The 123,534-nt window shown below is 38.6% G+C and overlaps 3 protein-coding genes across 3 annotated transcripts; 2 read left to right on the top strand and 1 right to left on the bottom strand.

Annotated features, from left to right (window-relative positions):
• Positions 1-46,876: 46,876 nt before the first annotated feature.
• On the top strand, positions 46,877-59,531 carry LOC310924690 (POU class 2 homeobox associating-factor 2-like; the record flags this gene model as incomplete). The annotated part of the gene is given in 8 exon segments (XM_083886490.1): positions 46,877-46,945; positions 46,948-46,986; positions 46,989-47,035; positions 47,101-47,126; positions 48,209-48,309; positions 56,705-56,744; positions 57,440-57,744; positions 59,106-59,531. Coding segments are annotated over 8 exon segments (1,053 nt in total).
• Positions 59,532-67,902: 8,371 nt separating this feature from the next.
• Positions 67,903-70,379, top strand: linc.pou2af1 (lnc RNA pou2af1; the record flags this gene model as incomplete). Its single annotated transcript, XM_083886871.1, has 4 exons — positions 67,903-68,151; positions 68,335-68,386; positions 68,919-69,304; positions 69,868-70,379. The coding sequence occupies 4 exons, from the start codon at positions 67,903-67,905 to the stop codon at positions 70,210-70,212; spliced, it is 1,032 nt and encodes a 343-aa protein (XP_083742997.1). The 3' UTR covers positions 70,213-70,379.
• Positions 70,380-94,690: 24,311 nt separating this feature from the next.
• On the bottom strand, positions 94,691-120,832 carry pou2af1 (POU class 2 homeobox associating factor 1; the record flags this gene model as incomplete). The annotated part of the gene is made up of 7 exons (XM_083886872.1): positions 94,691-95,095; positions 98,418-98,701; positions 98,809-98,848; positions 111,051-111,178; positions 119,867-120,041; positions 120,260-120,440; positions 120,756-120,832. The coding sequence occupies 7 exons, from the start codon at positions 120,830-120,832 to the stop codon at positions 94,691-94,693; spliced, it is 1,290 nt and encodes a 429-aa protein (XP_083742998.1).
• Positions 120,833-123,534: the final 2,702 nt, after the last annotated feature.

Below are 123,534 nucleotides of genomic sequence, written 5' to 3' on the forward strand. Positions count from 1 at the left end.
TGGTGATCTCTTCTGTCAAGGCCTTATTTGTCGATGGCTCCTCACCAAGCAGAGCTTTGATCAGTTGTTCAGCATGCTCTCTTCTCCTCCTCTTCTGTACGCTTTCCCCTTTATGTGCAATGTTTCAAAATATCTTGATTCTATACAGGACATGCCTTTTCAATGTACACTTGATGTTGTATATGTTTTCCAGTCCTTATGGTTTATTTAAAAGTTTGAAAATATAAGGAAAAAAAATCATGGTAGCTCTTAATAATGGCATATATATTTTTGGTGACTTTTGTATGGGTGCTGTTTTATGGCATCTTTGGATATTCTTGTTAAATGTGAATAGAACAGCTTTGTCTTGGAGTATGGGGGGCCTTGGTAGTCTTCACTATGTGAGCGTCTGCAGTGTGTATATATATATGTATATATATATTGTGTATGTATGTATGTATTTATATATACATACATATATTATGTATGTATGTATATATATGTATACACTTGTACTATGTTAAGTATTCTTTATACTGGCTACTTGATAACAACCTGCTTTGAGACAGATGTTGTATTTGGTGTCTTTGATACTGTATTTAAACTGTAGTTTGGAGAAAACTATACAAAAACATCCCAGATAGCAATGCAGCCTGCACATTGATTAGGGAGAACTGATGTTTGTGGTGTTGAGTGTTTTAACTGGATCATATTCCACGGTTGGGTTTTAAAAACTGACAAGATCACTCACTGAATCTTTAATAGTGTTCTGGCTTTGCAGTCCTGTTGTTATTAAAAAAAAAAAAAAAAAAGGGAGTCATTTTTGTAAAAGTAGAAAATGTAAATAAAACCAAAAGGTCCAAATATATCTAAAGCTTGTCTGAAGTTGTTCTTTTTTTGACACTGTAATACATTTGAATTTATCACTGAAACACATTCATCTTTTTAAAAAAGCTTAAAAAACAGTATTCACAAAACTTAAGACAATAAGGAATACAGAAATATAGACGACAAATTCAGTTGATGTTTGTAACTGAAATACAAGTTTTATAATGAATATATAAGGAAACTGGTCAAAACAACCTACATAAAAAATACAATTATTTATTTAGGTTTTACCACTGCACAAGTTGTGTTAATTGTTAAATAGGTGCATTTGTGTGTAGTTTAAAAAAGAGGCTGGTTGTAGATTTTCTTGTCAGACAGTTCATGAAGCTCTTAATATACATTATGATATCTACGAATGTGCTTTGGATTTACATGATTGCTATACTGGTACACTACCATCATTCCTTATTTGGCATAATACTTGAAACTGTTGTGACTGCGTAAGTTTATTTAAATATAAACAAATGCCGGTTACATACTGCCAAGTTGTTCATTAGATATAGACATATTAGATGAAACCTGTCAATTCTTCTTTCTGTGCACTGCACACAGGAAGTGAACCTTTTTTTCTTTCAAGACAGATGGAGGCAACAGCAACTTTGTGCTACTAAAGTAACAGTTTGCATTATATTTGTCCCGTCTGCCCCTGCATACACACAAGTAATATTTACTTGTGAGGCGAGCTGGGACCATAGTGGAAAAGGGCCAATAACTGAGTGTGTTCACCTCCAGTCTGCTAGGCTTTCAGGCGCCTCCTTCCAGCTTGTTAGTAATAGGCGATTTCTGATTTTGCCAGCAGCTAGATGTCCTACACCATTTTAAGTCTTTCTACATCCATTAACATAAAACCAAAAGCACAGATGTCTCCTAGATCTAACTATTTTTGTCACTGTTCTTATTCCTCTGTGTGCTGTTTTCTTCTGTTATTTCTGGGTTTAAATACGTTGTGACACGTGCAGAACTCCAAGGCCCGAATGAATCCCACTCTGGACGTACACGTAATAATTCGACACCTAATAGTATCTGTATCTGTATATGTATGTATATGTATGTATGTAAGTCAGGTCTTAGTCCTAAAATGATGCACTGCAGCTTTAATTTTTTTTTTCATATGAACTCTATTTCCACAGACAGTGAAGGGATGTGTCCTGTAGCCTGGAGGTTTCTGTGGGAACTGAACCCTAGCAATAAACCAATGGCCCTGTTCAGACCTGGTTTAACATATGTTTTGTGAGATCTAATCACAAGTAAACAATGTTAAGTACAACCGACAACTGACAAGTATTGTGGTAAAACAGATTGCAACGTGTCCTTTTTTATGACCATTCATAGGTGTGTGTGTGTTTTTTGTTTTGTTTTTGGCAGCTCTTGCCTTTATGAGATAGCAGAGAGTGAGGTGAGGGAAGAAAGAGACGATGAGTTGAGACAAAGCTGCCAGATTCAAAGTAGGAACATTTGTGATTTATTGCATGGCTAGAGTCTTACATCCCCAAGCCACGAGGACACCTCAAAATCCTTCATTGTAACCATTTTCTGCCAGAATTTGGAGCAGTAAACCCCATCACAGATGTTCTGAGGCTTCTGTGAGGAATTAAAGTGGTCAAAACATCATTATTATGCTCATGAACATTCAGTGTTTTAATATCCTGTGCTCCATGCAGGCCCAGTGTAAAGCACACAGTGGAGAAATTAGTCACATCTGTATTGCACCCATCATCATTTATGCTCTAATAGGTTCTGTCATCTTGAAAGGCCAACACTAAGACTTCTTCCATTTATCTGAAATCAATAATGATAAAAACAATTTATCATTATTGTTTTCAGATAATCATTTATCTGAAAACAACAATGATCAGCATCCCAGCGAAAAATCTGCATCCATACCAACACACCTAAAAATGTACTCCTCAGACGCACTAGGCAGAGGTTTACCATCGAATAGTGAAAAATAAAAGCACGGGTTTCTTGAATGAGATCAAACAATGAGCTGAAATTGAAATTGAAAGTAGTGCCTCTGGAGCAGATTTGATGCATTTTGAAACAAAAACATAGTAGTATCGTTCAAAATAGTTGTCGCTCAGATAAGGTTATCGTGCTATTTATGGACAGTGGCTGCTTTACACTACAGCCATTCACTCATTCATACTCATTCACTCACTCCTTTATACAGCATATTTAGTGTTTTTCTATCACCTGCCGGCACGGCCATCAGAAGCAATGTGGGGTTAAGTGTGTTGCCAGGGAATCAAACCCTCGACGTTCCAGTTGAAAGACGACTCTAACACTGAGCTGCTGTCTCCGGACATAATGTATGTGCCCAATGCATGATGTGACCACCTTCCTGGTGGAGTGAAGGGCAAGAAGCAAACATATACAGTAAATATCACACTGATATCTGGACATGCCCCCAAATTGTCTGTAGTGGAACTGTGGATTTTGGCAATTTATTTCTGACATTTTTTCATGATTCAATACCTTCTTACGTCTGGATAATGTCTATGGGTTGTATGTCTCTGTGACTTTGGACTTCTCTTCTCTGTTTTGTTCCTGCCAGTGTGATTACCTGCCCTGCCTGGTTTAGATTAATCTTTGACTAATTATCCTTCCTGCATCATTGTGTTTAGTCTGTGTGCTCCACTGTCCTTGCAACTTCAATTTGTCGGTCTGTAAGCACCCGCATTAGTCCTTGCCTGTTTTTCTTTCTTTCTTTTTTTTAGTAAGAAAAGACAGTTTGACTGGAAAATTACCTTTGTTTAGACCTGGTTATAATAGTGTGGCCTGATTAAAAATGGAAGCTTTTAGCCTGGTGTCCATGAGTGATGTTCTCAGGACAAGTTGATCATTCAGATTTAAATGGGATTGTGGGAGGAAACCAGATAACCTGAAGAACCTGCAAACACCACAAGACTCTTCTTCCCTGACCCTCTTTTTGGGTTCCCTGCTCGAAAATGAAACCCAAACTAAATAGTCGAGTATGTCTCTGCAACTACAAGCTCTTTATCAAAATAAAGATAACACTTGTGAGATTCTACCAGAAGCGTGTGAATCACTTCGTTAGCAGGACTCAAATGCGTATGACGTCATTTGACAGACATTCGACGAGGACGATCTAATGTCGCTCTGGAATGACCAATCAGAATCTGTGGATTATCTGCTGTCCAGCCAACATGTTTTTTTGTTTGTTTACATAATCATGCTGGTTCTTTGGTGCCGCTTTTCAATGTTTACGATGTGACAGTGTTTTCTGCTCCTGCTGGTTTGATCGATTGGTGTTTAACTGTGTTTGGTGAACATGAGAATGTTTTTTTTATGAGTCGAGTTTCTCACCTTTCTGTAGGTATGCAGCATGTCCCCAAGAAAGTCACCTGTTTCTTCCCCGATGCCCCTGGTACATGAATGAAACCAACATTTGTACCATAATTACTGTTATAAGGCATGTACATGGAAGAAGAATTAACTTAAATGCTTTCCATTCACATTGAATAAAGTGCTGTGAAGTATTGCCAAACTACAGTGTGGGTCCATTGCTTTGCTTTCCTGCAGAAGAAGTGGCGAAATGCACAATTTTTCCAAAAAGAAAATATGCTGCTCTCCTAACTTCCGATAGCTGACCCCAGCAACATGCATCAGTCCACTGTCAAATATTAGAAACTTGTTTCCCCACTACTTCTAACTTTTTCTCAACTATTTCCTCAAATCTGAGCAGATAGATAGGGTCAGCAGTTTATTTGTAGAGCTGACTTTTATTTGGAACATCTAGATTTTGACAGCACACACATTGAAGGTGAATCCTCTCCACAAGACCATTTGTCTTGGGGACAGTGAACTGGACTGAGGCTTTGTTTGAGACCCAGATGTTCCATAATCCAAGATCGATCTATAAAGCACATTCAACACACACATTGTGGTTCAAGACATACTGTTCCAATTAATTTGTTAGACTTAATGGGCCAGGTTAATGTTGTACAAACCTTATTTATGAACTCCTTTCAGTCATTGTCAGTCTTTTGTTGTTCACAGGCTCCTAACCCATGGAAAACGTCTAGAAAGCATCGCATTTTGGCAGATATATGCCTGTGGAAATTTTGAAAAGTAGATCACCATGATGCAAGTATATTGATATTGGCAGGTTTCAGTGAGGCTTTGTCACCTGAACAGGGCATCAATTTGTTTTGATCCAGAACCTACAAACCTGGCTTTGATTGCATTTAATTGATTCATACTCCAATACAGACATGTGCTGGATTGTAGCCATCTTGGCCTCAGGTGGATGACGCTGTGCTGTGAGTAAGAAAATACGTACTCAATCACACATTTGTAGTGTTGCCTGATGTGAAAATAAAATCTAGTAGAATAAAAACTGTACAAACAGCAGAAACTACAGTCGTGAAGAATCACACGATCTTCCTACTCTGTGATGTCCTGTAGGCTGTTCCCTGCCAGGAGAACTAATTATGATATTATGAGGTTTTTCCACTCCACAGTCCCCACCAGGATGGTTACTTTGGAACTTCACTTATAAGCCACGCACCTCTTGTTGGGGACATGACCACATTTACAGACATCCCGTATTAGGTCAAAATACAGTTAAACGTATCAGGAATAAAAAGCAGTTTCTTAAGCTGTGTTGACTTTTCTTTTACATAAACCAACACTGGTTTTGTGTGGAAGTCAGACTCTTCTGGGAGACAATATCAGTTCAAGAGCTCTCTCCTGCTCCATATATTCTATACATGGTTGTGTAGCTGGTAGCCTGCTTTATAGGTTGCTTAATGATGGGTTTAATTATTGAAAAACATTCTTAGGTCAGCAGAAATACTGCATAAGCAGGGGTTTAAAGGTCCAGTGTGGACCATTTAGATGTGTTTAATGGTGGACTATTGCCCATAAGTGTGGGCAGTGTTCAATTGGTCCGTATAAGTGAATAATCACTTGAAAATCAAAATTGTTTCTTTTTTGTTGCTGTAGAATTAGCCTCTTTTATGTGCTTTAAGCAAGGGTTGTGCTTTAACGATGTTTGTTATCCTGTGCCATAATTTTTCTAAATATATTTAGATTTGAAGACATGGCATAGGTTTTATGAGGTGAGCCTCTTGTGAAATGGCTAAAATATTTTTTTCCTTGTGTCCCTTGTGTTATAGCACTTATATAGCACTTATTGGTTCTACTCGGTTTGGTATCGGATACTTTGTTTTCCATTACTTCGCAAAACAGCAGGGACGTTGATTTATACACGGCACAAACACATAAAGTCTTGACGGGCAAAGTTGTTGTTTTTCGGTGTACTGAATCATTAGAATCAGTTTATTCACAGAATCATTTAGTACTACCTCTATGACTGAAGCACAGAGTCCATCTGACACAGTCACTGAACTAAAATATGGCTGAATGGATTGTGAGTTGGCTCAAGATCGCCGGCTTTCAGCATTGCTGTCGATAATACACCAGACTCTGCATTGTTTGGTTTGATTATTATGTTGGAAGTCGCACTCATGACACTCTGACCAATCAGTGGCCGACAGTCTGTTGACGTCACATTTCAGTACCGGCTCGGCTCACTTGGAACCTTGTCAGTTGAGTCAAACCAAGTAGTGCTAGAACTGTATGATGGAAAAGCACCATTTATGTCTCAAGCTGGTTCCTGGAACAGAGGTCGTGCTCAGCACAGTCAGAGCTGAATATGTGTCAGTACCTCACATAACCACACTCACTGTATGTCTGTTGGCTTGTGATTCGGTCACTGCGCCAATACTACTACTATTTTCATAAACAACCATAAGTCTCCGTTGGTAATGGCTGTTACTGTGTTCAGTCCAATGTAACAGTAGTGAATCCCTCTGCACATCTAAAATAAAGAGATAAAGGACATTTAATTAATGAAATGATTTTATGTTGGTTAAACACTGTATATTTTTATTCTGCTGTCACACAGCACACTGGTTAAATAATGCATGCAGTATTTATGCATTCTATTTGACATCACTCCAATGTGGCTTTACTGACAGACGTAAAAACAGAAAAGGCTCAGCAGTCCACAGCACCCAAGGATGATGCTCTGCAGTTTAGTGGCACCACTGTCTCCCTAAGAAAACAAAGGCTGAGCCAGGACAAAATATTTTTCTGCTAATCACATGCTGCCACAGTGAGCAGCCTCTGAGGAATACATCTGTTTCTTCTTCTATTTTGTCCTTTTTTTTTAAATTTCATTCCTTAATTTAATGTCTGCTGCCGCCAAAGTTAACTACTTTCTTAATTTACCCACAGTTAAAATAGTCTCTGTAAATGCTGAAGGTCCCATTTCCCCATTTCTTGTGTTGTATTTCGCAACACAATATAATACAGAGTACGCAGATATTTTCGGATCGGAAAAAGGTTTTTTGGTGCTTTTGGTTTAATATTTAATTCCAGCTCTGTCTTTTGTACTAAATGCAGTAACATTTGGCTGAAAAGGATGGAGTCACATTTGATGTGGCTTCATGGGATGAGACACGTCCTGACATCTTGGGATGATGCCGTGTCGACCACAGTGGAAAAAGTGAGAGCTATGTCTTTTTAAAAATAGCCACTATAGTGACGAAGTCCAACATTTAAGCTGGTTGTTGATTGAACTGTGTTTAGACTTGTTCTTGCATGATGAAGTGAAATCCAAACTTTGTTCATAGTTTATAACATAATGCATATTTTCCTTTGTGTCCATACTTTGTTGCGTCTGTCACTTCCAGTAAGTTTCCGTACAAGGTTACAAACAATAACCAGTCCAATAAACATAAATGCTGTGCGAGCGCAGTCAAAACTGTTTGTTTTTCTTTTAGTCGGCAACAATTTGAAATGCCAGGCATGTACTCACAGACTCCGTGACCAGCGATAACCTTCACCTGCTGTTCAGGAAGAAAATAAAATACTAATTCAATATATCAATCAATCAGACTGTATCTCTATAGCACTTCTTGTAAGAATTATTAAAATATCTAAGAGCTCAATAGACAGTGATGAGGACACACTGGAGACTAAAATACATAATACCAGTGACTGGATAGAAATGTGGAGGTCTTAAAGAAGGGAAAAATAATAAATAATGATGATAAATTGAAAATAAAGTGAAATATAACAATAGATGTACAAAGGAAATGTAAAATATAAAAGTAGAAAAGATAGTGATAGAATATTATGAATAAATAATGAAGCAGTCTGAAAATGAGAAGAATGATGACGTGAGGTCATATTACACTAAAGGCTTAAAAATAGAGAGAAATAAATATATAGGGCAAGATGGAGGCAGATGATCCACAGTGATGACCCCTAAATCGAGAAGTTGAATGAAGAAGAAGAGGAAGAAGAAGAAGAAGAAGAGAGAAATAAATAAATATAAAACTATGGCTCCTACAGCTGCCCCTTAAAGAGCGGCAGTCAAGTAAGTATGTCCATGGTGAATAAAATGAGCACACGTAGTTTGCAAAACTATAATAAAATGTAAATAAAACTCAATAAACCTTGCACCGCTGCTGTATACACACAAACGATGAGCCCACACAAGTGTTACATGGTTTCTGTTCACAAAGACCAAACACAGTTATAATAATTTCATCAACAAAAGTTGTGCACTGCAGCTTTAATCTGATCCAGTCCAATGATTATAAATCAAGTGGGAAGTTGGCTCATTCTCTCAAACTCCATACACACAGACTAGTGTGTGTAGTGGTCGCACCCTGATGGCCATTCAACACAATACAGGTTTCTGACACCTCATGAAAAGTGCTATATGTATGGGTGAATGTTGGCAAGTGCCTTCGAATATAGTTGCTATGACAACAAAAATTATGAAAAGCAGAAGCAGTCTGTTTTTTCTATGTGGCCAGGTATAGGTGTCAAGGTGTGAAGGTGTGCAAATACGCGCTCGTGTCACTTTTTTAGCAATCCGTAAAGACCGTGACCTCGTTAAATCAAAGTATTCAATATGGACATTCTTACATAGCACAACACAGCATGGGGATTTACAGAATATTCTGCACATATAGCATGCATGCAGCATTTCTTTACAGTTCCATCCAGATTTCAGTCCTTTCTCTGCTGTATTGTTTCCGCTCATCACTGCACAAGGCAGTGGAGAAATCCAAAATGGGAGGAATGTGGAAATATGATCTATTTTTAAACTTGGGGACATGTGGCCAGTTGTAGAAAACAGGCAGAGCTGTTGTGGGTCGTAGAAGTCAAGACTTTTTTTTTTTTTTTTTTTGTGTCATTGGAAAAAAGCGAACATTTTGTGATGATGCTTTAACTAGTCCTCTGGATACAGACTTTAGTAAAATATCCAGAAAATGTGAAATCATATCTCTTCTAAAGCAGTGACCATGTGTGTTGCATAAATCATTTTCGTAGCTCACGTTTCTTTGCTCATATTATTGGAAAGGTCTTGATGAAGACACAGATTGGTGGAGGACACTTGGTTGAGGGGTTTGAAGACAGACAAGCTGAAATCAATCTATTCCATCACTCAGAGCCAGAATGTTGTTGCTTTTGTGAAAACTCCATTGCTGTGTATTTGGGCAGTTACAAACATGTTGTTAACTTAGTACTCAGCAATGGCACATTTTGACTGACAGCAGTTTTACATTCCAATCCGGTGAAAATGTACCCCAGAGGTTTTAACTGCTGTTAAAAACTTCTTCTGTCTTATGATCTTATGTCGTTTGTTACAGTTATTGCAGCACCACTGGGGCAGTTACAGGGTCTTTTTTATTTAGTTGATTGATTGTGTTGCTCTTTGTTTTCGCAGCACTTTCGCTGTCTTTTCTGGTCCAAAATTGTTAAGGTTTTCATCAGCTGAAACCCAGTCATTGTTATCAAAGACAAAGGTGCAGCTTGTCTGGAGAAGATAAAAGACAGTTGGATGAGCACATACAGTTTCACCCCCTCTTCACCCTGTATGCTTTGCCTCTATTACAACCCTGTTGCATAACACTGGGTTCTTTCTTTGTTCCTCATAAACTTTTACAGCAGAGCCAAAAGTCTGCAGAGAGCATTACTGCACATGCCTTTATGTCTTATTTACATTTCTGACTTATCTGTTGGACGTGCGTGGTCGGAGGGGAATTTTAGTCAGACCGGATACAGGGGTTTGAGAGGAGAGTGATAATGCTGTTCTGAGCCTTCCTGCCAGGAAAAATAAAACACTCTGCATGACTAATACACGTCATACATTCCTAATCAATGGAGAGGTCGGAATATTCCACAAATCAAATCCTTGCCAGATTCATTAGGCTTTTGTATCCACAGAAAATAATAGACATATAAATCTCTATTTCAAAAGTGACCCCAGGACCTGGGTAATGTTACTGCACCCACTCATGCCGCTGACATCTTGCAGTTATGCAGTTTGTTCCGTTATTTTTCCAAGACCCGAGCGCAGTGATGACAGCCATCTGAAAATGTTGATTTCTCCCTTTTCCACAGCTCAGCTGTCCTTCAGTAGCTCTCCGCGCTACCAAATACCTGCTAATGGCACCCGCAAGAAAACTTCTTCATCCACCTACAACATTACTCTGTCAGTTTCCATTCATCTTTTAATGAGCTTCTCAGCACTTTGCTTGATGTTTGATTCTTTCCACTACGGCTCTGACTTTATTCTGTTCTATGGTTTTGGAAAAGACTCATTTTGGCCAGACTCAGAACATCCAGCCTTCATTCCAGTGTAAATTCCTCTGAGTCACATGATGTCCCTCAGTGTTGCAGGAAAAAGAGGAGGTAAACATGTGAGAGGGCCATCCAGAGGAGCTTGTAATAAACCAGTAGTTAATATCTGGCCCAGCTGAAGTGCACACGTTGCTCTTTTCAATACACAAAGCACACTGCGGTTTTTAACTGCTTTTGATTGACTGGGGCAAAATCCCTGCACACACATGCTGATGATGCATGTTACCATGGTAACCAAATGATTCATATGGTATTTTGCTGATACAGATCTATTAGACTGTGACATCTCATGCTTAAAACCTCATAGTTGCTATGGTCGCTGTGATGAATCCATCAGATTTTTGTTTTCACTAACCCAAATCAAACCACTAATGCACAATGCCACCTTTCATCACAATTTTAAACATGACGGCATTCTTCTTCTTTCAGTAAGTCGCCAGCAGGCTGTACACTCAGAGGTGCAATGCTGCCCCCCACAGTCCAATCCTTCCAATTACACCCCGAAGTCCGTAATCACAGAATTTGTTCTTCATTTGTTTATTCGACATGGTTGGCCAGGACTAAAGGATTTGGGCTTTTAATGGGAGGGTTGCTGGTTCAAATCCCTGGAAGGGCCAGTGGCTGGGGTGCCCCTGAGCATGGCACCCAATCCCCATTGCTCCCTGGGCGCAGACAAGTGCTGCCCCCTGCCTGGCTTGTGTGTGTTCAAAGTAGAGGTCATATTCCATAAAATAACACATTCTCATTCTTCACCGCATTTCAAAGTCCATCAACACAAACATATTTCCACTTTTTCTCAGCAGCTGTCTCTTACGACTGCTTACACAAACTACTTCAACTGCGATACAGCATTACAGAGCAATTTCTGTAAAGGAAAAACAAGATTTGCAAAAGAGTGGAACAGCTTTCAGTTGCATATTGGTAAGTCGTGAAATGCATTTTCATGAGATTTCTGATGTTAAAAGGCTTGAGAAATCTGTTTCAGCACAGATTTATCTGCTGACCTCACTATCCTGAGGCCAGGAACAGATTTTCTATCAGTGAGCCATCCAGTCACTTAAACTTTAATAACCTTTAATGCATGTCTACAACATGACTGCAACCTTGTCTTCTTATTTAAGCCCTGGTAAATGAACTTCCTGCCTTCAAAAAAACAATCACGAAAGCATTCGGTTTATACAACAACTCGCATTTCGACTTCAACTTATGTAACACAGAAACTATTTGAAAACAATGAGTTTTGAGTTTTTGTGTGCGCTGTGTTGTAACTGTCTCTGAGCATCAGGCAAAAAGATTTCCATGTGTTTTTGCAGGAGTCTTTACAGAAAGGAGCAGTTTATCTGCAGCAGTGTTTAGTCACAGTTGAGATGATCTGACTGCAGTGATCTTCTCTGACTAAAAACAGTCCACTAACTACACTCTCGCGTTCATTGATCATGTCCATTTCTGTTTTTCTTTCTCAATTTATTCAATTTCCAGCCGACACTTTTTGGCTTAAACTTGTCATTATGTTGTTAAAACTGATTACACAGTGTAATGCCAATAGAAAAACGACACCATGCCCATCTATATTGATCGCAATAAGTCCTTCTTTCACTATGTTTTTCTACTAGAGAGGGGTTTCCATGGAAACCTGTCTACTTGATTTATGGCACAAAGGGAGTGTGTTATTTTGTGTACAAATCAATGAAGGGAAAAGTGTTTCACACTGTGTGTGTAAATATTGTTTTTCTCTCAGGGGTGATGATGACACAGCTCAGCACCAATTCTGAGGAAAAGTACCGATGTACCAGAACTGCTCTGGACATGAAAGTTGTCTGTCTTTCTCCTTCAAAAACCTTTAAAAACTACTATTGTGTCCCTGGAGGTTGTAGGTGTCATTTATCTTTGGTCACTGTTTCAAAGGCTGCAGTAAGGACTTTTCTTATCCTCCACATGAGGATTGCCGGACCACTGGTGCCAATCCTAGCAGACATAGGGCGGAAGACGTGGTACACTCCCAGATTATTAGAGTGTCCAATTAACCTCTGCGTGTTTTTGGACATGTGGGAGAAAACGCGAAAATGCATGAACACACAGCGAGAACATGCAAAAACTGGGACGTGAACCAGCAACCTTCTTGCTTTGAGGCAATCAGCCCTCTAGCATTGACATCCGGCCCAGTAGCTGAATGATGAGAATTTAAACATTTTATTCTAAAAAAAATTATCTTTTAAATATGCCATTTTTGTACAATATTGTGTAGTTTAGATCAGAAGAAAAACACTTGAAAAAAATAAATATTGCTGACCTCCTCTGTAGAGGTAAACTGAAGTTTTCACTATGCAGTACTGAAACACTGTTGTACACAGTCACATTAATGCGTTGCACAAATTACTTCTCATTAATTCCTTTGTTTTAATTCCATTTTCTGCAGTTTTTTCATAACCATGGTAACACAAATTGCTAAAAAAGCACAAGCACACCATTTCCTGAATTACCCACAGGTTTTGACATAAAATGCTTGGGTTTTCTCAAAGGTTTTAAATGTATGAGCCTAGTTTGTGCCTGCACATTTCAGACACAGTGTGTAGTAAATGAGAATTATTATTTAAAGGATATATTCTTTTTAATAATTCATCTTTGGCAATAGTTAAAGTCATAAGAGATATTTTCTTAATCACTTTACACTCACTTCAATTAAAACTGCTTGGATCCCAGTGTTGAGAAATCATTTAAATAAGTATCTGTGATATATTTCCTCTCATACTGTCTTTTTGTCAGTTTTTATTTATTTTCTTCTTTTTTTATTTGGACATTCATTGCTGTCTAATTTTTCGTTAAGGATAAACCGCATGATTGTCGGTACCTGCCATGCTTGATGTAGACAAATGAATGCTTGATTCTGTTTTTCATTCCGATCCTGTTGTGTCTGTTATAGGCACGTATGTCGGGAAGAAAAAAAAAACTTCCCAGTACAAGCTAAAAACAGACATGAATGGCGTCGTAATTGGCGACAGGCGCAGTGACATCATGGCTGTGCTGTGGCGGATTTCAGCTTCGGATGACACGCTGTATGCCACTACTGCTACATCTCATCTCATCTCCGCTCTGCACAAAGTTTCGCAATTTAAGTGTCTTCAATATCAGATTTCTTTGGAACATTGTAGTGATGTTCTCACACTGTGAAGTAAGACGTGCGTTTTCTGGATTTCTAATAGCTTTCCTTAGTACTTGCTTAGTCCCACTCTGTATTTATGTGAGCTTATAACTCTCCATTCTTGTGGGATCTGTCAGTTTGCATTAGTTTCTGCTGTCACTCTGTAAAGTTTGGTTACAGCAGGACATAATCCTGCTCATCAGCTTTCTAGGAAAAGCATGTGTGTTTTAAGTGACCTGTAGAGCTTTCCCTTTGTTTACTGGCAGGGTTTTCCCTGCAGTGTCTTCCCTCAGACTGCTGCCTTATATGGTCTCTTATCTCCTGGTTGTGGGCTCGTCATTGTCTGCTTGACTGCTTTTCACTTCACGCTCTACATACACAGTCAAAGATTTAACATTAGAACACTGCAGAGCTTCGTCTGGCTGCACACGCTGAAGAATAACACCGCGGTGCCTAATGGTTCCAGAAGCCTGGACACAGTCAGAGGAGTAACACGGAAACTGCTGCTTTGAAGTGAGTCTGTGTTGTGACGATGTCTCTGGGTGTTCGTTTGCGAGATAGTCACCAGGCATTTGCCACACACTTTCCTCAGAAAATGGTTCTGCAGGCATGAGTCAACCTTGGCAACAGCTTTACGAGGCTCCATGTGTATATTTGAGCAGTTTAAGACATTATAAGTCGTTATAAGCTGCAAAGACTGTATAGTCAGCATTATTTGTTATAACAGTGTGTCCTGGGGTGGACATGACTGTCTGAACCAAATTTGTTGTCAGGCCTAAATAACTTGCTGAATTTTGTTACTTTCAATCCAAAATATCAAAACTCATTTCAGGAAAGTGAACAGAGAGCAACTGGGCAAGGATGTAATTGAAGATGGGTCCCTTCCCATCCATGAGGCTCCTTCGTGATTGTCATAATTGGTCCATGTTGGAGTTGGTTTCTGTTCATTTGGACTCTGGTTCATGCTGATTTTGGATCAACATGTTGAATATAAATTTCTGTTCCCTTCACCAAATGTTCTAGATTTGACTCTTTTTTATTTTTATTCGGACCAGCTCTATATTTTGGTCATTTGTTTATTGAAAACTTGACATCTTCAGTTCTTACTGTGGCCCTGATCACACCTGGTACTAAAGTCTGTCTCTAATCACATCAGGACAGCTAAAAGTTGTGCAAGCGACCCTGAATATTGCATCCGAAGACCGAAGGTGACTTAGCTTTGGGGTCTAGAACTCCCTGTACGAGGTTCCAGAATCACTTAACCTCATAACTTTATATTAAACACATTGTTTCCAAAAGCATTGTAATCTTGTAGGGGGGTATCTTCATTATTTTTCATTTTTATTGCCTGATTTTACTAAATCCACTTGTTTTAGCCAGTTTTACAAATAAAGTTTGCTACTATATGATATATTGACCAATCTTCTGATATGCATAGAAATATACATTATAAACTCATAATTTCAATTTAACAATCTGTCACAAATTTGATCAAACATGTGGATTAAAGCTGCCGTTAATAATTTGAATCTGTGTTAAATATCTCTTCATTCTGATCTATATTGTCTGTATGAGTCTCTCGGTCTCAGGTTCTGACAGTAAATCCAGGAGAAACTTTTTCCATTATTCCACAACCTTTTGTCCAGTCAGAGGCCAGAATTGCTGCTCATCATGTTCATTAGGGGATGTTGGGAGAGCAATGGTGATTATGGAAATTAAGTAAGCCAAAAGATGACATCACTGATAGGAACTTTAATATTGTTGTGGAGAAAAACAAAAAAAAAAGACACAAACTATTTCCTAAGCAAGTCATGGAACTATGGTAGCTTTCACATACCAGAGAGGATGTTGACACCAACAATGGTGTAGAGTTAAATATTATTTTCTAAACAGTATAAATACGTTGTCACAACTACTCCAATCTTTCACTCACTCCCACTCTCTTTGCCACTTTCTCCTGCCTTTTTGTCGGGTTTACGTATTGGGCATAAAATGGACAGAGCTGCTTTTCCTCATTCAATATGACAAACATGGTGGCAAAAACTGTCCATAAAACATACCCAGAACCAAAACAATTATTATTATTAAGTGATATACACTAATACGAACATACTTATAGGTTGTATATTCTATTTCTTCCCATAAACTCATCTAAATGTTAAGACCAGGGCAGGATATGAGACACACTGAAACCAGTCAATGTGACCCATCACAGCATTTGTGAGACGTAAGAGACTCATGAACTGAGTCGGCGGAAACAGATGTTGTGATGATTTTACCAGTCGTTGATACTTCATTCAAACCACCTGCCATTTCTTACTCCCTTTACAACTGGGTGGCAAAAGAGTGTTGTTTTTGAAGCACTAGAAATGACTAATATGGTACTAATTGACAGTGAACCTACATAAAACATTTAACCTTTTTCGACCTGTGAGCTCCTGTTTTATGTGTAGTCATGTGCAGTGATACAGACACGCTAACCCCACTTACCAGTATGGTACCATTTATCCACTGTGTAGAGGAAGCCCATTCCAGTTAAAGTCCCCTCGCCCCAACCTGAGTATCACTTACACTAAAGAACAGAGCTGACATTCATAAAGAGTCATTTTATGGCCCAGCACTCTGCATATCCCATTAATGCTAATGCTTCTAAACAGAATGGTACATTTTAGTGCTGATCACTGCAGGTGGCAGTGAGGAGAGCCAGCCTGGGCCCTATCACATGCCCATAGAGTAAAAAAAGCACATGTTAGATGCAGAATGTCTTTACTGATGCAGAGACGGATCAACGTTGACCTAAACGGACATGATTGTTTATTCAAAGTCCTTTAGCCAGCAGAGTCCCCAGGAAACTAAACGGTAGGCCTGTATTATATCGTTTCTGTGATTTCTATAATGCTCTGTACAGCTGTATATCTTTTACTCAGTGGGGAGAAACATTTAGTATTCTGTTTAATTGAAACTGATCCTGGTCTTTGTCCCTCATTTATCCCGGGTTCCCTAAGAGGTTTTTAAATAGTGTCAATTTTTGCCAGAACCTATTTAAACTGAGCACACAGTCCTACTTAGAACAGGAATATTCAATTTAACAGGAACCAGGGAATGTGAGCAGAGTGGAGAGGGAGTGAAAGCTGAAAACGTTACCATTATTAGTCTGTCCAATATTTACATTCATGTTTGTTGGTGCGTCATTTTAGTTCTTTACCCAAAAAATCTTGTGATAAAAGTGTATGAATGCGACACCGTTGTTATTTGAATTTAAATATGTGAACAAAACCAGTATTTTGGATAAAATGAATAACATTACTATTAAGGGGGGGGGGGGGGGGGCTGGAAAATGTCTACTATTGTGAGCAGAATTGTCATGTATTCAGTCACATCTTGGCAAGTAAAAGAAATTATTTCAAAAATAATATTGTGGATGCTCAGCATTTAACTAGAGGGCAACATGATGTATTTAATTTGCTAGCCAGAAGCTGTGGCATCAGGGCCAAAATGAAATGGAAGAACCAAAATAAAAGTCACATATGAAAGGAAATGAAAACTTCCATCCACTCCTGATTCCTGTTATAACCGGCCCTGAGTTTCCATTTGTCTGAGTGAATAAAATAAAGTTACGTAAGCAGAGGAAGAAAGGCTTTAGGCGATAAAGAAATATACAAGATTCACTCGTCTGTTTCTCCCTGCAACACAAACAAGGCACCCAAACACACCTGGATATGAACTGTTATTTCCCCTGCAGGGACACTCTTTAGGTGGCAATGAGTCATGTGTTCCTGCTATGTAACATGATGAGTCTGCTACGTCTGTGCAGGGTCACTGATCAATACCAGTAAGTCAGTGATTGCTTGGCCAGGTGTTGAGATTTCCATCTCTTAAAAAAAAAAAAAAACTTTTCCCCATCTGCATCAGTTTTAGGGGACAGTATAATGTACCTATTATACTGTAGTCTACTAAGACATGCAGTGTGAGTTATGGGTCTTGTCTCTTAAGAGTGTGAGTCAAGTTTGCATGATATTATAAAGTCACAAAATCCTTGTCATGAGCAGGTCCAAGTGAATGAACGTTCCAAAATGCATATAATTTAGATTAGCTTTTCCTAACCTTAACTAACAACAATAGGCTATGTGTCTACAGGTGACAGATCACAATTTGTGCCTTAATCCTAAGCACATGGTGGTATATACAAACATATATATATATATATATATATATATATATATATAATCTGGATAATAGCTGTTTGCTGACTGATACATTGAGACGATGAGAATCTCAATAAACTCTCTCAACTCAGAACAACCATGGATCAGAAGAGACTTTCATAGTCAGTAGGTCATTTTGTGCATAACAAAACCTTTAATTTCTAAACACAGACAATCTGAAAAAGTCTTAAAAAATGTTCTACCTTTTTTGTGCTTGAGGGAGGTGGCTTGTTGATAAAAGCTAAGTGTGAGTGAGTCAAATAGAGACAGATTCAGGATGGTGTGATCTGATTTGTCATACAAATGAGAATCAAATCAAATACAAGCACTGAAATGATAAGTCATTAAGCAAATGGTTGTGTGTGCATGCGTGCGTGGTTGTGCCTATGTGGCTGTGAGGGGTGTTTGTGGGTGTGTAAGGGATAACAGTGGCCGTTCACTTCAACATCGGGTGGATGCCCCGGCTGCGGGCTGTCTGAGCCCGAGCGCACAGTTGCACAGCTGCCCCACAGAGTGGGTGAGACATGTGGCCACACATTCTGAAGACACCACACACCACACCCACAGGAAGGGGGGTATAAGGCACGCGTCCCACTGCCCTGGGCTAGCCCTCAGGGAACAAGAGAAGAGAAGCCAGACCCACAGACAGAGGCCGACCAGCCCCAGGCACAGACAAGTCCCACAGGCACCTGAACCCCACCCTGGTCCTGGTGCAGAGTCCAGCAGACAGTGGATGCCCCAGAGCTTCCCCTTGAGGGACAGGCTGAGTTCACCTGGGCTTCCCCACCATACAGTATATCAACAGCTACTGTTGAGGCTTCTTTCTGTGCTGACACAGACAAACACATACTGTAAATGCACATTTTATTTAACCCTCCTGTCGTGTTCGGGTCAAATCTGACCGATTTACAACGTGAAACACTCATAAATATTGTGTTTTACATCCGATTGCCTCAAGGCTTTATGATATCCTCCACATTATGCACTTGAACATGTAAAAGTGATGATCACCTCTTTCATTGAATTTTGAGTGTTTTAATCAACCTTGTTACACCTGTGGTGTTCCCGGTCAAAAGTGACCGCCATAGGAAATGGGTATCCAAACTATATTCATCCATCAGAAAGAAAACATCCCCATACACACCCCCCCAACTCACTCACTCACTCACTCACTCACTCACTCACTCAATCACTCACTCACTCACTCACTCACTCACTCAATCACTCACTCACTCACTCACTCACTCACTCACTCACTCACTCACATACTCACTCACTCACTCACTCACATTTCAGTCTGGACAATGTCTTTTGTGGGTTCACATCTCTTTCCCGCGCTTATATGCTGATCCTCCCATGCGAACCAACTTCCTGATGAAACAATGTATCATATCTTCACACAGACTAGACAGTGTCTGTTCTGTGAACCCATCTCTTTCCCGTGCTTTTGTGCCTATCCCCCACGTGAACCACACCTTCCAGACTAATCAATGTATCATCTTCACACAGACCCCATATATATCGCTTGATGTTTGCCTTGCACTCCCTTTACTCCGAGCTCAATGAGGCGACTGACCAAGCGGTTCTCTGTCAAAGAGGTTCTGGTTCCAGCTCTTTGGACATGACGAAGAAGGCACTGAAATTGAACCAGAGATAGAAGAGGATGTCTCTGAAGTGGAAGACAACACAGATTTTGATCCAGACCTTTAGGAGACTGACCAGTCAACAGATGGAGAGGGAGAGGCACCTGAAGAACAGGCACCTTAGGAGACATTCCAGTCCAAGAGTGGACACTTGCTATGGTCTTCATCCCCCCAGGACAGAGGAAGTAGAGCGAGAGTGGAAAACATCATATGCCAGGGCCAACATGGTATGCGAAATCAAGTCCAGCTTCCAACTCTTTTTTTACCAGAGTCCATTGAGGGAATTATACTGGAGATGACAAACCTGGAGGGGAAGCGTGTGTTTGGGGACACCTGGAGAGAAATCGACGTGCCGCCCCGCAAACCAGCCTCTGCCAGTTCTGGTTAGGACTGTGCAAGCCCCACCCACTATACCCTGGCTGCTCCCCCCCCAACAAGGACATGGGCAGAAAAGGAGTCTGTGCCCCTAGAGACAACAAAACAAGCCTGAGATGCTGCAAATGTGATGCCTATATTTGCAAGGCCCACTCTGACCCGAGTGTCACATGCCACTCATGTGCATGAATTCACACACACACACACACACACACACACACACACACACACACACACACACACACACACACACACACACACACACACACACACATTCTTGTACTTGCTGCATACTGAGGACTGGGTTGCTGACAAAGTGAGGACCAGCATTTCCACTTTATAAATCAACACAATCACAAATATCTACTTCATGAATGGCATCTATAAAGAACTACTGGTTGCAGTACCATAACATGTCTGCAGGTAGAGCCCCAGAGCAAAAAGGGCTGGAAAACTTTTTTTTTTTTTTTTTGGTCCAAAATTTTACAAAAACATGTCGACCAAAAAAAAATAAAAAAATTTTACCAAAATATTTTGGTCCAAAATTTGACCAAAAGTTTTTGGTCCAAAATTTGACAAAAACATCATATTATACTATGTCAACCAACATTTTAACAAATCTTTGACAAAAAAAAATAAAAAAATTTTACCAAAACATTTTGGTCCAAAATTTGACAAAAAACATTTTGGTCCAAAATTTGACAAAAAACATTTTGGTCCAAAATTTGACAAAATAAAATTTGGTCCAAAATTCGACAAAAAAAAAATTGGTCCAAAATCTGACAAAAAAAAATTGGTCCAAAATTTGACAAAAAATATTTTGGTCCAAAATTTGACAAAAAATATTTTGTGTCAAAGTGAGGACCGGCCAAAATGTCCTCACTCCGTAAAAATGACCTCACTTTGTTGGTTAAAAACCCTCACTGGTCCTCAGTATGCCGCAAGTACAAGAACACACACACACACACACACACACACACACACACACACACACACACACACACACACACACACACACACACACACACACACACACACACATTTTTTTCCATTACATGTTAATTTTGTAATACATTTTCAGTGCCTATTTGTATTTTCACTCATGTTGAACACTACTTTGAGACATTGTTCACAGCTAAAAAATGTTGAATAACAATTTGGTGGTGAAAAATAGTTTTTGTGCTAATTTAAGAGCAGTTAAAACAGACCGGTCAATTTTGACCGGGAACACTAAAGTAAGGGGCGGGAGATGAACACGACAGAAGGGTTAACTGAATTTTAGGTAAGGGAGGAGATGGATTTTGAGGAATTATAGCGTGGCCATTTCACAGCCCATTTTAAATTCTGAAAATCTCAGTACACATCTCTGATCAACATGAATAAGAATTTCCATCTTAAAAATGGCATTTAAACTTTTAGTCACAGAGTGAGGTAACTTCACACACTGCTTACTGCAACTGACAATGACTAACTTCCACCTAAGTGCCTACAATAGATCACAGCAGTGAACTTATTATGAAAGCTGGATTTTACCGTGGGATGTGATTAGAAAACATAATTGCTAGCAATAATTGCCAGAACTAGTTAAATAAAACATTATGTTTAAAAAAAGACACATATCAATGGATCTCTGTTATGTACTGAACTCACCAGGCTGAGCAGCTGCTACACCTGTCAGTCAGAACCAGATGTGAGTGATGAAGTCACATCATTGTCAGGTGGGTGGGTTTTTGAGTAGTCACTGCTCTTTGAAAATGAACTGACATTAAATACTATTTCCATTACATCGTTCAGGGATGCTTTCATCGCTCCATTCATAACTTTCCTGATCACTTCATAAAGTTCAACTACCCTACGAAAGATTTGCACATTAAAATGTATATTCTACATAAACCCTGGTGTTTTGCTTGAATGGTGTTTTATAATTAATGATATTTTGTATTAATGTGCTACTTAAAATCACAAGTATTCAAAAACAAAAAAGAGCAAAAGAGGATATGCAGGAATAGGAAGAAGACAGAATGAGGGCAATGTCATTAAATTGGGACACCAACTGTTAAAATCAATACATAGGTGAGATAGATAGGTAAAAGGTAATAAATGTAAAGATAATATAAGAAGAAACCTAAAAATATGGCTATTTTTCATCACTTTGGGTGAGGAGCAGGGTGAATATACACAATCTATGTCAGCTGGTATTTTATATTCACCTCCTTCCACAAATCAGTGACCTTAAATAATAAGAGATGGATAAATAATAGATGTATTGTTCTACTATGTTAATTAATTTATGTGGAACATTTGCCGATCATGAGTCGGCCATCACATCATAGGCAGTAAATGGTTTCAAGTTTTCAAAAACACAAACAGCAACAACTTAAGACAATACAATTCTTAATAGTCTATTTTACGAGAGAGGGCAACTATTGGGGGTGCTGTGTGTGTGTGTGTGTGTCTGTGTGTGGGAGTGTACGTGTGTGTGGGGATCAAACTGATGACTCACAACAGAGTTATTCAACGTAATTTCCAAGAAAGTGTTATTCTTGTAACAATACTGGGACGAGGTTCTTGGCTGCTCTCTGCTCAAAATCCTATTTGTGATCTATTGTTTTCAGCTGTTGCTAAGGACACTATCTGTGCTTCACAGGGAATCTAACATCACTCTATAGTTTCATCTTCCTAAATAATCCCCTCTCACAGGTACTGGAATGTTAATGTGGCACAGGAGTATATGCCAAAGTGAAAGTCTGTTTTTTCACTTTGTAGCATCATCATTTCATTCACATTCTGTGACGTGTTTACTTACCCGAGCTGCGAGTGGGTCAACCAGTTCACATCTGTGTCGAAAGCAGACTCTTCTGGATGACAGATTTGTGACATTAGGCACGTGCTGCAGATATTAAAAGCATGCTTTCACTTTTTCCCTCATTAGTGCACAGCCATTGTCTGCAGGAGCAATATTTGGAGCATATAAGGGCTTTGTTTAAGCAATGCCGTGATTTCCAACCCACCAACCAACCATCAGAGAAGGGTCTGGAGCCGCTTTTTCCATTCTTTCATGGCAAAATCTTTCCATTGCATTTCTGGGAAGTCATGGAAAAACCGACCTGACAGCAGTGACAGTAAAATGCCTCTGACACCTGTGACATTTTCCAGTAGTCCCAGTGTCAGTGCCAGCACATGTGGCCAATTTATGGAGGCTAGAACGTGCATATGAGTTTCAGGGAACATGGCAGGGCATTTTTCATCGTGATAGCTCATGGCGAATGTAGCCGTGCGTTCTCCACACAACGTATGAATGCGACAAAATCCTGAAGGAAATTTTGATTTTGTTTTTCCCAGTTTACTCAATCGTAACATTCAACACCACCAACCACTAACCCTGACTTTTTGTTTCACAAATCCACCAGCAGTTAATAACATGAATGTAATAGTGGTTGAAGTAATAGTTTTATTAAGAATAATCATCGTCATCATCATCTTAATAGATTTTTAATGTCACATGTGCAAAATAGTACACCTCGTAGCTATTATGTCTTATTATACACTGTATTAAATTAAACATCCACTTCTATTTAATTCAATTCAATGTTATTTGTATAGCACCAAAATGCAACATACATTATCTAAAAGGCACTGTACATAGACAACATTATAGAGAGCAGAGAAACCCAACATTTAACACAATGAGACACTAGACATCATCCTTTTTATAGAAGAAGAAATCTCTGACAAAACTCAAGACTCAAAGACGTGCAGCGTCTGCCTCGACCGGTTGGGGTGAAAGGAAACAATGGGGGACAGAGGAGAGGAGGGAGCAGTAAGTTGGGAGAGAAAGGACAAGAGGGAGATGAGGTAAAGACAGAAGAGAGAGACCAAGAGCAGATATACAACAACTGTATCAAGTTATAAGTTTAGACAATGGCTGTCATTTATACTGCAGCAGCAGACATTATTGATACAAATTGTATTGATATAGCACATACACTGTAAGAAACGATTCTGTGGTGATGTAGATTTTAATTAATGTATCAGGTAAAATATATTCAATATAATTGTGTTTTTGGTTTTGAAGCAAATATTTAATTACATTTCAAATAAAAATATTTGGAATAAAATCCACCCATTGTAGTTAAATAAAATATAAGCATTGTGTTTGCTTAATCCCCAAAAAACTGAATATTGAGTGAATTCAAATTAATGTAATCAGGCACATTTTAATTGAGAAGCACTTCCTGTCAAAGTGTGCATTTTTTGAATGCAGCAGGCTATCATTTAGCCACAAGACATTTGAGGAGCATAGACAGTGAATGTTCATCTACTTCGACATTGCTCAAAGGTAAGAAAACTTATTTTATTATCACCCGGCTTGTAAGAAGAACGCATGAAGGCTATATTACAATATAAAATGAGCTATCACAGAAAAAGAGACTCAGCAGCAACATAAAGTTGGCTTCTGTTGCCAAGGCTTTATGTTAATGTACATCAGTAGGCCTAGTGTGATTTTGTTGCGCTATAATATGAACACTGCATTATACATTTAGGAAGAATTCATGTATTGAAGTCAAACTTATTTTGAAGGATGCGGCTTAGCATTCCGCTATCATGGTTGCTATCTTGCTTCCTACGTCACTTGCGTGTTGATATATCCTCAGTATGTTTTTATAAAATGACGTAAATAAGTACATTGGGTTTAATGTTAAGGTTAGACACATTAACATAAAGAGATATATTGGGAGTTATCGCTGAAAGAGCATCTTATATTTCGGACGGCACTTGACGCACTTCCGTTAGCTTTACTTCCTGTGTGGGGCTCGTTTTCCCGGGCAGCTAACGTAAGTACTCTCTGTTGTTTCGCTGTTGTGTTGCAACTTGCAAATGTGAAGGCAACTTACCTAAACACACGTGAAGTAAGTTTATCAACAGTGTTACGTTTTAGAGCCGCAATTATATTTATATTCATGCTTAAATCTGTTAATTTTAGTGTGGTAATGTCCGGTCCACAGCACTAAACGTTAGCAGGGGGGAGGAGGGGAGGCCTAACACGGCACAGATTTTTTCAATTTTCAATTTTTCAATTTCAGTCCATGAACGTTTTAGACTGGAAAATATATTATATTAATTATAACTTAAAATCACGTTATGTTGACATTGGTGTTTATATTTGTGTTGGGGAAATTTCATTTCAATAAAATGCTTTCAGTTTTCACATGGGTATGATTATCATCTGCAGAAATTTGAAGCTGAAAAGCACTTCTCATATCTAAAACTTTGTGTTTTCCTTAGGTGCAGCCAAATGAGATGGCAGTGTAAAGTCTTTGGATTCAGAGCAACAACAAGGAGTGATCTTCTGCAGCATTACAGACTACAGCACAGCAACTTCTGGCTTGAAAATGAGACTGTAGTTGCAGTTTACATGTTGTGCTATGTTCAGCTTCTACAGAGCTAGCGATTTGCACATTTGAAAGTGCTGCTATGTTTGTAAATTAGCACTGATTTGGACACTTATCCCACTAATGTCAATGCCATTTCTATTGTGGTTAGTTCTAAATGTGTTTTACTCCATACAAATAGTTTTGGTACATGCACTTCTGGAGAATGTTTCTTTAAGATCATTATTAATCCAATTTAGTAGCTTTGTGAGGTGCGCAAGCATGGAAATACATCATCACTGTGTAAAATGTAATTTATTTTTGTTTTGACAAAAAAGTTTGGAGTCAGTATTCTGTCCTATTCAAATTTCTGGTTTGAAATAGGACAGAATAGGACAGCTGTTTATTGTTAATAAACATGTTATTTGAGTATTTGTTTAGTTCTGTATTTTCTGGGCCATAGACTAGTTATTCCTAAGAAATATTTTTTTTATATTTAATTAATTGGATTGAATACATTCAAATTAATGCACAGATAAATGTAGTTGATTATTAATCAATTATATATCATTGATATGTAGAATTAAATAAATTTTTATTAGTACAATTTACACGTTATCTTTTTCAAATCAACTCAATATGTTTGTTTAGATTTTAATTAATTCTGTACTGTTTTCTATTCAGATCTACTCATATTAAATGGGTAACTATTAAGGGTATAATTTAATTAAAATTTACTCAATACCAAACATTGTGAAATTTAATTAATAATATTGCTTGTAATCTGTTGCCTCATTTTTATTGAGTAGATATGGTGTATCTTTTCTTACAGTGTACAGTGGGTAAGAATTACTGACATTTACTGGTCACACTGCAGACTAATCCCATTCTTTCCCAAGTGCATCAGGTGGCATTGAGATTCCAGAAAGGATGTAAACATCTTTTCTTTTAAAGTGCTTAAAGCACATGCTGAGGCTACAAAAACACAAATTGTTTACATTAAAACAATCATGCAAGCATTAGTATACTTAATATCTGACAATACACACTCCTGGTATTACAGACTGGTGGGGTGAGGTATAAGGACAGCTGAGGTATAGGCAGGATATTTCTTTTTAGCTTTATTGATAACTGATGACATAATCAATCACCAATCACGTCTACGCTGCAATGAAACCTGGTGGGTGGGAGGAGCTGAGGCGTAGAGCCTCCATCACAAAACTTTAGTGTGAAATTTTCAGACTCAACAATCATGCAGCTTTAATGAAACATGGACCAGCACCAGAAAAACAATAGAAGGTTAAAGAAATTAAAAGGTTATTGATGACATCATCTAATTTTCCCTGATGTATAAATACTGTAGCACAGTACATACATTATATACACTTTCTTTGGCTGAAATGTCTCTGTTCAACCTGCTTATATACTCTATTTACTATTGCTATTTTATTTTTGGAAATAATTTGATATTTTCTGTTTCTCTTGCACACATGAGCACACATGTCTTCAGAAAATTGGTCTCACAGTCTTTCAACAGTCTTTACACATGAGACAAGCAGGTCTCGGAGATTCTATAATCCTATATTTAAACTGAAGAGTATGAAATAATGAACATTTCTGATTAAATCCAAAACATTTCAGAGGCTCATAGAGAAGCTACAGTATGTGAAGAGGCTTTCAGAGTGAAATTTTCCAGATTTAGAGCTCCCGTGTTGAGCACAATTAAAGTTCATGTTCCTAAAAGAATTATGGCACCTGTTTTAAAGGAAAGCACTTGCACTGCATGATTTCAATGCAGGCGTATATTGTGCACTGTGGTTTTTGCTCTCTCTGCACCACTGCTTCTCAGTGATTTGTGGAAAAAAATAAGAAAAGATGGTTGAGCAGCAGCCACAGTTTATCAAAAGTGACTGTTAGAGAAGAATGTCTCATAAGTGCACACTTGACACAATCTAACATTGAAACATGTCTGAATCTGGGTTTTTGGTTCAGCACAGCAGATGTAACTCAAATAATAAATGTGTTTTTACCTCTCATGTTACATGTTGTGGTACCTGCAAAGGCTGCTCAACAATAAAGTTGTACAGTTTTGTTGCATAAAATGAGCCACTGTGTCATTTTTTCTGGCAGATGGGGGTAAAAATTAAATATAAAACAAAATAAAAACGTTTGCTTAAATTGATCTATCCATCAGGCTGTCTGCACAGAGTTCTGCTTGTTGTCTTGGCTGATAAGTGGAGTGCAGGGGGAGGAAGAGGGGGAATGAGTCTCGGTCTGGATCCCTCCTCATCGCAGGAATGCGTGCAGGTTCCTCTCCAAAAGTGCTGACGTCAGGAGTGGCCTTGGATTAAAAACAGCCAGTTTATAATAGAGATGGGGAGATGAGGAGGACAGACTGTGTATACAGCTGATCTGCTTAAAGGATCATCTTCGGTATGTCCACAACACAAACACAACTTTTACGGTTGGAGAACATTTAAGCACACCTATTATTCAACTCCTTGTGTGAGGAACCTATCACCATGAGGGATTCCGTGATAAACTATTTGTAGACCTGTGCAATGACTTTAAATGTCAGTGTAAATGAAAATTGGCAAAATGCAGGAAAACGTAGTTGTTCCATTAAAATACTTACAAATAGGCTGTGTTTTTTTTTTTGTCAAAACCCTCTTCAGGTCCTAATAAATTTTGGAAAAAAAGTTTGGAAAAGAGAAAGAAAAAAACCCCTCAGTGTCTGTAGCCTTTGCCATACTGTAATTAAAAATCATTTATTCCAGACCTGTCACTAAGGAACCATTCAATCTTGGTGTTAACATCTGTCCTGCATGATCATCTCATCCTCTCGTCCATCTCGATCATAAATCAATTGATTCAAACAAGGTGCATGCACTGAGCAATAAGCCGGGTTGAAAATGCAAGCTATGCAAGCTATAGCACTATGGTTCTTTTTGTGTGTTTTTTTTCTATTTGCAGGGTTATATTTTGTTTATAATATCCTGAAAACCCCCAGCTGACATAGGTGAAAAGGCAGAGTTCACTCTGGCCACACAACAAATTCACTCATATGAATTTCTGATTAACCTAAGGTGACAGTGCTAAACACTACAGCAACCGCGTGCCCCAAAAGTAATCATATCTGTATACAATGTCACAACATAGGCTACTATATCTGGTCTAAGGACATGGTTGTTTGAACATTAGAAGTCCTACGCATGTCGCTGAAAACAAAATAGTTTAACCATTAACCAGGAAGAAATCATATTGCAAAAATCTATGTACGGGCCCTGATCAGTGTAAAAAAAATACTTTTGGCTCATTATGAAAATGTCAGCTGAGGAGACAGTTTTTAATATTTCCTAAAATCAGACACATGCACATGAATGTCACCACAAACCTCTGAATGTGGTTCTTGTGATTGGATCTGAAGACACATTCAGGACACAATTGGTGCATTCAGACCTACATTTAGCACTGTCCTCTTGTGATCAACCAATGTAAGTCCAGGCCTGAACTGGGTCTTACTGACCTGCCTACATGCACACACTGCCCATGCTTTCACAGTGTGTGACCGGAGTCTTCACATTATGCTGAAAAGAATTCCCCTACTGAAGCAGAGACAATCGTCAGATGTTAGCAAGTGAGTCGAGAGATGACAAATGGTAGAGAAACTACCACTACAACTACCTTCCAGTAGTTTGTGTGTGGAGCTTTGGCGGACAGTAGGGGGTGGTATGTGCTGTTGCATTTTTCTCAAATTGTGGCCTGCAATTACTTTCTTTTCTGCACTGTCAAACCAGAGCTGGGCCATCTAGTGGCCTTTCCCAACATTCCTTAAAACCCCAGCAAAAAAATCTGGGCTGAAATTGCATTTCAATATGAAAAATTCATGCAATAGAAAGATAAGTTTGAATACATCCAATGATTATTTGAGTCCATTAAAATTATTATTAGGTTTCGAGCACCAATGGTGCATAGAACCCTATTGAAACTCAAGGAGTTGTTATTCTCCCATCCATTATCTACCACGTCCTCCAGTGGTTTGGGGAATGCAAAAGTTGGAAGTGGGCGGGGCTAATGACTGACGCAAAAAACTTTAACAGGTTTTACATACATCATGAAACTTGGTACACGTTTATTAAGTTGGGACGGTAAAAAAGGGAATTGACATTTTGTGCCAATGGTAGGGTTAGGTTAGGGTTTGTGCGATCACCTTCAAACTTGGTGAGTTCACTGTGGACCACTTGAGGAGCTTAAGTGATAATATGTTTTGTTGGTAAAATGTCACAGGGCGTATGAGATAGGGGGTGGAAAAGTTGGCGAAAACAAATTTTGCAACACACAACAAAATTATTATAACTTTGCAATTATTGGTGATGGGCCATTGCTGAAGATGCCTATGAAAAAAACGTCTTTTCAGTTTGAAAACATCGCCTCCTCTTCATGTTGCTCTAACAGGAATGGTTGTATAATCCATGATATGTGAGACCACAGACCTGCCTTGAACATGTCTGCAAAGACGACCTCCCAACAGTAAGTGGAACACCCGAAACAGGAAGTAAAATATAACTTTGTCATACATTGACCAATCTGCAGGCAATATGATATGTGACACAAGGGAACTTACCTGAACCTGTTTCTGGGCACGCCCTTGACCCAACAGGAAGTCGGCCATTTTAAACAGGAAGTGACCTCTAACTTTGTCGTACATTGCCCGATCCCCTCAGAATTTGGAACGGGAGACCAGGGGACCTATTCTGATGCAGTGACTCGCACTGATGTGGTCGTTGTGCTCCGCAGCCTGACATGCACGGGGGTGCCGCTGAAAATAAATGCTACTGAAAATAACTACTGCAAGTGGTGAATGAACGGGTTCTAGGCTGAAGCATAAAGCTTTAATTTCTAACTGAGCGACCTGATTAAGGTTTCTTACAATGAATACTAATGACCAGATTTTAGAGAAATTAATATTTTCAATATTTTGAATGACATATTTTATTCTTTTGGGCATGGTAAATGGTAGTCTACATGATATGCAAATATACTGTACATATATCTTTGACAAAACTTAATCTCAAGCCATTTGTTTTTGCATTTTTCACAAGATTATTTTAATATAAAAGATAATAAAATACAACATGTGCAGTGTGCACAGGTAGGTTAGCCAAACGAACAAGATAAGTAGAAATTAACTTAACATAAGCATGAGTGAACATGTGATCCATCTGATTTCTGTCTGAACTTAGTCTTTACTCTGTCCAAATTTCATTGACTTATCTGTGACTTGATCTTTTACTCCCTTATGTCATATCAGCACTTTTGTAAACTTGCAAGCCTTAACAATACCCACACTTAAGTCATAGTAGGGTTAGGAGACATGTGGCGACTTGTGTTTGACAGTTTTCACTGGCATACGCTTGATTAATAGTGACAGCCTGTGTCGGTAGTTAACAGGGAAAATACCATCAGCTGATTTATCAAGAATGATTGTGGTTGAGACTCTTCCAAGTTATTCTTTTTAAAGAAAACATCCTCCTTCTCATACATCACCAGCTCCAATGCAATCACTGCCACTGCCTACACTAAACAAATGACCATGATGATACAAACACAGACAGTTTTTGTGGTCAAGAAGTGATTCCAGGTGGACAGAGGTGCTCTTTAAGGACTAGGTCAACATACAAGAAGAAGAAAAATACAAAACAACAACAAGACTTTAGACATGGATGCATGGAGAAGGAACAACGTGAAATTGGGTTGAAAAGTCTTATTCCAACAAGGCTTTTAACAGGGCAATAAAACATCCACTGGTTTTCATTTTGAAGGTCTTCTGGGAGTAAAATGGTAAAACTCTTATTGTAGGCTTTCCAAACATATTCCAAGCACTCAAACATATTTTTCAGTTTTTTCTCTATGTCTGGCTCTGTTGAGGTACAGTAGTACCAAATGTTCTTCTGTCAGGAGCTGTTCCCTCCTTGTGACACATCATAGGATGTTTTATGACGATCTTGCTGAAAGAGAAGAGAATGAGAATCCATACTTGATAATGCTAGTAACTCCCACACACTGTAGCATACACACTTGTTGATCTCTATCAGACTGACAGCTTTTGCATAATTAAAGGTTAGCCAATGAGTCAGCATCATCCACCTCCTTCTTTAGGTTCCTTAAAGTTGACAGGCTCCTGTTACCCAGGTGCTCGGGCTGTCATATACTTTTGTTTTTAATAGCCAAATCTTGCCAGCTGAGCTAATGTAAGGTGCAGTGACCACAGCACACACATTTCTGCTGTGCCAAACAAATATGAAAGAAAAAGACACAGTGAGGATGTGTTCATGCACACAATACCCCAGTTATTGATTGGGGTATGGAAGTATTCTGGTAACACTGTTAATCATGTAAACTTTTCCCGAATACAACAGCTGAGTTATGCCAGTTTTCAGACTGTTTTGGTGTGTATGAGTGTGTGTGCATTGTATTATGTAGAGTTATTGGTAATATTAGGTATTGTGTTGTCATTTTTATTGTAAGAGTATCACATGTAAAGATTGACTGACTGACCGATTAATCGGAATATTCACACATGTATGCACCTCACCTGTCTGTGCATGTATATGTGTGTGAGCTTGTGGCTACCTTTCTAGCATATGGAAGTTTTTCCATCCATTCACCATCATCAAATTTCATCTTAACAACTCTCTCCCAGCAATCTTGGCTGCAATCCCTCCACGGTCTGTAGGTGTTCTGTTGGGGCTTTGCCAAAGCAATGTCCGTGGGAGGGGTGTCTTTATGAAGCACCTGTTTCCCAGCACGTAAGACACAAAGGAGGACAGTTGTTTGCAACAACTTTTGTTGTTTTAACTAAAAGCAGTGGTTCTCCGTCGTGGTGCTGGATACGCACTGCAATTTCCCACCCGAACAGTAGGGGTTGCTACACAAGGTTTTTGTGCTTTTGGCTACAGTGAGCAATGGCAACTGAATAACATTGAAACAGTGGGCACCTGAAATAAATATTTTTCTGTCCCGGAACGCAGTTTTAAGATGATTTGTGACGAGAAATTAGCCATTTAGAGCCTAAACATGTGGTTTGTGTATTGATATGATATGACGTAGTTATAATTTGGCATCGATTCTGTCGGCGGTGATCAGCTCCTCCTCTGTGGACGCTCGGTGCGCACAGTGGCCGGCACAGAGCAGCGTTAGCTCGGCCTGTCCTGAGGACCAATCGCAGCCCTTGCCGTCGCCGGTGTCCCTTAACGGAGTGACGAACACATGAAATAGTTTGTGCAGTCGGAGACGACGCAGAAGGCTCTGCGTAACCTACGTAGAGCACTTTACGCAGGAGTTTAAATTGGGCTTTAGTATTGTGTGCATGTAAAGTGATAGTCAGCGATAATTCTGGTCAAAAATCTATAGGTAAATGTACAACTTAAAGAGGAATTTTAGTATATTTTAGCTAAAATTAGCTAAAATATAAAAGTAGCTGTGCCATCTGAAATAGGGCTCCCCCAATGCCATGGTGTAATATGAACACTGACTAAAACAGGCAGTAAACTGTGTTCCATCTGTAGCTAGCAGTGAGTGCTGCAGTCTGACAGTAACCAGTGAATGGGTGTGACCCTCTGGTTTTGTCAATTTTGTCAAATCTTCCATCATCCAGGTGAGTAAACCAACACACACAATCCAGGGACCACAGTGAACACAAAGGAGTGGTCCAAGCAAACTTTGGCTTCTGCTTCTCCTTAGTCCTTCATGTCAGCTCATGCGGAGAGAAAAAAGAGTGACTGGCCCACCTTTCTGTACTTTTGCGCGACAAATGAATTGATGTTGTCAGGTCTGCTTCTATCAGCCAAAACCTTATGAAATACAGTCATGGTGGGCCTATATGTTTTCATTCATGAGGTGAGTTTGGAAAGCAAACATCCAAGCTTGCGCACAAGAGGATAGAAAGGGGGAGAGGGTTAATGATGCCTGCTATAGTGAAAAGAGAAATGTGTCGTGTACTGAGACTGAATCAACATTTGAACTTCTTCAATCAAGAGAGCAGACAGCCAATGCCTGCCCCCACTGTGCAGACTCCTCACACCTTACATAAGTCAGGGCCTGAAGACACATCTGGAAATCAACACCAGGCCTCAGAGCGCCCGTAGCAAAAAGGTTTCTCAAATGGACCACACGTTGTACATTAGTTTGGTTTGGATATATTCTTTTTCACTCTTCCTGGCTCCACATCATATGCCCACTTCTTTCCACATTGTATTTCTCTCCTGGACAGCTGCTCTGTAGCATCAAATAACAAAAACCTCATCTACAGATGCAAAGCTGCTGACGACAGGTCCTGGTTTTTACATTACCTCAGGTGCTCCACTCTCTGAGCAATGTTTTGCAAATATTATACATCACCTGTTTTTTTAGGTTTTGTAATATTAGTAGTTGCAAAGATATCCTCAATATCCAAGAAAGAGTGCATGAAAGTTCAGATAAAGCTCTGAGTGAATGTTAAAAGCATAACAGCATCAGCATTTAGGACGTTTTTTGTTGTTTGGAAAGAGTCTTTATATTTTGAGGATTTAAAGGATTTAAGAGTTTAGAACATCTTAAATCCATCTGTCATGGGTTTGGGTAAAGCTGTGATCTCACTTATCACTGGATTGTCTTGTGACTCTCTGAGATTGTTGTCTTTCAGTTTTTCATGACTTTTTAATACTTTGCACTTTTGGTGGTTTATGTTTTACTTTGTCTGCTCTTTGTATCTTTTTTATCATCTTTTTTTTAACCGTTACGTCTCAGCTTGTAAAGGGAAATTAAAGTTAATTTAAATAAGCAGACATTTAAAATGTCAGTCAACCAAAGGAAACCAAAATTATAAACAAAGAGTCTGTCGACCTGAACTATAAAACCAAAAGACATAAAGCAACATCCTTGTTCAACGGGAATTAACATACCTTCAGGTGTATTCATGCTCCCAGTGTTTGTACATCTGCTCATTTCTTATTTTCTTGTCTATCATGAACTATATTTTTTGTACTAGCCTTCACTTCCATTTTGGACAGTTTTTGGTTTCCACTGGCTCTTCAGTTGGCTTAATTCAAGACTTATTGTTGTCCAAGTTGCTCTTAAGCGTTGTGTGATGTGAAACTATATCATGGAGTGGAAAATGTGGACCAACGGGCAACTGCACTGCTAGGTGACAGATCTGCTTTGTGCGTTGGGGTCTCACCTGATCTCATACCATTCACAGTTTACAGGAACATGGGGCAAAAAAGATATTTACAATATTGTAGATATTACCAAATGCAAAGATGCTTAGGCCAATGGTTGTTGGTTCCAGACAAACTGGTTTAAATATTTTAGAAACTGTGGATCTCTTGGGATTTTACCACACAAATATCTCTATTGTTCTTAACAAAAGACAAACTATCCAGTAAGCAGCAGCTCTCTGCGCTTAAAATGCCTTGTTGACCCCAGAGATCATAATGACAAGACAGGTGTGAAAAATTATAGAAAGTCAACAGTAACTCAAATGACCACTCATTTCAGTCTATGAAAACAAAACGTGTCAGACCATGAAACAGATGAGCTACAGCAGAAGAAGACCACGCCAGGTGGCGCTCCTGTCACTGAGGCAATCGTCCTCTGTACCTAATAAAGTGGCTGGTGAGTAGATCTACTTATTTCTGGCTATGTTTTTAAGGCAAAACAGCTCAGCAGCTCTGCAGCAAACCTGCTCCATGTATGAACAACATATGTGGGCATGATGCTGCCATCACATGCTGCAAATGCATCCTCTGCAGCTCAGGTGTTACATAAATGAATAATATCTTTTGACAAGTACCGACTTTGTTGCCCCCCAGTGGTATTAACAGTAGAGATCCAGTGTCAGAGAGTAGCATGTACACTGAACTAAGGTTCACTGGGACCTTGTGATCTGCTCACTTCTCCAGTCGCACTTCAGTTCTTTTCCATTGAAAAGAAACAGATCACTGTTGGCTTTGTGTCAGGCACCACTGAAACACTGGATACTGGGTGGCCTGACTGATTAATGCACCCACTATTCATGCTACTGTCTGACCTCATGGCACTTTGTGTGTGCATATTATGTGCGTGTGGGGAGTTGTTATTCAATTCAAGGAGAATGACGCTGTGAAAACTGCTTTTCCACAGTGATGGGTACATATCGACCCATCAAGTGAAAAGGTAATGTTTATGATGTGTGAGTTAAAGCACTACCTCTCTGTCTCCCTCCCTCTATTTCACACACAACCAACACAATACACGCAACCTGTCACTCTTACACATTCCTACACTTCTTATATTAATTGTGCTTATGTGTCTGCTGATGTCTAGCCACACCACATGCTGACCTCTGATCCCGACAGCATGTTGGCCTGTCTGTGAACTGAGGACAGCTTCTGTCTGTGAGCTGGAAATGCACCTGGTACTGTACAGAATGATCCAAACCAGAGGAGTCATGGGGTGAATATAAACATTTGCTTCTGCTTTTAATCCCCTAATTATCCTAAACTGTGTGTGTATGAGAACTGGATGCTCCAGTCTGGTCACAAGAATTTGATTTGATTTGGGAAGAGCAAAGTGTTGTAACACACAAGTGAGACAATATAATGTCAGTGTAGTGCAATCAGAGTCCAGACTGACCCATGAGTTCTTAGTTGTTATTACTACATCATTGCATAAGATTCATCTGTCCAGCCACACACATCTCCAAACCTGGCACTCAAATACACATCTAAAGTTTCTTGGCTGTTTATTGCCCAATTTCACATACTGCACCCACTCAGCTTCAAAATGACAAATTTGCAAAATTAAAGCTGCATTGAGTGATTTTTGTTGTTGACAATTTTCCTATTTTGCCTCTCTTTGATTTTCATGAGCATAAATTATGTAACAATATTTGTATTCAATGTACTTCATTTGAAAACAGGCTCTGTCAAGCAATACCATCAGACATGACTGAGGGAGCGTTTGTGGGTATACAGCAGCACTTCAGGGGTGGGTGGGGACAAGTAGCATTTATCACATCCAGAGGTGATTCTAGGTCTTTAGGGGCCCTAAGCAAAAATGATCAGGGGGCCCTTCCAACCAGTGTTCATCACCATGATGTTATAAATAATCTGACACCAACGAAAAATGTATAAATTCAAAATATAATTTTTTTTCAAAATGAATGAAATATAAAATGTAAAGAACAATAAAATTCTGTAAATAGCTTTTTAAAAACTATATAAACTGAGTAAAAAAGATATCCATTACACTGTAAATAATCCTCTTCATTTTCCAACTTGCAGAACGATAACCTCACACAGGTTAACTTGAGGTGGGGCCCCTTTAGGGAGGTTTCCTACTGAGATGTCATTGCAAATCGCCCATTGTTTTTTAAGGGGGTCTGGGAGGCGACTGGTCACCGCACATTTCAGTAAAAACAGCCCTCAGGCTCCGAGTGTCGGGGGCCCCCTATTGCCTGCCTTGCTTGTTCTCAAGCTGCGCCTCTGATTCCATCAAACTGCAGAACAACCATGTTTTTTGAGCATTTGAAAACATTTATGAAACTTTTCATGGGTGTTTCTTTGTTATAAGTCATACACCAACCTGTTGTCAGTCTTGTAGCTTTGTTTGGTTCTGTCTTATGGAGTCATATGGAGCTTCATCAGCATTGTGTGAACTCTTTTGACAATGGTTAGAATGCATAACAGCATTTGTTCATATTAAAAAATGAAAAATATAAACGACAGTTGAAAGATGAAAACCTTTTTCAAATGCAAACATTCCAATGGTCTCTTAGCTGCAACATTTCGATGAAAGACTATGTGCCAAACATTGACCCAGACTTTTGCTCATGTAGTTAACTCAAATACTTCAGTTCCTCACTTACGAAAACGCTATCTTGTAACTCATGCGATTATTTCTCCTTATTTCAGCGGAGTAAGCAACACACCAGAAACACGTGTCAGATTATTTTAGCATGGCTCATGTTGCACAATATTGCATAAACAAAGGCATTTCATTGTCTGATCGAGGGCCAACGGAGAACATGCCAGAAGAACCACTACATAGACCACATCATCAAATGATCCTGGCTGTGTTGTTCTGTCACATGGATTTAGTAATCATGCTTGTTTGTTTCTTCAGCTGAAGTCATCATCTTAAGAAAAATAATTTGAATATTATGCCAATGAATAGTTTTGCTATACCATTATACCAGGGGTGGGCAACATTACCCTTTTCCCACCGCAGGAACTCTTCTCATTTACCCAGGATTTTGAAAAACCTTGGCGCATTTCCACTCTTTTGAGCATATTTACTCAGGAGTAGGTCCAGCGGGAGTGCCATTTTTCCCAGAACTTTGAGGGGAACCACACAGATTACCAGTAATAATTGTCCCCAAGTAAATTAATTCCAGGTAATAAACATAATACAAAACAATATATAAAAGGAGCAAAAGGGCAAAATTTTTACTGTTTGAGTCACTAATGATGATAGAGATGTTGGATGCATGAACATTATAAATGCTTGAGGGACCTGCACAAGAAAGGAAAGAAAATAAAATGTCTTATATTATGGTGGCACTGGACCAGGTGTCAAACCAAGGTCATGTGTTGACCTATCTGCTCTCTAGATTCCTGCTGCACAATGGGGAAGAAAAGACAAAAGATTTGAATGGCTTAGAAATGCAACACAGAGTGGCTGAATGATCATCACAATCAAATGCTCAATTCATCAATGTTTTCTTTCTTTGCTGAGGATGTTGTCTTGACACGCAGTCCTTGACAATGAATACAATGATTGAAATGAAGGGCAAATCTAAGACTTTCAGTGTCAGTAACAGGCCTGCGGTAATCCACCTCCATTACTCACAACATTGGTATAATGAGCAAAGTTTCCAAAATATCTAACAGCGATCAAAGTGTTTAATTGATTCTTGAATTTATTGTATATTGTTTACTATGGTGGCCTCTTCTGTGTACCATTCGTTAATTATAAATCTTACATGATCAGAGTAAATAGTGTCCACAAGTGTCATGATCCTAAACCTTGACCTTTTTTTCTTGTGCTTTGGTTTTTTTCTTTGAGTGAAGGATCATTATCAGATCCAGAATATGTTTCTGTACATAGTTGCTCAACTACATCACATAATTATTCAGGAAAATATGATTATATCAGTGTTTTGTGGTTGATTTCACCTCCTCCCTACTGTCCCTGTCCCAGTAAACAGACACTAGCAGGGAATTGATTTATTAAATTAAGTACAGTAATTGTGACTTTGCCACTCAGCTTGTTAGTATTAGGCATTTATTTGGTTGAACTATTACATCCCAAACCAAAACTAACTTAAGCCGGTGACCAGTTAGTACCATTCTACCATTCATTTACTTTAAGAATGAATCTCGCAGTGAATAAATTCACTCTCATGGTCAGTGCAAAAAATGTGCCGGTCTGGTATGATTTAGTCTCATATGGTCTAGAGGTTAGGGTTCCTAGTTTTCACTCAGGCATCCTGGGTTCAACTCCTGGTATGCAAACTGTGTTTTGGAAGGTTACCAGAAGGTTGCCCCTGAGCAAGGCATCCAATCCCCCATTGTTCCCCAGGTGCCCCGGCTTATGTGTGTGTGTTCACTACTGGTGTGTAACTTTGACATAGTCAATGTTGTACAGTTTCACAGTGACACACTACCCTTTTCAATTTCTGCACAATCAGAATTCCTTGTCTCTTCAGGAAGGATCCTTGACTTGTGATTGATTTAAGCATGTGACTTTAGCTTCTCATGGTTGACTGTCCATATTGGCTGGCAAGCAGTTCAATTTGGGTCCTTCCTTTTATGGTAGCTGCCCGTGGTAATAGTGTAAATAATGAAATGTGCAAAATGATGTAGCTCCTCAGTCTCTCCCCATATGACCGGTCAAGGAAAACAATGATAGTGTGATATTCATGTGAGTCATCCTCCTTGAGCCAAAGCGAATAAACATTTATATTACCCCACTCAGCAAACGACATCACCCAGACTCGGAGGAATTCAAAGTATTTCTCTCGAGTGTGACGGAACACTGTCATTTCCCAAGAAAAAAAGCAAGTGGCTGAGGTTTAGAGACATACCAAAGATTTAGATGGGATTTAATTTTATGAGAATCATCCATATATGTGCATGATACGCACACAGAGAATCCTCTCCGATACTTCCTCCTCTGTCTGAGACTGAAACCTCTGTCCACTGGAAAGTTCCATGCAACGCTCCAAGACCATGTCCTGTGATAAGACAGGTGTTAATCATGATGTTGACAGAGAATATACATGAGAATAAATACGACTTTTTTTTACGAGGTGGAAAATCCTAAATGAGTTTCAACGTTTAGAAGGTGCTTCTTCACTTGTTCTAGTACTAGATGTGTTTTCATGTAAGATTTCAACAGATTAAACTTTTGGAGACAGGAGGCAGAAAGACTTTGGTTCCTCAACATCAGCTCACTCTTATGTAACAGGAGGACACCAGTAGCAGAATCACTTACAACTAAAGAATGTAAACAGTGCAGTGCTCAAATTACACTCAGTAATAAAGGTCATGTGGGTATTTTTTTGATTGAAGTCCATCAAATTAATATCTATATTTCAGTGGTAAATATAAATATACAGATCAGTGTGTTTGGTAAAAGCTGCCATCATTCATGTAAGGACCGTTCATTTTTGTTGCTTTCATGTTTACTTGTATTGATTTCATATGGATCAACATCGATGAGAGAGATGTCACTTGTAATAACAAATCAATGGAGGACCTTGTTTCAGCTGGTCCTCCATGGATGAGCTTCTTTTAGCTCATTGTTTTTTTTTGTGCTGCCAGTAACAGTTATTTTCATATATTAAAGTGTTGATTATTTTCTGGATTCATTGATTAATTTGTTCCAAAAAAAAAATCAGAAAATGGCAAAATAAAATGCCAACTGCTGGTTTTCAAACCTCAAAATGAGAGACATTTGCTTTTCTTCTGGTGTTCAAAGAAAAAGAGAAAATATTCTGTAATATTATGACTGATGCACTGAGCGGCAATTTTATTAATGTTGTTTAAAATAATTAATATATATTGCAAAAGAATGTAAGCTTTGGGATGTGCAGCTGTTTCTGAAAGGTTAAGAGCCTGACAGTGAACACTGCGTATATTATCTGTCAGACCTCTGAGTTACTGTAATCTAACAAAGGTAATAAAACCCAGAAAGAATGTTTAAAAAGGATTTTTCACTTTCTTGCCAGGAGTAAGATGAAAAGTAGGCTACGACTCATGCCTGTCTTTTATTTTAAGGCCATGGTTGGTTAGCTTAGCTCAGCATAATATAATATATATATATATATATATATATATATATAAAGCTATACTGTGAGGATTTCTTATCTCAGACATGGCCAGACTGCTGCTGATTTACAGGACTTATGCAAAGCTAACTTGCTCCAGACTCATAGTTACAAAGCAAAAAAAAAAACCTTTCTTATTCTGCTCTATAACAGTGAATGTTTGATGTTGTAGGCAGTTGTAAGAAGATGAAATATAATCTGGAAAGAATAACCAACCTGGCAAGGGGAATATCGACATAAAAGTTAAAGCCTGTAAAAATCAATATTGTTTTCGAAGACATTATTCAGCTACAGAAACACATTCTTGAGCACCTTAGGATGCTTGGAGCGTAACCAAAACCCTAAACCACTTTTTTTCCAGGTGAAAAACCAAAATATATGAGTATCTAGTAATGTGAACCAGGTCCAAATGTGTATCTACTGTATATGTAGCATTCAGAGTTTGTCAGTGTCCAGCACACCCTGCCCTTTCACCACTAATCGTCCTCTTCTGGCTCCTGTTTATTCAGATTCGAGGAATACAGAGAGCAGAGATGCAAACGTATCGGTGCTGCTGCGAGTAATCACTCATCGCTTTTTATTTATTGGAAAACACACTATCACGCTCAAAACGACTAGGAACTACAACTAAAAGCATACACACCGTGTGCCTTCTCTGTGTAGTACAGATGTAGACTACACCCCCGTGGTGCTCCCTCACCCCACTCATCTGGCACAGACATGTGAATGGACATGCTTATGGTCAGGGGGCTCTGTAGTTGGCTGGGACATTGCTTATGTAGCTTGATGTTCCTCATATCCACAGCTGCTGGGTGCACTCTGTCTGACAAACTACACCAACAGGTGGAATGACCTGTTTCAGAGCTCTTTCATAAGCCTGATGCTTGATGGTGCTTGAGTTGGATAAATCACACAATCTAATTTGTTTGGCTGCATGGATCTCACTTGTTGCAGAAATCTATACAATAAAACCACTGAGTATCTTTTCCTTTCCTTTTGGCACCAGTGGCATTTCATGACTAAAACATGCTAAAACATGATCAGCTATATGACTAGATTCAGCTGTTTAGCACAGATCGTCTGACATGATTTTCCTCTCATACATTCCTGTAGCTGGGCCACACGGTTGGTGTAGTGGTTAGCACTTTTGCCGTGGAGTTTGCATGTTCTCCCCGTGTGTGCATGGGTTTTCTCCGGGTTATCCGCTTTCCTCCCACAGTTCAAACACAAGTAATATGGGGATTAGGTAAATTGGTCACTCTAAATTGACCGTGTGAATGTGAGAGTGAATGGTTGTTTGTCTACGTATTTATGTGGCCCTGTGATGGACTGGCGAACTGTCCACGGTGTGACCCCGTCTATCACCCTATGTCAGCTGAGATTGGCACAGATAAAGTGGTAGAAGATGGATATATGGACATTCCCATAGCAGGAAAGCGCATGAAAGCCAGTAGCTAAGAGCAGAATCCTGCAAATATTTCACAATAAAGCTTTGTGAATTTGTTCAGGGAATTGAAATGCTACAGTGCTTTGACTTTCACATGGGTCGCAGGTCTTGTGCTTGTGACTTTTGCAACAGATAGAGACAATGAAACTGAGATCATTTTCACTGTCTATTCTTGCTGCAAAGAGTGGCCACACAGATCTGGTTCTCAGATGCATCTCACATGGGCTGCTCTAATCAGTTAAAACCTGTGCCTTAATGAAAAGCAGTTTGAACAGAGACTCATCCAGTGTGGCTCTGGTCTAATATAATCAATGATTTCAAGGGTGCCTCCTTTGATCTCAGGGGCCTCAGGCAGTTGCCCGCCTTGCCTACCCTGTTGTAGTGCCATTGGCAGCAAATATAAGAGCAGTTGTGAGCAGAGACAATGACTGGCAGATACATTTCTAATAAAAAAAAGAGCTTGGGATGATAAATCAGCCTGACCTGAGCACAGTCTGTTCTTTGTTGACAGTGGAGCCTAACAACATCGACAGCAGCAGCAGAAATGTGTGATCAGACCAACCCAGTGATAAATCATGACTCAGCAGGGCAGCGTGATAAGTAAGAGCTGTTTGGACAAGCCCACATGACAGAATGATGAGAGAAAAGGTCTGCGAAATGTATGATGTAATGCATGTGTGTGTGTGTTCACTGTTTCATGTATGGATGGAACTCTTTGTTGCCCTCACACCATTGTTGATTTTCCTGAGCCGTGCTTATTATTATTACAACTTACTTTCATCATCTCATTGCTGTGTCAGTGTTCAAGTACTGACTTGTCTCTTACTGTCCTCTGGTGGACAAAAAGTAGAATAGAAGTGATTCAGCTGCAATGCCCAAATAAATCCACTAGAGGTCAGCGTACAGACAACACTTGATAACGGATGGACAAGTCACAGTGAGGACTGTGGCTCTATAAAAAATGACCAATAACCTAAAACACAATATTTAAAAGCATTTATATAAATAGATTTAGAATTTTTCCACAATACATACCATATTGCGCAAAAATGTGTTAAGTTATTTGGCCAGATTATTGTCCTCTCAGCCTTCTTTTCTTAATTAATATATAACTTCAATGCAGTTTTTCAACTGCCAAAATGATTGAATCAGTGAATGGCATACGTGAAGTGTAAAATGGTTTGAGTGGTTGTCAAGACCAGAAAAAACTTAAATAACCTTACATTTTTTTACCATTTGTTTCTGTCTCAAAATGACTTCATTTATTTCAAATGATAGTTTGGAGACAATACATCTTCCATTTTACCACTTGAAAGTCCTGCAAAGGACCAAAACAATGCAAATGTTCATTTGTCAAAAAATTACTGCAGCTCTTACTTTGACTGACAGTTTGTTTCTTTGTGAATTTAATGACTGAATTGACTTTAATGTGTGGTATATGTGACAGATTGTAGTCCCACCTCAGAACCCGATTAATACTCTGTAAAGCCCCCAACATAACTAATACAATACAGTTTCTCACTTGCCAAAAAAGTTGTTTACATCTTAAAGGTCACATAGAGTGGTCCTGTTGCACATATATGTTAGTTATGGAGGTCTACTTACATATATTAACTTGTTTTTATGGTCAAAAACCTCCTAGTTTCTGTAAACTAGCCGATAGAAATCCTCTTTTCTGACAGTGTTTTTCAGCCGCGATGTTTCAGTGTGAACTTTCACCCCCAGAAGACAGAGTATTGTGATTGGCCAGTACTTTCCAGCACATCCGTTCTCAGAAGCGCAGCGCCCCCCTCTGGAACGGCGGATGCACTGCTCCTCATTATCAAAACATTGTTTTAACAGTGTTTAAAAATAGCTTCGTCACGACTCCCCGCCGCAGTCCATTTTATGACTTTGACCCGGAGTCAGACCCAGAGTCAGAAGACACTGTCGCTCGTTAAACACCTCCACAACGGACGTTATTTTTCTTCTGCGGTTCAATGTACGCAACCGGATGTGCCCGGACTACCGCCTGGAGCAGGACGATCGGTTGTTCAGGAGAACCGCTGCTTACGTAACTATTACGGGATTTTCAGTGATCTCGTTGAGCCCCGAGATTACAATAAAACACAACGTTCTCAGCAATGGCTGAACTGTTTGTTTCGAACCGTCAGGCTTCGTAAACAAGGTAATGACGCAGATACACACCAAAAAAACAGCGATAATAGGAACTTCCGGTCTAGTTCCGCTTTAAAAATTCCAAAACAACAAATACAATATTGCCAATCTCCAAAAGGTGATTACAGCTCATATGCAGTCTCGATTTAAAAATGACTCAATTTCATTCTTGGGCATTATAGCTTTAGAGTTTCTTATTTCGTTACTGTAATAACAGCAAATGACCCTCAATAAAATACATTTCACTTGCCAAAGGTGGTCCTACCCTGTGACTGAAATCTTTGTTTGCTTTGGCATGACGTCTCTTACCTTATTTTTTTTCAAAATACTTCCTGCTACACAGTCAGTTGAGGTCGGTACACTATTCAAACTGCAGAGAGCAGAAGTTTAATGCTCCTTGTAGTTTATCAGGAAAAGTAAATGAACCTTATCAGGTAGAAATCTGAAAAAATTAGGCCAAGCAACCTGGACGGCCCCATCATTTTACCATTTGCAGAATAAGATGCTTGACGTGCTTCCTTGTCCGTTGACCGTTGCAGAGAAGAGCTGTGGGATGCACAGCTCTTCTCTTATCTGAGTCAGTAACTGATAAAACATCCACACAGCAGCCAGCAGCACATATAATGTCATCACATTAAAAAAAAAAGGTACACTGATATTTATGAGGAAGTTGGCTCCTATAATTCACTGTAAACACCAGGCCTGACTCAAATGTGCCCCATTGATTCAGAAAACATGTGGACCGTGGTGAATGGAAAAAAGTTTGGTGTGACTATTCCTGTGAAAATCCCAACCACAAGTCCCACCCACAACAAAAAGTGAGCTGGAGGAAGTACTCAGGGAGCACAAAACACTACCAACAAGTCTAGACACTCCCCTATATTTACAGGAAATATGTATATTTTTTTATGGAAATACCTATTTTAGATTTCTTTATTATTTTCTTTTTTATGAATTTTCCTTTCAAATCTATTTTATATGTTTTGAGTTCATCAGCTCACAGACAAGCAAACGTGGCCAAAAACAGAACCCTCATTAGTTTAGGTAGATTTACTCTATCAGGTGCTCATCCAACATCTACTGGCTTATTTTCTTTTTTTTTAATGAAAAAGAGCAGTGTTTCTACTGCGATCTCCTTTTAGTCTATAACATTTAGGGGCCATAAATTGAATATACTATGCATAATATTTATAAGGATATAATCACTTGAAAATAGCCATCATTTGGTCAATTTGTAGCAAATTAGACTTTTATATGTATAGAGTCATTTACCATTTAAAAGACTCTACTTCTGACTCTATGGTTACAGTTATGGTTATGGTGGAAAACTGTTGCTCCTCGTCCTGTTACATCCACGAGGTTCGGACCTAGAGCATGTGAGGCTTAATGAGGAAAAACACAATTTACCTAATTGTACTTTACAACAACAGGAAAATGAAAGGAGCCTTAAACCATTTTAATGATAATAAGCACACACACAGACAAAATACTACATTTTAGTAAATATGACCAAATGACGAAGTAAGAGTTAATTATATATTCGTTTTCATGACTAAATTATTCAAATATCAGCCGTCTGGTATGTGGGCACAGCCTTAAGAAATTAGGAGGTTTATTAATTGGTTTATTTGTTAGTAATGTTCCTCAAAATCTACATAACTGAGATGGGGTGAAAAACGGGAGATGCAGATTAATGGAAAAAGCCAGGAATCTCCTTTGCTTTCTTCTATAGATAATACAATGAGGGATTGTTTTTTTATTAGTTTGTATATATGACAACCAAAATAAAATCGGAATCTAACAGATTTTCACATTTGTATTATGGTAATAAACTTGATTCATGTAGCACTTTTCCAACAATGTTGCAGACAAGAGTCAAATAAAGTTAAAGTAAACAGGAAGTTGACACATCCACAGAGAGATACAGTGATAAAATAATTTATAAATAATACAAAAATAAAGCAAATTAAAACACATAAAACAAATAGGAATGGCAGGCAATAAATATGCGCAGATATTCCCAAACGCTTGATTAAGAAACACAATTTTAAGACATGATTTAAAACCAGTTGTGATTTTGTAAATGCAAATATGTCATTTACAAAAAGTGAAGTGCTGTACATTTCTTGAAATCTATTTGTGATATAGTTTAGTATTTCGTTATTATTATTTTTATTTAAGTCAACTGTATGTATGCCGTTCTCTTTTTTTGAAAAAAAAAATACTATTTTGGTTATCAGAGCACACATTCAAATTTGTCCTTCTATATTTCTGTTATAGGAGTCATGCTTGTTTGGTTTACTAATGGTATAGACCTCAGTTTATTGGTTTAGAAAAACTATATGTTACAGTATAATGTATTTTTATGTCCCAAACTTACCCCTATCAAAATAAATAAATATATACATATAGTGTGTGTGCGTGTGTGTGTGTGGATGATGCGCGTATGGCTCAGACAGACCTCCCCGACTCTCCTCCCTGCTCCTGATGCTCCCAACCCCTAATCTCAATTACAAATGCAAATAGTCGAAAAAACGTCCCTACCAAACATTTGCATTTAAACAAATAGATAAAGGTCATTTTGAAAAAAACTGCCTGCCCATGAGTGCAGTGTGAGGTGGCATGTTCCATGTGTCCCTGCCCTCCTCACTACACAGTTAAAGCTCCCATCGTGGCACGCCACGCTGCTCAGTATGATGCTGCACACTGGGACTCAACTACTGTAGGCAAATACAGCAGGGGGGGAGAACAGAGAGGCCTGTCTCTGTCTGTGTGTGTGTATGTGTGTGTGTGTGAGCGCGCGCTCGTGTGTGTATGTGTGTGTTTGTGTCAGTGTGTGTGGGAGTGTATCAGAGTGCACAGCAGCATCATGGACACAGGTGAGAGCCACTCATTCATTTACAGACTTAGCTCTGGTTTGCTCTTAAAATGCATGTAAACGCTTATTTTGTTTTATTTATCATATATTTTGAGTTATTTGATTTGATACAATTACTCTATTATACTGTACATTATATGCACATTTACATGTATAATGTGTATTCATACATGTATATTAAATTCGGCATTATATATATATACATATATATAAAATAAGTTATATACACAAATGTGTATGTACTAACGGTAGAATGTAACATCCATCATAAAATCATAATAATAATAATCTATTTCATAACATATAGTTGAATATTAATATTTGCAAGAATGTCTTAAAGATGCATTCAATAATCTAGAATCTTTGCTCTTCTTTTTTGTATGCAATAATAGTAATGCAGATAATGTAATTTTCATGAATGCTCCTGCATCCCATTATATCCTGCGTCCCATGACTTGACCAGGGATACACACACACACACACACACACACACACACACACACACACACACACACACACACACATATATATATACATACATGTATATGTAATCATCTAAGTTCTTGTCTTTTGAATGCACTTTTATTGGTAAATCACACTTTTATCTCTTATGAATGTCTACTTTAATTTTTAAAATTATTATTTTATAATAAGTTTTCCTCTTTTAAGATTTTCTTAATGTATTTATATGCCTTTGTAAAGCATGTTGAGTTGCCCTGTGTATGAACAGTGCTGTACTTATAAACTTGCCTTGGTTACCATGATGTATGCATGCAGGATTTCTGATTGTAAATTGTGTTTTGTGTTTCTAAAACCATAATGACCCCTCCAGTGAGTGTGTTTGTTGTAAATTGGGCCTTTTAAGCAGTCCATTTGCATTGACCAAACCAAAGGCCATTTCCATGACATTTACACACCAATCCCATAGAGTCATTGGCCGATATGCATAAAACTGTGAAACATTCAAATGAACACACATTTGTGGAGATGAATGAAAATGTGTATGAATATGTGTTTCAAGTCAAACTGTTTCTGGATTTGTATCTGATGTGTGATCACAAAACCTTCTCTGCTTCCGTCCAGACTACTCTAAGCGAGTGTACCAAGGTGTTCGAGTGAAACATACAGTCAAGGACCTGCTGGCAGAGAAGAGATCCAGACAGACAAGTGGACCCAGATATAGTGTAAGCACAATCTCCTCTAAACTGCTCTGCTTTTGTCCCGTCACTTCATTTGTCTCCTAAATCAAACAGTATAACCACAGTTGACATTCTGTTGGGCAACACAATTAAGAGGTCGCTTGAAAAAAATAAATCTCTTCTCCTTGTTTACATTCGGCTTGTTTTGTGGAGTAACGATGCATGGTTCATCCATCTGTCTCCGCTCCCCTCGAGCGCTTGCAAAGCCAATCTGTAAATAGCCGAAAGTGTTGTGTGCAGAGAGACACAAAGCACCAAGGCCCATCCTGACCTCACAAAAGAACGCTGACACAATGCCCGTAGTGGCAATGGCCATGATCACGCAGAAACTGCCCCGAGGTGGAGGCACGGCTGTGGTGGGGGGATTGAGGTGGACAGGGAGCAGAGACAGAAGCAGCCTATGCAAAGTTTGATCCACGCACACCTGCCAGCTGACATTGTCCTGTGCTGTGTGCAGGCCGCACACAAACCTCCTATTGTTTTCTCAGAAACACAGGCCATCACACACACACACACACACACACACACACACACACACAGAGAAAAAGAAATGTGCTTTAGACGTCTGCATGCACAAGCAAGACTGGCTTTTCATTTTCCACAAACTGCCTGTCAAAAGGCTTTTACTGAACAGTATTTACTGTTTGGTTTGTGTTTAGCATCGGCATGTCCACTCTATAGACATGCAAGCCACTAACCACATAGGCAGTGATGGGGCTGTGTGAAAGACAAAAGAGGAAATATAATTGGATTTGACAAAGAGTGTCCTAAAATAGCTTCTTTATATACACAGTATTTATAATTTAAAGTTCATGTACAAGTGTTTTGTAACCTCAGTACATGTTGCAAAGTGATCACATCCACCAGGCTGATGCACTGTGATTTAACTAAAATATCATCATAATAGGTGTTGAGAAAGACACTGTAATAAGTTATAGTACCTTTATATATGATTCCTTTAAAAAGTAATAATATTACTTCTTAATTTGGTGTAAAAAGTTTACCATTTACCCTTACTCATAACATCAAAAAGTCATGTGCGACAAGTTTCTTTTGGAACTGAATTCACTTTATTGAAATAACAATTTTGTAAAAAAAATAAACCTCTGCAGATGTTCTGCTTATTCCTTCTGAAGTGATATGGATCTGCTGTGACTCAGTGACTACCTTTGCATAGTAATTGTAATTCAATTACTGTTTTGTAAATCTTAATCCCTTACGCCACTCATTTCGGTGGCGTGCAGTAAAATATTACTGACCAACATCATATTAACAATAGTTCAGACTTGTCTCCAAAGTTAAAACAAAACAAAAACAATGACAGAAAATAATGTGAGCACAACTTTGGATAATGAATGTAATTGTGTTTTTTAGGAGTTGTTTTGAAGATGACTAGCAATAAGGTGTCATTAATCTCTGCCACACTGAATTCCCTGTGATCAGAGCTTTTCAGGCTGATAAGAAGGATTGTAAGCAGAAATGTGTTTGAGCACTTCAGGGTCCAGGATGGAGTAATGTGGTCAAGAAGTTCAGACGAGATTAAGGGATTTGTAAGTGAGGAGCAGGATTTAGTGTCTGATGAGAGATTTGACTTGACTCATTGTAGAGGACTGAGAGCAAATCTACAGCTTCTTTTTTTCTTAAACCAAACTTTATTTATACAATGTGCAAACGGTATTGGAAATTGAGATCATTCAATTTAAGAGGCATCAGTAGACGTATGTACACACTTGTTATTCTGCAATGATTTGTACTGTATGTGCTCTTAAATTGAATGATTAGTGTAAAAACGAAAATATACAACAGAAAAAGGGTTGTGGTTAGTGGAATAATTAATTAAAGTGTTTTAAGTACTGTAGTATTTGTCCAGGAAAGGTTGATAATATGCTCGTACAACTTTTTTTTGTATCCATAATTATAAAACCAAACAATATAAACTCCATTCTGAACTTTACTTGGATGTCATCACCAGCTTTATTTCCCTTTTAAAATAAATTGATGGTGTGTTAAATTGGTCTTCTAATCAGTCCAACAAATGTACCAGCCTGAATTCTGCCATGTTTTTGTCATGATTGTCTTATTTTTCGGTTTACTATTCAGCAAGGGGGTGGGAGGAGCTGTGGCACAAGTGCAAAGCACCTAGGCCATCCTAAATACAACTGAAGGTATACAAGCAGGAATAATCCAACTATCACATGATTTGGGTGTTTTTAGTACGACTTTGAGACATTAAATTTAGCATTTCTGTAAGACTAACATGTATTCGAAAGCTTTAGTTGGACTCACACAATGCATCTCCATTTTCAAAATTCATGTAAATGTACTGATAGACGAGAAAATAATGAGTGAAAGCAATAGAAAAAAGGCAGAAATCACCAAATTATTTCAATGCATAAAAAAATTATGTCCTTCATGTTTTACATGATTTATAAGAATTGTCTGTATTTGCCATGGCAGCTCCATCAACCACATATGGCAAAACAGGTTAAATAGGAGATTGTGTAATATTTTAAAAAGACTGCTGTCTTTTTTTTTTTTTTTCAGTGAGCACTGAACTGTACATATACATACATCACATTTTTTCTGATAGCAAATTCATAAAACAGCTGTAGTCCTTGAGTCTGATGTGCTGGTGATGGTTTTATACAGACTGCTACAGAATCGGTACCTACAGTGAATTTGTCTGTGATAGATCTCCAAGCATTCCTGAAAGCTTCTGAAAAACAAAGTGTAAGTGTAAACACCCAAAGCAGACTTTACTTTAATGTTAAGTGAGGCTTAGGTACATTTCTTCACTGAATGAACTGAAGCCAGACATGTTTGGAACTCGGTGAGCTCCATGTTGAAACACTAAGCTGTGGAAGCAGCAGTGGGTTAAGAGAAGACACTCGTGTCTCTGTCAGGGGTCAGTGAGTCCACGGATGAGACTATAGAGACTATAACAACAACTGAAGTAACCAGCTTGTGCCATTGTCTTGGACAAAGCAATACAACCTCAGTCACTGCTGCAGTGACAATGTTACATATAGGCATCCAAATGTGGATGGATGTTTACAGTGGTATGATAGAAAACTCCAAATAAAGTTTTCCTTTTTTTCAAAAAGTCATATTGAAGAAAAAATTCACAAAAAGAAAAATTCTGAATAATTTTAAGCATTACATTTATAAGCAATAAAAATACATATCTGAGTTGGCCTGGTATAAAAATAATGGAGTAATATATATTTTTTAAGCTCTACTCAAGTTAATTAATTTTAAGTTATTTTACCAGTTGACCAAAAGCCAAATATATAGTTATTGAATGATAGTTTACAGTGCAAATTGGGGGTCTTGAGAATACTGAGGGTCTGTGGCACGATGGGGTTTAAAAAGGATGAAAAGTTTAAATTATAAATAAGAAAAACGAGTCAAATACGTGACAGATTGGTCCCCAAGAAACTGAATAAAATCAAGTCTGCGTACACTTTGAAGTTAAGGCTTGTGTATTTTACTGTCAGTTAGTTTACAAAGTGGAATGTTAAAAATGTTAAAGTGGAGTTTTTGGCCACACTCATCTGTCTGTCTGATTGTGAGGAACTTAACCCAAACGGTAAAGGACTGAATTTGATGAAATTTCCCAGCAATGTAGGTAATGACTGAAATGAAATTATTAGATTCTGATGGTGATCCAGATCCAAATCCTTTTTTTTTTTTTTTTTTTTTTTTAATGTGTAAAGGAGTTGACATGCTAAGATAGGGAAGTGCTTTCTCTAGTTTGTAATGTTTCATATCTGTTCAGCTGCGGTGATTAGAGGTGCCAGTAAAAGCTACTGCATCATTTTCATCCACATCAAACCATTAATGTGCTTTGAGCACATAAACATACCGACAAGGGGCAGAAATGTCCCAGAATAAGACGTAAAAAGGTGCATTTGTGTCTCGATTTGTGGGAAATAAACAAGCATAAAGAGTGGAAAAGGTTGATTGTGTGTCGGCTCAGAAAGGAGATTTGGCTGTTAGCTTGAGATCTGGTCTCAGCTCTGGAGAGAACTTTTTTTGTGCAAGGTTTTACATTCTTCAAACTGCAGGAATAGACAGCAGAACACTGTGTTCAAGGCTGATTAATACATACACTTTAGTTATTTTGCTTTTCTGCAGACCTTGAGAGATTAGCAAGAGATTAGCAATCTAACTGAGGTCCATTTATCACAAATGTGAATAACAGAGATGTTTTCTTAGAGTACTGTCAGAAAAGTGAGTTTATAAGTTCCAATGGTGGTTCACAGGTAAGGGTTTGTGTAGAAAATTAACTAAACAATAGTAGATGAATTTAAACGTTTCCCATTATTAATTTGTAAGCAAAAAATAATAAACATATTATTACTTAACAATAAGCACTTAAATATAAAGATATTCAAAGATATTCACAATAATGTTATGCCTTTTTGTCGTTACACATGATACGCATGTGTAATGAAATTTAGATTTAGAAACATGAGCTCACTTGTCTTGGTTTGCAGAGAGCATACAATAGTAGCATGTGATTGTGAGGATTGGTTTGGCTTAGCGCTCATCTAAGGATATGCATCTTATGCGTCTGGACCATAATTCCAGCTGAAACAGCAGCCAGTTGAACATCTCTGTGACCGATGCTGTTCAACAACAATCTACTTTCATGAGCTTTTCTTCCTGTTGTCATAATGATTCAAAGTCAGTGACCACTGCGCCTGCGTGTCACTTAAAGCCTGTAACTAACACAGAGCATGCTGGGATGTCAGTTGCTTCATTGAACCATGCAAGTGCACCTGTGTGGAAGCATCTGTGTGGGTTATTCAGGTTCTTCCTTTAGTTTGTTGCCCATCTGTTTCTGGCCTGCACTTCAGCACCTTTTCTCTGCAGACTTTACTCACACATGATTATAAACAGCACATGATGTTGCACAGAGACGCACAGTAACTAAAGCCAGCCACGTCTTTGTGTTAGTTAATGCTTGTCTTTTATCCCCAACAATAAAAGACCATTGAGAGAAGAGCAAACTCTGACCACAAGGTGATTCTGTTCATGTTGGAACATGGAGCAGCACAAGGAAAATAAATATAAAGGTCTTACATCATCTCATAAATGAACGGTGTGTGATGAAGAAAACTCGGGTCTGGGACTTTTTGTAATCTCAAATGGGATTAATAGTGATGGTTCTGAGGGTAAAGGTGAACCAAGGTAATTTACTGCAAGAACATACAATTCTGAACTTAAAGGGGGTATATGCAGTTTTTTGGTTTTTTTTACTACTGTATATAGACGACATTAACTGTTTCAATATAACACATTTTGCAAGTTTGGTGCCAACTTAAATTCCCTTTTTTCCGTCATGTCTTTGTTCGATATCTATAACTTATTTGCAAGTTAGCATGCTAACCAACTAGTAACTTCTTCTCACTAATGTTGGTGGAGATATGTATACATATATACAGGATTTTTTAAAGCGGTAAAGTAAAACATTTTGGTGTTTGTTAATTTATTTAAGTACACTCTTAGAAATAAAAGTGCTAATTAGAACCATGTAAGGTTCTTTGGCTTGTCCTCATAGGAGAACCCTTTGGCTTTGGCTCCAGGTAGAACCTTTTTATAAAGGTTCGAACAAGAACCCTTTTAAAACCCTTTATTCAGGAAAGGGGTTTGGGGTCTGGATCAAAATGGTTCTTACTAGAACCATTATTGTTACCAAGAACCCTTAAAAAACCCTTTCCCGAAGAAAGGGTTTTTCAGAAGCAAATGGTTCCAGGTACAACCTCAGCACTTGTAGAAGGGCCCTTTTGGAACCCTTATGTCTAAGAGTGTATGAAATAGGCACGCCTTCAAATATTTCTGTTAAACACTCTTCTGTCTTTTGCATAGGAAGGAAGACTTTGTTTCTCCAAAATTAGGCTTAATAATAAAGCCTTCATCATAACCCACACCCCTCCTCTACCACACACAAACACAGACACACACAGAGAAACACACATTCTGAGTTTGAGTGTGCTGATTTCCATACACAGCCTTCAGAGATGCAGTCAGCCATACCTGGGCCACATGAGGAAGTCTTGGCACTGGCAAATCACATTCAAATTCTGCCCTCAAAATTTGCTTGCCTCCCGGCCAACGCCGGCTTAATATCAACTCGTTCATGCTAGCAGTATGCAAACACACCTATCCTGTCCAACCTTGTCCTTATGTCCCTCTGCAGTCTCTGAATGAGGCTGTTACTATAGCAACATATTCCAGCAGAGGCAGCAAAGTGTTGCGTTTATTATAAAAAAAATAAAATAAAAAAAAGACACTGAATCTTGATCAGATGTATGTCCAATGTATTCCTTATTCAAGATAATGTGGGTAATAGGGAGTGTAGTGAAGAATGTAATAACTAACAATGACATGGCAACTGTTTGTTCTGTTTTCACTGTAATAAAAGGCTATAAAGCAATAACTGGCCAACAATGCAATACAATGTTATAGCATTTTATCCATAATATAATAAGTTATTGCATTATTTACTTATTGTACATGGATTTGAAACTATTACATTATTGTTAACACAAGCATGTTTTTAACATCTCAGTAACATATTTCATATTATGTTTAGGCTAAATTTGTGGATATTATCAAATTAAACTAGAAACTATAATAGAATATAACCTGTGTTTGAAAATATATGCATTAGGTGTCTGAAAGAATTGAATAATTACTTTGTAAAACCCATACAGTGATACTTGTTATTACCAGCAACTGAATATAAGTAATAATCATCTTAATATTGCATACTGTAGTAATCATGTCTAAATAAATGTGACCAGGAAAATCTGTTTAGGTGGAATGGCTCATTGGATTCAACAGGAGAATATGTATATTTTAATTATAAAAGATAGAACAATGTGTTATTATTATTTATATTAGTGTGTAGCCTCTTCTATTATTTATTCCATGTTCATGTAATTCCTGTTGCATGGATTAGCCTCCGCTATTCGTCCACACATATCTTCATATACCAGTCATATTCAATGTGATATAATAACATTGGTCACTGAAAAAGTGAACAAAAATATTCAGGGAATATGCTTGTGGTGTCTTACAATGAGACCAATGTAGAATTAATCATCAGGGGGAACTGGTGATTTGATTTACTTAGACACAAAGACATCCTGGTTTTGTCTTTGGTTTGCCGAGGATAAATCTGATAATCTGATATACAGTATGTATATATGTTCAGACTTGTTTAATTCAAGTTCAGTAACTACACAGTTTGTGCTTCACTTTGAATATATAATTGCACATACTTTTGTGATTTTACTACCCTCTTAGGTTAAAACAAACAAACACTGCTCTGATTTGGAGTAAATAACACAACTATAAATCATTTCTATCAATAATAGTCAAGAACAGGCTACTCCAAAGTGCTGGGGGAGGGGCCCCGAAAATACAATTCTGCTTAGGATATCATAAAGATTTGAGTATACACAGAGGTGGAAAAAGTACTAAAATATTGTACTCAAGTAAAAGTACCAATACTTTGATGAAATATTACTCAAGTAGAAGTAAAAGTAGTCATCTGAAAATGTACTCAAGTAGAAGTAAAAAGTAGTTCATTTGAAATGTACTTTAAGTAAAAGTTACTTAGTTACTTTGCGCTGGGTGTGAGGGTAGTAGAAATATGACAAGGGGTCAGAAATCCCAAACTATTTTGGAGCTCACGCGCCCGGCGTGACACAGGATATTACGTCACTTTTGGCGCGCGCCCTATGTTCACTCACCAGTGCTGGTGCTAATCACATCATCATTCGTCTGGTTCTGGTGTATATTTCCCCCTTGTAGGTCTTCATTGTGCTGAATTTTTATTTTTACTCAGTAACGGGTAGGATTTATAAAGTAACTAAGTGCAATACTTGAGTCAATACGTACTCAAGTAAAATACCAAATCCTGATTTTAAATTGTACTTAAAAAATACAAAATACACAAAAAAAGTATTCAATGCAGTAACTTAAGTAAATGTATTTAGTTACTTTCCACCTCTGGGTATATAAAATTTACTTGGTTGCAGTTTGTTTCTGCGTGCAATTATGCAATATTGGAATGGTGTTTTTTTCCCCCTTTTCCACTTTTTATTTTACTTTTTCATAAGTAAAATAAAAAGTGAGACAATGAAATCGAACTTGAAATTAGAGGACATTAAAATATGGGGCAAGCTTTTAAAACAATTGGTCAAATTAACCCAATACAACATTTTTGACAATTATGGCAACTCTTCCACTCTTGAGACATATCTGTCCCTCCCTGATGTTAATAATATGTCTATGTTGATTTCCATATGACTGAAAGTACCATTCATGTTCCAGACTCATTTCAAGTGTCATTTCTTTGCCACAGGGAGGATCGACCACTTCACCTTCATTTGTCCAGATGCCAGGTGAGAATCAACAGATCATGAAACACAATCAGAGATCATCACTGACTCATGACTGTCTGCAAAATAAATCTGCCAGTGCTCAGTCAACCCTTTTTTAGTAGTCTGACTCCGTTATCTGCACATTTTGAGAATTTAAATGTTAAGTTTAAAACTGTTTCCCTTATGTTTCCCAATCTTTTCATATAGGGACAAACTTTTTATAGATGACAAAATATTACGACCATCTCAAACATAAATCTTAAACATCTGCTTATTTTTCTGCGATTTCTGTAACACCACTTTATTTTATGCATGTGTTTCTAAAACACATATACAGAAGTTCAATTCTTGTGTATATGGAGCACACGGTTTAATGGGATATCTCATTTTTGAAGTGATAGTAAAAAGTGAGCTGAGAGATTGCGGAGAGGGGAGCAGAACATGCATTTTAGAAAGTTTCTGTTTTGCCTTTTGTGAAAACAGAAAATCGCACTTAGTGCTTCACCAAGTTTACTATGTTGCCTCACAGGTGATTATTTAGCTAACGTAAGTGGTCAGTGTCTGTTGTTAGTTATTATTATTATTGTAGAAACCCACTTTCATGTGGCTCAGAGGTGAATTTTAGATCCTGAAATAATTCTGCAACATTTTTATATATTTGGTCACCTAAACTAATCTTGTGGGACCCATGAATGACTGATTTCTACTCTTTGCAGGAGCTCACATGTTGCCCAGTTACTATGGCATGAGGCGCCCCTTCATCTCCGAGTCAGACTTCTGTCCATCTGCCAAGCAGTTCTCCCCTGACATCTACTCCTCCTCCCTCGGGGGTAAATCTCTGGGCTGCGAGCCGTCCACAATGAGCAGCTACTCGTCCCTAATCGACAGCTACTACCCAGAGGCCTTTGGTGATTACCGCAGTGCCACGGCCTTCTCAAGTTCTGGAGGTTCCTTCCTGCCCTCGTCGGCCCTCTCATCCCTGCTGCCTCCCTTCAGTGGAGAGTCCTCGCATCTATTTCTGGTAGGACTTTTCATCCAAAACAAACAAAACAAAAGAAAACATTTCTCATGAAGATAAAGAGCTTCACCAAAGTACCTTTGCTCTGCTTTGAAATGAGCCAAGTCTAAGAGCCCATTAAACATGATGAAGTGATCAGATCTATCACGTCAGCTAAACCTTGCATTACACACTGTGGAGTTTGAGATGTGGGGTTTTAGGAGGAAATGAGACTGTGTTGAGTGAATCTATGATAACTGTTTGTTTTTGTCCTCATGGGGTCAGTGCAAATTAGTTTGAATCATACCCCTGACACAACATGATGTAATGAACAATTATAATTGATTTGGAAAAACATCAGTATCCACGTTGAGTCACTCTTCTGACAGACCTGATATCATATTTACTTGCTTTTAGCCCTGTTTATGTATACTCTAACTGTTGACAGTATATCTGGATGTGATTATCAGTAGTTAGTTACTCACTGTGTCTGTTTGTTGTTTGATGCAGAGAAGTAGAATTCAATGTGCCTTTCTAGCTCTTTAAACTTTAAAGCTTTTTTTTTTACGAGAAAAACAGCACCCAACCCTTTTTCCTTTGCATTTCTTTTCCAAACAATGTCCAAGTTGGCATTGCACGCAGTGGTGTGTTCTTTACTCTAACGGTTGTCGTGGTAATCTGCATGCAGATCAAAGGAATGTGAGGGTGGTAACTGTCTCCATCCATTTTTTCCATAATTTAATAATACATCTGTTGCATTTTTACAGATATCTCTAACATTTCTCATCCAAACACCACCAATCAGCACCGCACGCACACACACACACACACACACACACACACTGTGCCCTTAGGAGTTTACCTGCGAAATGTAAAGCCTGTCAATTGAACTGTTGGACAGTTATGTGGTTAACAGGCAGACGACATAAAATGACATTAAAATGTCCTCTTGATGCAAATAGTAATCGGACATTACATAAAACATAGGAGAGTGACTATAAGAGATAATAAAAACTGAAATAAATGATATGTTTCTCTATTCGATGTTAAAATACTGTAGAAGAGTGGGTGACAATCTGCTTGGTGACTGCAGGGGTCATATTTCCAGTATTAGCTTCATGGTCTTTGTGAGTGTCAGGTTATTTTCTCAGTAACATGGACAAATGACTGTTGAACTTTGAATGTCATAATATTTAAGTCTTGTGAACCATGTACCATTTAATAGGAAAAACTATAAATACTGCATGAATGCTCTTGTACTTGGCACCAGTGAATCAGAGCATATGAACCCTGCATTGTAGTTGCATTGACACTTCCTTGTATCGTGACTATATGAATGAATGAATGAATGACTCATCTTTTCCTGCCCTCTCTTCCTGCTTCAGAGAGAATCATGGGAGCAGTCAGTTCCAGAGCCAGGATCCCAGGTGGAGACTCTTTGTCCGGACAGCCTGACTGCTATCAGTGTCCCACCCTCCATGCCCAGCCCTGAACCTCCAGACAGTCCGTCCCAATACCGGTCCAACAGCCGAGGCTCCCCCATGTGCTCCATCCCCAGCAGCCAGCCCTACACGCTGCACCCGCTGGAGGACTCCCACTACCACTCTTTGACCACCAGCAGCTCCTACCCTGCTCCCTCCTCCTCCTTCTCCTGCTCGCCATACATGAGCAGCGACCTGGTGTCCAAGATGGGGACTGAGGACACCGACAGCCACGGCAGCCTCCCGACCAACGGTGAGGCTCAAGCCTTGTGGTCTAAAGAGGACGGGGTGAGCCCGTGGTCGCCGTACGAGATCAGGAGGGCGTACTGACTGCAGGACAGGCCAGAGGTTCAGGATTTAGAGGAAGATGGAGGTTTCACAGACAGTTGCACAGATGGTGCATGGGCGATTCTGTTGAGAGGACATTTTTAATGCATTGCCAATATAGTCTGATGAGATGTTAAAATCCCTATTTATTTGTGTGAGGTTTTGTTTGTATGATTTATATGAAAAGAATTGAAATGATGGACTCTGTCTTGGTGTATGATATGAAGTTGTATGGTTACATGTTACATGTTAAAGACCCGTAAACATTCTGTACGCAGTTCTTCTCCCACGGTGGTAAGAGGGGGCTTCTGTGCTTATGTGGGTACACGGTCCTGTTGTGGAGTTGCTCAGCTAATAAAAAAAAAAAGGTCACCACTAGCTTTCGCATTTTACAAAAGTTTTACACCTACACATTTACTTTCCATCCTATTAAGATACAACCAGAACACACAGGAAAATAAATCATACATTTTAGAACATTAAAGCTTCATTCAGGCGAGGGTCAGCGTTAAATGTAACCTGGCACATAGCACTCTGGTCAGTGACACCAGGCTTTGTTTTTTCTTTTTTAAGATTAAAACTTAGGATTTTTACTTATTTCTCTGTGCAGGTGATCCCAAATACTGCATCTGTAATTTTCAGGTCTGGACTCTTTCTTCCCAAATATGATTTCACTGCATTAGTTGATGCAAAATTATGATTTTGATTCAGTCAAATTCTGTGATCTTTGGTATATTGAATGAAATGATGTGATTTACCAAATTACTAATGAGTTAAACTTGAGCAACATGTGTATATAACTGTCAAGCTTGTCTTAACTAATAAATCTGGTGTAAAAGAGCTTTTTCACAGCGGGCATTTTGTACTAGTATAGGTATTCCCAATGACATGAACACATTAAAGTCCAGGCCCGACACACAGAGGCACGGATGAGTTTAAGAAGCTTCATCAGTTTCTAGAAGAGGAGGAGGAGGAGACCAGGATGGCTGCACTGAGGGAAGAAGAGGAGCAGAAGAGTCGCATGACGAAGGAGAAGATGGAGGCTCTGAGCAGAGAGAGACAAGCTCTATCAGATACAGTCAGAGCCACAGAGGACGAGCTGAGAGCTGAAGGCGTCTCCTTCCTGCTCAACTACAAGGCTGCAGTGGACAGAGTGCAGCAGCGCCCCCTGCTGGAGCCTCCACAGCTGCACTCAGGAGCTCTGATAGATGGAAAGGAGACATACGGTCACACACACACACACACACACACACACACACACACACACACACACACACACACACACACACACACACACACACACCATGTTTCCATTAATTTTAAATGGTGATGTGAGCTCCTCCCAGTGACGATGTTACTAGTGAAGGTTTGTGTGACAGAGGAAAACAACAGTTAGAGACAAACAGCAGATTATTTGCTGCTGTTTGTTTGTTTGTTAAAGGGATATTTCCGAGAACTGAAGCTGTTAGACTTCACCTCCTTCTCATTGGTCTCTTTGACTCTTTTCACTCCTTCTTCTCTCCTTTTAGAGGCTGTTGTTTTTATATGAAAATGGTCAGATAATAAGCGTTTTTTTGTCAGATAATAAGTGGTTTTGATCAGATTATCAGTGGTTTGATCAGATAATACTAAGTGGTTTTGATCGTGGACTTTACAAACTCCATTAAAGTGTGATGACCATGTAGAAATTATACATGTGTGAAACGATGAGACACGTTTGTCTCTTTGAGATGATTCTGTGTGTAAACATCTTTACTGTTGAAGTCTGAACATGTAATACAGAGACTGTGATCACTTTGTGTCCCACTGACTTTTTATTGTTTCATTTATGTTAATGTTTGACACACACAGCCTATTTTACAGAAATCCCCATGTGATTAGTGGGGACCAACAACTCTGTTACTAACGACATATGCATCTATCAATATCAAAGACATACTAAGATTGTTGCTTTTGTGAAAAAAAAAACAGTGAAAGACCTTTCTTTTTTACATATAGAGGAAAAAGGTAGTGAGTTACTATCTGAATGGTTTTGCAATCATCCTCATACCCACAAGTGACATCTTTAAACCCTTCTACTGTCCTTTAGTAGAGCTTTACGTTAATTCTTAGTCACACCCAGTTTTTACTACTGTTCAATCACCTGAAATGTTAGCTTCAAATTGCACAAATGAACCTCAGAACTGCCAAACTCTTTCCTTCCATTAGCACTTTATCCTTCACAGAGGGCTGTGGATCACTGGAACCGATCCCAGCTGACACTTGGCAAATATGGGGTACACCTTGGACAGGTGTTCAGTCCACCGCAGGGCCAATATACGAAGACCAACAACCATTCACTCTCACATTCACACCTACAGTCAATTTGGGAGGAAACTGGCGAACCTGGAGAAAACTATCTGTCTTATATGTGAAATAAGGGCTCACTTCACTTGCATGTATCCGTATGATCACTCAGTAAAATATCATTAATATCGTTTATAAAAAACTGTGATAATCATTAGGAGTAAGCACTGGAATGAAAGTGTATGCTATTGAAATAATAATAATCATAATTTAAAAGGTAAATTGCATACAATGTTATTATGGTAGGCCTCCATATTATTCTGTAGCCTTCAGGTAGCTCTCGGTCTCAAAATGGTTGGTGACCGCTGCCCTAAAGTGTTTTCTCACATATGCTGACCATGTCATGACACGACCATGTCAATCACGTGGACTTGCAGAGACATATTGTTAGCCTAATAGCATAGTTGCCTATGTCATATTTGAACATTTTCAGAAAACACATTTTTTTTAGCAAGCACATTGGTAAAGTTAGGCAGATACCAAAAAATGACTTAGGCAATTATGCTATACAAAGTATCCTCCACACTGTATTAAAAATACATTAATAATGAATGTAATAATGGTGTAATGTGTAAAAATCCAGTATTTTTACACATTACACCCGGTTTGAAAAACTTTACTCAAAAAAATGAATGGAATACAAAATCTTCACTGATATAAAAAGTAGAATTATTTGACAACAACATATTGTAACATCCACCAATAAAAGACTGTGATTATTAACTTTCCCTTTACAGTTTTGAGCAGAGACTAAAGGTCACTAAGGTAAATGATAAAAAGGTCAAATGTCCAATATCAGAAACTTGTGAATTGTGTTTTTTCTCTTCTTTTTTTTACATTAAATTGTTTTTACACTTATGCAATAAAGCAGCCTGAGAAGTGAGAATGATGCTGATGATGATGATGATGATGATTCCTCATATGGCTAATATGACTGTGTGTCAAGAGGTTTCATTAACGTGAATTATTTTACTCTTTCTGTTTCTTTTACTTTCTTTTATACTTTAAAAGTGCCAATTTTCTCTGTCTTTGTACTTGTACATTTACATATATAATGAACAATTTAAACATGCTTCATTGTGGCTTAACTCAGTTTATATATTTTATATAGGGACCAACTTTTTAAAGATAATAAACTATCATGACCCAATGCCACATCTGGCATTGTTGTTGTTGTTGGTTGTTTGTTTTTAACAAATATATTATCCTGGTGAATTTCTCATTGAAACTGACTCATTTTAATCCAGATTCTTTTTTTCATTCAGAAAATTGTAAGTAGTGATAAATAAAACATTGTTTTTTTTCCAGTCATTTTCATTGAAAAACATCACATTCATTTAAAAACGGTATTTAGAAGCCGGAGAATAGAAGGGTTAATAGACGTAACGGAGTCATGGTTTGTTCTTCTATGGGACGCATTATAGCGCCACCCAGAGGGCATCACTGGAACACATAATGATCACGTTTACTTCTTCTAATAATAATTATAATAATAATAATTTAATTGCTTTTGAGTTCTTGGCCAAAGCATAAGTCTATGTTTTGCTGCAGTAATATTTTACCTTTTGGCTGTTAAAATCCTGAAAATCCATTAAACCAATAAAAAGAAAAAAGACTTTCATGGAATGATTGTTTAAAAAACACCAAAGAAGTTTACCCTCAACAGCAAATTATTTCTCTGTTCCAGTATGTTTATTACACATGTGTACAAATCGGTCACATACATTTCGAATATAAAATAATAATGTAAATAATTATTATATAAATAATAATGTTATCAAACATTCACTCATTCTTTAAACATCAGTTCAGTTCACAAATACATTAATAAACACCGATCTGTAATTTCACTGTTGTTTGAAAATACATTACTGTTAATATTCTGGTCATAAATATATCCATTGTGAAGTAAAGACGACAAACTATGGCGGATAAAGACAAGAGCACATTATAACTCATGCTATTTTGAGTCATTTCCAATTAAATTCGGTTCAAGAAAGAACTACTAGGGGACAATTAGGGGAACAACAACATTTAAAAATAGTTCATAAACAATAGCTTAAGGTGCATACTTGCCGTGTGTCCATGTGTGTAAGGTATGTGAATGTATATAAAAACTGAACAAAATTCTTGGGAGAAAAAAAAAAAAACATTGGTGACCCACAAAATACAGTCTCCTGACACATTTGCAAATGACTTCACTGATTATTGATGGCGGTAAATTTTATAGTTTATAAAAAAAATTATAATTAAAATAAACAAGGATTTTAAATTAAAGTAGTATTGTTTTCTTCTACTTTCTTACATATATTGCTGAAACAAAAAAAGTTTTGGGCTGCAGCATTCCACTTTTTTATCAGTAGTTGTGTTGCAATATATTGTCTCAAATAAATGTGTAAATATGTGTGATATATACATTCTATATACTGCTTATATATATGTGTGTGTTATATTTGAGTGTATGTCTACAAAATACACGTTTTCTAAGCATAATTGCAAGGGATCTGATGTTTGTTGCAGTCAACAGTTGATCTTGGACATACTTGTATTTACCCGTGGGTTTGTGTTCGCTGAGAAGAAAGGATGTTGCGATTTTTGAGCACTAGGTGGCGCCGCTGCATCGCCGCTGCAGAGGGAGCGGAGGAACCGAAGGCTGCAGGCAAAGGGAGGAGAAAGTTGGGCTGTAATGGAGAGAACAGAGCGCAGGGATGAAGACTCCCTTCTTCATAAGTGAGTGAGTGAGTGAGAGAGTGAGAGAGTGATTGATGCAGTGATGCAATTAAAGGAAAACTTCGTGAGACTACCAAACAGAGCTCTAACACTGAAAACTGCAACAATCAAAAATGTGCTCATCTTATAAGATATTTCCGTTACACATATTTGCACCACCACCACCTCTGCTGCCGCTGCAGCTGCTATTACTGAAAATCATAAAGATGCGGAGGTCAATCATTAAAATGATGTCAGTTATAACAATAAACAAATACACGAAACACTTCTAATAATAATGTTGATCTTAATAATTACCTTTGAAGCAGCTTCTGCGACTTGAATATGATTGAACTATTTATGTATATAATTATAAATGTAGTTTCTAAACATTTGTTTACTCATCACGTGCTACTTTAAAAGACGAAGTATCAAATGTTTGTTGCAATATTTAATATATGCCGATGGTTATGTTCTTTAGTAGTGGTCTGCAGCGCATAAAACAAATATATTTTAATTGTCCATACATTAATGACAATGTAAATATATTGTAGTTTTAATGAAACTGTAGTTTACAGTTTGATTAGGAGTGATCTGGCGCTGCAGAGCTGAGGCGCGCTTTTTTAACATTAAATCAACACACATTGCTGGCAAAGTGTTCAAAAGTCATTATTTGGTGTTGATATAATTTAACTTGTGTTTTTCTGCACAGTGATTAAAAGTGTTTTAAAGAGATATATGGACATGCCGCAGCCGCAGACCCACTCTGCAGCCCCCAGCAGGTGAGCGCGCACAGAGCACTTGCTGCAGTGGAGCTTCTGGGGCCTGTAGTGCCAAAGATGGCTACTGGCCTTTGCCACGCCCACTTTTCCCTCACTTTAATGCGTTTTTCTCTTAAATAAACTATAAAAATAAGTTTGAGAATATTCTCAGCATGCAGCGTGATCTCTGTAAACGTGTGATAGCGAAAATAAGTCGGATTGCGGTGTCGGAGGTGCGCAAATGCACCCAGTGATGTAGTGCCTAATGAGGGGGTGTGATGCTGTGATATTGCAAAAGGAGGATAAAATTAATAAAAGTATGGTTTCTTTTCGGTCAAAGTGTGAAATTATAGTATATTATATTAAAGTAGTGCTTATACAATGTCCATGCGTAGTGATTTTTGCCGAAAAATCGATAAAATTCGGTTGCCTCTGAATATTCAAATTGAAAGTAACGCGCAATCAAATCATTGTCAAATCATTGAGTTCTAGGGGTTTTAAATAGTAGGCATGGAGGGAGAAAATCTCAAACTAATATGTCCACAGCTATATTACAATATTGTTGTATGCTCTGACTCTACTGTAAGACATTTGTGTTGAGATTTTTGAAGACTTTTGCACAAATTTCGTTCTTGGCCATATTGCTGAGACAGAAAAGGACGTTGTGGAGTCCCACAGGTTTTCTCCAGAGAGCCTCTCTTCATCTTTTCCATCATGTCTGGTGAGTTTTTACTTCGGATTTTGGTGTAGAAGTCATGTTTGCAGGTTTTTCATCTGTTGGGCATAAAAGAGACACAGAAAATGGAATGTTTAGTGGCAAAATTAAAACGCACATGGGAGCTGCGGGTGAAGAGGCGTGGATTTACGTTTTTTTCCTCAGCATATGTGGTCTTACTCACATATTAACTTAAATTACAGACACTGGAGAATAGCTAAAATAAACGTTAAGTGACAAATAATTAATACAGTTTCATGTAACTGCTGCTGCTGCTGGGTGCACCAGTGGAGTCTACTTCCCTCATCTAAGATTCTTTACACTTTTATCGACTTTTGTGGCTTGGTGTAGGTTTAATTATTGTGTCCAATGTGTGGTGACACGCGTTTGAACGTGTTCATTAACGTTTCAGTGGGATTTTGTCTTTAATGAAACATTAGTTACACGTAGATCTAACATTTCACAAATTTATGCCTGGGTTGCTTTTGCGTAACAGGTCGTTAGAAGTAACCGCGCTGAAGTGGGATGTGTCTGCTGTGAAATTTTGGCCAACTATTTGCCACTTTTAAGACAATCCATGAAGTTGAATTTAGGTGTATGAATATTTATCAGATGAGGTTTCGTAGCCGAGGCTTTCGTCTCTTATCAAATCGCCTTTTTCCAAACGGCTCGCCACTCCTGAGATCTCTAAATGACGCATTTGGCTCTAAATTTATGCGCACCTATGCGAGGCGTCCTCTATGTTTCCCTAATTAAGCTTCACCTATAGGAAAAATAAGGCTAATCGTATATTTACGTGTCATAGTATATTTTCATTGTGACATATTCTAAGTGGGGCGGTGAATTGAATAAATGTGTAGCGAATGGCGCTGAGCTTGGGTTCGGATTATAAATAGCACGATTAACCCGAAATCGATCTTTTTAAGTCATTGATTTATTCATTTCACATCAACACAACAACAATATGGTCGATCCGAAGCACAAACTGAGCTTTAACCCACTCGCTGACCGTTGTTACACACTGTAACACGAGCCGTACGTGCGTAAAAAGCACAGGGATATCATTTTTAATTTGATCAGCGCTGCTTTACTAATTCAAACTTTCCCAATCGATCGACTCACACACGCCGCTTTACTCCCGATCTACAGCTACGATACTTTTTTGAAAGACAGATGTTTAACTTTGTCGCCGATCGCCTCACTTTTCTTTCCTTTCCTACGCTTTCCTGCTCTTTCCTTTGTGCATGCCGTCTTTGCGATCGCCTTTGTGCAACTTTTAAATCGCGAATTTCTCACCCATTTTGAACCCGATCGACCCCAGCTCTCATTTTCAACTTTTCATCAACACATATTTGCGTTTAAGACCAACGTTTTCACTTACTGTAGCGTATTTTGTGTCAGTTTTCCCTTCGTTTCTGCTCTGGACGCGGTGACTCGTGAACGCGGAACACACAAACAGACAGGCTGGAGCAAAATAGCCAGCGTAGCAGGAAGAGCCAAGCCCTGCAGTAGAGTGTGAGCCTTGGCCGGGAGCAGTGGGGGGCAGAGGCCGGGACAAACGGTCGAAAAACGGCCCGGACAATAGCGCGGAAAGGGCGCATATAATGCGCTTTTACGCACAGATCACCCGGGCTTAATTTAAGACACTGAAGCGACATAGATTTTCATTGTAACTTGACAGTTGTGTTACTTTATTTTTCACATGTTCCTAAAAAAAAGTGTGATATTAAACTGTTTATTAGGTGGTGAAACTGTGAAGAAAAAATGATGGAGGAGGGTGGGGAATGAACGACATTTTCTTTAAAGTTGTTTTTATTTTATTATTTTTTTACTTTTCAACTGTATGCGGCAGAGAGAGAGCTCGCACAGTGGGCTTCAGGTGGAGGAGGGGCCGCTGAGCGACCTGCAGGGTGGAGAGGAGTCAGTTTATGTTGTTGTTGTTGTTGTCTGCTGCTTTTGTAAACATGAGCCATTCTGTTCTCCTCGCTCAGATAAGCCAAGGGTGTACCAGGGCGTCCGTGTGAAGACCACGGTCAAAGAGCTGCTGCAGAGGCACAGGGCCCGAGAGGCCAACAGCAAAAAGCTGAAAACGGTAAACACCCCACACCCATCTCTTCTCACTCTCCCTCTTTCTCTCTGCTTTACAACTTTAGGAAAAGGTTTCCTCACAAAAATGTGTCTAACTCAAAATTAAATAACATAAACAATAACAACCCTGTCTTTCTTTCTCCCCCCTCCTCCTCCTCCTCCTCCTCCTCCCTTCTCCCCCCATCAGATATCCCAGGCTTGCTTGGATCTTCAGGATCTCTGCCAGTCGACTTTTCCAAGTAAGTTCTCTTATATATCACAGCACAGAATCCAATACCGGTGTAAAATAAGTAGCCCAATAATACAGCCTCAGATGTGACTCCACCCTGGATACTATACAGCAGTAGCACACACACAGAGAGAGACCTTTGCGATACGTGGAACCCACAGATTTCAGAGTACACGTGAAAATTTGCATGCAGTCGTGGCTGTTTCTCGTCACTGCAGTTAAGTGCATTGGCTGATGAGAACGTTGACATCACTCTCTGTAACATGAGGACATATTTAAATGTCTGCGGCCACGCAGAGACCATCTCGCACCCTGTTTTTCCAAATGCGCGCTTGCCCATTTATTCTCCAAGTATCGTTATAGGACACAGGATTATTAATTTCCTATTCATTTATTATAATAATTCCCAAAATATTTAAACATTGGGTTCTGAAAGTTTAGACTGTTGATGTTTTCATTAGAAATACAGCAGGAGTAACTTATTATACCATCTCATTGTTTTATTGGATCTTAACGCACGCTATTCTTTTTTTTTTTTAAAGGCATAATCCCGTCTGGTCACTATGTGGACCCTACTGCCGCAATCACTCCAGCAGACGCGAGCAGCTGCAGCGCGCGAGCCCTCCAGATGCGCACCGCCCAGTTCCAGGCTCCTGAGAGAGCGTGCAGCATCCACGTGCAGGGGGACGCGTTCAATGACACCCAGCAGCCGTTTGGGGACATGACGTTGCCCAGTAACTGCTACAATGGCGGCAGCTGTAGCAACAACAACAACATCATCATTAACAACAACAACAACAACAACTACACCATCGGTGGCGGCGGCTACAACAACAACCACGCCGCTTCCCTGCCTCCTCCTCCCACCTTCCCGCTGCCTTGGTACCATGGACTCTCCTCAGATGCGGACTATTATGGGCATGAAATGGTAAGTTTCTGCCACACCAATAAAAAAAAGAACTCTAGTATAAGATAGATTGGTATATATATATATATATATATACTTATACATATACATATATATATATATATATATATATATATATATATATATATAAATGCCTTAAATTCTTTGATGAATATCTCCTAAAACCTCAGACAACATCACATAATGTGATTCCAAAATAGAGATTTGAAACTTTGGCCAATTAAGAGAGCTTCACTGTATAGTTGTGTGGCCTCCATTTGAAATCATTTTGTTCTGTTTGTAATCTGATCTGTTCATAATCAAATGATAGTACATAAGAACAGGTTACCAAATACTTAAATTTACACATGTATCTCCATCTGCTGCCTTTCAGTAGCTTCCAAAGAAGACTAATTAGCCTGTCATGTTGAAAACTGCTGAAACAGCACAAACACCTCTCACAGCCACAGGTGTCACCTGCTCAACCTGAGGCCTAGTGTCAGTTTTGATGTCCACCACATGAGGACTCCTGCCCAAAAAATCATTCTCACCATCCTTCCTTTGCACGTCTTCCTCTCTTTCAGGCTCCTGGCTCCCCAGAGTCACAGAAGCTCTACAGCCCCATGGATCATAACAGCTACTCGCCTCAAGACTCCTTCTCTTCCTCCTCCTCCTCCTGCTACGACTCGCCCACCAGGATGGAGTCCAGCCACCATGGCTTTGCCTCAGAACACTTCCACTACCAGCACTGCAACCTTCAGGACTGTTACTGCCTGCCCCACTGTTGGCCGGGTCAGCAGGAGGGCTTCACTGCCCCTGAATACACACCTTGCTACAACCCCACAGACTATCCATACACCTGCCTGGTGGAGGAGAGCTTCAGGAGGGATTTGCAGACAAGTGCTGAAATGTGTTACAATGTATTATGATGTGACCTTTGACAGTATTGTTTTTCTCTTCTGGCTGTAAATACAATTCTCTCTTTTAATGACTCACATTTCACCGTGCTCTTACTGGCTTGTGCTTTGGTGGAGTGGATAAATATATATGTATGTTTGAATGATGAATGCTGAATGGATGGAAAGGCTGATATTTTTGTATCTGTTTGTTTTATTTTTTTAATGCTAAGATTTATTTTCATACATAACTGTTGTAATTGCTGTAATAAATAAATAAAAAAACACTGAACTCATCATCGCGCTTACGTGCATTTCTCGCATTTGTAAATATACTTTATTGTTCTGAGTGGAGGAAATTCAGTGGATTAAAAGTATGAGACAGGGTTAAAATTTTAAATAAATCATTAAATAAAATATTATATTATATAAATAAGTAAATGTATACATATTTATATTGCACTGTACACACACATGGAATTATAAACAGTCACCGTGAATCACTAACTCAACAATCATAATAATATAATACTAAAACTAAATTATAATAATATTGAGACAGTTAATATTTACATTGTGTTAATAAACTACTAATAATTTTAGTAATAATTGAGTAAAAGAGTTGATGTACACTGTAAGAAACGATTCTGTGGTGATGTAGATTTGAATTAATGTATCAGGTAAAATATATTCAATATAATTGTGTTTTTGGTTTTGAAGCAAATATTTAATTACATTTCAAATAAAAATATTTGGAATAAAATCCACCCATTGTAGTTAAATAAAATATAAGCATTGTGTTTGCTTAATCCCAAAAAAACTGAATATTGAGTGAATTCAAATTAATGTAATCAGGCAAATTTTAATTGAGAAGCACTTCCTGTCAAAGTGTGCATTTTTTGAATGCAGCAGGCTATCATTTAGCCACAAGACATTTGAGGAGCATAGACAGTGAATGTTCATCTACTTCGACATTGCTCAAAGGTAAGAAAACTTATTTTATTATCACCTGGCTTGTAAGAAGAACGCATGAAGGCTATATTACAATATAAAATGAGCTATCACAGAAAAAGAGACTCAGCAGCAACATAAAGTTGGCTTCTGTTGCCAAGGCTTTATGTTAATGTACATCAGTAGGCCTAGTGTGATTTTGTTGCGCTATAATATGAACACTGCATTATACATTTAGGAAGAATTCATGTATTGAAGTCAAACTTATTTTGAAGGATGCGGCTTAGCATTCCGCTATCATGGTTGCTATCTTGCTTCCTACGTCACTTGCGTGTTGATATATCCTCAGTATGTTTTTATAAAATGACGTAAATAAGTACATTGAGTTTAATGTTAAGGTTAGACACATTAACATAAAGAGATATATTGGGAGTTATCGCTGAAAGAGCATCTTATATTTCGGACGGCACTTGACGCACTTCCGTTAGCTTTACTTCCTGTGTGGGGCTCGTTTTCCCGGGCAGCTAACGTAAGTACTCTCTGTTGTTTCGCTGTTGTGTTGCAACTTGCAAATGTGAAGGCAACTTACCTAAACACACGTGAAGTAAGTTTATCAACAGTGTTACGTTTTAGAGCCGAAATTATATTTATTTTCATGCTTAAATCTGTTAATTTTAGTGTGGTAATGTCCGGTCCACAGCACTAAACGTTAGCAGGGGGGAGGAGGGGAGGCCTAACACGGCACAGATTTTTTCAATTTTCAATTTTTCAATTTCAGTCCATGAACGTTTTAGACTGGAAAATATATTATAATAATTATAGGTTAAAATCACGTTATGTTGACATTGGTGTTTATATTGGTGTTGGGGAAATTTCATTTCAATAAAATGCTTTCAGTTTTCACATGGGTATGATTATCATCTGCAGAAATTTGAAGCTGAAAAGCACTTCTCATATCTAAAACTGTGTGTTTTCCTTAGGTGCAGCCAAATGAGATGGCAGTGTTAAGTCTTTGGATTCAGAGCGACAACAAGGGGTGATCTTCTGCAGCATTACAGACTACAGCACAGCAACTTCTGGCTTGAAAATGAGACTGTAGTTGCAGTTTACATGTTGTGCTATGTTCAGCTTCTACAGAGCTAGCGATTTGCACATTTGAAAGTGCTGCTATGTTTGTAAATTGGCACTGATTTGGACACTTATCCCACTAATGTCAATGCCATTTCTATTGTGGTTAGTTCTAAATGTGTTTTACTCCATACAAATAGTTTTGGTACATGCACTTCTGGATAATTTTTCTTTAAGATCATTATTAATCCAATTTAGTAGCTTTGTGAGGTGCGCAAGCATGGAAATACATCATCACTGTGTAAAATGTAATTTATTTTTGTTTTTACAAAAAAGTTTGGAGTCAGTATTCTGTCCTATTCAAATTTCTGGTTTGAAATAGGACAGAATAGGACAGCTGTTAATTGTTAATAAACATGTTATTTGAGTATTTGTTTAGTTCTGTATTTTCTGGGCTATAGACTAGTTATTCCTAAGAAATATTTTTTTTATATTTAATTGATTGGATTGAATACATTCAAATTAATGCACAGATAAATGTAGTTGATTATTAATCAATTATATATCATTGATATGTAGAATTAAATAAATTTTTATTAGTACAATTTACACATTATCTTTTTCAAATCAACTCAATATGTTTGTTTAGATTTTAATTAATTCTGTACTGTTTTCTATTCAGATCTACTCATATTAAATGGGTAACTATTAAGGGTCTAATTTAATTAAAATTTACTCAATACCAAACATTGTGAAATTTAATTAATAATATTGCTTGTAATCTGTTGCCTCATTTTTATTGAGTAGATATGGTGTATCTTTTCTTACAGTGTAGATACTAGTACGTAATGTAATGTGTAGTTTTGCAGTAGCAGATATATAGTATTGTATTGTTACTATTGTCAGGGGTCTGGTAAGTTGAACAAGGACACACAACCCAGTGGGTGGAATGACTATGTCAGTGTGTTTTTATTTTTCTTACATCAAAAAAACAAACCAACCAACACTTTATTCTTCAAAATGTTCATGTCGCTTCTGTGTTTTCAGTCATACTCCAACCTGCTTGCAGACATTTATCACTTCCTGTTATAGGTGGTTTGATGCTGCAGCTGAATGAGCTGCCTGTCCTCCCCAGCTCATATGGAGAAGGTGAGAGAGATTATTCATCATGACAGGCCTGATCTTCCTCTCTGCCACTGACTCCACTCACTCCAGGTCCAGACCACTTCACCTATAACCAGTGTGCACACTACATGGCTCCACAGCAAAACAGTGCACTGCCATTTAAAACTGATGGTGCTAAGACTTCAGGCCAGTTTGTCACTTATTTGGGCAAAGTCAACAGTGAGACATAGGGTGAAAGGTGAGTGTGTGAACATGTCACCAGTCCATTAGAGATTCTCACTCTCACATTCACACCTACATTCAAGTTGGAGTGTCCAATTAACCTAATCTGCATGTTTTTGGACTGTGGGAGGAGAAAACCCACATGCACACGGGGAGAACATGCAAAACTCCACACACAGAAAGGCCCTCGGTCGAGCCGAGCTTCAAACTGGTGACCTTCTTGCTCTGAGGCAATGTTGCTGTGTGTCCTGTCAGTGTGTCCCACAGTCTTGCTCACATAGTTTGTGCTCATACCAAGTGGTGGATTCTGGGAATGGTGGTTGCTGTACAATTGCCAGAATCACCGTAGTTGTGTCTGCTGGGAAATAGGTCCTTACTACCACCAAAGACGTCTAAAACAGAGGCTGCCCCCCCTTTGGGGGTCTTATTGCAGGATTAAATTATGGTGGGGTACATTTTACAAGGTTTGGACTCATTTCTTACACTTTATCCCATCCAGCTGACTAATGACCCTTAATGAAATATTGGGTGTTTTTTTGCCCCGAATGTATTGCTTGTGCATGGTGTAGAAGGTTGTAAATCCCAGACCAGCAATGTTCCCACTTTTAATGCTGTGTTGAGGAACTTTATTTATAAATGTATGGCTCCCTGGATTTAAAGAATTAAATCTCACTTGCCTTGATTGAGAGGTAAAAGTAATTTAATATTCTAAACATGTCTCTGGAAACACTGAAACACATGTAATCTGTGCATTTATACTATTCATTTCATTGCTGCTATTTTTTTTTCTTTTGTGTGGAGCCAAAATGTCATAAAGTGCATTGGTTCAGTCATTGATATTTTTCATGCAGCCCAACAAACTGACAACAACATTGAGGGCGGAGTCCGCTATAGCCAAAGCAGAACCCCCCCCCCCCTCGCTCTCCCTCACTCACACACAGACACACACAGTCTCTCTCTCTCTCTCTCTCTGTGTGTGTGTGTGTGTGTGTGTGTGTGTGTGTGTGTGTGTGTGTGTGTGTGTGTGTGTGTGTGTGTGTGTGTGTGTGTGTGTGTGTGTGTGTAAGGCGAGTTGTAATGCAATGCACATCTTTGCACTAAAGTAAAGGAATCCTGGGAGATTTGTCCTGCAGGGAAGTAGAAGGGAGGTCAAGGTTCAAAGATAAAAGAGGTCAAAGAACTGGAGCGATAAAGCTCAACATAAAAATCATATCTTTTGAAAAATACTGCAAATTTAAGAGGCATTAATATAAGGGATTAAATGTAAAATCAGCGAGAAGGACTTTGTCCTTTCTCTATGTTATATAATGACTACACCTTTGTCACATGTTTGCAAGTAAATGGTACTTGACTTGCCCAATGACCTCAACTGTGACAATAGTGTCCCACATTCTTGATGTGAAAGCTTCACTGCTTCACACCCAGCCTTCTAAAATAAATACAGACTATGTCTTAAACCAGTGAGGACACAGCGCTCATGTCAAAGGAAAAGTGAGTTAATACTCTGCTAAATAATTTTAATAAAGATATATCATACATATCTATGCAAAAATAGCAAAACTAATTAATTAAATGGACGTAGATAAGGGTTTGAAGAAACTTTTGAACCAAAAGAACTAAAGGGTGTATATGTCTCTCCCAAATTCAAACAGAAGCTTCTGCATCAAGGGTACTTTGACATGTATGCAGATCACCCCTGCCGTGGGCACTCATGCTCCCCCATACATCACAGATGGGTGTTGTTCGCACCTTTTGTCTGGATGCATTTTCTGGTGTCTCTTTCTGACCACAGAACATGTTTCCACTGTCTTTCAGTCCAGCTCAGATAAGTTCAGGTGCAGAGAGACTAGCAGCAGTATAATGATTTCTTGTACAATTCTGCCTTCAGACTCAATGTTAATGCATACTGAGCAGCAGTTTCTGCTCTTGGCCTTCACACACTGAGATTGCCTCTCAGTCAGTGAATCTTTTCATGGTATTTTGAATTGCAGATGATGAATAAGCTCAGTCGTTTGCAATCTTTCCCTGACAAACATTATCTTTGAACTGACTCTCTCACAGTTTGGCATAGCGTGTTCAGCCACCGTGACCCATCCATGCTTTCAAAGTCTAAGCCTGGTGCTGCCTTCATATCCAACACTGACACCTTCACTTGTTACCAGTTGTTATTTAAGTGTCTTATGAAATGCTCCAGCTTTTTCTGAGTGTGTTACAGACAACCACTTATTTTTTATTATTATTTGTAAAATAGAACTAGGTTTGTTAGTGAAAACACGGAAAATCATTCCTCTGTATGCTTTAAGTGAAGGTTCAAGTGATTCAACTAATCTAATCTAATCTTGTTTTATTGCATTTGCAATAAAACTGCACCTGCACTTCTGTGCTGTGGTAAGCAAGAAGAAACACTGTGACAAGTGTGTAACTTAATACTCAATATTTTTTCACCAAACATCTGCTTTTGTTGTGAAGTGTTTCCAGTGACAGCTTGTCCAGCAAAAATCATACATCCATCATAAGATTATTATATTTTACATTGAAGTCATATTCATATTCCTTAACAGTGTTTACAGCGAGATGACACCAACCACAGATCTTCAGACAGACTGGCTGGTGTTGCTGGAGAGACTCCCCATCTCTCTCCCTCCCCCCCCCCCCCCACACACACATTTGCAGCACAGGTAACTGCTGTTGCTGCTGCAGGCTACACAAAAGCCCTCAAGCCCTCGTTTGCCCTCGAGGCGAAGCCATTCTTGTGTGAGAAGGGCACATCATAGGCTCATGACATGCTTCGTAATTAGTAGAAGGCAATTACAAATGGAGAGTGAAAAGAAAACAGAATATATTACTATCTTTTTTTGGACTGTTGCTCAGTGTTTTCTTCTAAACTTTTTCATATGCTCCCTAACATGTTTGGAGATTCCATACACAACGCCCATCCTCCTGCTTTTGATGATTTTATACTTTTTTTTTTTTTAATCATATGTCACAGACAGTGACATCTTATTCAGGATTTTTCTTTTGCCCCTGAGCCTAACCGAAAGCTAAATATCAGAGTGGTAATCCCCTGTGAGACACAGTGTGCCACTGCAGACGGAGGCAAGTGTCGGGCTCTCAGGCATTATAGAGAAAAGGGCTGGGAATGTGGGGCTCCTAACTGAAACCAGGAGAGTTCAAACAGATCAAGATCTGATCCACCCTAACCTGATCTGTCTGGAGCTCCTCATTCTCACACTGTAAACAAGCCTGCATTCTGCTCAAGTCTCTGGTTCAACAAACCTGTGTTTGTGTGTTGTTGTTGTTATTGTTGTTGACATGCTTAATCCATTCAGGTGTTTGATATGGCTCTCTGATAGCATCTGATGAGAAAGCAGAGAATTAGTGGCTCACAGTGTCTGGTCTATTGTGAAGTTTAAGTTCACTTATCACAACGTCATCTCCTTATCAGTTGTCTCTGCAGGCTGTTTGCCACAGGGCGGGATTAATAAAGCAAGTCAGGTAGCCTGGATCTGACCTGGGTTTGATCATTTGATTAAGAGGGAATCTTGCTCTCCTGCAGTTTTTAAAGCAACTTTTCAATCCCGGATTCAGATAAACAACTCAGGATTTATGCTTTAAGTGCATTAACGGCCAATAAATATAGGACTGATTACAGCAAGCAAAATAAATTCCACTGCACATTCCTTACTGCAGCTATCCACACCTCTTCCCTAAATGACCACAAACTGACTGCTCCCTAATGTTGAACCTGCAGTGTTTTGTCGCCTCAGGGTTCCAGGGCCCCTCAGGACAGCAGCCTGCTTTGCATGATTGTTAAATGTTGATGGTCTTGACAAGATAACCAACAGTTTGGCCTAATTATCTGAAACACTTTCTTTGGAGGGAAAGTCGGAGCAGCTCTGTCATTCCAGCAAACAATGATAGCAACAGGTAAATGTATAGTTACAGTAAATCAAAGAGTACAACACAACCATCATAACCTGCTTCTCTGCTGGGACGTTCATGCCATTTACTGCAGTTGTACACCTGCCTTTTCCTGGGATTTCAGGTTTGTAGACTGTATAAACAAATATAAGTCATTTTCCAGTTTCAAAAGTAAAGAAATAAAGCCCAGGAAGGAGGGAAGTCACAGTTAGCCACCAGGGGGCAGCTCTGTTTGGTTGCACAAAAGAACACCTTTCAAATATAAGTCGTTTGGAAAATCAGCCTTATTCTCACTTGATAAACCTTTTCCTGAAAAGTTATTGCAAGTTTTGATTGCCCTCAAAAGAATCATGTGCATTTTATAAATTGTTCGCATTTAGCCTTTCTACATGGGGTTTGCATGTTCTCCCCGTGTGTGTGTGTGTGTGGGGGGGGGGGGGGTTCTCCGGGTTCTCTGTTTTCCTCCCACAGTCCAAAAACATGCAATATGGGGATTAGGTAAATTGGTCACTCTAAACTGACCATAGGTGTGAGAGTGAATGGTTGTTTGTCTCTATGATGGACTGACAATCTGTCCAGGGTGTACCTGAGTTTGGCACATGGATGTTCCCATTTAGAGGAAAATAGACGATACACTGTGGCACATATGGGGGATCCAATGGGTGTCTGGGTGCAGGTGTAAAGGGAGAACATCATGTCTTTATTAAAGGTTTTCTTTTTTTTTGCACACATTTCAGAAAGAGACTTAAAATCGTTGTTGTGCTGAAATATGAAAAATCACTTTTCTGTATTTGGATGGGTTCAGGAGTCTGGCACAAGTCCAGAGGAACATGGATAAGACAATGTACACATATTTGTTTTCCACATTTAAAAAAAAAAGTACAAAACTACTTTACAAAAGCTGTGGCTCTTGGTTGAACCCTCACATTAAATAGGGTAGGAGGATGAATACACCACAGAAATCTTCTCACTTACAAAATCATCAAGAAAGAAAAGTTGCTGGAAGAAGATGGGCCCCTTTGAAATGACACATATTACATAATCTCCATGACACAGCATGTAGCTATGTCTATATGTGATTTATTTACAGTGTGTTTTACATGGGTGATGTATAACAAAAATGTAACCAACTGTGTGTCAGAATGTAAAAGAAAAAAAAGAATGATGAAATCTATTTAAGGAAATGTATGACACAATAAATTATTACACGAGATGTGTGTTTATCAATCAATCAGATTTTGTTTATATAGCAATTATTCATGTCAATAAATGCAATTTAGCAAACCCCAGAAGGTTGTCTTATCTGTGTATACAGTGGTTTCTCTATAGTCTCCTAAAGACATGGAGTTCTGCTAATTTGGTTTTTGGAAAGTTGTCCTCTGGCTGCAGTTTGAGTGATGTTGCATATTAAAAATGTATACGGGCCACTTGTTGTCAAATACTGTTGTGATTGCACATTCAAAGTAACTCACTAATTCACTCATCACTGTTTTGATTGGTCTAACCCGTTTCAAGAAAGATAGATATCTGTCTAAATGAGAGAAGGAGGCAGACCCATCAGCAAGAGCAAATAAACAAGAGCTAATGTGTGGATAGTTTGGAAAGATGGTCAGCTGTAGGAAGAGTTCCGATGATTCTTTGTCTTTTTCACCATAACTGAGCCTTACTCTTCCCATTACAAGTTTGCTGAGATAATTTATCGGTGCCATGTACTGTGTGGCACGAGGAAACGTTTGCCTGCAATTTTTGGACCATGTGGACTGTGCACGCTCCAGGTTGGACAATATTTTTCAATATAATGGATGTGTTGAAGACTAGACTGAATTTTAGTACATGAACAGAACCACAGATACTATGTGTATGTATGCAATAGTGGAATGCGTGTGCAACAAACGACTGACTTTGTTTGCAATAAAATAATGGAGTTTTAAAGAACATTTTAATCAATTTTAAAGAAAACATTCACGTTTGTTTTGACGTGTTATTGGGTGTAGACTGCTGAGCAGAAAATACGATTTGTTTTGTAGTTGAATCTAGAACACAAAGTGTACAAAAAGGAAAACTTAAGGATGAAGTGTATGATTTTATTGTTAGCACACTGATTCTATTCACCAGCAGGAACCATCCAAACACTAAACCCCATTATATTAATGATTAGGAGTTGTATTTTCTGCTGTTTCAGGGCCACATAATGTCAATAGCAGTAGCCTTTATAGTATTATATACTGTAGAACAGCAGGTAAGCACAGATGTTATCAATGACATTAATGGGGATGTTGCTCTGTAAAAAAAAAAATCATTTTTGGCCAGTTCTAAAATGCATAAACACAACCACAAAGTAGCACAGTGAACTCAGAGACATCGAGAATAGATATTTCTCTTTCTGGGCAAGTTTCACCCTGAAACTTGGCCCCTGGGCTTTTTCTCAGTGTCATGACTTGTCTTCAGATTCATGAGGCAGCTATGCAAGTATGTGAGGTTTTTCCTTTTACCAATATCATTAAAATGATGAGTTCAATCTAGTCATAAAAATTCAAAGCATGAATATTTTACTGAAATGATCCAAACGTGTTCTTTAACCCGTGGCACCTAGAGGGCCTATCTGTGCCGACAAAATTACTGAGTGAGTATTTGACCCAGGTCACAGCCAAGTCAGAACAAAACACTCAAACTCACAAACTGGAAAAGAGAAACCTGAAGATCTGTGTTATTTCCTCTTTTGCTGCATTTCACACCTGACTCTCACTCCTGAAATGGCAAATTTGAACAAATTTGAACACGACAACTCATTGTGCTTGTATTTGATTGTTACCTCTTTAAGACCTTTTTTCTGGCATAAACAATGTCCATGAACCTGGTCGCAATGAGGAAGAACCTCATTTCTGAGGAACAGGTTAAGTTTAGGGATAATAATTGAACTGTGGTTAGGTTAAGGTTAGGCTTCAGCTGGTTATGGTTAAGGTTAGGATAAGGCTTTGTTTAAGCTGTCCAAATGAATGGAAGATAATGCAGAGTCCTTAAAGGGATAACGGCACAAACCTGTAGGTGTGTGTGTGTGTGTGTGTGTGTGTGTGTGTGTGTGTGTGTGTGTGTGTGTGTGTGTGTGTGTGTGTGTGAGTGTGTGAGTGTGTGTTCAGATCCTGTTGGCGAGCTCCCTTTACGCTCCTAGTGAAGCACTCGTGGAAATCCCCGTGTTCAAGCTTGCCAGTACCAGATCAGTGTGAGGAAACTCCCACAGTCAGGCGTCAGCAGACCTTCTCAGACAAACTTTTATTTGCTCTCTTTTTTTATATTTGAGTATACCAGCAAACAATATAACTGAAATGCAATTATATGTTTTTTTGATGGCACACTATTTCATCCAACTGCTTATTTTTTTTTTTACGAGCAATTTTACAACACAGCATTGTTCGCGTGGTTATTGATCTGTGGGAATTATCTGGGAGTGTATGAAGGGCATGGGTGTTAGTGTTGTGTAATGAGGGACAAACAAAGAATCTGTGACAACTTGCCTGAATGTCAATATACAGCTGAATGCATGAGGCCAAAAATATTCTAAGCTTCTTATAACAGACATTTGTAAAACGTTAGAGACTGATCTGTGATGACAGACCTTTAAAGCAACTCTATGCCGGTTTTTAACTGTAAAATAACTGCTTCAACATAATTTTTGATTCTTCACTAACCTGTAATAGGGAGAGTGTAAGTCATGCTTGTAAGTGTTGTGAGTGTGAGAGCATGGTGAGAGTTTGTCGTTGAGACTGAACAGTCAGTTAAAAAGACGTTGATGACTACGCCGTCCAGTAATAATGATGGTGCTGCTTTAAGCCGTACATTCTGCAAATCATAGAGTAAGAAAATACACATTGATCACCTGACAAAACTTACTGTGGGTCACAAAATCTGAAAAAGAAAAAAAAATAGATTTCACCTTACTGACAGTAAGTCGGTCCAACAAGTGCAGCACCTGTAGCAATGACAGGTCATCACTATTATAATTAAAGTGTGATGAGAAAAGACTAAAAGAAAGATAAATAATTAAATTCATAAAATCATAAATAAATTAATTAATTAAATTAACAAACAACAATGGGACACACTTTTCTTTGCTGAAGCATTACTTCACTTCTCAGATTTACTTCAACAATCATGTCCAAGTACTTTTGGTTCCTGATGTAACCAGTGACTGTGCAATCTTCAACCACTGCATGTGCACTTTAAAATCACCTCGCCTCAGAAAATTAAACAAATAAAACATTATCACTGATGCAGAAGTGTCACCTCCACCAAATTAGCTCTACTATTCATGAGTTCCCAGCAGCAGATAAAGATATACCTCCATGCTTAAGGTTAGCGGCTCTATGCTACATTAGGTCAGTGAAGAGCTTTATAATAATAATAATAATAATGATATGTCATACTGCATATCCTATAAATTCAATTTTAACACAATTGTGACCAGGTTATGCATCTGGCAAGTAAACTGTATACATATATTCACAGACAACTCAAATATCTGACTCTGCAGTAACATACACAGCAGTATTTGTACAACAAAAAAAAAAGCTAACACTGACTACACACACGGTGAGTTTGTATGTGACCAAAACCATGAAGTCAGAACAAATATTGTAAAGTCATTTTGTCCACATGGTGTTTTCATGTCTAATGTTCTGTTACTGTCTGTACTACTGCCAGGACTTCTAATGGTGAACTACACCACCTGCTGGCGGAATGTTGTAACTGCCGGTTGTGCAGGGCAATACATTTCAAGTGGTCTGTCCTTAAATTATTGGTTGTGTTGCATGTCCTTGAGTTACAGCAGCTGGAGATGATCTCTGCTTAATATACAGTTACATACATGATGTATGAAAGCTGGGGCTCACCTTACTCAGCATTACATGAGACATGTGCAGTAGACTTATTGTTTTAGCAGTGCTTTAATGACCGTACAGAATAAATATTTCAAAACCACTTTATTAGGAAAAAAACAGCTTCTACAGGTTAAAGTGTCAAGTATTTAGTGTAATTTTCAACAATTACAGAACTCTCTTAGAACTGGAGTAGAACATATAGCTAAAACCTGTGTTTGTCCTATTTCATGTCAAGAAATATCTTGACCTGAGCGTTCATACACATGTTGGAGTTAAACTCATTGACAGGTTGTTATAATATATACATTTTCAGTCCCATCATTCCAGTCCACATGCCAGTGATCACATAATCTGACAGACATAAACACAACAAAGCTGGTGGAGGCGCAGAGACTTTAGCACAGAATTGTACTTCATATCAAGTTCAAACATGTTTACCTGTTATTAGCATTGTTACGTGTTAAGGGTTGAGCTGACATATGATGCATGACAATTAAGGCTTCACTGACTCTGAGACCAGCGAGTCTGTAGGTTTTTCAGAGTAAAACTTCCTCTGGGTGGTTAGTGGGTGGGAAAATGCACACAGTCGGTGGAACCTTGTCATCGTCATGATTCAAAATACTTAACATTACAGAAGCCTTTCAACACACCCACACATTTATACAGCACGTCAATAGTTAGCGCTTTGCCTTTTTACTCCCATTCATACACAATATCATGGGTGACACATTCAAATACCCAACCTTTGGCTCCATCTCCTGACCTACAATCGCTCACAAAAGCAAATGTTGCCCTTTATTTCCTTTGTTCATGAATATTGGAGTCAATGCTTTCAATCTAAGTTTTAAAGTACTTTTTGTATATACGTGTACAAAAGTGTAGGCTTTTATTTTGTGTAACTTTGTATGAAGAAGTGCTACATAAATAAAAACAACATAAAGAAGACAAATAAATCAAGAAAGTGCCAAAGAAATAAAGTATTCAGTATTTTTCATACTGAGACAGCGATTACTTTACCAGATGTTTGGCTGCTGAAGTTCAGTTGAAACATCATTCTTTCTTTCATTTCAAGTTGCCCTGAAAGTTAAACCAATATGAGTATGATTATATTTTGATGTATTTGAACAAAGATTGGACATTTTTTACTGTGTCTCAATGCTTGTTTTGTCCTCACTGATATTTACACAACAGAATCTGAGATGAGTTGAATTTCAGCAACGAATGCAATGTAACCACAGTTGTCTGACTGCTGGGAAGGACAGAGAAGAAAACATTTCCACAGTATTATTAGACGTTTGGCAACCTTTAGATGGAACGTCATCACACTGAAGAAAAGGTGGACAGTGAACAGTGTTAATAAAAACAGACTGCATTTCACAATAACTGATAAGTGAGCCCTGTGTGGGTGCGTGGTTGTGTGTGTGTGTGTGTGTGTGTGTGTGTGTGTGTGTGTGTGTGTGTGTGTGTGTGTGTGTGTGTGTGTGTGTGTGTGTGTAGTTGCATTTATATCTTTGCAATGTTAGGGTGAAAGGGTTGGGCTTAAAACCTACCTTGGTGAGGACAATAGTTAATTAATAAAATGGTAAAAATCTAGGTGTCCAGGTTGGGTCTTTTCATTGTAAAGGCCAAGGAGAAGAGGTGTTTTTTTTAAAAGTGATTTAAAATGTTCAATGTTGGGACTTTTTTTTTCTTTCCAGTGCCTCTATGAAATCACAATGCCATGAAACACACACCACAGGGCAGAGCAACCACTGGTGAGACAATGGCATTAATCATGTTATTAAGCAGCCTTACCCAGGTCTAAAGGTCACAGGTATACCCGCTAACTTTATTGTGAAAGAAAGCTTTTACAGACAAAGTCGGTTTTGTCCCAACTGACAAACCTGTCATTTATGTTTGAGGATTTTGTCAAGAAAAAAATGTTGAATCACAAATGTTAACAATGACAACAGTGTTTTTGTAATATATATTTCACAGTTTGGCACAATCTGCTGTTTACCGGCACCTCCAGAGTGTTTTTTTTATTTTTTTTATTCACCGCGTAAATCAAGGGTTGTTTACACTCTGTGTATTCTGCACACACACACATACACACACGCCAATACACACCCTGATAACAGAAGGACTGTGTGGACAGGTAACACACTGCACAGCTGCACCAAGAAAGTGAGAAGGAAAGGCCTATTTACACATCAAACACAAGGAAAATGGAGGGTGAACACACCTGAGATTGTGCTGTTTGGGATGGAGGTTAGTCAACATCAGTGAAGTTTCCATATATCAAATGAATTGGAAAAGTAATGAAAAAGCATGAATCAGCCTCTGTTCAGTTAAGCAAAGCTTTTTTGTTTATTCAGTTTGTTGTCTAAAGGTCAGATTCACCTGTCAGGTGATATCATATAGTGTAAACTATACATATATATGTTTAATTTCACAGCACCAGAGGAAGAATTTGTATCTATTTGTTTATTTTACCACAATATACCTGACGGTGAGACTCTGCCAGCCATTAGATAAGCGTAGAGACAGGTGAAAAAATACCAACTATTAGGAAACACTGGAACGCAGGCTTTTGTGTGACCTGGTATCTGGATCGTGTGGCGTCTTGCAGTGTTCAAGGAAAACCTTCACCTTGAAAAGTGTTCGCTGAGAGTTGAGCAGGAAGAGCGGGCGTGACTTGGCATGACTGTGCTGGCTCCAGTACCACTCCTGTTGTTGACGTTGTCTATCAGCCAAAGCTTTTATTCACCGATTAAAAAACAAGATAGATGTGCAAGATGCTCTAGTAGTGAAAGCCATGATGATGTGAAATGTTGAACATTTTCTGTCCAAGATGAGCCAAATTTAGAAGTCTGGATATGTAATGAAGGGAACATTTCATTGATTGGCACCGCGCCAGTGATTCTCCCTCTCTCTCTCTCTCTCTCTCTCTCTCTCTCTCTCTCTCTCTCTCTCTCTCTCTCTCTCTCTCTCTCCACACACACACACACACACACACACACACACACACACACACACACACACACACACACACACACACACAACCCATCCAAGGTGGATTATCCAGTTTCTCCTGTTGCATTTGCACATGAACTCACTCTGACTTGATCCAGAGAGTGGACCAGAGACCTGACAGGAGAATATCTGGAAAATGTCCAGAGTTATTTCTGTGAACAAGAAGTTTAATGTACTTTGCAGTTAGTTTCATAAAGTTGTAATGGTGAAAAGGCAGAGTTTCTAAATCTGATACTTAATGTTAAAGGTGAAGTCAGTAGTTTATAGTGCCATCTAGAGGAGAGGCTGAAATTTACAACAAAGAACTGCTCCTCTGCTCACACCCTCCCTTCCCTGAGCGCTACGGTATCCTCAGCCGGTCAAATGTCGTCCTCGTCGTCTTTCTCCGTGTCAGCAGATGAGGTTCGTGAGGTGAGGGAGAGGGCGAGCTACCGCGGCCGTAGCAGACAAAGCGGAGAGAGAGAGAGGAGGCGGGACTTCCGCTACAAGTAAAGCGACGCTTGATTTGTTCTCTCGCGTTTGTCCTTACAGGCTCCCGTAGAAGCATGGCGTCGTGGCAATGCAGTACGACCCGCGACCATGTTATTTTACATGACTTTTTGAAACACTACGAAAATTAAACAAAGAATATCATACAGCGACTACAATGCAGGAGCACATAATATGTATACAAAAGTGGATTTTGGGTCATATAAACCCATAAATACTACACAGTGTCCCTTTAAAGGAACCTTTTTCACAGCTGAGTCAAGTTCTGGGCTGACTAGACTCAACGCAGAAGTCAATGCGAGTCGCAGAACCACCATTTTCCAAACGTCTCCGTTTCTGCCTGTCCAGACTGCAGACTTAAACGCAGTTCTGGAGTGTTCCAACTAAAATGGAGCCAGCATCAGCGTCATATTTAAACGGCTGCAGGAGGAAGTTGAGGTGTGGCGTTGGCTCATGAAAGCGGTTGCAGGTGAGCTGATAGTCACAGCTGGTGCTGGTTTGTGTTCATGCTCTCCTTTTAAACGCATTTACATGCTGGACCTCGTGAGAGAATGTGTTGGCAGTAGTGAGCCATAGAAGACGAAGCACACTGTTTGAGTGTGGTGTGTGTGTGTGTGTGCAGTCATTTGTTAAAGTGTCTTCTTGATTAATTTCCATTACCTGTCAGAATTGTGTGGACTGGGCTTTGTGGGGGGGCGCATGACCTGCTACACAAACACAAACCTCAACTTATCCTGAACCTTTAATATGTTCTTGCCCTCATCAGGGCTCATCTTTTAACCTCATTATGAAAAGGTGAACAAATATTAGCTCTTTAAATCCTTAGAACACACAGGTTTATACAGCTATTCATGTTAGGCCACTGTATTGACTTTTATTCATTTGCTCATGCCAAAATCTGGAATTTTGTATGTTTTGAATCGTTTTGTTACTTTTAAAGCCTTCAATTTTGCGTTTTAGCCTTTTATTTTGGTTGTTCGGGGGTTTGATACATTAAATATGAATTATACCTTTTCATATTTAGGACTTCCTCTAAACATCAAAGTGTCGAAAAGAAGCCCTACATTTGGTTATGAAACAACTGAGCACCTGTTGCTCATCATTAGACACTGAATCCACCCGTTTGTTCCCATGAAGCAATTTCTCTCTCGGTCCTTAATTACATCTCACTTGATCTTTGAGAGCGGGTGTTAAAATTCAGTTGAAATGTTATCGACCACATTAGGAACAGGCCTTGACAGCCACTCTGCAGCCTCCTCTAAAGCCTCTTTCACACTAAAATGAGAATGTATAACTATTTAAAAAAAACATATGTAACATTGGCAGTGGTTGGTGTGTTTTGGTTTTTCTTTATGACGCCAGACATGTGCTGTCAATATTCACTTTAAACAATCCCATCGATACAATACTTGACACTGAGTTTTAAAAGATAAGGATCACTGATGACTGCATTTCAAATATAGAGCAGACAAAAAAATTTATTGTAGAGTATTTGACCCAGGAGTGAACGCTGAGGAAACGAATTACCATTGACTAAAGAAACATTTAAACCTACAGGATTAAACTGGATGTTTGCCCAATGGGGATGAGGTATTACAGTCATAGCATTTAATCCACTTAGAGCCTTTATTGTGCGCAAGGTCCTGTATGGTATTCAAGTGCAAAAAGCTGTTTGACCTGATTAAATAGCACAAAGGTTTAAATATTAATAAAGCACTTGAGCCACTTGAGGATAATACATTGAACTCTTTGCCACTGAAGAGTGTTGACAAAGTGAGTCATATAGGATTAACCCAAGTCACTCTATCAATTTGATCCATATGGTAATCTGACACATGTAGTTCCTTGCTCTGATTGAGTGCTCAGGGCTTGTTTTTTTTCTTCTTTTTTTAAATAAATCACACATGACTCACGGTATCGTCCAAACGGAAGTTTCTCTTCACTGGTTTTAAAAACAAATCCCGTCCAAGGATTTGTAGATGAAGTTCAGTGGCGGTCGCTGGTCTGGGAATACGGCTACGAGATTAGGATAATCACGACAGCTGATTCTGTATGAACTAGTGACAAGGTCTAATCGAGTTCTAGCGCTGGTTTAGTATTAAAATGTAAATACAACCCAGTACATATTTGACAACATTTTAGAGGAAGCTGAGCGTCCCTTGTTGTCTTAGAGCAATCACCACATCACAAACAAATGTACATGAACTACATATACGAAAGTATAAAATATGAATAAAAAAAGTCAGAGATGAAGTGGTAGGAGTGCTAGTGTTAAAGGTCAGGTAAAGGTTAACCTTATGCTGCACATGTAGAAACAGGTGAACACAAATAACAAGCCTAATAATAAATGTAGCAAAGGAACCTTTTTTTTTAATTTCATTTTACACATTATTTCTTTCTTTCTCCTTTTGGTATTAACTAATAATATGACAGACAAAAAAAAGAGTGCTCATTTGTCAAGTTTTCATTTGTACCATTTCCAGCCCGTTCCCCCATTTTATATACAATAAAAGCTCCATGACAGCAGAAATGAAAACTTTCATTCAGTTTAAATATATTACCAATAATAACCTGTTGATATTCACATATAACCTATTAGGTGCTTTTCATACATAAAGCATTAGTAAAGTATGTACTAATATTTTATATTTTATTTATAAACCAACAGGCAGTTGCAGCAGAGTGAATGCAACAGAAGATCTGTTCACTGTTACAGATCTGTGACAGGGACAAATCCTCCTGTGTACTGTGTTTTCAGTCTCCTTGGGGCATAAGATTTGTGGAAGCCTGAAGTGTTTCTTTTGTTTGGAAATGCCTCCATGCAAGTGTTTTGCCTCTGCACGTTATTAAAGGGTGCTGCACAGGCATGTCTTGAAAAATGTTTTAAAGGGACCATTCAAATTCAGCGCACATGTTGTGAGACATGTTTTTCTACTCCTGTCCATTTTAGCCGACTTGAACTCTGGGAACTTATGCCATTTCACATTTGAGTGTCCCTGTTCTCCCATAATGTGTGCAGTATGTTCTTTCGTGTGATATGATCTCAGGTGTTTCCAGTTGTGAAGTTTGACAGAGATGTTGGTGCTCCTTTAACGTTGTAAGCTTCCCCTTCAGGGGGAAAACCCTTGAGACTCAGAGGCAAAACTAAATCCTCATGCTTAGGCCCTCTAGAATTACAAATGGTGCAATTACGTTGGAAACAACAAGGTAAGATAAAGCAGAAACAAGGAAGGGAACATTTGGCGTCTCTAATCAGCAGTGGGACGCAACTACAACTGGATCATTTTTAATTCAGGGCCATGAAAACATGCAAGCATTCCAGAGCAAAGCGAATAATTTATAAATTATCAACCTATCAATCAATCAATCTTATTTGTATAGCCCACAGTTTACAAAACATAGTTTGTCTCACGGGGCTTCACAGGGTTGGTAACATCCTCTGTCCTTAGACCTTCGACCAGGGTATAAAGAAAAACTCCCAGGGAGAAAAAAAACCTTATAACAGGGAAAAAAAATTAGAAACCTTAGGGAGAACCACAGGTGAGGATCCACTCCCTGGACAGACAGACGTGCAGTAGATGTTAACCAAAACATACAATACACAATTACAAAGAATAAAAAGTAAAAAGTCTTTAAATGCCAGGATCCATCTGGATCACTGGGTTTGTCACAGCATGTAGTGAAGGTTGTTGTGGTCAGCGACTTGGGGATGACAGAGTCCTCTTTCCTGTCCGGCCTCATCCCGTTCACTGGTGGCAGCAGAACTGTAAACCCGACCACATTAGGAACAGGCCTTGACAGCCACTCTGCAGCCTCCTCTGCAGCCTCTTTCCGCTAAAATGAGTGTGTATAACTATATAAAAAAATATATGTAACTATAAAACAAAGGTGATTAACACCATTCCCATTGGCAGTGGTTGTTCTGTTTTGGTTTTTCTTCAGCCCTACATTACCAAGCATGTGTTGTTGGCCAAGCCAGGGTCAGTTAGCAGCATCATGTATTTAACCTTTATTTATACAGGGAGTCTCATTGAGACACGGGGCCTCATTCTCAAGAGAGACCTGTTCAGGCAAACATAAAATATAACAAACAACAATTAATCATGAACAGACAGAGATGCAGAAGTGCAGTACATACAGTGAAATGAAAAAAGCGCATAAAATGCTAAGAACAGGAACAACATTCCAGAGAAGTGCCCTTAAAGATTGTTTGAACTCTCCCAATGGAATCAAACTGGACAAGTTCAGATCATGTTGTAAAGTGTTGCAGGTTGAAGCGGCAGAGTAAGAAAAATGTTTATTTGCCAAGCTCTGTACTAACTGAAGGGACGCTGATTAAGGCCTGGGAGCACAGGCTGTGACAGTTAGGAGGAGATATATGAGGGCAACGGTCCAGATTGATTTGTAGGTCTTTGAAACAGGGAAATCTCATTTCAGGCCATGTCATTAATACATAAATTATTCCATAAATTCTGCAAACGAACAACTAGAACAAGGAAACGTGATAATTGTGTAAAACTGATATGGGCTGTATCGCCGAGCAAATAACACACAACAACCAGCTATTTGTCTACATACTTCCCTCATGAAATCCACAGTGCATGAGGCAGAGGCTGCTACGGGAATACGAACGTCATCCACGATAAACAGCTGATTCTGAATGAACTAGTGACAAGTTCGAGTTGCGTTCTAGCCCTGGTTTACTATTAAAATGTAAATAGAACACAGTACATATTTGATGACATTTTAGAGGAAGCTGAGCGTTGTTGTCCACTGGTGTGGATGATGATGCTGACCAGAGAAAACAGTGGTGGGTGAGGTGTTTACAGGCAGTTGTGAATCTTAGAGCTCCGTGGACAGTGTGCTGCATCTTAAGAGATCTGGTAGTGGCATTCTTGTGTCAACATAATCAATTGTCAATAATAATGCGAGCATTTGGATATTGGCCTTGTTTTTAATTAGCATTAGTGGCAGACTCACAAGCACACAGTGCTTTGGTTGCAGTGCAAGCAGCAGAAGAACAAGAAAACAGAGAACAGAAAAATGTATCTTTATCGGCTGCACAGGCATTAGTGAAATAATGTGAATATTACAACACAGGTAGACGACCAAATCACATTTATGTGAAGTCAAACAGCCCTCAGAGGTGGCAGCTCTCCTTGCTGCCTGTGTTTTTGTCAGGCAGAGTTCACTGAACAACAATAGACACAACAATTGTAGACACAACAGACATGGTTGTCATCACTTTAGCAACCACTGCTAAGTCAGCCATGACACATGGCTCTGCTGGCCTAACTGAAGGAGTGTGTGTGTGTGTGTACAGCAGCAGTGCATGGACAAGCGGGGAAGAGAAACATTTATCCCATTGACATATATACAATCACCATTAGATTTGTTGTTTTAGCAATGCTATAATGACAATAGAGGATAATTGCAGTATTTCCATTTCATTTGACTGGAGCACATCCAGAAATATAAATATCTATTGTAAAAACGTCTATTACGCCAGGTTTATTCAAGACATGCTTGAGCATTGCATACACATGTTGCATGAGTTGAACTCATTGACAGCTCGCTAAAATAATATTTGGAATATCTGGAATTTGGAATGAAGTGATCCGACTTAAAGCTGGTCTTATATTATAAGACCAGCTTTAAGTCGGATCATTTCATTCCAAATTCCAGTGACCACAGAATTTGACAGACAGCAAAAACAACAGAGCTGGTTGTGCCTGAAACTTTTGCACAGTACTGTACATGCACCATTGACTGCTGGAGAATATGTCACCTTCGCTGCCATCTTGGGATTGGCATTACGAAGCACGTCTTACTCTTACATCATTGCACTTCTCAAAGAAGATCCTGGAGAATAAGTAGCCTATGCATGTTTATCATATACAATGTCAATGTCAATTTCATTTTTGAAAATACAAATTTCCACGGCTAATTAACTTGGTTTACGATGTGGACTTGACTCTACCGAGATGGAGGATGTGCTGGTGTACCACTGTAACATACATACATACAGTATATATTGTCATACATACACATATACAGTATATATGTACGCTACATATCAATCTGCTGAACATTTTTTTGTGGAAATTTTTGTGGAAACTAGTTTGCAGTCATACCCCAACCTGTTTGCAGTCATCTCGATTTTCAAGCATCTTGCTGCCGTTGCCTTGTCTATTTTCACACAAAACTTTTACTTTTGTATGTCACTTCCTGTGCGCAGCATGAACATTGTGCTGGGTGACAAGAGATCTAACGAGCACAACACTGGGAAACAGGTATGAATACAGAGAAGCTTAATCAGCATTGTGTAAATTCATTTGTCAAACGTGTGAACGCCCTCATGTTGATTCAGAATATTAAATGCTATTTTCACTTTGGGTTTCAACCCATTCACTTTTTATGAAATACATTTTGACAAGACTGTTGTCAAAAATTAAATATAGCTCTTCTGTTTCAATGCAAAAGAGAGAGAGAGAAAGAGAGAGAGAGAACAAACTGTCCAAGAAACATGATCTTTGCTCTGCTTCTTGTTAACTGACAGCCGTAATGACAGACAGTGATGACAGGCTATGAGTGCAGCACTAATGTGAGCTGATTCTCAGGAAACAGTCTCTGACATAAGTCCTTTTGATAAATAAAACTGAATCTTCCTCCTGTTCCTCAGCAGCAAGTAGAATGCCTTCTGACAACAGTCTCATATGTCTCATGTCATCACATGCGCCCTCAAAAAAAAGTGCCAAACTATTTTGATGACTCGTAACAACAGTGAATCTTCCTGAACCCAAATAGGAATATATTGAATAGCCACTAGGGGGTGACTTTTCTGCTTGCAAAAAGAACTCCAATTGAATGGTCTATGGGAAAATTAGCTTACTTCTCTATCGATTATGTCAGTAAACATTTTCTTAAGGAGTTACTGGTCTCAATCACTAGTTCCAGGACTTCTTCAAAAGAATGTCATATGCCGATTTTGTAAATTATGGATGCATTTGGAAAATAGATGGTGAAGTATGGCACGTGTGGACACTGGAGAGCTAGTCCAATGGGAGCCAGGTTGCAGTATGGACCTTTTCATTGCGATTAAATGGCTTAATACCACAGTATGTGATATTAGCAAGAGTGTCCATGAAATATGACGAGGGCTGTGATGGATTGGTTGTCACAATAGGTCAAAGCAAAAGTTACACAGCAATAGTGCTACTGTGCAATAGCTTGGTATCTTGTCATTATGCCGCTTTTGCATTAAACAGTTCTAGCACCACTTGACTTGGCTCTACTCGTTGCTGTTTTTTTGCTTTTGCGTTAGTACCTGGTACCTGATGCTTTTTTAGTACCTGGTCTAGCGAGGTTCCAAGGGAGCTGAGCTGATACTAAGCGTGATGTCAACAGACTGCTGGTCACCGATTGGTCAGAGTGTGTTGTCACTGGAAGAGTCATGAGCGCGAAGTCCGACACAAGAATCAAACCGAACAATGCTGTACTGTAGTCAGTTAAAAAGACTTTAAAATACGAAAATGTGTTAATCTACAACATTTAGCAAGGACATTTCTTAACAGAAGAGTCTGGTGTATTTAGCGACAGCAATGCTGAAAGCCGAACTGTATAAGGGAAAAGCTCCAACAACAATAGTCTCATTCATATGCTGTTTTTAATTTGTTGTGATTATTGCGACAGCCCTAGTCATGCCTCTGAACCTCCGGTTGTGTTGGCTCAATTGCAATTCCGGAGGCTTCAAATCAGGAATTCTGATTCTTATGGGTGACATCATGAGCTGTTGCCACCTGGTGAAGACCCATCGCCACTCTAACTCTGATTGGTCAGGTTTAAGCAAGAAATGGTTATTGTTACAGTAGAAAAAAAAAATCAAGGTAAGCAAAGAAGAGACAGAGTAGGATGGAGGGAAACTATGTGGTTGGTATAGCAACTATGACAACAACAACAACGAGTATGTGATGGTTGTTCTGTCATGGCTTTTATGGATGTAATTTGGACGTTTCCTGGAAAAATACACCCGTAAGCCCTCACAAGTCACAACAACAACTTGGGACACGAGTTTTGATATCAATGCATGTTCGCTCAACATTTTTACCAGAGGACTGGAAACCAATCAGGATTACTACACACACCATTTTTCTGAAATTTTGTTTTGCAAAAATCTTGATTAAACACACATTTGTTGAATATGCATTATAGTTTATTAATATCAAATAAAGATAGGTAGATGGGTCTTTAGGGCATGACGCTCTGTGAAACTCAGAAACTGAAAAAAACTGCTGTTTTTGATTACTAAACATTTTTCGACGTTTGAGACACACTTTTAAGGAAAGGATGAGGTGAGGGATATTTAGCTGCAACACGCACCTTCGACAAGAGGCTTTTAGTTTATGACACCACTTTATCTCACCATTACACAGTCTTACGTGACGCTTTGTAAACTGTGTACTCCCCACACCAAAGTCCATAGAGAATGTGTTGTGAATGTTTTATATCACATACACAAGAGTTGCAGATCAAATGTGTTCTTTTATGACTTTTTGCTTTTCTTTATGGTCGGGTGTGGGAGGATAAGCAGTTTACAAACGTCCAGTTGGAAAAGGCTGTCTAACGGCAATATCAAACAGCAATCACTATATGCTTTTATGCTGTGAACTTTTTGTTAAATGGCAAGAATTTTTTTTTTTTGTGTCCTTGATGACGGCCATGCTTTCAGTGAGAACAAAAGTCCATCTCTCAAGCTATCAAGCAACACTGAACTGAAAAATAAAGTCCCATGAGAAAAACCAGAAGAGTAAAGATACTGCTCTGTACAGAAGAAATAACTCCTTCTTTTAGACATTGGGTATGAAGAGTGAGCTGCTGTATGAGTCTTTGTTCTCCTCTTCATCATCGTCTTTGTGATCCTCCAGAAGTTTGTCCAGTAGGTTTGGTGATCCCGGCTCGATCCCAGCATCTTCATCCAGTTCTGGACGTTGTGGCAGGTCAAGGATGTGAGGATGAAGGTCTGCACCATGAGGCTCCAGCTGAGGGATCATGGTGGTCAACGACATGGACAAAGGCAACTGCATCAGAGGGGGGGTGGACAGGGCTGCTGCAGTGCCAGGAGCGAACTGGACCCCCGCGGTGGGCACAGTAGATATGGTGGTAAGAGGCTGTGCCCAAGGTAGATAGGTCAACCCTGAGTCTGGGAGCTCCATCTGAGGGAGGGAGGCAGGTGCTGGGGCCATTGGTATGGTCTGGACAGATCAGATCAGAATGAAGCAAAAACAGCCTGTAAATCAAATCATATTTTTTCCATGAATACAGGTTCTGTCTTTCTGTCTAAAGCCAATGGAATAACACTGTGAACGTGGGGACAGATACACATACAAATATCATTGTAAAACCATGTTTAGGCCCACTCTGTAAGATGAAAAACAGAATATGCTCCCAGCTGCTGTTTTACTTGCATTTATTCATTGTGTAACAACAGCTTGAATGTAAAAAATTCAATTTTTGTGTCATGTCAACATTTCTGATATGACATGTTCTCAAGTATTTGAAGCAAAACTAGGTTGGTACTGGTGTGGAACAATAGTAAGGGGGAACAAGACCATGACTGTCAGCATGCATGCATATGAATAAAATACCATACACTCTTAGAAATAAGGGTTCCAAAAGGTTCCTTCTACAAGGGCTGAGGTTCTACCTGGAACCATTTGCTTCTGAAAAACCCTTTCCTGAAGAAAGTCACTTCAGTGTGGTTATCTGAACGTCACCAAAGAACTGGTATCGACACATGTTTACAGCAGCCCTCAGAAACTCCCACAGGTTAGACTGGACTAAGCCAACAATTTTATACACAATTTACTCTTAAAGACCCACTGCAAATAACATGACCCAACGACATTAACCCATAATAATGACACAGCACAATTGTGCAAAAGGACAGGTGCTTCAAAAAGTACTTGGGAAATGACTCCATGTGCCAAAACCCCCAACCCTCACATCAGTAGAAGAATACAAACACAATTTCCTTTGAGAAAAGCCAGTTAAGGTGCTGCTTTTTAACTGAAGGGAAAACCCCTATAAGTTCAGTTGTAACTGCTCCTGTCAGATCACATCGCTCAACATTTCCCACCAATCGTATCCCCTAAAGCTCAGACTTGTAAATGTGGAAAAGCTAGCAATAGCGGGGAAACATTATGAGATGATTGTCCGTAATGGATCTTTTATTCAGTGAGTTAGTGTTCACTAACTCACTGCAGAATTGAATTTCCCCTTGCGGGACTTAAAGGGTTCTTAATCTAATGATGAAAGAGAGATGGTCTCTTTAAATCCTGTAGCAGAAGGCGCTCAATAGATAATAGACAAATAATCTATTGACACATAAAACTATTCCACATTAAAATATCTACTGTTAAAAAACCTAAAATGCAAACATGTTTTCTTTTGTTACACTTAACTACAGAACAAGCAATTGCAGTGCAGTATATAGTAATACGAGTAATTGATTATTAATGGGTTACTCAATGAATCGTCAAGTCATTGGTTTGATTGTTTTTTTTTGTTTTGTTTTTTTTATATTTAAAACAAACTTTCAGATTTTTCAGCTTCTTAAATGTGAATATTTTCTGCTTTTCAGGTTGAGGTGCAGAGTTGGGATCTTTTATACATAATATGTTAGAGTCATCAACTCATCAACTCAATACTGAAGCTATTACAACTTCAGCTAAACTTTGCTGTGATGTCTTAGAGTCTGACCCGTTGGAGCAGAGAGTGCAACTGCGATCAGTGGTTTCTCAATGCACTGTTCTCACAAAAAACAGCAATTATGCTGAAGACAGTTAAGAAATTCAGTTACATTTAGTCAGCATGGTATGTTGGGTTGCCGGTTTAAAGGACTATGGTGCCCCTGAGCTAGCTCCCCAACCCCCATTGCTTGTGCAGATGTGTGCTGCCCACTGTTCCTGTACCTAAATTGTATGTTCACTCCAGGTATGTAATTAGGGTGGGTTTAATGCATAAGTTACTATCACTGATAGATGTGCGTGCATATGAGCAGTCTCAATAGAGTTAATCTAGCTTCAGGCTAGATTTATAAAATCCAGACACATGTTTCCCTCTTTAGCAATAAAAGGCTTTATTAAACTTTTTTTTTTTTTACTGCTCAGTTCATCTTTCAGTCAAAAGACGATGGAAGGGTTCAATTATGTCGTTGATATAATTAAATTAAATTGTGTAATTGCATAGGGTACTTTGACTGATCTTGAGGCTCTGACCATTGAAGATAAATCATCTAAAGGGAGTGACAAAATATGATGGTGTCCACGACACAAGACAATTCAGCAGGTGCAAAAAAGAAAAAGGAAAGAGTTTTTGACACTTTTGTACCGCATTTCTGTCATCTAGCAAATTAGGAAGTGTCATCTAGTGGGAATCTAGCAGGGTGGAAATAAGAGTTACAGTTGCCGAGGAGACTAAACTCAAAAGGCACAGTAAAATCTTTACAACTATACTGAAACACATTTTGCTAAAAACAAAAGTGTGACTGGTTTATGTTTTGTAGAAATAAGTATACTTGTATATTTGTATAACATTCATATGACTTCCTATTTGACAAATCCCCAGTGTGTTGATATGTGAAACATATCAGGAATTTGTTTTCCCCCAACGCAGCTGATCTTCAACATATTTATATATTGATAGTGGCTACATGTAAGAAATGGAGTATTTGTAACTGAAATACTGGCTATTGGCTTCACTAATAACAGTGGTACAGCCAGATTATTTGAAATGTATCTTTTCAGTTGATGGCTAAAGACTGTGTATGTTTTGCTTTGGTGTCTTGGTCTGTTGTGCCGCTCACTGCCAAACAACTTCACCAGAGGAGGAGAGAAATGAGGGTCTGCAGTGAAAATAGACAGATAGATAGATATAAATAGAACGATAGTTTATGAATCATGAGGGAATTTTTAGAATTAAATAAATGAAAAATGCCCCATATTGCCCCTTTAAAGTTTAAAGACATACAGTGGTTTAGTTTCTTACCAACAAAGAACATAACAGTTTTTCTTTTCTTATTACTCTTACTACTACTACTATTACTACTACTACTAATAATAATAATAATAATGCTGGAAAATTAGATTCCATCCACTCCTCCAGTTCTTAATAACAATAATAATTATAATTTACAACAGAGATAACACTAACGTTGCATCTGTGTATGGTTCGTATTGTCAGCATTTGCCAGTAAGAGCTCAACAGTTTTGGAGGTTCTCTTAATCATTTGTTGATTTGAAGGTTCACATTGGTGCTATTTTTAGAGGCTGTATTCCTTTCACTTTCCTATTTTATTTAATTGAGTTTTTTATTATTATTTCTTCTCGCAAATATGTGAACAAATAAAAATGCATGAGTGCGGGTGCAGTAGAAACCTATAGGGTGTCTAATTATTGATACAATCGAATCGCAATACTAACAGAATCGCAATACATCACAATTGCAATACAAATTGTATAAGCAGCACCCAAATATTGTGATACAAAGGAATTTTGCACAAGGCCCAATACTCACCCCAAAGTTGGTGAGCAGTGGTGTGTGTGTGTAGGTCAGCATGGTATAGCTGGGGCACAGAGTCTGCATGTACAAGTCAGCAGTGAGACTGGTGGCTGGGTAGGCCAGAGTCTGGGCCGAGAGTTCTTGCTGGCAGTATTCAGGTGACGACCACGTTGTCATGGCAGCACCGGTGGCCGGGGACGGAGTTTTCCATCCCGTGCACTGCTGTGGTCCATCTTCAGCTGCAGCTGCAGCAGGCAGCTCAGCTGTGGTGCCGCCGGCAGCACTGGAGCCAAAGATGGCTGGATTTCAAAGAGAAGCTGAGTCATTGCAAACACCCACAAGGGGGGCATGCTGCACTTAGAGGAATCACTTCAGGTACATGTACTGCATATCAGCGATACATTACCTTGTGTGGATGTGGACTGGTTGTTGCGTTGAACCTCGTGCTAAAAAAACAAAAGATGAAAGTACACAGAGTATGTCAACAACACTTGTAGAGCCATAATCATATATGACTGAACGACAACATGTTGACATAATATGCCATATTTACGGCATACGATCAAGTCCAGGTGGGAGCAGCAGCTGAGTTGTAATCATGCATGTACATGCTGTGGTTGAGTGAATGCATAGGGACTGTGTGGTGGAAATATACATCATAGGGAATGTGATTAGACACTTGAATGTCACTGAACTTGAGCCGTTACAGTAGACTTGAGATTCACCCTGATAGTTCCTGACAAATACATTTGGATGGATGTAAGAGCAACACGGATGTTGGAACTATTTTAGCTGGATTTTTTATCCAGTGAGCTCCAGGATTAAGATACAGACTATACATATAGTAATTAATGGACGTAGTACGGCAGTTGCACGTATCAGGTAATTCCTGCTATGAAGATTAAAATGTGACATTTGACCAGCACCCTGTCAGTTTTTGATACCAAAAGTTCACCTGCAGCCAGGCACTTATTGGATTTCTCTTCGCTCTATAATATTGTAAAGGTTTCTTCCTTCCTATATACAATGCCTTGTATTGTTGTGATTTGGCGCTATACATATAAAATTGAATTGGACGAAACCAGCTGTGTGAATCCCATGTGGTGTACTTTATCATCTATTTTCTACTAAATTGGAACATAGTTTACAAAATGTAGTTTACAACTTTACTAAACCGTTATTTCTTCAGAAAAAAATTATTAGTGACATTAAAAATCAAGTGAGAAGTACACTAGTTTTCTAGAGTTGTTTTTGCAGCACCTCCTTTTATCAATGGTACAAGATGGTTGAAAAGTAGCTTTATTCGAGCATCAAGTTCGACACAATCTTCCTCGGTTGCTGGACTTCGTCTCTTCTCAGACAAATGGCAACAAGTTCCATCAGACCTCAAGAAATCTCCATCCACTAAATAATTAAAAGTCATTTTTGTATTGTGATTAGCGATGGTCCCATAATCGAGAAAATATCACAACTGGTGATGTCTTGAAAATAATAAAATAAACTGTAACCATACATGGATTGAAAGAAATTAAATGACATGATCAGGGAATAACATGTTATTATATGGAAAGTATTGACGTATAAATGGATAGCCTTGTCACATGGTAAACAGCATTTCTCATGAACAGCAGATCCTGCTGGTCCGGGCACTAGTCTGGGCACATCCGGTTGCGTACATTGAACCGCAGACGAAGAATAGCGTCCGTTGTGGAGGTATTTCATGAGCGACAGTGTCTTCTGACTCTGGGTCTGACTCCGGGTCAAAGTCATAAAAGGGACTGCGGCGGGGAGTCGTGAAGAAGCTATTTTTAAACACTGTTAAAAAAATGTTTTGATAATGAGTAGCAGTGCATCCACCGTTCCAGAGGGGGGAGCTGCGCTTCCGAGAGCTTGTGTGCTAAATATGTCACTTCTGGGTATTGGCCAATCACAAGACAGTTGGGAAGGCTCTACGCTGGCTGGCCAATCACAACACAGTCTGTCTTCTGGGTGTGAGATTTCAGTCTGAAACACCGCGGCTGAGGACAGCGTCAGTAAGGAGAGATTTCTATCGGCTCATTCACAGCAACTAGGAGGTTTTTGACCATAAAAACAAGTTAATGTATGTAAGTAGACCTCCATAACTAACATATATGTGCAACAGGACCACTCTATGTGAGCTTTAACTGAACCAATGCTGCCAAGCAGCTGACTCAAAACCACAATTGTCCAGGAGACCCAGGAAACACAAAACGAAACACAAAGGCTGCCCTGGAGACCTTTGATAACCCAAAAGGCTGAAGTCACAATAAACTCTCCAGCACCACAAGTTATACACTGGGAAACAGGCAATTGACATCAAACACACACAAAGTTCTAAATTGGTGTTTATACATACACCAACAACTTAAGCAGCCACAGAGAGAACCTCTCACCACCTCTGAAGGTGAGACAATGAGTCAGCACAGAGCACTGGAGACTCAGGTATATGAACACTCTTCACACCTGGGCTTCATCAACACCAATCAGTGCCACACACACCTGACTGCAGTGAGCTGTCAGGTGTGTGTCCTCACACAAGTTGATTTTAACCCATTTTTATTGTTCTTTTATTGAGAGTCTTTTAACCTTTTTATTTTATTTGAGCTAACTTTTTAGGATAAAAACAGCCTGGGTTACATTGCAAGTGAAAAGGAAGACCACTTCCATTGTCAGCCAACCCCAGCACATTCTGGCGGTTGAGTTTGATATGATGCCTTCAGGCCGCTGGTAATGCACCCCAGTGTAAGCACTAGCATTTTAAATCTAGTCATGCATTATTTTTTATTGTATTGATATTTATCTATGATGTATTTTGATCACTGCTACCATACTTTATCTGTTGTTGCTAATGATTCTTAATGAAGACTGGCTGAATGTGATGCAGATGTGGTGAGCTGCAAAGGAATCGATAAATAATAATAATAACTTAATAAAGTTGTCTGAATCTGAATCTGAATACAATCCCCAATTATATATTATCCTCTGTCTGTTTGAGAGATTGGACGTCCTTTGAATGTTATGTTTTGGTCTTTTAATGCTTTTATGAATTTGTCTGACTTGTATGTCAGCAGTTACATTCAGGTCTTTAAGCTTCATGGTTCGGCAAAGTCACTCTCTCTTTGTCATGTTGCCCACCCAGAAGTTCACCATGCATAACCACACGTGTGTGTAATCTCTTCTTTGAAAGACACATGTATGTAAAGATCGACATTGCTCTGTATTATCACTCGAAGGAGAAGTTAATCTTAGATCGTGTAGTTGAGTGCAGTGCAGAATTCACAGTTACAATGTCAAAGATAATGAAGCAGAGGCAGTGACAGCACTGACAGCTTGTGTCAGTGTTTGTGTGGAGCGTGACACGAGCAGCAGTGAAAGACTGCTGATTATGCTGCCAGCACTCGGCCGACATGTGCACACATGAGCTGTCAGGTGCCTGGGAGATTGTACAGGTATGAAAGCTGGTTAGTTTTACATCTCTCAGGGCATTACTTCCACATTACCCCAAAGGCAGGCATCTGTCTCCCCATAAGTTGCTTTAATGACATCCGAATGACTAATTGTTAAAAAATTAGGCTTGTCCAAACTGCTTTTTTTTGCTTGTAGGACACAGGAGTGGTTGGTCTGCTATTGCGCTGAATGCTAAATGTGTTACTTAGGTTATTTTTAGTGGAAGGCTTGAACAACAAGTTCTAAATATAACAAAATGAAACTTGCTGATGGTGGCAGCAGGCCAGTCTTGTATAACGTACCTAAAAGGGATACTTTGTTTGAAGTTGAAGTCCCCTTTTACAATATTATTTGAGTAAAAGTTTTAAAGTATGTGACATTTATTGTACTTCAGTATTACAATTAATTTCGTGATATAAAATGTACTTGTGTTTTAGAAGTAAAAGTATTTCCTTGAACTTGTTCAACTAAACTTCAAACTAAACCTTTCACAGGCCATTGAGGCAGGTAGACGAGTGTTCAGATTCACAGGAAGCTGGCAACACATTGGGAAGGATTTCAGCAAATCCATGTGATCTGCTGAACAGACCAAGTATCCATCCAGTTGTTTAGCACCATCTTGTGCTTGAGACAACTGCAGGGCAGAGAAGAAGTCCTCCATAATAGAAACAGTAATGTGACATGTGCACGGGGCATGACTACCCCACTAACTCTTCTTCTGATTTACATTACAACACTGCAGCAGACATTGTTCTGCTACTGTTATAGAACAGTTATAGAACAATAAAGTAAAATAATAGCAATACAAACATCCGTGTCCAGAGAGTATATCAAACAGCAGTGAATAAAATACTAAATACTGTATGTTCTTAACAAGCCACTTAAAATGATCACTGAGTAAAAGGCTTCACCTTTATCTTCCATTAGTCAGCCTTTTATGACTGGAAACTGTAGTTTATAAGCTGCTCTCTCTCCCACAGCAAGGTCAATAGAAAAAAACACACACAGGAACTAACAAAACCCTAACCCTAACCCTTGTCTACAGGTAAATCCAAACAAAGGAGTTCAAAAAGAATATAATTAATTTGAGCCTAATAATATAGATAGGAATGGGCAGCATTTCTGTATTTCAAATTATTTTGTGATTTGTATTTTTTAGATGATGAAAATTTTCATATTTTGCATCAAAATACTGTAAAAAATATTTTCTTTGAAACAATGTGATGACCTCATATAAACACACAAACGCAAGGTGATTGTGACTGTACAGATTGGACTGTACTGCACCTGCTTCAATTTGATTAGATTAGATTAGATTTGGCTTTATTGATCCCAGACTGGGGAAATTCCCATGTTGCAGGAGTTAAAGTACAGATAATATAAATACAACAAAATCAAATTGAAATAAACCAAAATAACAATAATAATACATTAGAACAAAAATTGTAGTGTTAGATAAATGTAACATGTTTTTTGTCCGTACTTGTTAAGGATGAGACACAAAGTTGATGTAAGGTGAGTTTAATGTATGCTGGTATATTTCAACAAGTTCCTGTTCAGAGTAACAGTTGTTTTTTGGTAGAAGCAAGGTCATTTAGCATGTGAATTTAGCTGCTAACACTCACTATATAATGTGGAGGAACCAATTGGTACCTCCACATTTGAGGATTCAAATTGGCAACCCTTTGATTATAACTCCAAATCTCTTCCACTGAGCCATGAGTTGTTATCCCAATGGTGTCTTTTTGTTTAATGCATACAGGTTTTGTATCACAATGTCATTCAATAGATTGGCACTTGCTCTTGCACCACTTGGGAGGAAGTATTTTTAGTATCTTGAACATACAAAAATACACACATTGTTTGATACATATAATACTTGGGTATTTGGTATTTTATTTAAAAATACATTTCAAAGCATGTGTGTGAATAAAGGCAGATGTGGATTGACAATTGGTTTTCTGTGTGTTTATACATGTTTTTAAAAAGTTTTAAATCCTTGTGGAAGAAAAGTTTCTGTCACTTTTGGGGACATACAGTAAAGTATATCTTATCTTATCTTATCCAACTCCTATGTCCTTTGATGTAAAATCAATGTTTCTCTATGGACTTTGGTGTGACACAAACTTCAATTTCTAATCCCGGTAGTTATCAGGAGCAAGAAAAATCAGGCTAGCTTTACACAACAACGATCTGAACACAAACCACAAAAGTGGCGTTGCGTTCCCACTTTTTGTTTGGCGTGAGGCGAGCGTCTTTTGGGTGAAAATCTGCATGCACGCAGTGACGCAAAAGTCCGTGAAATTTGATTGTAATAAAAGTCCGTGAAATTTGATTCCTTCTACTTCTCTCTAGTAGCGCAAAGCAGCCCACGGTCGAAAACCAAAACATGGCGAAGAAGCAAAGTAAGACAGACAACTTTGTCTGGACAGATGAGGAAGTCGAGCTATTGCTGCAAACAAATTTGGATTACAAGGCCATGAAGGCACACTAGGGACTGGACTGGGAGTCATGTCAGTCGAAATATGTTGATATATGGAAGGAGGCTATTTGCAAAACGCAGATAGCATCAAAACTGAAAGGAGTCCTGGCAAAGTATTGGCAGGCTATCAATACTCAACAGTGGAATGGCCATGGGAGAGTGATCTTCTTTTTTTTATTTATGCAATGACAATTGGGGTTGGTTGCCAGCCACCACCACAATAGAGGCTGGTGTCAAAACATCTGAATTAAACGACACCGTGGATAGTACTACCAGTGAGTCGAGCATCAAATCACCTGATCCGCCGGAAGAGTCAATAGTCAGCCCCCAGACCTCAGTCTGGGGGCAATCATTCAGTGCTTAGCAGGAGCCCAGTGCCCTGACGTGACTCACGTCCTCCCTGAGTGCGGTATGTTCGCGGGTCAGTGAGTGAGTGACAGCACGAACAAGATTTACGTCCTGAGCCACAGTTCTCTGTGTGACAGTACGTTCGCAAACTAGATTCACGTCCTCAGCCACAGTTCAGCTTGTGTCAGTACATGCGTGGGTCAGTCAGTGAGTGACGAGAGTCACCTCCTCAGCCCACAGTTCTCTGTGTGTGTCTGTCAGTAGGGGACATCGGGTAATGTGAGACATCCCCTGTATCTAGGCAACGGAACACATTTGTGGTCATGTGACCATTATGTTTTCAAGCCCCTCCCAAGGGGCTTCTACTCCCAAGGAGACGTTGGTGCTGGTGCTGTGGCAAGTATGTTTTTACACAAGAATGTGTTTTTTGCATGTAAAAGTTAATTTTGTTGCTGTGAACTCAATCAACTGTTGTGTCAAAGCAAATGGACTCAGGTAGAAAAACTTATATCATACATGTTGATGAACTTCCAACATATAAAACCATGTGACTGATGCTAGTTTAAGATTAGCCTAACTTGCTAAGAGATGTTGTTTTTTCTAAAAAGGTGGCTCTGGGGAAAAGTGAGACAAATGCTGTGGGGAGCACAAGTTAAGTTTAGTCTTAAACATATTTTAGTATATTACATTACATATGTTTTATTTTTAATGTCATAAACATTGTAGAAAAGTCATCATGCCAAGAAACTACACCAGGAAAACAACTTGGGGCCAATTTTGAATTATATTATGTAGTATTTGATTTACTGTTTAAGTACTTTGGGTTACTTTCAACTGTTTAAACAAATGTGCTTAATTGACCTATCCCCATTATTCTGTTACTAGTCCGACGTTAGTTTTGGAATGTGTGGTTGTCAATCTAGCTGTCAGGATTTGTATTGTTACATGTGTTGTTATGGTAGTTTTAAAGTGGGAAAAGTAAGTGGATCAGCTTACCCCCAACTGGTTCACTTTGCCCCCTTGATTTCTCAGGTCTGTCTCAGTGAGACACAAGACCACTTTTTAAAAAAAAACAATCATATTTTCATTGCCCTTTGTGCTGAAGACATTCTGATCATTTCCATAGCTAGGAAACATCCTGAATTAATGGAAAATTTGTAAATGTTACTGATATATAATTTTAGCTTGGCTAGAGGGGAGCAAATGTAAAAAAATCTATCACATTACCCCACTCTCCCCTACGTTCACGGGTCAGTGAGTGAGTGACTGCACTCGCCTCCCCTGACACACACCTCCTCCCTCCCAAGTTTTGATATACAAGTACAGTTTAATTGCAAAACATCATTATAATAATGACAATAATGATGATGATAATACAAAATAATAATACTTAAAGGTGCATTATGTAATAAATCTAAAGGAACTGTCCATAAAATCCTCCTAATATGTCACAGAGACTCAGGAATAATCTTCATATAACAAACTGAACTCACCAACAACAACAGTACAGACAAAATATTTGCATTAAAAATAATATTTTGCAGACTGCAAATCATGTTTATGTTTTGAAATCATGTTTTGGCATGACAGCCGTCTACCAATCATTGCAGTCAGTAGAGTCTCAGCTGCCGCGCAACCACGGGTTGCCAATTACGTCAGAAAACGAAACCTAAAAGATCTCGGTATTTTGAATTTGAATGTACTTACCATTTTTGGCCACATTCTTACATATGGCACCTTTAAATAAAAAGGAAAAGTATAAAAGTATTATTATTATGATTATTTTTAGTATTCGTATTATTATAGATGCACATAGAGGATAATACTAATATGCACATGTATATTTGTTATTATTTTAAATCTTGCAGCTATTGGTGAGTCTCTCTTCTGTGTCTCCTCTCCTCTCATTACTTTATGTGTACCAATTCAAAACGTACAGCAGGACAGCTACATACACACATACAGCTAATGAGCAAATGAGGCTTTTGAGCTCAGTCATGCTCACCCCCATGGATGCTTCTTGACAAACGATGTGCAGTAATACACTGCTATTACAACCCCACCTCAGAAATCCCAAACTATACCTTTAATTCAGAGAAATCCACTTTTTGTGGGTGTAGAACATGTTGTTTTAACATGCGTACATGTTAAGAAAACAAACCAGCAGGTCTGGATTTGGTCCTCATAAGTAGCCTGAGATATGTAGCTTCCTGCTGGAGACTATCTCTAAACCCAACACCCACTGTGGTAAGGACGGTGCTGCGTGGGTGTGTTGACATTTCAGCAAACAGTAGGATCACAAACCAAAGCTTTGCGGCTGAACTGTAATCTTTTGTTCATTATGACAGCACGCTGCTCTTTCTTAAGGCTCTGCAATCAGTGGAAGTGACACACCCTCTGATTTAAGGGGGGGTTTACAGGCATTAAAGGGCCAGTTTAGTTTTGTATCGCTCACAACATACAGCAATTTGTTTCAATTAGAGTCATAGGACTATTTCTTCAGCAGAAAAGTGACGATTGTGCAATGCATGGGTTACATATATAACTGGATGAAAGAAACCACAACTGCATTTGAGTGAGCTTATCTTTAAATAACTATGTTATTAGATCAAGGGTGAGGTGCGCAATTGATTTTTTTTTGCATAAATAGGTCGACATTTTGATATAGACAGGATGTCCCTACACTCAGGCCCCGTTTACACGAGGACGCTCGTTTACACTGCCAAGATGCAAATCTCTGCTCAGATCTGCTGGTACATACATGTGCCAGTACAGGGAAATAAGCAAACATGTTGGATTATTTTCATGCGTCAGACCTTCGAGCTGCTCTGGCAGCTTCTTATTACCCGCGGTAGCCATGTGAAGAAGGAAGATTCAACGAATGCGCTCAGACATGGCAGTGTTTGTGTGATAGTGTATCACAGCACCACCTAGCCACCTGGCATGAATACTCAATCGAATTCCACACACTTTTGCGTCACCGTATGCACGCAGATTTCCTCCTGAAAATGCTTGTCTAAACGCGGAATAAAAAGTGACGATGCGACGCCACTTTTGCGTCTTCTGTTCAGACTGTCATCATGTAAATGCAGCCTCAGATAGATGATATAAGTGTTACGATGGCAGCAGGTAATGGTCGATGCCATACAACAATTAAAAATCGCTTAAGATGTAAATAACTGCAGTTTGCTGTAGGTACAAAAACTATGATTCATTTTCGAGTTGACTCATAATATGGTCTTCTTTTAAAACCATAGGTTGAAGCAGAACGTGCCATGCAATGCAGAATGGTCAATGGGGGGCACATTTACAGGTAAGAATAGTTTGTACATGAATCTATGAGAATTGTCAGCCTATACATCTCTCTTGATGTCTTTATGTCAGTAAACATTGTCCTGAATAGCTCTCAGTTTCAGGTCTTCAGGTTCCCATTTAAAGTCAAAAAGACAATAAATAAAGCATGGTTTTCTCTTAGGAGTCATTCACATGACACAAAATGCCTGTCACATCTGTAATTACTAACAACCCAAAACCTGCAGCCTCGACTAGACTCATGTAAAGAATGAATTAATTTACAAAGAGAAATAATGAAAACAAACTATACTTGTACCTAGACATGGAGCACAAAGAATAAAAACCCTTTAAATAAGTTATTTTAGATAGTTTTAATATGTCATGAAAATATTCACCACAACCTCATCTTCCTTTAAATATTGACAGAATATGATACTAAATAAATTAGCCAGCAATATTGTATAATAGTATTAACAAGACATACAGTTGTAATCATTGCATTATCAAGTGCATTGCATTCAACACAAAATTACAGACATAAATGTTAGTGTGGTGTTTTAATTATGGTTGTCCACATTATTATTTACTCAATTATAGACTCATGTTTCTTATCCTTAAAATGTTTTTTATTGTGAAGTACACATCACATCCACATGAAATCTAGCACTTTTATTTTTAAATTCTGAAAAACATCCTCATGAGTATCTTTATTGATATCATGGTGGAATATTGTGTGTACATTTGTTTACCCCCGCTCACACACTTTGCTTTTTCTCTGGATTGGCCAACACTTGACAAGACGAGACGCTCACTGGCACTGAGGTCATTTGAGTTTGACACCTCTGCTTTAAGCCATACAAACCTAAATTGTAAATGTGCAGCACTCTCATTTATGTAGCGAAACATGAAGCTGCAGGCAGTTAGCTTAGCATACAGAGTAGAAACATCAAGCTTAGCTCCGCGCAAGGGTAAAAAGATACTGCCTGCAGGCATTTTTATTTTTTTTTATGTATTACAGATGAGGAATTGTTTCTATAAGCCATTAAATGTTCAAGTGTAAAGAAAAAGCCATTCGTGGGGAGTTAAGTGCTGCAGCTCTTTGTATTTCTTGGCTAAGCACAGTGGATTCCTAGAATGTCTTGTGGTTGCTTCATAGTGACAGCAACACTTAAAGTCAGGCATTTTAGATTTTCAGCATATGAAGGAAGTGTGTTATTGTATTATTGCAAAGTAAAGACCACAAGGACAATCCAAGCTCAGTGGATAATAGCTGCTTAATACAGTTATGATATATTATATATACAAAATATAAATATATTTTTGGACGATAACATCAAAGGGAATTTTCATATTCCATAGACAGACTCTTGCAGTAAAAGGTGAATATTACTGATTGTTTACTGAGTCCTCATGGACGAAGTGCATGTGCACGTCTGTTTGTGTGTGTGTCATGTCCGTCTTCTACCGCAGTGGAAGATCTAATAAATAGCATGTGAGAGGGAGCTCTGGCACGGCTGCAAGTTATTTTGCATAAAGGGCTGTGTGCCCAGCCCTGGAGCCATTGAGGGGATGGTTGTAACTGTCATGGAAAAACACCTGGATTATGTAAGGACAAAATCCCCCCCTGGCTCTGGTTCCTCTCCCCATGCAGACCCCGTTTCTTTCAGCTCAGAATGCCATAAGGTTCCATCTGGGAAAACTGACCTCTCTCACACACACACTTGCTCAATGCAGTTTCAGCTCATCCATCTTTACGTCTACGAACTAAAGCATGCGTTGAGAGGTCTTGTGATGTCTGCAGTGAGAGATCGGTGAATCAGCTTATTTTATGACTGTTCAGATGAGTGACGCATGTCAGCATATAGACCAGGATAATAAATCATCAGAACACCATGAAGGGAGCATTATTAGAAAGTTGACATGACAAAGAAAACAGCTGAAAATGTTGCCATGTGGGGCTTATTTCAATACAAACAGCTTTCACAGCCTATCCATCAAAACGATTGAAAATGAATGATGAATAATGAGTAAGTGATGACTTGTTTCAGGACCTAGAATTATTTGTGAAGAGTAAAAGTATATGTGCTTTTCAACCAGAAAAAAAAACAGTGATTCCCCTAATGATTTGATTGTAATCTTGTCTCGACTGGACACATATGGCAGTCATGTCGACGTATGATTCAGGGGTCAATGTGAAATCTACGTCCATGTGAGTGACTACACCTACAACATATAACAGGATGTACTAACACTAAAAAACCAGTCCAAATCATAAATACAGACTTGTTTGTACACAAATGACATAATGTTAAATATGACAGACACATGAGACACAACTGTTTACTTTGACAGTTCTAATAAATCCTGTGCTGCTTAATTGTTTATTGAGGGGAGATAAGGTTTTTACAGTTTGCAAGTTTCTGGGGGAAACAGTTTTCTTTGGAAAAGGGAGGAGGGCTCTGATCAAGGCTTACTCCGATAATGCCTCTTCACTGTTTTCATTTTTAGTCACTTGTGTCAATTAAACTGAAATCGCTTTACCTTACATTTTGGAATGAAACATTTCTATAGGATACATGTTTTTAGTCTAATTTCCAGAATTAGTGACATCTCTAAGACTGTAACAAACTGAAGATTCTAATGTTCACCTCTGCCTTTCCCAGACTAGGAAGGATGCTATTCTTTGTTTATGTTGTAAGAGTATACTTCAAAATGTGAAAAGCATTTAAACCCTCCTAAATTTAGCACAATGGACCTTCAAGGTGAAAAACAAAAATCTTATAAATCATGAGGTCCTGGGTAATTGGAATGTTGAATTAGAATAAATCACTTGGACTGTATGTTGGTGAGCTGGACAGCATTTTCACTTCTCATGTCAAATATTTCCACATTTGCCACAATTATCTCATTGTGATTGCCTTTTATCACAACACATAATATAATCATTCCAGTCCTATGCTGCTTTTACTTGCAATATTATCATTTGATGTTTTCAATTTTTAGTTTTTTCAAACACAAAGCTAGTGTAAAGCGTCATCGTAATCATTTGACCTCACCAAAGTAGAAGGTGCTGTTTTGGTGCTGTGCAGCTCCAGGCTCCTCTTCCTCCTCAGCAGCTCCTTTACTGGGTCTCTGACCCTGACACCTTGATAAGGCCTGGACCTGGCCAGAGTAGATGGTGGAGCTGCAGGAGAAGAAATAGAGATGAATATAGGGTGGTTTGCTGTCCTCAGGCAATCTCGAGCGGGTTCATGGAGTTTATGGTGACCTTTGGCAAGAAAATGTTAAGAATGATGGCTGAAAAATTCCACATGAGAAATTGTACATTCTTATTTGAATTGCTGATGAAGATATTCATAAAGATTAAACTACACTTAAAAATCACAGAAGTGATCCAAGTACCTGTTTCTGTGATTTATTGTATTCATTATTTTTGTTACATTTTACATAATGTCAAATGCCCAGATGTCCCTAAAAATCGATGCTTGTATTTATGGTCTTATAGGCTTTATTTGTCTGTCTCGTCTACTTGGCTACTGTGAAATGACCATGGAGGTTTTACAGAATTTTGATTGGATTAAATTAATATCAGAAAAGGCAACAACATGTACAGTGTACACACACTTCTCACCTGAAATAATCAGCTATGACTCTCATTACACAGCACTGGCTGCATGACTCCTGGTTAGAACTTTTAAGCACATAGACAATGCATACAACCACTTTTGTATACAACAATATGACAGTGGGCCATGGCTAGCACTGTTGCCTCACACTGAGTGGAGTTTGAATGTCTAGTGTGTTCCTCCGGGTTCTCTGGTTTCCTCTTACAGTCCAAAAACATGCAGAGGTTAACTGACCACTCTAAATTGCCCATTATGTGTGAAAGTGAATGGTTGTTCTTCTCTATGTTTGTGCTGCAATGGACTGGTGACCTGTGCGTACCCCGCTTTTCACCCCATGGGATTGGTACCAGCCGCCCCGTAACCCTTGTGGAGAATAAGGTGATAGACAATGAATGAATTAATGAATATATGACAGCTACATTACTGTTCAAAAGTTTGAGGTCACATATACAAATTTTTTTGTGTTTTCCATTAAAACTCACACTTGATGATTTTTATTCAAAACAATAATTTTCCCTTCAAAATGTACTCTCATCAAAGAACCAGCAAAACTGTTTTCAGCTGTGCTAACACCATTGCAGAAGGGTTAAAAGGGTTTTCTAATCATCCAATAGCCTTCTAACACGATTAGCAAACACAATCTACGATTAGAACATGGGAGAGATGGTTGCTGGAAATGGGCCTAGACATACACCCAGACCAATAGTGGTTAGAATAGTCCTTTACCACATTAACAATGTATGGAGTGTATTTCTGATTAATTTAATGTTATATTCATTGAAATAATACATTTTCCTTAACAAATAAGGACATTACTAATGACCCCAAACTTTTGAATGTTAGTATCTTCCAAACTGCATCTTCTTGTTTTGATTGGAAGAACCCTAGAAGTAGAAATGACGTACTGCATTTCTAATGCTAATTAAGCCTGTCAGCTCCAGGACAACTTACCTAGTGTTTCTCAGTATGACCTGGTAAAAGATCGATACAGATTTTAAAAAGTTGTTCATCCATCCATCCACTGAACTGTACACCCTGGAGGTTCCATTCACACTCACTACCCAGCCATGCTAACTATGAACTGTGACTGTGAATGAATGTTTGAAAAAAAAGCTCCAGTCCAACTGTCCTAAAGGTCACCCATACGCTGTATATAGAGGGTGGTACATATTCTTCAATTAACAAAAAAAATAACTCCTTGAGATTTGTAGTTTGACTGGCATGAAACTAGGCTCCTATTGTATGTTACCAGCTGTCAATCACACTGGTGTCCACTCATATGTGTTGTCGTATCATCTTTTTCCCTCTAAATAGGAAGATGATTTACAAAATTGACATTATGTTCTGTTGAAGAAGAAGTCCTGAAACTTGACTCCTCTGGAAAATGTTCATTTTCCCATAGGCTTCCATCCAAACTGATTTATTTATGCCACCAGTGGAGTCGCCCCCTGGTGGCTAACGGCTACTATAAGTCCATGTCTTGTACTGTATATGGTCTATGACATCAGTACATAAATCATAACTCTGTACTGTGACATACATGTTTTTTTCAGGTGATCTTGACCTCATTGGTCTCCAGAGAGTTTGTTGTAGCATTTTGAAAATTCTCACTGTGGCAGTAGGGTTGTGTTTCAGGAGGTCAGACAGAATGACACAGCCAACAGTTAACAAAAGATTCCTGGCAAAGGCTGCAAACAGGGGTGTGTCTCTTATCAAGTATATTTATATCAGCAAACAGAGCAAAAAAAAAAAAAAAAACTTAAAGTGAGGTTCTGACAGTGGTAAGATGATCTTTGAATTAAAACTGAAGTTGTTGTTTTTCGTTCTCAGTTTTCGTCACACGTGAGTGCGCACAGAGACAAATAACACGCTGCACCACGAGAAGGACTCAAAAGAGGAAGCGTCACAGCTGTGCAGTCGTCTGTCCTGCCTGCCACCATTTTGCATATCAAGATTACAGGCCAATAGCAGTGTGAGGCCAACTTCCAAATTACCATCTTCCTCTTTCCAAAAAGGGTCTGACAAAGCAGCTTCACTGCCGATCCTGATACGGATTACAGCGGGAAAAGTTATCATTCATTTTTATTTCCGTCTGTTAGAGGGGGAACACAATATCCAATAAGGTCATTTGTATAGTGGGAGAAATGTTCAGTCAATGTTGTGGTTAGGATTTTACTAACCACCAATTAAAAATAAAAAGACACTTACAGTATGAATCAGTTATAATTGGCCAAAATCACCAAAGGTTCAAGTCAATAAAAAATCTGTTTCTTTTATTTCAATGGTTAGATACAGATGTTGGCAAAATAATAATAAAAATAAGGATGATAATTAATTTAAAAACTTCTCGAAGGTTGAATATTGCAGGGCTGTTATTCTGATATTTTGTCTCCACTTCTTCAAAATATAAGTAATAAAACCTCCCCAACAACAATAACAACAAAGGTTTAGAGCAAAACATTCGACCCACACTTAACGATTCACACTGAAATCAAAATGCACATCTTATCTAAACAATCTGCATGAAAGTGGCAAAATGTTACACAATTTATCTCATGTAAATTAATTTGTACTTACTTTTGTCCCAGTGCATACTGTGTATCCTGGTAATACGTATTGGATGCTCAAAGTGAAGAAAATCAAAGTGGCACGATGACTGCTGTGCTTTATAACAGCGTGTAGCTGACGAACAATCCCCATGAGATGTCACAGTTTCATGAACCACAAATCTCCCCAATGCATCAAGTTTCACTGTTAGTGCTAAGTACGTGGAATCACAAGTTCAAGAGTCAAACGTCTCAAAGAAGAGACACAATTGTGATGCCAAAATGAAACTGTACAGATGAAGACAACAACAATACAGAGGGAAATGACATTTGTTACATTCACATACACTGAACACAGGACAATCAATTACAGTATTCTTATACTTCATGACATACCAGTGTTTGTTTACAGGTCATGATATAACAGTATTCTGTGATGTCCCAGCAATGGTTGGGTGTGACCACTACAGATAGTTGAACATTATCAATGAATCCAATATTTGTTTTCTTGATTAATGCATATAATACTTAGTCTATAAAATGAACGTTCACATTCAAGCAAATGAATTCACAGAACCTATTGATTACCAAAATAATTGGCAAGTAATATAATAATTACTCAAAAGAACAGCACTACTCAAGTCATAAGAGTGTATCTTACCTGACCTCTACAGGGTCGGGGGGGCTAGACCCCCTGATTAAATTTGGGACCCCCTGAATGTCCCCCCTGAATGTTACTGTGTAATTGGAAAAAATGTTTTTTTTCCTGAAGATTTTTTGTAATTTCAGTTTTACATATGTACATAAATACATAGATTATACAGTTTGCATGCTTTCTTATCCTTTATAACCAGACAAAATGTAAATTAGAATTGTAAATGTTGCTTTATTAGCCCGTTTCTTTGCATGCAGTACATCAAACTTGTTCACTGGTGAAACCACATCTTGCTGTCACACATGAATCGTATATAAAAAGTAAACAACTGTTTCAGGGGGGGTTATTAGAAGATGACATTGCGAAAGTAAAAAAAAATCTTGAGTTTCCAAAAAAAAGTAAAAAAAAAAAAATAAATAAAATTTGGAAATTTGAAATTTAAAAAAAAAAAAAAACTTTTTTATTTTTGGAAACTCGAGATCTCGACTTTGAAACTCGAGATTTCAAAAAAAAAAATAATAATTCTCATGTCACTTCAGGGGCTCTGTAATTCTTAGATGTATAGTTTTAGTAAAAAACAATCATGAGAAGTTTATTTTTAGAAGTTTATAGTCATAGTTTATTAGAAGACACGAGTCTGACTGACAGCTAGTATTGTTCAATAGTTCCGTGGTTACAATCTCTTACTGTCTGTATAGTTACAATTATACAGGAGGAGTTCTATTCTCAGTGTTATGACCCCGGGCTGTGCTTTCCTTACTTTCTTTTCACTTTGTGTGTGTGTCAGGGTGTGATGTGCTGCAGGTGTGCATTAACTGATTGTGTGTGTAGGTGAATCCTGGAGGCTGATTGGTCTTGCACACAAGATGTTCCAGAACTAGCTGCCAGATCATCCCAGCTGCAGCAGATTGAAGATATGTGAGCGCTGCCAAGCTGAGGAAACTGCAAAATAAAAAAAATAAAAAGGGAGGGAGGGAACAAGCGCTGAGAAAGTCTGGGTTTCAGGTTCGAAGCATTAAATACTCTAATAATGAATGTAATCCCTCCCAAAAAAGCTTGTCCAGTGGATACATGTTATATATGACAGCAATGTGCCTGCTAGAGTCTGCAAATGATCACTTTTACAAATGCTAACTGCTGTTAGCTCCAGTAGCCTCTCTGGCCAATTCCTGTGTCCCTTAATTTTTGTTTTACTTTTGTTTGTTTTTCAAGGTGGACCTAAAGAGATACTACTAAACAGAGCGTTCTGAACAGGGCTGTTTTTGCAGAGTGATTGAACTGCTGTGGTGCTTCATCCTTATGGTATTTTGACCAAAGCATGTCACAGACATGTTCATTAGGACACCAGGGAACTAGGTGAACTTGGAGAAATAGGGTATAATATGACTCCTTTAAAGGTTTAGATGTGTCATTGGGACTGGATCTATAGTAAATAACCTTGATTTAATTGGTCTGACAATAATAATGCACACATTTAAATAATTGTATTCATGTCTCACAATGTCTGGTTACATAAAAATAGCAGAAGAACACATGTCCACCCTTTCATAGAGTCAGTCCATCAAAGGACAAACATACAGTCTCCAACTAACTTAATCTGCCTGTTTTTGGACTGTGGGAGGAAACTCTGGGACTCACACACAAAAATAAAAAAAGGCCCTTGGCCAAACCCAAATCCAATCTGGTAACCTTTTTGCTGTGAGGCAACAATATGAGCCACTTTACCGCCATGTGGCCCAATTTTGTTTGGTTGGTTTAGCAGAATAAACCTACAGTATAATTCTTCTATTTGAATATGTCATTAATTAGTTTTCTGATACTAGTACTAATATACTACATAAAGACATGAACATGTACCAAATAATCAACACATCACACACAGACAGACAGACTTTATTGATCCCAAAACTGGAAAACTCTTCCACACACTGTATTGAAAGTAGCTTTCAAATTAAAAGACAAAATGCTTGCTGGATGTTGTTTTAGATGGAGTTCAGGTCTGATACGGCAGGCAGTTGTTTTTACAGTCATGTCATTGTGATTAACTTCCTCTTTCTCAGACTCTTGAAAGAGGCTTAGAAGACGGTTAGCCGCATATATATTTTACCGCAAAACAAGACAAATACATTTACTACATAATATAATGTTCACAACAGCTCTTACTTTGTATCTGTAAAATGGTACGCAAATATGGAAATTAAGCATCTTGCAAACTGTATATTCTCATTGAATGCTCTCAGACTGCATGACGCTGTATTTTCTTTCAGTTCAAAAAGTCAAATGTTGGAATAAATCTCTGCATTTACTCAAATAAAATGGAGAATAAAAAAACTATATGATATTGACTTTAACTTGTGAGACAAGTCTCCTCTTTTGATCTCCACTGGTCAGAGGTTGTTTCTTTCTATTCACCTTAATCTGGACTTCTGTGTGTGAGCATGAGCAGGATTCTGAGACAGCATAGTTTGGAAGGCACAAAAATACAACTAGTTATGCACACAGCTAGCTTATTCTCTGTGCATCTTTTTTTCGTATATTCAATTCTCAAAATACTGTCACCATTAAAACAGCTGCAAAAATCTGGAGACTAAATTCAGTCTTGGGTTCAAACTGAGCCTGAAACTGGCCTTGGTTGTTGCAGGAGGGAAACACCTGCATGCACGTCAAGGTTCACTGACCAGCAACGCTCAAAAACCCCAAACGTCCATGATCATCAGCTATGAAACGTCTGTGTGTTTCTCTGCCTCACTGAGTGATAGGATCTAACTGATTTGGCGGGTTCAATGTGTTTGAATGTGCTTTTATTTTGTAGCATTTAACGATGTAATAAAAACAGCAATTGGTTTCGGGAAATCGTGCTTTTTATGATAAGATGACTTGTGGGCTCATGCTAAACCAAAATTACTTATTAACATAGATGTATTAGTTTATTTTTTTTAGAGACCATGCAAATTACCATAGTACAACTCCAGCCTCCTTGGCTGCAGTAACCGGTGGTTTGCACATAGAGATTATCACTAGTTTTTAATTTTAATAAAATAAAACATTTATTATAAAACTATACAAAGAGGTCTGATGGCGGATGAGGAGAACACACATTTAAAATGTTTACATCCGATATATATATATATTAGCTAGAGCACACAGTTATGGAACATTTTAAGTTATATATGCTCATATCTCTGAATTGACTTCAACATTTCACATGTTTGATAGATTTTGTAATGTTATTAATTTCTTACTCATTTATTTCAGTTGCATATGAACTTGGTAGCAATGGAAGGGTGAAGGAAGAAACGCTTTATTGAGTAAAAGTACAAATGTAACCACTTTACTACTTTTTTATTGACTTGAATATCCAGTGTGTGTATGATTCTGGAAGGTTTATTGGAAGAAATTACATTTTGCGCATAGTATACTATGTTTGCGTGTGTAAAGAGTTTAATTGCTTTAAAAATGTTTTTCGTAGCTTTAAAGTATTTTAAATTTAGACAAGACATGTATGTAAGATGGTTAAGAATACACATATGGAACAAACCAGCCAAAATGTGCATTCTGCATTTTAAAGCGGGAAGTGGTGGTGTAGTGATTGAGTGAGTGAATGAGTGAGTGAGTGAGTGCAGTTTTAATTTTAAAAAAAGTCCACATGTCATGCATTGTACTGCACAAATGCAGTGAAGTCAAAAGTACCGATATTTGCTGACACAGTACATTGTATTCTCAATCATTGTCTATTGTTTTATCTGCCACATGACCATTCACTCTCGCTCTCACTCCTATGGTCAATTTCGAATGAATCTCAGCATGTTATTGGACTGGGAGAACAAGCAAACTCCACACAGAAAGGCCCTCTGTCAAACCGGGATTCAAACCAGTGACTGTCTTGCTGTGAGGCATCAGTGATAGCCCCTATACCTCTGAGTGGCCCTAGTACATGTCATACTTAGGTTAACTCAATATGCTTTGGATGTGAGAACAGAATCGGGCACATTCACATAATTTTTTACAATTAGCTTCCATATGCTGAAAAGTTTAAATCTGCAGCAGATTAAAGAAAACAGGACTATAGTGACAGAATGCACCTTTAACTGATTTGGTTTTGAGTCTTGGAAACATTATGAGACTCGCATCTCATGATATGAGCAATCTGTGTGGGCTGGAGTCAGTGAACAGGAACTTTTGCTGTGATGAGGAAATGGGGTTGATGATCACCATTTCCTGGTCATGAATGCAGTTAAGTGTTTGCACAAATCCACTTAGTTTGGGTGAGTGAAAAGATCATGATTTTCCCTCAGAGCATCAACATTGTCTTCATTTGAAAAAAAAAAAAAAAAACAGCCTGGTCTCAAAGCACCAAGTCTTACACCTTTAGGTTAAAAACTCTTATCTCAAATACTTAAATGGACATCACACGTATGCTGCTAGACTCACTTTGAAAGGCATCTCTGGGTAAGAATTTTGCCTGGAGATACTTCAGGCAGCTGAAGAGTTGCAGACTGAGAATGTTTCAGTTCAGAGGTCTCAATGTGGGTTTATTTTATTTTATTTTATTTTATTTTTTATGAGGGAAAGTTGCTATCCACCAGCGTGCAGGCAACTGGCCGCAGAGAGGAGAATGACAAGGAATTGAACAAACAAAACAGAAAAGCAACAGTTACAGTATTACTCACTGGAAGTCACATTTGACAGTTTAGCCTGTCGGCTAGTTTTCAGTGCGGATCATATCTCCTCTGCTTTCACTACATCTTTAGGACTCTTATCTTTATCTAATGATGAAGAGAGCGACAGCAGATTTCTCTGTCAGCCTCATGCCAACTGAGAGTGACTCTGTGGCTCAACACAGCTGCTGCTTTTAGGAGAAAAAATTCCATTCCAATTTCTAGGAAATTTGCAAAATGATCAGAACAGCCCATGCTTCCATTAGAAATGAACTCCTGAGAAACACAGATAGATGATAATTCACAATGTGGATGTAAAAAATGTTATGTTAATGCTATATGTTCATTATTTATACTTCTACAGGCTCCAAAACACAGCCAGATGACCAGGAGTCCACAGCCAGATGACCGGGAGTCCACAGCCAGATGACCAGGAGTCCACAGCCAGAAGACCAGGAGTCCACAGCCCAAGGACTAGGTGAACCACAGGCAGACGACCAAGAGTCCACAGCTTGAGGAGTATCAGTGTCTTGTCAATGTCTTTCTCGATGTTGGAAGAAAACTGGAGCATCCAGAAAAAATCACACACACACAAAATCATGGGTGAAGCTCAGGGAAAAAGAAGACACAATGAAAGACAGAGACAGAAAGATTTTATTGTCGTAACAAGAGGGAACTTGTGACATTATTCATATACTTGAGTCATGGATGTTAAAAAAAAGTGTAATTTCCCTTGCAGCTATATGTTCGTTATTTATACTTCTATAGACTCCAAATTACAGCCAGACGGCAAGGAGTCCACAGCCCAAGGACCAGGAGTCCTAAGCCAGATGACCAGGAGTCCACAGCCCGAGAACCAGGATTCCACAGCCCGAGAACCAGGATTCCACAGCCCGAGAACCAGGATTCCACAGAAACTGGAGCATCCAGAAAAAAAACACACACAAACACAGGTGAAGCTCTGGGAAAAAGAAGACACAATGACAAACAGAGACAGAAAGATTTTATTGTCGTAGCAAGAGGGAACTTGTGTCATTATTCATATGCTTGAGTTGTTCCATGCTGTACAAGTGTGGACATTTTTCTGTAATGTACATCAACAAACAAATTGTATTCCTTTCAGTATAAAGCCCCCACTTTGCTTAAGATTAAAAAAGAAATCACCAGAGCATCTTAGACATACTTTTAGCATGATTAAATAGCATGACAAAGAGGGGTTCCTTCCACCGTATCAAGGTTAATTGGAGACTCTAAATTGTGAGAATGGATGGTTTACTTGTCTCTGTGTTTGCGCTGTGATGGAGTGATGACATGTCCAGGGTGTAACCCTTCTTTTGCTCCCTGCTGGCACATTTACGCCGACTCGACTCGCCTAACCCAGCACGGTTATTTTGCGTTTCCACTAGCGATAGTACCTGGTACCTGGTACTTATTTTATTACCTTGTCTGGTCAGGGTTCCAAGCAAGCTGAAGTGATACTATGCGTGACGACACTGTATTTTATTCCAGTGACTGTGTCAGACGGAGTCTGTGCGCCGGTCTAACCCTAACCCAACAAATATGTTTCATTAACTGATTCTAATGATTCAGTTGCACTGAAAAGAACTGCATTACAAGTCACTTGTCATTTGTTTGTGTATGTCGCATGTAACACAAAGTTCATGGCAGTTTCGTGCAGTCGTGCAGTGATGAATCCACCCACTTTGAGTAGGTACTGTTACCTGACTGTTCACGATAATAGCTAACAATCATATTGAGTATTATACATATATATAAATGTATGTGTGTATATATATATGTATATTTGCTATGATCGAGCTATAGGTGGAGGTGGTCATGGGCCAGTTCTCATTATAACTTGATATTAAGGCGCAGGCCGAATAAATTCAAGTGGGGGGCCTTATGTGGCCCGTGGGCCACATGTTTGAGAGCTCTGCATTAAAACCAAAATTGTTCAAAGTATAATATTTCTGACTCTTTTTAATGCCATTTCTGTAACACATAATATAATTATGAACAGGTAAACAAATACATACACTGTCATGTGTGTTTGATTAATAAATCCCAACTTCACTTTATTGACTAAATCTTAAACTTTCCCACAAAGTTTATATCTGGTGTCGTTCTTCCTCAGGCCAGAATGACTCTACAGATATGGGCACTACCCATTTTCAATATATATTGAAAATGGGTAGTGCCCATATCTGTTGCACTACTAATATTATGAATATTGACCACCAGGTATAGTTTTTCATCCAATCAGACACTATTTTAAAATACTTAAAATAACTATTTATTAAAATAGTTGCAATAAAAAGTAAAAGTTTTAGTAAAAGTTAGGAACCTGACTTTTTACCATAATTAGGGTGCATGCTGAATTTGGCTAGCCCTGTTTCCAAGTTGAATTTCTGTCTCAGCTATGACTCAAAATGCATTCAACTCATTCAACCATACAATGGCAACAAGTATCGTTTAGAAAGCACATATGAGCGCTTAAACAACACGAGAAACACTCACTAAGAACATGCATAAATGATGTCCAAGGGTATACGTAAGGTATACAATGTATATATTAATCTATATTTTCATGAGTAAACCCTCAGTCTCTTCTCTAACTTTATTGAATGATTTGGAAATGCAGTAATAGTGTTTTGCAGGTGAATGGAAAAAGTGTTCAAGGATTTTGTAAAAAAACTAAAATGGGTCATTTTGTGTCAAAGTGTGTTTGGTTTCACTAACTGTGTGAAGAGTGTGGGGTCTCCAGGTTTGACCAATGCATGTTAGTGATTGAAATACTGCTGTAAATAATGACTATCATCCTCTCTTTGGTGTTTAAATACTCAGTGCCAGTGAATCTCACAGTGAGCTGTAGAGGGATCTATGTGTCAGAATCTAAATCAAATCAAATTCATTTTAAAACATTTTGAAGCACATACATGTAATATTATTACATACATCACCACAAATTAGGTGAAATTGAAGATAAGGGTAGATAATATTTGTAATCATGTTTTTTGTGTTGTATTATTGTCTGCAGATAAGAATCACCATGATGCTGATTTGTGGTTGTGTTAATCATCAACATCATTGCTCTTTTGCAATCCTCTTCTTTCTGGCCATTTCAAAAAGAGTATGAGTCAACTTCAATCACTAAAGAAACGCTGTGCTGCACGTGTGTTGACAAAGACCAAGAGAGCGTGTACGTGACACTGATACTGAAGTCCCTGCACCGACTTCCTGTGTGTGATTCTTTTTTTTATATCCATATTTTAGTTTTTGAAGCTCTTCATTTTTGCTCCTGGTCCATGTTATTTTGCTTCTCTGTGAGAATCTTCAGGTATTCTGGTAGTTTGATTGTCTTCTAATGATTCCTGATGACAGGAAACCCAGTTGACTTCTTATTTATGATTTACCCTGTTTAATTTCTAGTTTTTATATATTTTGTATCAAGTTAATTTCATTTATTTGTGTTGTTATATAAGCTTATTGATTGATTTCTTTTCATCTCAAATTTAAATCTTATAGACCCCCTCTTTCTATTACAAAAAACGAAAAAGAAAAGCACTTTCCAGGACTTTAGAGACTCCATACATTTGTTTCTCTCTCTCTTTCAAATCAGCCTGTTATTATTATCCATATAGTATATCATTTTATATATTTATGTAGAACTCACTGAACTGAAATCCATAACTTTATTGTATGTGTTGATGTTTGTGTGTGTATTTGTATTTGTTGCCTCTTTAGGACCCTGCTCTGGCATAAACACTGCCCTTGTCAGGACCAGTAGTCCTCATGGAGACTAGAACCAGGTCCTAATGACACAGAACCTCATTCCTGTGGAACTGGTTATGTTTTGGGCTAAGATCTGAATTGTGGTTAGTTTAAGACTGGATCAAATGAATGGAAGCGAAAATGAGTCCTTAAAAGGAGTGTGTGTGTGTGTGTGTGTGTGTGTGTGTGTGTGTGTGTGTGTGTGTGTGTGTGTGTGTGTGTGTGTGTGTGTGTGTGTGTGTGTGTGTGTGTGTGTGTGTGTGTGTGTGTGTGTGTGTGTGTGT

Source organism: Microchirus variegatus, assembly GCF_963457635.1.
Source record: "Microchirus variegatus genome assembly, chromosome: 3".
Classification (NCBI taxonomy): Eukaryota; Metazoa; Chordata; class Actinopteri; order Pleuronectiformes; family Soleidae; genus Microchirus; species Microchirus variegatus.